Here is a 143,200-nt window from a genome sequence, read left to right on the forward strand (position 1 = left end):
TTTTGGCCCCAAAGAGACACTGACCTTGAAACTTCTTATATGAGCAGAATAGAGCTAAGAACTTAGGAGGTTAACATTTGGGGCACCTGGGTGGCTCAGATGGTTGAACACCTGCCTTCAGTTCAGGTTGTGATCTCCAGGTACTGGGATCAAGCCTCACACTGGGGTCCCAGCTCACTGGGAGTTGGCTTCTTCCTCTACCCCTCCCCTGCTTGTACTCTCACACTCTCTCTCGCTCTTTCTCCCCCCATCTCTCTCTCAAATGAATACATAAAATATTTTTTAAAAAATATTTTATGAATGAATACATAAAATATTTTTTAAAAAATATTTTATGTATTTATTTGACAGAGATCACAAGCAGGCAGAGGCAGGCAGAGAGAGAGAGAGAGAGAGAGAGAAAGAGGTAACAGGCTCCCTGCTGAGCAGAGAGCTCGATATGGGGTTCGATCCCAGGATCCTGGGATCATGACCTGATCATGACCTGAGCCACCCAGGCACCCTGAATAAATAAAATCTTAAAAAAAAAAAAAAAAAAAGAGGTTAGAAACAAGCCCAGCACATACCAGCAGAAGTTCTCAACCCTACCACCAAGTTGTTAATGACAGAGGAAGGTGAACTGTCCTGAGGATTGTTTACAAGGTCAGGTCAGAATATCTTTAATGTTTACGGTTCTCTTGGAAGTTTTTGTAAATTTATCATTTTTTCCATAAAACGAAACCGATTTTTTTGTAAATTACCTGACAGTTAAATGACTTAATTTCCCAACTCAAATATATGCATCTCAGTTAGTCCAACTGATATTCCAGGAAAGGGCCCCATATTTATTCTATAGCTTCCTATCCTTTTTCAACTCCCCCCTAGAGAATACATTGACATTAAGGCTCCTCTTTCTACACTATATTCCTAAAAACCAAGTGTCATCTTTAATTCATGGGGGGCAAAAAGCCCTAGAATAAAAATGGATAAGGGTGACCTTCAGAAATAGAAAAAATGGAGGACATGGGAGGGAGGACTTGTCCTCAGTATGAAGAATACACATAAAACTTCATACTTGTGGGGTGCCTGGGTGGCTCAGTGGGTTAAACCTCTGCCTTCTGCTCAGGTCATGATCCAGGGTCCTGGAATCAAGCCCCGCATCGGGCTCTCTGCTCGGCGGGGAGCTTGCTTCCCTCTCTGCCTGCTGCTCTGCTTACTTGTGAACTCTGTCAAACAAATAAATAGAATCTTGTTTTTTTTTTTAAAGATTGTATTTATTTATTGGATACACAGAGAAAGATCACAAGTAGGCAGAGAGACAGGCAGAGAGAGAGGAGAAAGCAGGCTCCCTGCTGAGCAGAGAGCCCATCACGGGACTCAATCCCAGGACCTTGAGACCATGACCTGAGCTGAAGGCAGAGGCTTTAACCCACTGAGCCAACCAGGTGCCCCAAATAAATAGAATCTTAAAAAAAAAAAAAAACTTCATAGTTGTACATCTAATGATTCTAGAGTTACTCCATCCACCATATCCCCATTCTCTTGAGAATTCCCAGTGAATCTTCCCATTTCCATAGCCACTACAGAAAATAGTTCCTACAGGTGATTTCTGTCTTGGCATAACTTCATACAAAAAAGACTCATATATTTGCATCTACGTGAAAAGATACTCAATACAGCACTCTTTGGAGCAGAAACAAAACACCTGAAAACTTAAACGCCCATCAAGGACTGGTGAAATAAATGCCAGCATATCCAGACAATGACCCACCACACAAAATACCACGGAGCTATCAAGTCAAAGGAGGTGCATCATTGCTACACATTCAGGCATGCATGGCAAGAGCTCCAGAACGTGTGGTTCAAAGAACGCAGGACACGGGGCAGGTATAATTCCTGCTGAACAGAAAAAAGGGAGGAATATATATATCATATATAGAATGTCTCTGTAACAACACACCAATGGTTCCCCCTGGGGAGAAAAACCCCTCCAGGGATTACTGGAGGAGGGAGACTCATTTGCTAGGATATACAAAAATTACATTGCTCAAAGTTTCCACATAAACTTTCCCAAAACAAAATTGTTTATGTGTGTATTTGTACATAAATACACACACTTTCAGAACAAAAGCGATCTAGAGGAAGTACAGGCAAAAGCAAAGAGGAAGGGCGAAGCCCGGCTCCCTCTCCACGCGCCACTCCTGGCTTCCGGTGCCACAGCCCAGCAGACCAGGCTGTTGCCCCCCCCCTTCAGCTTGGCTGATTTCTCAGTCTGGAAGGCTCTGTGCTCTCTTTCAAGAGGAGGGTCACCAGTGATGGAGGGGATACAGGGGAGAGACCCTATCATAAAAATGCAGATTCTCTCCCAACATTCTGTGGAAATTTATCTTCACAAATTCTACTTTTAATTAAGGCATGTCTCGAAGTTTCTATTTTTCTCCCCTACAAACTTTTTTTTTTTTTTTTTTTTTTGAGAGAGAGAGAGAGAGAGAGAGAATGCAAGTATGAGCCAGGGAGGGACAGACAGACAGAAAGAGAGAGAATCTTAAGCAGGCTCCATGCCCAGCATGGATCCCAACACAGGGCTTGATATCAAGACCCAGAGATCATGACCTGAGCTGAAATCAGGAGTGAGACACTCAATTGAGCCACCCCTACAAACTTTAAAAGGCATCTTTCCCTTCATTCCCCACGTTCGAAAATAATTGGCATGTGCTGCTAAGACTGAGGTCCAAGAAAATGGGAAGGACTCTTCCTCCACCCTAACAACCCACCTTAACAGGCATTCAACAGACAATAAACTGGGGCCGAAGCCTGTTCACTCCTGGCCAAGCTGGCCAGTTACACCGTGAGGAGTTCTGAGGGCCCAATGTTCATCAACAGCCCCACAACAACCTGGGAAGCATTCCCTCCCAGTACTTAACCCCTTAAATGAAATCAGACCACTCTTCAAGCCAATCCATACTCAGGAGCCAAAAGGAATAATTAAAGGAGTGAATGTTTTATTCTTTAGTGTTTAATAGAATACATAACAAGTCACATAATCAATGATTCATTACTTCACACACAGGGAGGAAAACAGTATCGAATAGGTCTCTTATACAACTGGTTGTGAACAGGGAAAACAAATCTCTAGAGCATTTAGACGGTTGAAGAAATCCTCACTTAAAGTTTGGGCACGTCTCAATTGTCTTTTTTTTAAAATACAGAGGGATTTTTTTTTTTTCTTGGCTTTCTGTTTCATGAGGAAAGTCTGATAATCATTATTTTTTTTCTTTTCCCCTTCTATTTTGAGAAAATGGCTCAGTGATACGTATCACTTAGCATGTAATGTTTTCAACAATTGCATAATCCAGAGAGCTCTGTGGGAATCTTACATTGTTTGACAGTTAAGAGTTTTCAGATGTAGGGAAAAATTTAAATAACATATAATTTAGGTCTTCAAAATTAACATCCACAGTGGACATCTTAAACTTTTGTCATTAAATGTCACTAATGATGTGTAAGTGGTCACAAATTATCATCATTTGTGATCAATAGTAATGGCAAAATTCACCTGCCTATAAAGTCACAAACACAGCTGTAAAATACTTTAAATTACAATTAATGTTCACATACCTCAAAATACATTTAAAATACAAAAAAACTTGGCAGGGGGGGAACCCACAAAATGTATAAGGTGACAAGAATTCTTGGTCAACTATTCATCTTCCTACCACACAAGATTAAACTCTAATATAAATTAGTCTGCTTGGATTTCTTCCATCTAAGTTTCAAAGGCCCCAGTAGAGAATCTAAATCTTCAAATTCAAAGATCTTTAAGACTTTATTGTCCAAAATTGTGACAAAGAAAAATTAACTTCAACATAACTTGTTTCTGGCTCTAGGAAACCCTGTACCAGGTACTACAGCCACTGAAAACCCAAGAGTATTTTATTCATTCTCAAGAGACAGACAGGTCATCTAAGAAAACTAATTCAGTTTTTTAAATGAGTTATCATAAGGAAAAAACAAAAGAAATTCCGAAGGATTTACTCTGCTAAGTTTACAATAAAAAATATTCAGTCTACTATTTTAGAAATTTAAGTCAATTGACTAAAGTACTTATGATTGAGACTATAAAAGAAATTCTTACAGAATTCAACCACTCCAGTCAATACTTTTCTAAATATGTGCACTAAAATTTAGCATTTTTCATGTGGAGTACAAAATGTTTTGAATATGAGAATTTACCATAATTTAAAAAGTAAAAAATTACCAAAGCTTCACCTTACATGGCTTCAATGTAATGACATTCCATGGAAAATTCCAATAAAAATTGGGATATGTTAGAGAATTGCCAGTTGCCCATTTTTGTCTGAGAATTCCGATTGTGCATTTCCTCAGAGAAGCAACAGGCCCCATATATGGATCTGGTTTGAAAGAGAAGACAATTTTGGCTAGTTTCACAAATTTTCACTTTGCTATCAATGCCAAAAAAAACAAAAAACAAAAAATAATGCCACCACCACTACCACAAAAAAAAAAAAAAAAAAAGAAAAGAAAGAAAAAAAGAAAAGGAAAAAAAAAAAGGCTGCAGCAGCAGCACAAGAATAAAAACAGTACAGAAAGGGAAAAAAAAAAATTTCCAAAAATTTCCAAGTCTCACACCTCTAAGGAATATTTTCCACAACATACAATCTGAAAAATTAGACTGAATATGGTTCATGGTCTACATGTACTTTAAAAATAGGCAACTTATCCAACTCCTGGTGCAAAAGCACTGGACGAGGTACCTGTGTCTCTAACCACCACTGCCAACGATCTTTTTTTTTTTTTTAAATAAAATTTGTTAAATCTCATGTCACTCACTTGTACTGATGAACCAAACAGTCATTAAAGCCATAACATAGGTAATTGCACGCTATACTGGGTCAGTTTCATGCAGTCATAATTATGTGAAGAATTTATGACATTCTCCCGGGTTATCTGAATGGTGTCTTTGGAGGGCTTACTGGTACGGACCCTTGATATCCCATCCAAGATCAGAGGTGACAAGTAACACTCCAGCCCACTTTGTAGATCACAAAGGGTCCTTCTGTGGCCCACAGTACAGGGAAGAGAAGGGACCCAAAAGCACCCATGCTAAGTCACCTAGCCACAGTAATCTAAGCCACCCAGCACAGAATAGTTTCCCACCCAGCCTTCACGTTGGGCTGAAAGTAGAGTATTTGCATTTTTTGACTGCCAACCTTAGAGGAAACAGTCATTCCTAGGAAAAGAAGTCAGTTTATGATCTCTGATCATTTAAATTCCCAGTCTTTGACATAATGCAAAGGGAGGGTAGCACTGCTGGGCAGCCAGAATGTGAGGGAAAGTAAAATCCATGTGCCCAAAGACGCAGAATAGTTCAACTCAAAGTTTTACGACATAAAATTCATTAAGACTTGAGTGGCACAAACAAAACTTTAGCACTGCCCCAGGACTCCTGGAATTGTGCAGATTTAACAGAGAAAATCAGAATCCTGGAGTCTTGCCACCTCTCAGTGGCTTTGAACTGTCCTAAGATGTTCTCACATATTTGTTGTTTGCCAAACAATCTAACAGAACACCACATAGGGTGGAGAAATCTGTGATGCTCTTTTGTCCAGAAAGTGACTTTGCTAAATCATTTCAGGCTGGAAACAGAGATAAGCTCTGTTGCACTACCTACTCTGAGAACACACCCAACTTATACGCAAACACAACTTCCTGGATTTCTACTTCCATTTCCCTTACAATTACAGTCTTTATATACCAACCTAACTTTACCTTTCTAAAAATGTAAGTCCAATGAAAAGACCTCAAATCTGTTTACCAATTAAAAAAAAAAAAAAGAATTAGTGGGTTAAAAATACAAGTACCTTCTTTTTAAGTGGACAGTTAACTGACATATTATTAGTACATAATTAATAGCCAAGGAAAAAAGTATGGAGCAAACTCAGTTTTATAATCACGTCTTTTTTCCTAACCCAGCGTCCCCAGAGACAAGGATCTGAGAAACTCATGAAAACATGTTGCTTTAGTATATACATCATCTGATGCACGTTACTGGGAGTAGATATAGGAAATTATTTAGCATTAGTAAATGAATTAAAAAACTAAATGATTCGTGTAAAATGTTTATATATGGTATATACAGGTTGGATCACATGAGTTGTAAGAATAAAACTGTTCCAATTCTTAGTATCTGTTACGGACATAGTAAGATACAGTACAAGATTCATTTTTAAAAAGAAGAAAAAATAGCACTAATTTGAACACTGAAAACGACTCTTACAAAATCTTTAAAAACATACTTCAGAGGAACTGCTGTAACTCATGAAAAAGGAAAGGCTTCTCTGTCATCACAGAATATCCAAAGGAGCCTCACAGCATGAAAAGACAAGGATTCACTTCCCTTCACCTAAAGTGTAGATAGAATATGCAGTGGGGATTTATTCCATGTTAGAGTAAAGGTATAAGGCAACCAGGTCTCCTTCTGTTTCTCTTGCATTTACCTAAAAACACGATTTTATTGCTGAACCCACTTGTAAGCACTTTCTTGCCTTTGTTTACAAACGTTTCATTGTATAGCTATGTACAGATGGGCAGCCCTGGGTGCTTCTGTCTCTCTGCAGCTCTGTCACCCGAAGAGATTCCACCTTAATTTCAGACCATCTGCAGGAAGAAGTGGCATTTTCAGGTTTTCGGGGTTTGCCCAGAAGTCAACATTGGCTGGGCTTGAAGAAAATAAGGATTTTTAAGAAGAGATCTTAAGTTTAAGTAACCAAGACCAAACAGATTTTGCTCGTTAATAGATCTTAAAATCAGGATGTATAATCAACAAGAAAATAAAGTTCAGAAAAACCTAAACTAAAGTTCAAAAACTACTGGGTAACTCTTTGGTTAGGTTATGTAAGTATCAGCAACTTCTAAGTTTAGGACTCAAAACAGTTAGTTCAATAAACTGCCAGATAAGAGTAGATCTGTTACTAATCTTTACAAAATGCTTTGCATGTTTGTGTGTACTATTTTTTTTTAAATGTGCGTGTACTCAAACGGATGGCACAAACTTCCAACTTTCAAATAATAAAGGAATGTGTCTGCTCCCCCCTTCCCACCCCTTCACCCCTCCTTCCTCCCTCCCCATCCCACCCCCCAAGTCTTACAAGCTAAGGTCCTACTGCCATTCACTGCAACAATACGGGCTTTCCTAATACCCACGACGTGCATTATGGCTACCCAGCTCCGGTTACGGTCACAGCCAGGTGGCTTCCCGCAGTGCCGAGTGACCCGGGCTGTCTCGCCCTTGCTTGCCGGCGTCAGCACTCTTGCTCCCTCTCGCCGGTAAAGGCAGCCATGTCGACCTGTCGAACTAAGGGAAGCGAGCGCTGGAGCCAAGGAGAAAGGATGCCTCCCCAACGCAGGAGGGTAACTTTCTACAAGTTTAAGCCACAGGCGAAGACTTTTTTCATTGTGCACGGAAAAGATACGATCCTTCATTGTGCCAGCACTAGATTCTTTTCCTACTTCTACCTATTAACGTGTCAAAACTTTATTCATTCGGTAGTCTCTGTCTCCACGGGATCCTAATTCCAGGTCCAGAGTCTTCCATCCAGCTCTCTCAAACTCTACCTTTAAAGAGGGTCACAAAGGCTACGTAATGACCTTTGAAAACACTAACTAGTCCCAGTGTTATCAATTCTGATCTCTCGAGCCCCGAAAAGAGTCAAAAGAGCTTGGGATTTCAGGGAATCTTCTACACACTGGACAGAGTCCCATCAGGTTCTGAACAATTCTGCCATTCCCAGGTACTTGGTGACTTTGTGGCCACACTGCCTCATTAGATCCAGACAGAAGGACAATCCAGGGGAGGGGTGGTTGGAGTCAGTGGGGCAGAGGAAGCACTGGAGGGGGTACGTCGGGGCTCTCTCGGTTAGCGGGGTCCAAAGAAGACGAAGAAGCCGAGAGGATCTGCAGCTGCAGGTTCTCAAGTGGGGCGTGAGTGGGCCTGGCCCAGCTACTAAAGGTGGGAGACAGGGGCATGGAAAGGCGTGGGGTAGGAGCAGGAAGGTGGGGGATGGGAGCGCTGGAGTCGCGAGGGGGTCTGGGGAGCTCACTCCCGGCAGAAGACGTACTCCGTGTAGCTGGTCCAGATCTTGTCCTCGCTCTGGTCGGTGCTGCTGGCGAAGGCGCAGGTGCCCGTGGAACTGCACGCCACCATGTGGAAGCCCGACTCGGACAGCTTGTCGAAGGCCTGCTCCAGGAAGTTGAACTTGAGGTAATAGCGCGAAGTGTAGCGCTCGGGAGGCCGGTCCGGGTCCCGGCTCTCATTCAGGGTGTCGCCGAACACCTCCTTGGCCAGCGACGTCTTGCCGCACACCGTGATGCGTGCCACTCGCCGGAACTTGGCGTCTGCCTGCGCGTCCCGCCCGATGGTGTAGGAGCCGCGGTAGCCGATGGTGATGTAGCCCGAGCGCCGGCTGCCGTCCAGCGACTGGGACGGCGTGAGCAGCGGGCCCGCCGCACCCCCGGACGGGCTGCGGCTAGCCAGCTCCAGCGTGGGCGACGGCGCCCCGGCAGACGAGCCCTCCTGCTGCTCGGGCTCCGCGTAGCCGAGCGGCAGCAGCTCATCGCCCAGCGAGCCCTCCTTCTGCACTCCGCGCCGCGAGTGCGGAGGCGGCGGCCCGGGGCCGGGCTGCTGGGGCGCCCCGAGGCGGCGCACGAGCTCGGGGAGCTCGAAGTACTCGGCCTCGCGCTGCAGCCGGCTGCGCTCGGGGAAATAGTCGGGCAGCACGAGCTGCAAGTCCCGCAGATAATCCAGGATGTAGCGGAAGAGGAAGCCGTCTCGGTCCAGAAAGAAGCGGCCTTTGCTGTCCCGGGCCAGCTCCTGCGGCTGCTGCTGCGTGAACATGCGCCAGAGCAGCGAGTCGGGCACCGACACCACGGTGCAGCGCCGGGTCACATACACCTGGCCCCCCACGTTCAGCTCCACGATATCGGGGAAGAGCGGCGGCTCCGCCGAGGAGGACGAGGAGCCGCTGCCACCCCCGCCGCCGCCCCCGTTGGGTAATCCACGTGTGCTGTCCGCTAGAGCCATGGCAAAGAGGGGGCCGGTCCGGGGTGATGGCAGGGAGCGGGGCCGCGCACCGAAGCCGCCGCCGCCTTTGCCGGACTCTGGCTCAGCCCTGCGCTCCGGCCGCCACCGCCACCACCGCCGCAGCCGCCGGGAGCCGCGCAGAGCCCAGCGGTGCAAGCGCGCTGCTGTGCGCCCCCGAGGACCGCGGTGCGCTCGGCCCGCCTCACCCGCGCGCTCCAGGCGAGTGCCGGGTCTCGGCCGGCGCGCGGCTTAAGTAGAGCCGCCCGCTCGGGCGCCGCGGCGCGCAGGAGGCGTGGGCGGCGGTGGAGCGGCGGAGCCTTGCTCCCCCGGGCGGGAGGGGGCGCCGGCGGAGCCAGGAATCGATTTGCATCCTAAACGCTGACGCCGCGCCCGGCTGCTGGCTCCACCCCGGCTCGCGCGCGCCGGGGACGACCCGACTCCCCCGCCGCCCCACCTCCACCTCGCCGGGCCCGCGCTCCAGCCCTTCGCGCTCCCGCCCAACTTTGTTCCCCTGCAAAACGGATGGAGCTTGGGACCGGCCGCTCCGGAGGACCAGCTTCCTTCGGAGGGGCAGTCGCGGCGCCCTCTGCCCTCCTAACCCCGCCTGGGAGGAGGACGTGAACCTTCCGGCTCCCCCCGCCCGGGCAGTCCCAGTGCGTGGCCGCCCCGGCCCGGCCGCCTCCGGAACTGGCCACTTTAAACCTCGGAGCTGTGGCGCTGCCCTTGTCGGATGTTGTGTTCCCGAAAGTCCTCAAGAGAGGCCAGAAAGCTGGAGGGACGAAGGGGCCGCCCCAGGCCCGAGGCAGCCAGATACTACGGGCGTTAACGAGTAGTCTCGGGAAAGCCGAGGAACAGAAAACTAACCTCGCGCTCCAGCCGTAGAACTCTCTCCGACAGTTTGTTCCATGGGTGAGGCGGCAAACTCTGGCTGAGAGACCTCAAGGTGGGAGGAAATGAGCTGCTGTGGCTCCCGGAGAAGTCGGGTGCGCTGGAGGAGTGACTTGGTGGCGCGTTGCCGAGGGCGGAGGTCGCGGCCTTCTCCCGTGGCGCCTTCGAGGCCAGGCTGCCGGCGTGTGGTGAGGCCGAAGGAACCACTGAGCCTCCCGGTTCCATTCAGCCTTCGCTGAATCTCGCGGTAAAATAAGCAGGTTTTGCAGATCTAACGTCATTTGGGAAAACCACCTTTCCGCCCCTGCGTGTTTCTCCTCTCAAAGGGCACGTGCACCGCCGCCCTTCCAGGCGGTCCTCTGAAGGTTGCCTCTACGTCTCAGGGCCTCTGGACTTGTGGAGGCCCCTCTGGGATCCTGGTGCCCTGAATCCTCCCTCCTCGCATTCACCTGGCGCGCTGCAGCCCAGAGGACTCCTTCTCCCGCACCTCGCCAACCCTTCCTGGCTTCCTCGCCAACCCTTCCCTGGCTTCGCAAGGCCGAGGAGCCCGCTGGATTGCTCCTTCCACGTGCCAGCCCAGCCAGGCCCAACACATTCGGAAATTTCATGTTGCTGATGATCTGATCCTGACTTCGGAAAATAAGAGCGCTACTGAGCACTGAAGAACGAGGACAGAAGAGAGGGTGGAGGGAGGATCTTAAATTCCCATGTCCATGAATAGTCCTGCACCGCTCTTTGCCAAGGCCCTATAGCGAAGAATGCAAGGTTGAAATAAGATCCAAAGTGCTTTCCGCGCAGCCCAGCAGGCAAAGTGTCAGAAGTCCGAGCGGTTGTCAGATCAGTTTGAAGTACATACCGTCAGTCAGGATAAATCAGGGCAGATCTTTGTTCTCCATAATAATGTTTCCCGTGTTGTAACTACCCAATGAACTTTACAGTCTTCTCACGGATAAGTGTCATTTTTTACTTTGAAATGTTTATGTCTGTTGAACAATTATCTCATTCATGTCAGAGTGCTGAAATACGATCCAGCCCCAAACTAGCTCACTTAATTGCAAGTACAGATTTTGATACTGAATATATTTGACTGCTCTTTTTTGTTTGTTCTTTCGGATAAATAATAGATGACACAAAAATTTCCAAGTTCCGAAGCTGAATTTCTAGATGGTTGTGCTACTATTTGGTATATCAGTGTCACAAGACTGACAAAAGGCCTTCTTTCTATATATATTTTTGTATCATTACTTTGTTCACTGTACCAGCAGATCCTTTCAGTTCCACCTTAAAATACATCCAGACTACCAACAAGTCCTCCCTTGCCCATAATCACCACCCTGGACCAAGCCACCCATCATCTCTTACCTGGATTATTGCATTGGTCTGCTAACTGCACCTCCCTTTGCCCCCTAAAATATTTATATTTTTATTTAATATTTTATCACCAGAACAAAAGGAGGGATCCTATTATAACCTAAATCAGATCATGTCTCTGTGCCCAAAGCCTCCCAGTGGCTTCCCACTTGACAAAAGAATAAAAACCAAATTCCTTTCATTGGCCTACAAGACTCTACAGGATTCATGGCACCTGGATGGCTCAGTGGGTTAAAGCCTCTGCCTTTGGCTCAGGTCATGATCTCAGGTTCCTGGGATCGACTCTCATATCGGGCTCCCTGCTCGGTGGGGAGCCTGCTTCCCTTCCTCACTCTCTGCCTGCCTCTCTGCCTGCTTGTGATCTCTCTCTGTCAAATAAATAAATAAAATCTTCAAAAAAAAAAAAAAAAAAAAAAGACACTACAGGATTGGAGCTGCCCCCTAGCACCTCTCCACCCTTCTGCTGCCACTTGACCAGGAGCTTGCTGGCTTTAGCCACCTTAGCCCCCACCCCCCCACCCCCATTTGCTCAGGACCTTTGCACTTCCTATCCCCTTTGCTAAAAGACATACCCTCCCCCGCCTTATCTTCCTCACCTTATTCAGGGGCCCACCTCCTCACCTTCTTCAAAACTCTATAGCCAGACCTTCCCTTGATCACTTTATTTAATACAGCACAGTCCCACCCAAGCAGCTTCCCCTTCTCTGTTTTGTTTCCCTGAATTAGAATGCAAACAGAGAGTTCAGGGAGTTAGCTTGATTCATAACCACATCCCCAGTGCCTAGAACAGGAGTGGTATATAATAGTCATTCAAGGAGTATCTGCTGCTCACTGGCTCATTTGACCAATATACATTAAGGGCCCTCTACTGTGTTCCAGGTAGCTTGTTAAAAAACAATCTCTGCCTTCTCGAAGCTTACAACAGTATGGTGAGGATGAGAGATAATAAGTATATAGATAGGTAAGTTCACTTTAGGTAGAGATAAATGTCATGAATACAATTGTGAAAAGAGATAGTATCTTCACTGTCAGCCCCTCTACTTTGTATAGACTGGCGGGGAGGGCCTCTCCATGAAAGTGACATTTGAGCTGAATAACAAGAGAGAGAGAACCGTGGGAAGCTCTGGAGGCAGAGCATTCAAGGCAGAGGGCAAAGCTAGTTAAAGGCATCTAGGTAAAGAATGAGTTTGGTACAGTTCACAGTAGAAGTTTATCTATGGTTATCATCTGCTTGTATCTTGTGAATCTTCAAAGTACCCTTGAAGAGATGAGTATCAGCTCAATCGTGAGAGATACTGCTTGCCTGCACAGCAGCGGCATGCTACCTTTGGTCTCTACGGTGGACATAACCCATTCATCCACCACTAGCAAGTCTACCACAGGAAGACACTGGGATTTCCTTACAGAAGTCTAGGCTGTGCATGAGAGGCATGATAATGAATGGCATGGGTGATCTGAGACTGAAGGAATACTTTCTGGTCAATTTGGTATGTTCTATTTCTTGTCTGTTGGTTAGTATCATGAAATTCAAGAGGAAGTGTGATTGGGGAACTTAAAAGCTGGGACCTAAGGGCCTGCATGTTTATGAGTGAAAGGAGAGCCTGAACTCTGGCTTCTTGTGTATGTTAAATATGCTTAAGGTAAGGGAGGAGTTGGGAGATCGCCCAGCGCTGGGTCTGGTCTCAGTCCAGTTTCTGGTGATTGGAGAGGGATGCTCACTGTTCCTCTGCAAGTGACTCTTTGGACTTTCCTAAATAAGAGTGATTTTTCCTTTCACCCTACAGTGTAAGGTACTGGAAACATCTCTGATCTACATTCTCATCCGATTTCCATCTCCCCTCCACGTACTACCTTCTCCTCCAGTCAACTTCCTCCCTACTGTGCCCCCCATGAACTTGGCAAATATTCTGCACACTAAAGATCTGAGCAAGGAAGTAAGGATGGTTATGAGAAGTACAAAGTTAAAAGGGGAAGAAGAGCTGAGTGAAATGAAGTGAGTGCCTCGGAGGATTGAATGAATTTAACATAAACGATCAATAAACTATAAAACACCATTCAAATGTCAAAACCACGATTTCCCACTGCCTGTCAGAGTGCCTGACGAGCCTTCCCAATAAATAGTGGAGGAATAAGTGAATCGCAAAAAACACTGAAATGAATGCTGCGAGGAAAGGGGAGAAGAGAGAGAATCGCAAATTATCCCAAACAAATGTTTTGTTCATTTATCATCCTCCCAAAGTGTGTGAGTCCCTTCCGTGTGCAGCCTTTAAAATTCAATGATGTGTTGGTTTCAGAAAAAGGAAAGACCTGGATACTGAACTTGAAGTAAAGCCGGGTACAGAAGAGTCTTAATAAACACTCAGTACAATATACACCACATCTAATCCTTAAAAAAGAGAGAGAAAATGTTAAATGAGGGACATGGCCAACGTCTAGGACATGGCCTAGAAAATGAAAGAAACCCCAACATCACTACGATATGACTTATACTTAATAGAACCAAACACAGGAAGAAACATTAATAATGTTGGAAATTTTTAACTTTTTATTTCCATAGCCTTACAAACAATGTCTGAGACTTTTCCTGGACACAAGTAATAATATAACAGCAGGCATCCCTAGAGCACTTCCTATGTGCTGACCCTGTTAGATCCACCCAGGCACTGGCACATTTCACCTATGAGGCTAGTCCTATAACCACCCTATTCTTGGAAGAGCATATGAGCAAATGAGTGGTGGAGCTGGGATTTGAGCCCAGGCAATCTATCTTCCAAATTGATGCTTTTAAATGCCATTTTTCCAGCTTCTCACTTCTTCAAATGCTTTACATGCACGAAAGAAATTGGTTCTATTATTTTCCCCACTTTACCAATGAGGTATCCAAGACAAAGAGAGGTTTGGTAACTTGACCAACATAACGCAGCCGTTTATCCCTGGTAGGAGCGGAAATGGCCCTCAAGCTCCCTGTGCTTGTGAGCTATACGGGTGGTGACCGAAAACTCAAAGGAGCTGCCCTGGAAGGACTAGGACTAGGAAGGAGTGAAGTCTTGGCTCCCTTCTGCCTTCTTGCTGTAGCACAATCTTGCCTCCAGGAGAAATCTCCAAGGACGCATTTGAGCCTACAGACAGAATGGACTCACTATTGTTCTACTCTTCACCCAACCCAGTCCTACACAAGATAAATATGACTTCATTCCTGGCCTCCTAAAATACCATAAAGGTTTGCAAAGCACTGGGTTCTTAGTATGTTTATTTACTCTGATCTCATTAACTCTAGACAAGGATTAAGTGAGTCGGTGAAAACTGCTGAAACCTGTTTCCAGTATTCCAAAGCAAGCAGCATCCGTTGGTCTTCTGGGGGTTGTGAAATTAAACAAATGAATTCTACTGGTGGCTTTCCATATCAAGCTGAGTACAGAAATAACTGGCCCTCACACACACACAGGTGACTCTGGAATTTCTCTTCAAGACTAATTATTAACATCACTGATGTTTCCTAAGAACTTGAAGGCCTTGGCTTCGGACTGTGGGACTTCACCTGGAGGTTAACCATGAATGATTTACCACATTCTGTTCCTGCACCCCACTATTTTGAGGGGTTTTCTATTGTCAGCTTCACCTGATAATCACAACCGTGTCAGCAGGTGTCATTCAACAGTGTCCCAAACGCAGGCAGGAGCTCAGAAAGGTTAGGTGACTTCCACTGGGAGCAGCAGAAGGCAAAGGTGCCTCACAGGGAGATGGATGCCCGGCAGGGATGCCAACAGATGCTTCGTGACTCAACGTTCAGTGCTCTTCCGGCTCGTCAGCAGCCCTGTCAAATCTACTCCATTTCATGCCCCACAGGAGGGTTGTCATTCAAAATAATCACCTTGGAGACTATATGCTTATTTGGGAAATGTCAGAATAGCTCACCGATTTATCTGTTGAGGAATTTTCTTCTGAGCTTGTTTACAGAAGAACATCATTGCCTTACTTTATATGTATGCCAGATTTGGGGTCAATCTCTTTACAAGGCTATAAAACAAGGCACCTCTCCACAGGACAGACCCACGTGTCTGAGAATAAATTAGGACAAAGCCAGTTTTCACAAGCGTGAAATTAAGGTGATGATTATCAAGTACTCACCTTTTGACACTGGGCTTTAAGGATCTCATCCCTGGAGTTCTCTATATGCTGAATAGTACTGAGGTTAGGTTTTGCAGAAAAAGGAAGGGCTGATTCAACCACAGAGATTTAAATGTGTGGTTCCAGAAAGTCTGCATATTTCACTGTGAGGTTTGGACAAGAAGCCAAGCCACTGGCTAGACTATAATGGGCGACTTCTTATATAATTGTAAGATCATTTGTTTGATAAAATTAAGTGGGGGGAGGGAACTTTCCCTAATTTGCTTTCCAGTTACTGCGGAAATATGCATGATATTTCACAGTAAGGAAATGGCCTCAAACTCTGCTAAACTTTAAATTGATACTGCCTATTATGATTTATGTTTAGAAAATAAGTTTCTTATCCTCAAGTGTATGAGAAAATCATACACTTTGGAGTTGGGTGAACCCAACATGCTTCTGCTGGCTTTGTTATTTAAAATCTAAGAGTTGGGGCAGAATTCTTTAAATATTGTGAATTTCAGCTCTTTATCTTAAAATACAGCAAAAACGCTGGACACTTATGAGATTAAATAAGATGATGGAGAGCGCTGCATTTCGCAGTGCCTGGCAGATAATGGGCACATCATAAACATGGTGCCACCTTCCAGTTCCTGTCTCCATCACACTTCTATAATCCAAACAGTTCCTTGCTGAATACGCTTATCTTGAGAATTTCATTACCTTTTCCCCTTGGATGACATTTCTAGTAGTATCAGTAGTGTCTTAAGTATATCTTAAGAGTATTGTAGTGTCTTAAGAGTATCTTAACTGATACTCTCTAGTAGTATCAGTAGTGTCTTGAGGTCTACAGCATTTCATCTGCTATTCCCTCTTCCTCTCAGAAGTCAGTAATTTCCAAAATAAATTTGCCCTCGGGTTCAAAGATTTAGTCAAAATCTAGACAGCTCAGAGGTTTCAGTGTCGGAGCTCATTTGTCATCCTAGGCTTTGCAACAATTAATAAAATGGCTTGGTTTTATTCTGAACTAAAAGTTCAGCCACCGGCAACACCTGGGAGGGGGAGTCTAAGTGGCAGGGGGCAGAGGTTAGACGGCATAAAGGAAGTCTAAGGAAACTCTAGGTGTCCTGAAAATCCAAAGACAGTGACTTCCTTGCTATGCCCAGCCCAGGAGCCTAAGCCAGGCAATGATGAAGAATCGGGCCTAACCAGGGTAGAGCAGCAGGAGCACCAGCTCAGATGGCAACTGCAGTGTTTCCCCGCAACTCCCGGGGTCCAGCAGGTCCCCAAGAGGAAGAACACGCGTGTGCCCTGCAAAGGAAACAGAAGTTGTACGTCGATTGTAGCACACATTACTGGAAGAGAGAGCAACCATATGAAAGAAGTTTAGTGCCTCTTCACATTGCATTCAACATCCCTTTAAATATTTATAAAGCGCCAGCTATGTGCCTGATCTTGTTGGAAGTCACCATGGCTCTAGAGGTCTATGGCCCATGAGAATCTGCACAGTATCAGAGTGAATGGCCACCCGTAGGGCCGTCGAGAGTTTCCATGTCACACAGGAACATCATAGGGCGGGAAGATACCTTCCTGTGTCAGTTATCATCCTCCAAAGGAAAAGAACCAACAGGATGGATATCTATATCTAAATATCTGTCATTTGATAGATAAAGATAAAGACTGATTTTAAATTAGCTCACATGATTAGGGGGCGGGTAAGCAAAATTTTTGTAAAGCCAGCAGGCTGGAAACTCGAGCCTTGAGATGGAATTCTTCTTTGGGAAACCTCAGTCTTCTGTTCTTTTGACCTTCTGTTGACTGGATGAGGCCCAGCTGCATTATGGAAGATCATCTCCTTTACTAAAACGAAATAATTGTAAATGTTAATCACATCTTCAAAATATCTTCACAGCCACTTGTGGACCAGCGTTTGTCTAAACAATGGGGCACCAGAGGCTAGCCAAGTTGACATGGAAAACTAACCACCACACCTTCCAAACAGTGTCCTATTTCATGAAACTGAGCTTCTTTTTTTGTTTGTTTGTTTTGGGGTTGTTTTTTTTGTTTGTTTTGCAAATGAATATTTTCTTGTCTTTTTTTTTGTGTGTGTGGTATATAAACATATATTTTTATCCCCAGAGGTACAGGTCTGTGAATCGCCAGGTTTACACACTTCACAGCACTCACCAAATCACATACCCTGCCCAATGTCCATAACCCCACCCCCCTTCTCCCAACCCCCCTCCCCCCCCAGCAACCCTCAGTTTGTTTTGTGAGATTAAGAGTCACTTATGGTTTGTCTCCCTCCCAATCCCATCTTGTTTCATTTATTCTTCTCCTACCCACTTAAGCCCCCATGTTGCATCACCACTTCCTCATATCAGGGAGATCATATGATAGTTGTCTTTCTCCGCTTGACTTATTTCGCTAAGCATGATATGCTCTAGAAACTGAGCTTCTTTTGAGGAAAGATGGCTGTTGGTCAGCAAAAAGCCACAGCTTCATAAGCTGTAAAGAACCGAAACTACTACATGCATGTAGTGTAAGAGCATCTGCAACTGCAGGTTCAGCCCCCTTAGTCACTTCAGACAGACTTTGGAGTCCAAGCTGTGAATAGATGAGCTCTGGGAGTCTCTCTCTTGGCTGTGTAGCTTAGGGACAGGAGGAAGCCCTCTCCTGCATTTACAGACCATAAACCCAGGTACAGTAGGTGTGTGGACACACTGCACTGTATCTAAATGCTCCTTTATTAATGAAGATGTTCCTTATTATTAATTCATCTTTTATGTATCCTTTATGTATGACTCTGTTAAGGAGGTATAATGAGATCACAGTGGAGGAAAGCTTTTCATAACTAACCTGACAGTGCCCAGCCACCTCCAAAAAATCACTTCACATCCATCTATGTACCTCTCTATGCCTTCAGTCTCTAGGCTATATAGGAAGAGAGTGTTAAAGGATCGCCTTTTTCTACCCATGAATGAGACACAAACCAATGTTGTTCAGCTTTCCAAGGAGAGAGAAAAGATAGTTACCATAAAGTAAAGACTAGAAACTTGACCACCTCCTCCAAAAAATTCCAGAATGGATTATTAAATAGACTGTTTGTGGACTTTTTAGAGCGAGAACTGACCGCTGGAAACAGTATCAGATAACTTCTACCAAGTCATCTCTAACAAAACACTTTCACTTCTTGGGCTGCATTGCTAAGCTCATGCAATGTAGTAATACTGCATCATAGTATATTATATTTTTACAAGTTCTTTGAGAACTCAATCATAATATCTTTTTGGACAATTTAGGGAGAGAGGCTGGATTTAAATATCAATTACATGGGCACATTGTTGGTAAGATAGGTCTATTCAAGATTGTTGATGAATGGAACAATGGCAAAGTGAAGAGAAAGGGGTAGGAACAAGGTTCTGTTTAAGCTCTTTTCTACTAAACTTTTATCAGCAAATTACATGAATATACGACAATCATGTTAACAAAATCTATAGATGACACACATCTTGCTGGGCTCATTAATCCAACAAATATGGAATTAACATTCAAAATCATCCACACAGGCTTTAGTAACAAAAAGAAACAAAGAGAGAAAGTAACAGGGATAAATGTATATCATACAGTTGTTTAAGATGCAGCTTAGCAGAAGTTCATGTGAAAAATTATCTGGAACTCTGCAGCAATTGCAAGTTCAAGAAGCAAATAAGATGGAATATCTGTAACACAGATACACACACACGCGCGCACATACACAGACACGCCAAATACAATAGCTTTTAAAAGCTGGAAAGAGGGATGCCTGGGTGGCTCAGTTGGTTAAGCAGCTGCCTTCGGCTCAGGTCATGATCCCAGCGTCCTGGGATCGAGTCCCACATCGGGCTCCTTGCCCTGCAGGGAGCCTGCTTCTCCCTCTGACTCTGCCTTCCACTGTGTCTGCCTGTGCCCGTTCTTGCTCTCTCTCTCTCGGACAAATAAATAAATAAAATCTTAAAAAAAAAAAAAAAAAAAAGCTGGAAAGAACCCCAGAAATTATTCAAATCAAATCCTTCATTTTACAGAGAAAAGCTGAGCATGCAATCATAGAAACACAGTAACTGATAGTAAAACCAGTATTTATGTCTTATTGTAGACATCAAAACTTTGAGTTGTTTTTATTGTGGTCTTGATTTGCATTTCCCTGATGACTAGTGATGTTAAGCACCTTTCCATATACCTTTTCAATGGCCATCTGGATGTCTTCTTTGGAAAAATATCTATTCAATTATTTTGCCTACTTTTTAGTAGGTTATTTGGTTTTTTGCTATTAGGGTATAGAAGTTTCTTATGTGTTTTGGATATTAACCCTTATCAGATATAAGATCTGCAAATATTTTCACCCATTCCAAAGGTTGCCTTTTCATTTTGTTGATTGTTTCTTTTTCTGTGCAGAAGATTTTTTAGTTCAATATTGTCCCACTGGTCTATTTTTACTTATATTATCCAAATATCCACTGATGGATGAATAAAGAAAATGTGGTATATACATTAAATGAAATATTATTTAGCCTTAGAAAAAGAAGGAAATCATGCCATTGGAACATGTGAACCTGGAGCACATTATGCCAAGTAAAATAAGCTAGACATGAAAGGACAAATACTACATGATATCACTTACCTGTCAAACTCCCAGAAACGGAGGAGAATAGTGGTTCCTAGGGGCTGGGAGTAGGAAGAAATAGAGAGAGGTTAGTCAAACAGCACAAAGTTCAATTACATGAAATGAATAGATCCTTAGAGATCTACAGTACAGTACAGTGCCTATAGTTAACAATACCATATCATGTACTCAAAGTTTTGCTAAGTGTAGGTTTTATGTTCAGTGTTAACACAAATAATAACAAGAAAAAAGTTATTTCAATAGGCAACAGTTATTTCAAAGAGCATAAGCAAGATTTTGAGGAATACAAAAACCATATAATGGCAAGAGATTTTTAATTTAGCCTAGCACATAGTAGAATCGCCTAGAGGGGGTTCTATTTGAGGTAGCATGGCAGCTATATTCTTCCCAATACCAAATAGCAAAACTAAGATCTACAAGTAGAAGTTAAAAAGGAAAATTCAGGTGTAGCTATGAAAACCTTTTGCAGTCAAATGCTCTACCACTGAGCTATACCCCCTCTATGAAAACCTTTTGAACAACTGAAGCCACCCGTTGATGGGAAATGCCACTTCAACAAGAACTGTATTCCCAGGCGCCTGGGTGGCTCAGTGGGTTAAAGCCTCTGCCTTTGGCTTAAGTCATGATCCCAGGGTCCTGGGATCGAGCCCCACATCAGGCTCTCTGCTCGGTGGGGAGCCTGCTTCCTCCTATCTCTGTGCCTTGCCTCTCTGCCTACTTGTAATCTCTCTCTGTCAAATAAATATATAAAATCTTTAAAAAAAAAAAAAAAAAGAATTGTATTCCCATTCCTGTGATAGATCTAAGCTCTAGGCCCACTGAAAACAATTGACATAAACGGGATTCAGAATTTGGGTGAAGAAGGTACAGTAGATGATCTACTTCCTTTCTATTTCTTTCTTTCTTTTTTTTTTTTTAAGATACATTTTTTTGACACAGAGAGAGAGAGAGAGAGAGCACAAGTAGGCAGAGCGGCAGGCAGAGGGGAGAAGGAGAAGCAGGCTCCCCACTGAGCAGGGATCCTGATGCAGGGCTCGGATCCCAGGACCCTGAGATCACAACCTGAGCGGAAGACTGGCACTTAACCAACTGAACCACGCAGGCCCCTCTTCCTTTCTATTTCTAAGATTCTATAATTTCAGACAACTGCCTCACCAACTTCTTATGCAAAAATAAAAAGGATTTTTTTTTCTCATTTCCTCTCCCATTTTCAGGGATCAAAACTTGGTTTAACACCTGTAATTTTAGAGAACTTACAATCATAATCAATAGCTAATATGCCTTATACATTCCCCATGTGCCAGGATACATGGCAAACAGTAGACCAATGATGCCTTAAATGTCCACATACCTAGTGATTACCAGATTTGGGGGGAAAAAAAAGTCAGGATTTTCTTCTTGTTGTTGAATATATGACTAAATGTGAGGGCCATGCTCTCGTTATGATCAAATATTTCCAAAGTGTTTCATAATCATTTTTATTCATTTACTTAAATAAATTCAACGATACAAGTATAACAAGTGAACATTTACTAATAAATCTAGTTTTATAAGTACATTAAAGTGGAATTAAAAGCCTATTAAAAATCAGTGCCAATCCACATAATTTAAATTTTTATTGCATAAATTGATTTTTTAATTATATTGGTTTCTCTCCTGTTCATTCTAATAAAATCTTATATTATTGACCCCTTATGCTATATAAAAACTGAAGCAAAAAAAAAAAAAAAAACCTGAAGCAATCATTAAGTATTTAGCAAAATCCATAGAATTTTGTAATGCAGAATAAATTTTAATGTAAAATATGGACTTCAGTTTAGACTAATGTATCCATCGTCACATCAGTTCTAACAAATACATTACACCAATGGAAACACAGAAGAAACTTCAGAGGTGGGGAGTTTATGGGAACTCTTTGTACTTTTTTTTCAATTTTTCTGTAAACCTAAAACTGCTCTAAGAAATGAAGTCTGGTAATTTAAAAAAGAAAAAAAAGAAAGAAAAGATTGAAGCAGTCAGGGGCACCTGAGTGGCTGGTTGGTTGAGTCTCCACTTTCAGCTCAGGTCATGATCCTGGAGTCCCAGAGTCAAGCCCTACGGCAGGCTATCCACTCAGTGGGGAGTCTGCTTCTCCCTCACACCCTCCTCCTCATGCTGTCTCTCTCACACACTCTCTAATAAACAAAATCTTTAAAAAAATAAAAAATTGAAGCAAACTTTCATCAGCCCTTTGATTAATTACAATTAAGCCATGCCCCCAAAAGTGTCTATCACCCTGCATTTATCACTGTTTGCAAATATCTCAGCCATAGAAATATAGAGTTACTAAAGATAGAAAGAGGCAGCTCTCAATTATAACTGTCCCAATGTGTGACATCATCACAATCTGGAAGCTTAGCTTTCCCCTACCCAATTTAACACAGGACCGGATGTTTTTAATATATCCTAAGGAGAGTGGGAGGGTTGTTCCATGAATTTTATACATATTTGGACTATCCGATCCCTATTCCTAATAGAATCTCCATCACCCTTCCAATTCTTCTAGCCCTCTAATTAGACATTATATCAGCCCATCCCAACTAGCCCCAAGGACTCATGTTGTCTGCACAGTGAAAGTAGCTGTCACCAGGCCTGGAGTGCCTGTCACATGCAAGGCCCTGAGCCGGGTTCTGGGGACACTGCCGTGTCTAAAGCAGGCGGCCTTCCTCTTCTCGGCAGAGAAGAAAAACATCACAGGAATTTTACAATAAATAAACTATGTTTATCACACTCACAGTGTTCACACAAAAAATACCGATTGAATGAATGAATTCAACTGATTAAGAACATGGATTCAGTTTCACTTTTCTCCTCCTACCTACTACCTAGAAAATGTTTACTAAGAAAAAAAATAGCATAGACAGAATAACATGTGCATATCCAAAGTGCTTAAACTGAATATGTTTAAAATATTGATATAATCACTTAGTTGATGTCCTAAGTTTCAAATAAGGCCTTTTTTTTTTTTTTAATTTAAGAGGAGTATTTTTCCCTGGTTAGCAGCTTCAAGTGACCAGAGGACTCTCCTGCATGTTTTGTGAGAGCACCTCAGGAAGGCTGACTACGTGTGTTAAGTATTTAAATGTTCTGACCAAACTTCTGAGGTTCGGTTCAGAGGAGTAGCGAGGGAACTCTCTGTTCTGTCAGCAGGATAAGGCAGTAACTGCGCACCCTGTCCGAGAACATCAAAAGGCATGTGTTTGTTTGGTTTTCTGCCAGCTCTTTCCAGCTACTCAGGTGAGGCTCAGAGTTGGACATACCCAGGGAGGGAGCGGCAGGTGTGGGCAAGGGAGTGATGAAGACGACGGAATGCATCCAAGTGGTGCACGGCGGGAAAGGAGGGTATGAGTGGGGCCTTCTCAAAATAGCACTTGAAGACATAGGATTATGCTTCACTATTCTTTTCTCCTCAAAGGAGGAGTTCAGGGAGCCAATAGAGCACATAACAGGGTTTCTAACCAAGAGGGAATAATAGAAAGATCATTTCCCACCTCTCGCCTTTGCTGTCTCTCAGTGTGTCTCTCGCCTCCTTTATTAACATGACATGCCTGGAGCCCGCTGCTTCGGGGCTACTGGAAGAACAGAGCCTTTTCGGCTTCCCCTGGATTAATCAATATTCCTTTCACTTCAATTCTCTTTCGACCTTCAAAAGTAACCTTTATGGGTGACTTGTACTCTTGCTGGTGTGAAAGGGACTGGATTGCTGGATTTGATCATCATGTTATTTCTATTTCTGTCTGGCTAAACACTAAAATCCTAACTCCAAAGTCAGAACAAAAAGCAGGTCCTTATTCCTCTAACCAAAATAGTTCCTTAGCAGGGAAATGAGACTCAAGAAATACAAGTATACCCCTGGGGATAAAAATAAATGTTTATACAAAATTAAAAAAAAAATACAAGTAAGACAAAAAACAGTGTTGATTATATTTCCAATGACCCAATTACAATGAGGAGTCGTATCACCGCCCCCGACAGTGACCTGTGCTGGTAACCTGGAGGAAGGCAGGCACCTGTTCCAGGTGTCCCGCCCAACACTTCCACAGCAATCTCTTTGGCCCAAACTCAGTCATGGGGCCACATCCTCCCTGTGGGACCACCAGGTGGGGGGCAGCACAGCCACCAGCAGGTTCCAGAACACATCGTCCAGACAGTGGAAAGTTTCTGTCCCCTTAGTCTCAAGGCATGTGAAAGTCCCCAAAGGATCCTTCCATTCATACCATCCTGCTCAAAGGAGAGTATCCGGGAGCTGTCACTGTGCTAACTCTCTGCTTATGAATCTCTCTTTCTCTTTCTTGCCAGCCCCACGTCACCCTCAACTTCAAGCCTTTACAGCACAGAGGCTATTCCATTTTATTTTTGTATCTGAAATACATGAGCTTGCTCAGTAAAAGTTTGGCCAGTGCATGAATGAGTCAGTGCGTGAACAGCTAAACTGGACAGGGGAATCTGAAGGAAGACATATGTTCCAAGGATCTAATTTGCCCAATTGGCTTATTTTGGGTTTTTTTGAAAAATCACAATTTATTTAGTTTTTCATTTTTTCCCTCCTCAAATTGTTTTATCCAGTGGGAAGAGAATTTTTTTAAATTTTAATATTTAGAATTGCTAAATTTTCAATCCGATGCCCTGATAAAATCTTTTCTCTGAAGGCCAGTGAACATAAATATGAAAGTGGTTTATGAATTTAGAATTTAGAACAAAAAATGTTTACGATGTGCTTATCCACAAGCACTGGGTGGGAGAAAATCTTCCAGAAAAGCTGAACAAACAGGGATTCCTATCAGCTACTTATCATCTAGCTCAAGATATTTAGCATGAGACTATAAACAGATCCCATACATTTTCCTCCTGTGCAGCTATAGATCAATAATAATGCCTTTGGGTGATTTGTAATATATAATAACTTAAAGTTCTATTTTTTTACTGTCTCACATGTAAAATGGTATAGATACTATAATATGCCACCTTTTCAGCAAGAAATCATGGGCATGTCAACTGTCTTTTTCATGACATTATAACCCTATAGCTTCCTTTCATTAATATGAATTAATAGCAAGTAGAGGTATTGATCGTCTTCAGTTTTCTGAAACGTGCTGTGGGATGATACTGCAGAAAGCAGGGATAAGCTTCACTTTCCACAAATGTTGAATGCTTGGCCAACCACTTTCAAAATACTGTATTGTTACAATGATGAGTAAATAGGCAAGGCAAAGTTTTAGCTTGTGTTTATTTTTTTTTTTTTTTTAAAGATAAACAGTTTTTTTTTTTTTATTAAAGATTTATTTATTTATTTGACAGAGAGAGATTACAAGTAGGCAGAGAGGCAGGCAGAGAGAGAGAGGAGGAAGCAGGCTCCCTGCTGAGCAGAGAGCCCGATGCGGGACTCGATCCCAGGACCCTGAGATCATGACCTGAGCCGAAGGCAGCGGCTTAACCCACTGAGCCACCCAGGCGCCAACCACTTTCAAAATACTGTATTGTTACAATGATGAGTAAATAGGCAAGGCAAAGTTTTAGCTTGTGTTTAAATAGGTCGTCAGGAAATAAAGAACTCCGTTGGTTTTGCATCTGTTTTGCTTTTGAGACTGGAGATATGTATGTGATGGAGGAAGAGTAGCACCTAGTGGTAAAACGTATCAGCTGCACCCACCAAGTAGCCAATGGAAGTGTTCCAGAAAGTAGTTCAGCCACATTCTGAAAAATGAAATTTGTGTTTCAGGCATTTTTAAATGCTGGCATCTTCGATTCCTCAGATGGGCGTTTATCATGTCAATTACAAAATCTGAGTCAACTCTATATGCTTGAATATTTCCAGATAAAATGTAGAGACAATCAATATAGCCAAGAATTTAGAAAAAGACCCTAGGAGTGCCTGTTTGGCTCGGTCAGTTAGGGGTCAGACTCTTGAACTTGGCTCAGGTCTTAAGCTCAGAATTGTGAGTTCAGGTCCCACACCGGGCATGGAGCTTACTTTAAAACAAACAAACAAACAAACCCTAAACTTCCCAAACTTTTTACAGTTACCTAAAGTATATATGGTAAAAAGTACAGGTTAAAATAATATACTTCTTAGATGACCTCAGATTTTATTTAACAATTATCTTGTTTTGAAACGAATATTGCTTTCTTAAGCAATGAGTTCGTATTTCACTGAAATTATTCAAAGAACTTATAGTACATTTCTTCTATTTTAAGATTTATTTCTTTATTTGAGAGAGAGAGAGAGGGCAGGAAGAGGGGCAGGGGAGAAAATCCTCAAGCAGACTCCCCACTGAGCTCAATCCCAGGTCCCTGAGATCATGACCTGAGCCAAAATCGAGTCGGACGTTTAACCGACTGAGCCATCCAGGCACTCCAGAAGTACATTTAAATAGCTATGCTGAACTTCTCTTTTCTTTCAGTAATGGATAAGCACAACACAGTATTTTACACCCTTTGGACATAAAATAAATTAATAATTGAGGATTAAAAACTTATATAGTAGAAACTAATTTTAATTATATAGCTTAGAGTTTGGATGCCATTGACAGAGGTTAGGAGAAGTCACTGGTAAAAGTATGAATAATCATTTGTGTATCCGTTATTCCTATACTAAATATAAATCCAACTCAAATTTTATTCCCCTAGCGGAGTATAATCATAAGAGTACGTCATTTGTCCATGAGACCCTGACAGAAAAAGACAGAACGGTGAAATTCGAATTGCACTAAACATTTTGTTTTGATTCCCCAGGCTCTTTTTCTAGTAGCAGACACTCCCCCCCCACACACACACACACTTGAAGGAGCAGGAGGCTGGCTGAGGACAAAGCAAAAGCTGGCGCCTTGCACCCCCCCCTTCACCTGCTCCCCTCTATATGTGTAGCATTCCTCAGGCACCCCTGACTGCCATAAAACGATAAATAGTTAACTTGCTGAGATCACAATCCTGCAAGACAGGAGTCTCCCTTGGTTTGCAAATGTCCTTGAGATTACAACAAAGAAGTTACCTTATCAATAGCCCTAATGTCACCCTCTCCTCCATAAAAAACCGAAGGAGGCGGAAGTAGAAGGAAAAGTAAGTAAAGTTAAATTTCTTCTAAACCTAATTCTCACTAACAAGGATGCTTGATAGCAGGAATGTAACATTCCACCAGGAGACTCCCAATTGTCTTTACTTGATAGTAACCAGGCCTTCAATATCCTGATAGTGCTTTTTTCGCATGCGTGGGCTAACCGGCCAGTTCTGCTTCTGTAAGATTGCTTTGTCGGTTTTTGCGTGGGGTCCCCTGACCCAACGCACTGACGCCAAGTATGCCTGTTCAAACTGTCAATCAATCAGCTCAGCCCCACCCGAAACTTGTTTGTACCTGTGTATAAAAACCCTGCACCAACCCAGCTCTGGACCTCTCGGCGTTATCGGCAACGAGCGGCGCAGAGGTCCAGGTTCGAACCTGCAATAAACGACCCTTGCTGATTAGCTTTGACTCACGTCTCTGGTGGTCTTTTAAGGTGGGGGTAATATTCAACTGGTATTTCACACTCAGGCCAATCATCATATCCTGCCCATTGGTCTTTGCGATTATTCCAAGGTTGTCCATTCAAAGTGCAGCTTCCAGCAGAGACACCTTCAACCAGAGCTGGAAGGGAAGCCCCTTCTCTCCCCTTAGGTGGGCAACTGTAAGGGGTAATGGTCCAGCCACCAGCAGCTTCTCGCAGCAGAAAATGCAGACAAATAACAAGACATATAGCCCTTAACGCATGAGTCTCTCATTCTCTGGCTCCTGTTTTAAGTTCCTGTTTCTCCTCCCAGTGTCTCTTCCCATATATCTCTTTGAGACAAATTCTACTTCAAGATAGGTGTCCACAACCTGAAGAGAACTGACTCGTACCGCGTTTCTAAAATAAGACATAGCTCTGCTCATACCACCGCCCTGGTCAGAAATCTCCACTGCTCTCCACTGCTTGGAAAAGTAATCTCCAAGTGCTTCTGACTTTGTGATTCGGCTCTAATCCACCTTCCCAGCCTCATCTCATTCAATCTAGTGAAACTGCTCCTTATTTCTTCAAAACACCTATGATTTATTCTCATTCACTCTACCCCATGAAAATGTTTTTCTACCTCCAGACACCCCCGTTTCCACCTTCTGAAATTGTATCCACTTTTAAGATCGACCACCAGTGACTCATCTTCTAGAAACCCTTCCTCATTACCCCACGAATCAGCTAAGGTGAGGGTCAGCTGCCTATAAATGAAAATGTAAAATTATAATCGTTTAAAGAAGTGAGAAATTTAATTCTTGCTCACGTAAAAGGAGCCTGGAGGTAGGAATTCTTGGACGGTTACAGCGGCAACACAGACACCAATATATTAGTGTCTGTGCTACACCAACAAATTAGCACTAACTTAACAGCTCCAAACAATGCACTTTTATTATCTCCCAGTGTCTGTGAGTGAGGAGTCAGGCTTTGGCTTAGCTATGAGGCCTCTCTTAAGGCTTAAACCAAGGTGTTGGCTAGGCGCTAATGTCATCAGGAACCTGGCGGCTGGGGGGCGGGGGGGGGGGTGGTAATAATACTCCCTTGGGGGAGTAGGGGGCGGGGAGGTGGAATCCACTTCCCAGCTCCCTCAGAACTGAATTTTTGGCAGAATTCATTTCTTTGTAGCTGTAACATTCGTCAAGCACTACTTTTTCAAGGACAGCAACAGAGAGAAAAGAGTCTCTGCTGCTTGGAGTCTCTGAATTCAGGGAAGGCATAGGCCCTCTCCCTTGATTAGGGCAAACCTACCCAAAATAATCTCCCTTCTGATGAACTCAAAGTCAACTGATCAGGGACCTTAATTACATCTACAAAATTCTTTCGCCCTTGCCCTATAAGGAAGTGTTGTTGTGGGAGTGATATCCCACCTCCTTTGCCTGTCCCATTGATTAGAAGAAGCAAGTCATGGGTTTCATCCTACCCCGGTGAGAGGGGATTCTAGAAGTGCATGACTCATCGGGGGCTACTCAGTATTGTCCACACAAGCAGGGACCCGGGTCCTCAATTTTTCTGCTCTACCTTATCACTAGCCTCCACCCTCAAGTTCCCCTCATGATGGAAGAAGGTGCTAGAGCTCTACCCTGTCCTCCTAAAACACTGCAGAGATGAGGAAAGAAATAGAGCAAGAAAGAGTATTCCTCCCACCTGAGTCAGTCGCCTGTAAGCAGAAGTCCCACATGTTCACTTAAACCTCTTCAGGCTCAGCTGCTGGCAATAAGAAGTACATTATCTGTAAAGGAGTTATTAAGAAGCAATAAAGCATTAAAGTCCACCTGCTTTTCTAAACAATCCAGTGATACTCCTTCCCAAAAAACACTTTACTGGTGGTCTAAATTGTAAACAACTGGTGTGATTACAGTTGAGTTTTAATAATATACTATATAGGGATGCCTGGGTGGCTCAGTCAGTTAAGTGTCTGCCTTCAGCTCACGTCATGATCTCAGGATCCTGGATCAAGCCCCACCTTCAGGTGGTCCCTGCTCAGCGTGGAGTCGGCTTCTGCCCCCTTCCCCATCGTGCTCACACACTCTCTAACAAATAAAATCTTTTAAAAATAATAATATATGTGCAAGTTTCAAATTAACATAGTTTTATTACTTATCCTCTAATAACAGTATTCTATTTGGAAATTAACTCAAAGAACTCCCCGTTTTCCTCCCCTCACATGAGAACTTGTTTATCTCAAGAATACATTCATACGCTTTAGAAAAACTTCCAATTCCTGGAGTGTCTGGGTGGCTCAGTCGGTTGAACATCTGTCTTTGGCTCAGGTCATGGTCCCAGGGTCCTGGGATAGAGTCCTGAGTCAGGCTCCCCACTCAGTGGGAGGCCTGCATCCACCTGTGCTCTCTGTCACTCTGTCTCTCTCAAATAAATAATAAAATCTTAAAAAAAAAAAAAAATCTTCTGACACATCCCTGCACTGAAACAGCAGATTCCAAGTAAACAATGATAGCATAGGAAAGAAACAGAAATGGAATTACTTCAATTCTTTCATTCTGAGTTGTTACTTTGTATTTAAATTTAAGACAGTGGAAGAGAGTGTGTGCAAACTGTGAGGTGTATTGTTTTGTTTGGGGACTGCAAATTTTAATTTATGTATGAAATGTATGAAATATTTCACTTCATGGTGATGATTTGAAATTTAAAAAAAAAAAAATTTTTTTTCTAGTAATCTCTGCGCCCAGGGTGGGGCTTGAACTTACAGGCCCAAGATAAAGAGTGGCACACTTCACCCACTGATACAGCCATGTGCCCTTTTCTTCTTTTTTAATTGTTAGTTATTTCTAAACTAGAGAATAATTTCAGAAAATGAAACATCATGTCAGTGGTCAATTTAATAGTTGCCTATCTTTGCAGATGTTTTGGTTTTATTAAATTTTAACTTTTATTAACTTTATTAGTTACTATAGTGTCATCCATGACTATGACAAACAATTATGCAATATGATAGGTTATTTTCTTTCTATTTTATTACTCCTGACATAATTATGGAGCTCAATAACCTTGACCTATCTTGCAGGAAATAAATAGGCATAATAAGTAACTACAGAACTAAGGTAGCATCCTTTGCTGAACCCAGTTTTGAGATGGGGAGCTCTCAACTTCCTGTAATTCTAACATTTGGTTTCCTCAAACGCCTCCTCCATTAATCTGGGGAGGGAGCTGGCGCAGAAATTGTTCGTGCCCTCTAGACTGTAGCTGGCCCCCGGCGGTGCAACCCTTTGTTCAGACTTTCACAATAAAGAAAGATCCAGGGGCACTGGCCATGACAAGGACAGGGTCAATATGTAGACATTCTCAAATGCAATACTTGGTTATTTCATTGTGCAAGAAAACAAGGATTTTGTATTTCAAAACTAAGTCATTTCTATATTTTAAATTCATATTAATAGAAATTGAATTCTATTTAAGTAACTTTTAATAAATGTTATTCTCAGTAATATTGTTATTTACTAAATAATAATGATGTTATGTGTTAAATAATACTTATTTAATAATATAATATAAATAATATACACTGAGTAAATGTTATTAAATGATAATACATTCAATTTTAAAGTAAGCATCAAATCTCCAATGTGCTAAATACAAATAGGTCAAATGCAAATGGAAAAAGAATAAAGCACGGTACATTCTGGAGTTAACACGGTGAGGATATGTACCCCATAACAGGGAGGATAAGATACATATGTTCACTCCAAACCTCCTAAACTTTCCCCACGGCAATGGGTCAGGGCGGGGGAGAAGGTATTAGAGAATCTGCCTGGAAACCTCACAAGAACACCTCCTCCCCTTTGCAGGGTTCTGATTCTTTTTGTCACTGACCCACCTCCAAGTCTTCTAGGCCAAGAGATACATAGCCCATGCTGAGCCCGCAGAGAAGAAGCGAGCCAACCAAAGCCCAGGTGAAGAGGTGTGGTGCTTCTGCCTCAGACGCTCCCTGTTCCTTCTAGGATTCCTCAAAATGGTTCCCTTGGGCTCAGAAGAGACTCCTGGCTTCCGGACGCATTCTGACAACTAACACGGTGGCAGAGGCTCCCAAGACTGCAATTCGATACGCTCTGACCTTTTAAACAAACTGAACCCGAGATCATCTTAACACAAGAGAGTAAAACAATGCTTTAATGGTGGGGTTTGTGTTATTGAATGTATTAACACCAATTTTTTCTATTAGTGGAGAGAGTCATGTCAACAAGGGGCCTGTGTCAAGCAATGACGCGAGCAGTTACGGTACCACAGCTAGGAGACATGGCGGGACCAATGTTAGCTGACACCCCAGAACTAATATCAAGGTCTGCGGGGAACCAAAACCTATTAAATCCCTTTAAAAAGGAACGGACGTTGGCAGCAAACTGTCAGACTCTTCAGACCTGACCCCTCTGCGCCAGACCACTTAAAAAAGGCCAGACCATCCCGAGGGCTCTGCGGGATGGATCTCTGAACGGAACCGAGAGCCTTCCCTGCTTGAACATCAGAAGGTGGCCATCTCTCGGACTTGTGCCCCATTCGCTCTTCTCCAGCTTCTGTAATCTCAAGTGTTCCTTATACTGACTTCCTCTATGGCCATAAAATATAGCCACCATCCCCTTTAATAAAAAATACCTTCAGGGCGCCTGGGTGGCTCAGTGGGTTAAGGCCTCTGCCTTCAGCTCGGGTCATGATCTCAGGATCCTGGGATCAAGCCCCATGTCGGGCTCTCTGCTCAGCAGGGAGCCTGCTTCTCCCTCTTTCTCTGCCTGCCTCTCTGCGTACTTGTGATCTCTGTCTGTCATTTAAATAAATAAAATCTTTAAAAAAATTTAAAAACCTTCAAATGCCCCTGCATCCCCCTTTTTTCTGTTTCACAAAGAAGCCCCTCCAAAAAATCATATGCAGACGGTCATGTCCACCATGACACCCCTGCTGTTTACCACTGCCAGCTGGCTCCTGCCCCATCACTGCCCTGAAAACGCTTTGATAAAGATTCCTGAAGGCCTCCTGTTGGCCAATGTAATTTCTTTTTGTTTTTTTATTTTTTACTTTTTTTCAGTGATCCAAAATTCATTGTTTGTGCACCACACCCAATGCTCCATGCAATACGTGCCCTCCTTACCCACCACCAGGCTCACCCAACGCCCCCATCCCTCTTCCCTCCAAAACCCTCAATTTGTTTCTGAGAGTCCACAGTCTCTCATGGTTTGTCTCCCCACTCCTATTCCACCCTCTGTCCACTCACTTCTCCTTTCCATCTTTGATTCAGATTCTCTCTGTCAAGTGACCCTGTTGATCACTCTGTGTCTTTAAAACTTTTTTCCCTTTTGGGTTTCAAGAAAACACACCTAATTCTGCTGCCTTGTTCAAAGACTTTTGTTGTTTAAAGGTTGGTGTTCCCTAGGGATCTGCACTCAGGCTAGTCATTACCTATGGCTCCAACTGTGGCCTCCAGACCAGAACCATCCTCATCCCCACGGCCCTGTGTTAGAAATGCAGATTATGTTGCCAGAATTCAGGATACCCAGTTCAACTGTAATTTCAGGTAAGCAGTGAATAAATTTTATAATAAAAAATATGTAGGATGGGGGCTCCTGGATGGCTCAGTGGGTTGGGCCTCTGCCTTCGCTCAGGCTGTGGTCTCAGGGTCCTGGGATGGAGCCCCGCATTGGCCTCTCTGATCGGCAGGGAGCCTGTGTCCCCCTCTTTCTCTGCCTGCCTCTCTGCCTACTTGTGACCTCTCTGTCAAATAAATAAATAAAATCTTTTTCTTTAAATGTAGGATGAGTATGTGTCATGTACTTTGGGGACATACTTATCCTTAAAAAAAAATTGTTTATCTGCAGTTCGAACTTAATTAGGCATCTTGCATTTTTTAAAATTTGCTAAATCTTACAATCCAAACCTCCTAAATGCACATTTATAGTCCCTGTCACAGTCCTACTGAAATTCTGGAGATGGGACCCATAATGTTTTAATAAGCTCTCCAGGTGATTCTAAGTTCCCTAAAGTTTAAGGAGCATTGCTCTATCTCATACCGGTGAGTGACCTCATCTGCTTGACATGACAACACTTCCCCCAAGTGTGGGATGCTCAAGAACTGCTAACTGATGTGGGTTTTCCTGAATTTGATTTAATCATGGGACCCACTTCTGCGTGGAAAAGCAGGAGGAATCCAAGAATCCAAGATCAAGGGTTTGGCTTTAGAGCAATTTAAACCTGTCTCGGTGTGAGACAGAAAGATTGGGGAGTGGACACAACAAGGGACAATCTGGTTTTTTTCCTGCAATTCCCTCTAGAGAATTAAAAAAAAAAAAAAAAAGCCCCTGGAAGCACATTTGCTGTACCCAGTCCCACATCCTTATCTCTGTAAGGGAAGGTAATGGACCTTCCCTTAAGTGTGGGGCTCTGAGCATAGAGGAGCGAGTGCCTCCCTCTGGAGTTTCTCTGAGCCACTGTGGCTTTTGAGTCTGTGGAAAGGCTTGGACGGTGAATTAAGTTGCACAGTTGCACAGTTATTCCATCTGGAATAGTCTTAAGGACTTAACTCTGAAATTGTGGAGGAAGAGGTAGCCTTTAATGGAAATAGCGCTGTTAAACACCTGCGGATCCCAAGATCCAGTCATTGAAAGCCCTGCTCTCGTTCCCCACACTAGTTCACTGAGCACCCGCTCAGCGCCGCGGACCATACCAGATACTGTACAGACTGGAATGGTTCGAACCGTGGCAATCACTGATACAAGAAATACTGAAAGAGCTGGGTTCCAATGAACTTCATCAATAATTGTAAAATTCTTGGTATGTCGCTATTATAAGGAAGTAAAAATCCCAACGGTGAATGGAGGTTATTAGAAGGAGCAGCAGCAATTAAGTCTCAGATACATACATAACTTTAGGATGAAAATATCAAGAAGGATAAAGGGAAAATCATGGAAGCCAGTAAGAGACATTCCATAAAATAATAAAAGACAGGACATTTTCATAAAGGTAAGGTTTTTCTTGATGGCAAGAAAATATCACAAGTTAGAGTAATGCTCATTATTTATTGAATGTGTTCAGTATGTCACATGCGGAGATCTTGTAATTCTATGAGAGATTTCAATTTAAAACTCGCTTTGTGTGGACTAGATAATGACCCGTCTACTAGCTTCTTCCCACCAAGGGCCTGGGAAACCGATTTGGCACAGTAGGTGGCACTGTCTCCCCGGGGTTTCTCAGTCAGGGTCCTGCAACCGAGCAGAACCTTCCTGAGGGAGGCGCTGTTGACACCGCCCACTGCCCACTTGTCTCTCTGCATCTGCCCATCCCGGTCACCCCAACCTGTGCCACCCTGTCTGGCTGCCTGCCTCTCTCTGAGGTTGCCCTCCTCCAGCAATGCCCTTGCCCCTCTGCTACTACCGGGAAAATTTCTACTCATCCTTTTCTCATCAGGCCTTAATGAAATGTCCCCTCCCCGTGACACCTACTTGACGCCTCCAAAATGTGTAACCGCCACTTGAGTGATGACCTCAGCTCTCCGTCAATGCCCGCTGTTGCACGGCAGTAACGCTTTATAGTCACTCGTGCATTCCTTCATCAAATATTTATTGATCACCTGCTATGGATCAGACCCTGTGTCCGGCCCTGAAAACAGAAAGATGCCTGGTGCGTGGGGTCTGCTCTCACGCAGGTGGCGAGCTCCAGGGGGAGACAGGGACCTGATTCCAGGACGGTGCACTAAGGATGGGCGACGATGTGCCAGGGTGAGCCGTAAACAACTGAGTTGGCAGAGGAGGTGCGATGCCTAACGAGGGTGATGGGGCGGGGGGAGGGATGCCTGGGAGGGCAACGCAAGGAGCAGTCAACGTTGCTAAGGAAGGGAAGGCCCTCTGGGCCGTGGGGAGAGTGGAAAGGCCTGTCAGTTACCAGTGCTAGAGCTGGGGAAAACCTACAAGCAGCTGGGTGTTCGGGGGAACTCAGAGAGACTGACAAGAGATAAGGTTAGAGACAGGAGTAGAACTCAGAATTCCCCTCCTTTTAGGAGGCTTAGCGCTTATTCAGGCAGCATATTAGAATCACCCAGGTAGCAGCATAAAACTACAGGGGGCAGTCAGTTGAGTGGTGGATTCTTGACTGTGGCTGAGGTCACGATCTTGGGGTTGTTAGATAGAGCCCACCGTGAGGCTCATGCTGAGCTTGGAATCTGCTTAGGATTCTCTGTCTCCCTCTCCCTCTGCCCCTCCCCCCACCACAGTCCGCCTCTCTCTCCAAAAAAAAAGTATTTATATATATATATATGTAGATAGCACACCCCAGATTTGCTGATTTCACAGATCCAGGCAAGAGCCAGATATCTTCCATTTAATAACCACTCAGGTGACTCTGATGCATTTGCCCAAGAACTGCATTTTTTCTTTTTTAAGATTTTATTTATTTGACAGAGAGAGATTACAAGTAAGCAGATAGACGGAGAGGGAGAGCAAGGAGCCTGATGTGGGGCTCGATCCCAGGACCCCAAGACCATGACCCGAGCCAAAGGCAGAGGCCCAACCCACTGAGCCATTCAGGCGCCCAAGAACTGCATTTTTAAGAAACCTCTAAAAAGGGGCACGTGGGTGGCTCAGTGGGTTAAGCCGCTGCCTTTGGCTCGGGTCGTGATCTCGGGGTCCTGGGATCGAGTTCCGCATTGCATCGGGCTCTCTGCTCAGCGGGGAGCTTGCTTCCCTTCCTCTCTCTCTGCCTGCCTTTCTGCCTACCTGTGATCTCTCTCTCTGCCAAATAAATAAATAAAATCTTTAAACAAAGAAAAAAAAAAGAAACCTCTAAAAATGACGGGAAGCCCTTGAGGGACTTCACAAACACTTAACAAAGACTTGAGCTGTAGAGAAAACAGTCTTGTGGTCTAAAAGAGGATGCAATTAAGAGGATGAGGGTGGAAGCCGACAGTACTCGTAGGTGGCCTTTTCTGGCCAAAGTTAAGAAATGTTGAGGGCTCCAAGCAGAGCAATAGTTTAGAGTACAATGAAATTCCCCCAACACCACCCAGGTGCCCCATTTAATGCTCTTTTTGAGGAAAATACTGATCCTTCCCACAGAACTCTATGTGACTCACATATGGCAGAAGACAGAAATCGGGCTCTTGAATTTCAACAACATGTTGGCAATGCTGTCTCCTTCCATCCAGCCTCTCTTAAGAGATGGATTCTTCCACCAGCAACATAGAACATTGTAAGGGCCTATTTAGCCAGAGCAATTCCATCCGGTTAAACAGTGATTTTGTTGTTTATGCAATAAAACTTAAACTGACCCTGCCCCCACCCCCAAGGGAACTTACTTAAAAGCAAGTCCGGGAAACCAGTAGAATATGGTCGACTAGTCCCTGATAACAGAGCCCAAATGCAAGGGCAGGTCAGGTCAGGTGGAGGTAACAGAGCCCGAATGCAGGGATGAGTCAGGCCAGATGGAGACATCCAATCAGAAAAGCCTGAATACTGTCCCCCTAGCTACCAAGGAGTGTGGGCCCCGCCTTTTGGGCACCAATTCTGACCAAGGTGATAGGCTAGTTCAAATAGCTACTATGGGGTGAATTATAATTCAGTTGGCCACCCATGTGTGACCTAGCATGACTGTGCAGCTTTCTCTGTGTGTTGCAATCTCACTGGCCACCTGTGTGTGGCCAGGCTCAACCAAAGGGCCTTTGCTCTATAAAAGTTAGTCTGTGAGGCTGGGAGGGGTCTCTCTCTCTGAAAGAGGCGGCCCCGAACGGTCGGTTTGATTCTCGCTCGATGCTTGGCGCGAGAAATAAAGCTTTGCTTGACTTTTGCTTTGTATCAGTCTCGTTCCTTTGATTACAGACCCATCAAACATATTTAAGGTCCAGCTTGGAAAATCCAACCACAAACCCGTTTAAAACCAGCCCTTTCCAAAGGATCCCATGGGGCCTCTGATACTGAGAGCACCGAGGGTCTCTCTCTTGCCCACCTCTTGGAGCTCTCCCCAGCTGCCAGGAGGCTAGACCACACCAAGTAACCAAGCAGGCTCCTATTACCGAAGCTCCCTGCACAGATGGCTTCCCTTACTAAGGTGTTTTCTTCTCTTCAATTTTTATGGATGGTATATACACAGAACATCCACTTAAAACCATGTCCCTGTGACTTTTGCAAAATTAGAGTTACTGCCCATCAAGTTGTACAAGATCTCTCATGGAAGAGCCGGATGATAAACTGCTTCTTCATTCAGGGCAAGAAAAATGTTAGTTCCTCACAAAGCCAGCCCTGCAACTTGCTGTGAAGCAGTAAGAATACTATTATTCAACTATTTCCCCTATTTGCCTCAGCTCCAGAAGAGTAGAAATTATTGTGCCTTCCTGCATTAACTGATTTGTCTCAAGGGCCCTGGAACATTGATTCCCCTGCCATATTAATTAATGTATCTCTGGTCTAAATTGTGCACTGTGTTTGATTCTGTAAATTGCCTCCGGCTTTTCTAGAAATAGGTGCGCTATCAATTTAAGGAAATGCATTTTTATTTTACCAAAAATTGGTTTCCTTCAAAACTTTTATCTCCGTTTTCTTTATTTTTTAAAAGGTTTTATTTATTTATTTGAGAGAGAGAGAGAAGCAGGATCCTGTCGAGCAGAGAGCCATAGGCCCAGGACCCCGAGCTCATAACCTGAGCCCAAAGTGCCTCACAGGTTTTTTTGTGTGTGAATTTTTCTATTTAGTTAATCTCCATACCCTGTATCAGAACCCAAATTCCATGAGGAGAAAGACTCCATTTAACCTACTCACTGTGTAGCCTCAATACCTAGCATTACTCCTGAGGGTCTGTGGTACCTATACAGGTCCAGACAAACCAACTGTGCTTCACCAACAAACAGCCTGAAAACCCCCAGGAGTTAAAAGAACAAAGGGTTTTTTTTTTTTTTTTACCCTTCCTCACTCTACACATCATAGAAATCAGCTGTGGGTGTTCCCTGCCTCTTAACCACTGGAAGAGTACCATGAAACAGAGAAAAGAGAGAGGAGAAGCCACAAATCACTTGTGAGCACTTCCCTTTCAAGAGCTAAACCCCAGTCACAGGGCCAGGAAGTGGAAGTGTCCCTCTCCCAGGAAGGGTTCCTGCACTAAGGGAATTTAGTGATTGGTAAGCCCATCTGTTAACACTACTGTAGGAATTAAGTCATCTAGGCATACAAATTACATTTTCTTCAGTTAGCTAGGTGCTCTTGTGGAGGCCAAGAAAAACAAGGCTGAACCCACCTCGAGTCTAGCCCTGACATAAGTACATGCATCTATGACAAAGCAAAAGCTGGCACCTTGCACCCCCTCTCCACCCGCTCCCGCTCCCCTCGGTAATCTGTGTGACATTCCTCAGGCACAACTGGCTGCTGCCCTAAAAGAAAGACAAATAGTTAACTTTCAGAGATCACCATCCTGCAAGACAGGAGTCTCCCTTGGTTTACAAATGTCCTAGAGATTTACAACAAAGAAGCTATCTTATCAACAGCCCAACTTCCAGAGACAAATAACTCAGTTCCTCAAGCCCTAACATCGCCCTCCCCTCCATAAAACTGAAGGAGGCTGAGGCGGAAGAAAATGGAAATAAAGTTAAACCTAAATCTCACTAACAAGGATACTTGATAGGAGGCATATGACATTCCACCAGGAAACTCCCAATTGTCTTCAGGTTAGTGCCTCCTTAGAGGGAAAAACAGCTTGATAATAACCAGGCCTCCAATATCCTGACAGTCTTCTTTACCCAGATAGCCCTTCTGAACATCCCCTTTGTCCTCACCTACTGCCGAGTCCACCCCTACTCTACCTTTAAACACTCTGATTGTAATCTGGTTCGGAGTCCAAGTCCCTACTCTGCTGTGTCGGGCATACTTGGGCCCAAGCTTAAGCTTGTCAGATAAACCCTCGTGTGATTACATCGGTGTTGGCTCCTTGGTGGTCTCTCAGACGCGAAAACTTGGGCATAACACTCTTTACTCATTCTTTCCCATGTATCTTTAGTGTTTGGTACATTCAAAACTTACTTTTTTTTTTTTTTTTAAGATTTTATTTATTTGACGGAGATCACAAGTAGGCAGAGAAAAAACTTACTTGGTTTTGTTTGTTTGTTTGTTTGTTTTTAAAGATTTTATTTATTTATTTGACAGACAGAGATCACAGGTAGGCAGAGAGGCAGGCAGAGAGAGAGAGAGGAGAAAGCAGGCTCCCCGCTGAGCAGAGAGCCCGATTCGGGGCTCAATCCCAGGACCCTGGGATCATGACCCGAGCCGAAGTCAGAGGCTTTAACCCACTGAGCCACCCAGGCACCCTGAAACTTACTTGTTTTTTAACAGCCTGATTTTCAAAGTATCTCACTGTACTTTGACTTGGTTATATTTAGGTCAAATATATTTCACCATACATAATATCTCCCTCCTACAAATAGCTCAGGAAGTCTAGAGAGCTGCATACTAACTTCTCCTGAGACCAATATAGTACCAGAGGCCTTTGTGCTATTGGATTTCTTTTCCTTTAGTGCCACAGGTTCTTGGTCAGCCACTTTGAGAAAAGAAGAGAGGGAGACCAGAGGAAGAATGGTGGGCAACAAAGCAAAGTTGATTGAGTGATAGTTACTGAACAATAAACCCAAGAGGGTTGCCTTTGGGCATTTAGATAAAGGGGTTTTAACAGGCTCCTTGGTGGGCTCTTTTAATCTGATTAACCCTCAGTGTGCCTGCAATCAGGTTTTTGTCATCTACCTATCACTTTGCAGGGGGCCGGAGGAGAGGGGGGGTGTCCTTCCAAGGTGGTGTAAAATCCTTTGAAGAATGGTTTCCTCTTAGGGCAGCTCCCCTTGTCCCTGCCTGCGGGCCTTTTCTCCAACTACCCTTCATTATTAGTTGACTTTTACAGAGCTGCTGGCAGTTTCCCATTCTGTAATAGGATTGTCCAGATAACCTGAAACCCTTTCACTTCAAAACACCTGAAAACCCTGGACAAAATATAACAACATCCTCTTAAAGCCTGCCTGAGCTTAGAAAAAAATAAGGGAATTCCAAGGGCCAAAAAAACGAGAATGAAAGTGCAAACTACAGTAGGAAGCCAGGGAACCAAGAGTGTGTCAATCATGTGGTTGGTGGGGCTTTCCAGTCTGATGCTAGCCTCACGACCTCAGGGTTGAGAAAGCGAGCACGTGCGTGCACTCACATGGGCACAACATGGGGGTGTAGCGCAGAGGGAGAGAGAGAGAGAGAATCTTAAATAAGTTCCATACCAGGCTCTAAGTTCCTGGTATGGAACTTATTTAAGGGCTCCACCTCAGGACCCTGAGATCATGACCTGAGCGAAATCAAGAGTCAAACGCTTAAATGACTAACCCAGGCACCTCTCAGAATTGAGATTTTAAAGTCTTCATGGAAGCAGGAGACCTCAGTCAAGTTGAGAAGTTACAACTGAGACTCCATATAAAGCTTGACTTTCCAAAAGACCTCGGCCTAAGTAAAAGTTACACCTAGAATTGCCATATTTAGCAAATAATAACATTAGCATTGTAAGGGCCTATTTAGCCAGAGGGATTCCATCTTGGGTTAAACAGTGATTTTGTTGTTTATGCAGTAAAACTTAAACTGACCCTGCCCCACCTCAGGGAACTTACTTAAAAGCAAGTCCGGGAAACCAGTCCCAGGTAACAAAGCCCAAATACAAGGGCAGGTCAGGCCAGGTGGATATATCCAATCAGTGGGACGCGCATACTGTCTCCCTAGCTACCAAGGAGTATGGGCCCCGCCTTTCGGGCACCTTTTGGGTGCCAATTCTGACGAAGGTGATAGGCTAGTTCAAATATCTACTAGGGTAAATTGTAGGCCACCCATGTGTGACCTAGCTTGACTGTGTAGTTTTCTCCGTGTTACAATCTTATTGGCCACCTGCGTGTGGCCAGGCCCAACCACATGGCCTTTGCCCTTAAAGGCTAGTCTGTAAGGCAGAGAGGTCACCGCCTCTTTGCAAGAGACGGCCCCCGGTCAGTTTGATTCTCGATGCTTGGCGTGAAATAAAGTTTGCTTGACCTTAGCTTTGTATCAGTCTTGTTCCTTTGACCATGGACCCAATAGTATTAGAGGATTTTTTTTCCTCCATCGGTGGCTACGGTTCTTGGTTACGTCACTTCGAAGAATGAAGAGGTAGACCACACAGTGTTGTGGGCAGCAGAGCAAGGGTCAAAGTAACAGTACGAAGCTCCCAAGGAGGGAAGGCACCCAAATAGATTGCTACCAGTTTCTAAGTCTGAGTTTTAAGGGACTTGTTGGCACACTATTTCAATCTGATTAACCTTCCTTCTGCCTGTCATCCAATCAGATTTCGTCACCTATCTATCGTATGGGAAAGGGTGGAGGGCTCCTTCCAGGGTGGTGTAAAATCCTTTTGAAAGTGGTCTCCTCCTTGGGGGAGGTGGGGAGCCTTGTCCCCACTTGCCTGCCTTCCAATTATCCTTCAACAGCACTCTAGTTAAATCAGTAATGCAATGAACAGCAAATAAATGTTTAATATAGGTATGTCCAGTATAGTATTTGGCCATACTAACCCTAGAAAATTATTTGTTGCCTATCTGAAATTCAGATTAAACCGGGAGCTGTGTATTTCATCTGGCAGCCCTAGATAACACCAGAAAAACCACCCACCAGTATAGAGAGTCAACAAGAACCCCTGCCTATCTCCATGTGGGCTCAGAGTAGGGGCAGGAAAGTACCTCACCACAAGAATGAACAATCATAGGTCTGCCCTTCCATGATCTTATGATTTGACTTTATACTACCTGCATGGTCCCCATCTAGCAAGGCAGAAATAAGCATGAGAACTGCTCCCTGCCCTCCCAACCCCAAGATCATAAAATGCTGGGACTCTCCCAGCAGAAGTAAAACCTGCCCTGAGTAAGGAAGGGCTGTGCCCTCAACTCAGGCTCCTATGGAGATCCACAGACAAAACTCTGATGTGGAGAACAAAGGCAGAGGCAACATAGAAAAAATTAAATATCCTTATAACCTGCAGCCCATTGACAAATACTTGAGGCAGGCAATGTGTAACATTCCTCCAGGGAACCCAAACTTGTCTCACTGCTAGTGCTTTGTTAGAAGGAAAACAACCTTAGCTTGACAATAGCTAGGTCTCCAGGGTCCCAGGAGTCTTCTTTAGCATATCAAAGTCCTTTTGGAAACTTGCCAGTGTCTTTACCTCCCCCAGCTCCTACGTATATAATCAGCCACTCCTCACAAGCCCTTGGAGTTCTTTCTGCCCCAGGGTTTTAATCACCTTTTGGGACCAAAGACATCTCAAGAATTCTTTCTTGCCCACTGGCTCCAAACCCCACCACTTCAAACCACATCAACTTCACTAAAGATGCATTCACAAGCCAAAATTAAAAACATAGGGGGGTTGCTTGTGTACAGCAAGAAGGCTGGCCTTTTCACTTACCAGTTAAAAAAGTCAAAAGAGGGGCGCATGGGTGGCTCAGTCTGTTAAGCGTCTGCCTTCCGCTCAGGTCCTGGGATGAGTCCTGCATCAGGCTCTCTGCTTCCCCCTCGGGGAATGTGCTTCTCCCTCACCCTCTGTCTGCTGCTCCCCCTGCTTGTGCTCTGTCAAATAATAAATAAATAAAATCTTAAAAAAAAAAAAATTAAAAGTCAAAGTGCACAAAGCCTTTGAAATACATCCAGGACCATTCAAAGCTGATTACTTCACCATGTTCCTTTAAGTGGGGCAAATCACAGTATCTGGTTTCCAGAAGTAAGACTGTGATTCTCCTCAGGCCCACTATATCCCACAAATCCATCAATATGGCCGAAAGAAAAACAAAAACAAAAACAAAAAACAATTCTAGGGGCATCTGGGTGGCTCAGTAGGTTAAGCGTCTGTCCTAGGCTCAAGTCATGATCCTGGGGTCCTGGGATGGAGCCCTGCATGGGGCTCCCTCCTCAGTGGGAAGCCTGCTTAAAAGAAAAATAAAAAGCCAATTCTAGTGACAGAAGGCTCAGCATTCATTAATGCATTAAGAATAGATCTAAAGGCACTTCAGTGCTTTTAGTCCCCTTTTCTCACTAAAAAGTGTTTGTTAACTAAAACTAGAGAAAAGCCCAAGCCCGCCACTTACAGAGCCTAAACTCAGGGGCTGCACTTCCCCAAATTTCCCAGAGACTAATCAACATCACAGTACTTTCCGGGGCAACGCCTCAGTCCCAGGCACATCAAGACAATTGGTCACCGAAAGTATTCTTCATCTTTTTTTTTTTTTTTTTTTGACAGAGATCACAGTAGGCAGAGAGGCAAGCAGAGAGTGAGGGGGAAACAGTCTCCCCACTGAGCAGAAAGCCTGACGCGGGGCTTGATCCCAGGACCCTGAGATCCTGACCTGAGCTGAAGGCAGAGGCTTTAACCCACTGAGCCACCCAGGCGTCCCAATATTCTTCATCTTACTAAAAGGCAAAGTAAGTAAATATGTGAATGTTTTCCTCTGTATCTTCCTACCAGCAACATTCAGGCAAAATAAGCTAATAAGTATTTCAAAAGGTTCTCGCAGACAGTGTCCACACTGACAGCATGGAGAAGTAAAGAAGCATACAGACTCTTGGCTCCTTGAGCTTTGGTCTCCTCATCTGCAAAATACCAGCAGCCATGGGACCAGGATGGGCAATGAGATTGTGTTGAACGTAGATAAAGCTCTTAGCTCAGTTCCTGGCACAACATACACACTCAAGAAAGATGGTTATTTGGATTATTAAGTTTGGGGCTTTTGTATCATTGAGATTTTATATTTCAGAAACATTTACTAAATTATTCCATTTTGTACATTTTGGGCTTGAAATAGCAGTTTTGTTGGTATTGCTTGATTATTCTCGTGCAGCTCGTCAGAATTTACTGACTCGTGCAAATTATTTTCTCTTACTGTGTTTGGATGCTCATCTGGTTGTTCATCTTTGACTTTCAATACCCAAAACTCTTCACTGAAACTTAGGAAACATAACAAGAATCTCGATAATCTTTTTCTTCCCACTTTTTAGAAAGCAAAGCTGACATACTTTATCTTGTCTATCTTTATTTTTTTCCAAAATGTAAGAATAACTGTAAAAATAGCACTTTTTTTCTATCTCCTACCATCAGTGACCCAGAACTAACAGTCTGTATTTCTAACTGACTGATTTTCGAAGTATTCAAACTCTAAGTAACCTTTAAACTGAGTGTGTATGTTATACCATCCATTGTTTTACTGAAAGAGAAGGAGTTAAAAAAGCTCATTTTTCCCCTCTGGCATTAGGCTGCATTGAGCGTACGAGTATTAATAATCTTTTAAAATTGCTAACAATTTGAAGACATTACCTTCTCTCTGTAAGAAGGACACAGTGCTGAATCATCTGGAGTGAGTTGTAATAGATTTGCCCTCAGTCACCCATAAATTCTTATTTGGTCTCCTTTGTGGCCACAATATAGTATAATGTCCTTTGGCTATTGATATCCAATAAGGTTTTTCTTGTTTGACATTAAAAGTCCTAAATGGAATCAAAACACATGATCTAAACTAATACTTCTCATGATTAAAGGTGCACCCAAATCACATGCTGAGAAACTTACTGAACAGATTCTGATTTGATAGGTCCAGGCTGGGCCTAGAATTCTGCATTTCCAGCAACCAGCAGATGCTGGTGTCTAGAACACACTGCAGCAGCACTGGTGTAAGCCTATGGTTCCCAGAACATGGTTATGGCACCAGATGCAGGGACACCACCTGGGAACTTGTCAGAAATGCTCATTTTTGAACCTCCTCCCAGACTTTGTAAAAGAAACTCTAGGGACAAGTCCTCCAGGTGACCCTGATAGACACAGTTTGAGAACCACTCCTCTAAACAAGTAAATCTGCTTGCCTAGATGAACTAAGTGTTGGGTTATTTCCCATGATGAAGAGACCCAAGGCTGTCTTGGGACTCAGACAACCAAGCCAGACAGACTAATGCTTAGTTATGGAAATGAGCATTTAACAGATCCATCCACACTAGTGAGTCGGCTTTGGGGTAACAGACGCTGCCAGGTGCCAGCTGAAACTTTGTCAAGCAGGTATGTCCTCTGCATCCAACGTGCAGGCAGCACTGATGCCCCCAGCCAGCGTCAGGGAAGGGTGACATGAGGTAACACAGCAGCGCTCAGTTGCCCAATGGAGGAAATGGGCAAGTGCTTACAGCAGCTGTTAAGCAGGGACACCAAAAATGTAAGACTAAATTTTTGAAAGAATTTGACATTTCCTCCCATAAAAGCATCAAAGTAGATACCTGGGGGAAACATATCATTCAACTTCTTTACACTCCTTTTACCATTTAGCATGGCTGAGTCTGGAGCCAGACTGCCCGTCTCTAAGTCCTGGCTCTCCCACGTCATGGGGTGACCTCAGGCAAGTCACTCAGCTCTCACCACCACAGCTTCCTCACCTGCATCTCACATTTTGTGAGAATTAAACAGTACATTAATATATATAAAGCTCTTAAAATAGTGCCTAATATTCAGTGTCTCATAAATATTAATTTTTATTACAAGTAGGCATAAAGGGCAGAAGGGCCCTACATTTTTTTTTTTCCAGTGCTAAGGGTCATTAAAGAAATAATTTGTGGCCCAGTGGAGCCTGACACAGTTTAGGAGAAATCAGACAAAAGTCAGAACTGCATGGAGAGAAGAGACAGCATCTGGAGAGATCTGTGGGCCCCAGGGAAAGACTGAGAAAGAGCAGGCCAGAGCTAGAGCAACTGTAGGGCTCTTCACAAAGCCAGGCACATATCTGGAGAGGCAGCAAGCCTTAAATCCCAGAGTGGAAGCTGGGAGACCAGTAAGGGCTGGTTCCACAGGAGAACAGTAACATCATCAGTAAATCTCAGGATCTTAGGCTCTCACCTTGGCTACGAATGGAATCATCTGGGGAGGATTAAAAAAATACTGATGCCTGCATGTCACCCCTAGAGAGTCTGTTTCTGTAGTCTGGGGCCTGACCTGAGGAACAGATTTCTAAAATCTCCCCTACTTGAGTTTTTTTAGGTAGAAAGGGTCAAGAATCTTACACTCAGGTCAGCACTGATCTTAGAAGTTGTAACGGGCTTAACTCTACATAGATGATCAATGAAATGGCTAGAAAAACAGTCCCTGCTGATTATCTCCACCTTGTCTCCTCTTTATGTTATGCTCTGAACTTAGCTCACTCTTTTCTGGCTCCTGGTTGTTCAGAGAGTACCTTTTTACTCTTCAGAAAAATGCTCCCCTTCTTCCAGACTTCTTGTCAAGGACTGAGACATTATCGTACAAGCAAGCTAACGATGTAGCCTACCGCAGTTTCATGGATGGTGGCTGAAGACATGAGACAACTGGGCCAGAGACAAAGAACTTTTGTTCTCACAGAGAATTACTCACAGAAAGAATATCAGTTTTTCTTGCAGGAAGAAAAGCCCCCTTTCCCACAACAACAGAAAAAGGAGACATCTGCACATATAGCAAACTTTATTACATACAGAGAAGAACCCTGAATTCAGGAACCTAAGTCTTTTATAGTAGGCAGTAAGCCTTCCTGCCCTTTCCTCTAAAGAAATAATACTTCTACTTTCAAAGGCTGTTTACTACGCACATTCTTCAAAAGATATTCTGAAATAAAGAGTCAGTGCGTCTGCTGGCAAAATGTGGAGATATGTGTGAGACCCATGCAGAATGGTCTTCCAGCATACTTCACTTTCCTCATCTGAAAAACTGTTATAATGATCTCATTGGAATGAAAAACTTCATGTCTTCTGCTACCCAATTATCATAGTAGTTCTACAAAGCTACAATGTCTGCGATGTACGTGGAGCCCTCCTACATATGAAGCAGTTCACAACTTATGCGAGTGTACTGTGTGGCATTTCATATTTTTAGCTTACTCGCCTACTCTATCCTTGTTGGGCCATATTCAACCTTGCTTTTGGACTTATTTTAGTTTTTTTTTTTTTAAGATTTTATTTTTATTTATTTGACAGAGAGAGATCACAAGTAGGCAGAGAGGCAGGCAGAGAGAGAGAGAGGAGGAAGCAGGCTCCCTGCTGAGCAGAGAGCCTGATGCGGGACTCGATCCCAGGACCCTGAGATCATGACCTGAGCCGAAGGCAGCGGCTTAACCCACTGAGCCCCTTATTTTAGTTTTTAATCATGTCATTCCTAATCATTTTCTTTCTTCCACCCCAACTTTCCACTACTTATTTACCTTAAAATTTTAATACTTTGAAACATGATCAGTCCTATTCATTCTTGGGCCTATTCCTTGTTATTCATGCACTGGAGCAACATGAGGGACCCCCAGGGCAGGGGCACACAGAATACCTCTCCAAATTAAACTAGCAAAATCCACACATGACAACTGGGTTCTGTACAAATGACCCATACTAAAGATGAGATGAAACCACAGATTTCTAAGAGCAACGACAAGGTCTCAGGACCATGAAGATACTTCAGGAAGACATGATATGCCACAAGTAAGCATACACCTTCCCAGTTACAAGAAGTCAAGTGTAATTTCTGAGAACTACACTGAAAACATGAGCAAACAAGAATGTGCTGTCATGTATGGGAGTGTTGCAACAAGAAGAGGAAGATGATCAGTACGGATTCTTGAAGGGGAATAAAGAAAAAGAAGTAAACAGAGACCATCTAGCATAACCTGAAAGGACTGCATCTGGTGAAGACCAACAGAGAAGTAGCCCCTGTGTGGGGGCAGGGACATGTGAATGTCCTGGTGAATATCCTTGAATTCTGCTGCCACTGTTGTGTTCCAGTCCTAGACTCCGCAAGCAGCCTGCCATTCCCGACCTGGCTTCCCAGCCCTGATAAAGACGCTCCACGGTCAAAGTACCTAGCCTTGCAACCCAAAGGTATAAAATGACAGACTGGCATTCTGATCTATGCCTCCACCTTTTAAGAGGGTGAGGCATCCCTCCCCAGTGGAGCTCAGCACTCAGGGCTGGATCCAGTGGGGTCGCACACATGACCTCATGAAGGCACATTCCTAGCAAAGCCCTACTGGGTTGGCCAGTTGGTCTCTTTAAACTCCTCTCATGACTCCATGCCGCCAACTGGTCCCAAGGTCAGATTTCATCCCTCCGCAGGCTGAGCTCCTGAGACGAAACTGGTCCCAGCCTTCCAAAAGTCCACACACGCAGAGGAGCTCCAGAGCCTTTCAGGAAAACCTCTTGCCATCCATCTTTGGACAAGTAGGTAGAATGTTCCTCCTGGAGCTGAAATGCAATTTCTCAACTGTCCAAAAAGTAGAATACGGGAGGGACTTGGAGCTACCATACCCACATAAGGTACACAGTCATGCCTTCCCTCACACATTCATTCACACAGCACCCAGAATGGGGCAGAGACTATTAAAGGTACTGGAGATACAAAGACAAATGATATGGAAGCTACTGGTCCTGAGGGCATTTTGTATTAGGGTTCTGCAGAGAAACAAAACCAATAGAATGTGTGTGTGCTGTGTGTGTGTATGTGTGTGTGTGTTTGACTAGAATGCATGCAAGTAAGATAGAGATTTCAGAGAATCAGTTCATGTGATCACAAAGGCTGGTTAGTATGAAATCTGCAGGGGAGGCTGGCAGGCTGAAGACCCAGAGAAGAGTGGACCAGGAGACTTCAGTCTGAACCGTGGTCTGGAGGCAGAATTCCTTCCCTCTTGGGGGATCTCAGTATTTTCTCCGAAGGACTTCTATTCATTGGATGAGGCCCATTATAGAAAATAACCTGCTTTCCTCAAAGTCTGTTGATTTAAATGTTAATGTACCTTCAAAGCAATATCTATACTGGTATTTGACCCAATCCACAGATACCATAGCCTAGCCAAGTTGACACATTAAAAAAAAAATACAGGCAAAACTTGTTAAAGTTCATCAGACTTACTAAACCCATCATACCTTTATTTATTTTTTTTTTTTTAAGATTTTATTTATTTGACAGAGAGGAGAGGGAGAGAGAGCACACAAGCACGGGGAGGCGCAGGCAGAGGGAGAGGGAGATGCAAGCTCCATACCAGGACCTGGGATCATGACCCCAGAGGAAAGGCACATACTCAACCGACTGAGCCACCCAGGCGCCCCTCATCATTCTGTTATAAAGCTTTTCCACGATGAGATGCTTAAAGTTATCTTAGCCTATTTTTCATTTCATGTAAAAGTGGTCTTAGGAATTGCTCAGATGTTAAATAACCTGTTTTGGGGACCACTATGAGTATAAACCAACTGTCTAAGACTAGACAGCCCAAGGGAAACAGTAATTACCCAGAGAAGCAGAGAGAGATCCAGAGTAGCCAAGACACAGTGATTAATCATAAGCAAAGAAGCTATGGGGCAATTGCCCTGGGCAAGGGCAGGGAGGCAGGCAGTGTATCCCAGCAACTGGGCAGGGGACCAGGAACCAGAGATCTGAATCTGTAAAAATGCAGGGCAGGACCAAATAAGGATCGAGCTGGGGAAAAGTATGATTAACTCCCAATGACCTTCTAGATTCTTCATTTCAAGCTACCAGGAACTCAGGCTGGCACACTTGTCCCCAGACAATGGTGACCAAGGGACTGACAAGGAAGGGAGAAATGAGTGTCCTTGAACACTACCCATGCCCTATTTTACTCCATGGGGTAAAATTGTTCCTAATTTTCTTAGAATTGATTGTTTCTAATTTTCAATCTTCTAGCAAATCTGTGCACTTTTTTTTCACTAGATTCTTACATACATCCATGCTGATTTCCTCAGTATAAATTTTTTGAAGTGGGAGTACTAGATAAAGAAGTGCATATTGTTCTGTGTTTGATGCAGGGCATCTAAGCCCAAGATGCAATCCTAGCTTCGCTGTCAGTGCACTTCCCCAAGGTCTGTGAGAAATCATTTGACCATCTCTCCGTTCCTTCCTTGTTTCTTTCTTCATCCCCTGGTAGGTTAGACAGCTCATCACCGGGAAGCTGAAGTGAGCGTACGTATATGGGAGGTGTTGAAATAGTGGAAACTTTAGCGTCACAACACAGAGAAAGGGAATGGGCTGGAGTGAAAGGTATAAAGGGAGTCACCTAGCTAACTAAGTCCTCCTCTGGTTCGTGCCTGAGAGAGCCTCTGCTTTCGACATGATGCTCAAGGTATTGTCACATTTTACATGGCTTATTTAAATTGGTGTTCTAGCCTACCTCTCCTTTTCTCAATGTCCTTATAGCTTCTTGCTTCTTCATCAAAAATGGCATTTTGGCATTTCTCACGGCCTCTGGGCTATCTAATTACCTGCAACTTTTTTTTCATTGGTGCCTTCCCAGTAAGAGATGTGATTCTGTTGCATAGAATTAGGAAGAAAATGAATCATTACAAGTTCACTGAATTTTAATCTCTCGGTTTTGTCTGTGTCCATCCCGGAATGGCCAGATTGCCTCCTGATGATCTGTTTGCTGTCCTTAGTTCCCTGGAGAAGATGATCTTTTTGTGGCAGGAATTCTAACATCTTGGTTTGGTATTTTAGAAAGCTTAGCACAGTGCCAGACATGTGGCAAGGCCTTGTAAAATATTTATCAAATGGCTGCACATTTTGCCCTAATTTATACACTGATCACAGTATTTTACTAAAAAGTTGTAAATGCCATGAGAAAATCAGGAAGACCAAAAAACATTTTAGAAATAGACAGGCTCGATCCTGCAGACAGCTGAGCAGTTGCATGTTTACGGTCTCACGTGCCCTTCTTCCTTGGGAGAATTTCTGTGGGACACTGGTGCTATGCAGGACTTGTCAGGAGATCTCTAGGGGGCATACCTTTGTAGGTCACTAGCACCCCGGGATCAGGCAAACAGATGCCACAATCCCTTTCCAGGCTTCACGTTGGTGGGCCGATGACACACGCTCCCCATAAGCCTCTCCCAAGCCAAATCAAACCCTGGAGAGATGAATGACTAATCACTAAGTGCCCTCAACTGTGGGAGCTGTGGGGATGGAAAGAAAGCTTGAAAAGAGGTCATTTTGCTTAGAACAAGGGATCCAATCAGTTCTCAAAACTTAAAGTTTCACTTGGTGGATCATGAAACCAATGCTTTTTCTTCCTTCCCTGCCTCTGTCCCTAAATATGTTTATCCACATTCCCAGCAGCAGGACAATCAAAGTTTTGTTATTCTCCATCCTAATTAGAAGCATCCATGCCAACACCCTCTCTCTCCCATCCATCTTCTCTCCTGCTCTCTCCCACCACAGGCTCCCTTCACCTTTCTATCAGAGCTTCAGAGACATACCACATAGCCCATCCTTTTGAAAATGGCACTGGTTCTGAGACTTGGTCATCTGAAGACTGAAAATAGGGGACTAGCTGGTGGCCAGGTTGAGGACTTTCAGCTGGGCACTGGTTCCATCTCTGTACCTCTGCCCACACACCGATCAATCAGGGAACCCCAGACACCCCAGATCCTCTGATTCAAAAACCCCTCGCCCTATATAGCTAATGTTTTAAAATGGGTATCTGATGCTCAGAGAAGGCAAAGGAAGTTGTACAATGATGCAATAATCAGAGCAGAAAAGGGAAACAAGCTGACATTTACTAAGTGGTGCTAAGCGCTAGGCATGTCTGAGACACAATTGAAGAGTGGGTGTTTTTAGCTACACATAATAGATGTTCTCTTGGGAAGACGTGTAGAAAACAAAATCATTGCCTACACATTAAAGAACTTGATATTTAAAGGAACTGCAAAACAGTCTGCTGCAAATAATACTGCAGGTTTTGATGATCTGGTTTGTGGGCGACAGCGGAATGGTCTTCTCCGCTAGGATGGGCATGGGCATTTCACATTCAGCAAGTTCACAGCAAGACCATCATCACTGTCTGGACAGCAGCCCCTCTTCCTGTGCTCCCTCTCTTGGCAGAGGGCACTGCCATATCACTGCCCAGACCCCAGGATTTTGCCTGCCCTTGTCTATCCTCTCAATCCATTTGCTACACAAGGGCCTCCGAATATCTGCAAAACACAGTCTGATGATATCGACCTTTTTAAAGCTAGCACTATGGCTCCCCTTTAAGTCACAGACTCCAGCCTGGTGGAACTTCCGCCACTCAGTCCTACCCTGCAAAGCCCTCCCACCTCTGCCCACTGTGTACAGCTCTGCAGCTGGGCTTTGCCTAAATCACTGCATCTCTCGCACCTCCAAGCCCCAGTCTGTACTGCCACCTCTACCTTTAACATCCATCCTTGTCCTGGGCACCTTCCCCTGCTGACTCCCCTAAGACTTCATAACCAGGCCAGGTATCCACACCTCCAGGTGATCTCTACCAACAAGAATGAACAGGAAGTGGTTCTCAAGTGTATTTTAAATTTTCTAGTGGCCATATTTTAAAAAGTAAGAAGCTGATAAAATGAATTATAATGGTATATTTCACTTACCAATACATCCTAAATACTGTCATCTTCGCATGTAATCAATATTTTACAATTATTTTTGAGATCCTCTATAAATTTTTTTTTTCCTACTAAGTCTTCAAAATTCAGTGTTTATTTTACTCTTGTGACACATTCTAGTTTGGACTAGCCACATTTCCAAATGCTTGATAGCCCAGGTGGAGAGTAGCTACCACATTGGCCACAATAGCACTAGAGCATTTAAGAATCACCTAAAGATCTTAATGAAAACACAGAATCCTGTTCTTTGCTTCCAAAGCTTCTAGTTCACTTGGGGGTGGGGGGGTATTCTCATTCTGGAGATCCAGAGTAGGGACCAGTTCTCATTTTCAGTAAGAACTCTGTGTGTTTCAATGTTTGTTTTCCTCTTCAGGAAACACGGCTTAATAATTACATGCAGCAGTCTGGAGTTAGACCCATAGGAATTTGTGTCCAAAGTCCTCCATTTAAGAGTTGTGTAACTCAGTGACATCAAGTCTGGGTCTCCTCACCTGCAAAGCAAGATGACGCTCATAACACCTACCCAGAAACTTGTGGCACAGTAGATACTGTATTTACAAGAGTCAGCGTGACACCTGGCACGTATCTAATAATGGCAGCTCCTAGATGACCCACCGGCCCCAGCATGCCCACCTTACGGGCAAGATATCCCCCTATCGTCTCCTCACCCTGTGCTTTGCTCTGCCATAGCCCACGCACTCTGTGGCCAACATCTGCATGTTGGTCTGTGTCCTCAACTCAAGGACAGAAACTGGCTATTGCATATTTCCACATCCCTTCGCCTCACACAGAGCAGGGGCTCCGTGCTTATCATTTCTCAGGAACTGAACTTAAGTTGATTAACTAGGTTTCCCCTAGTTAATCCCCTAGTTATATAAAGAGCAAAACTCTTCATATAAAAGTACCTCAAGCTCTTGTATAGCAAGGAATAAGCAAATAACGATTGAGTATAGCACTGTACTAACACTCTTTTTTTAAAAGTCTGTCACAGAAAGCTTTGCCAGAGTGATCCATGGCTTGGCCGTGGGGCACCTGACCGATCATGTTATTCAAAGAAGCAAGAGAATGATTCTGGATACTCTGGGCGTTGGCTTCCTGGGAACCAGTACAGAAGTGTTTCACAAAGCCAGCGAATATAGTAAGGTAAGAAGTTCAGGGGCGGCTGGGTGGCTCAGTGGGTTAAAGCCGCTGCCTTGGGCTCAGGTCATGATCCCAGGATCCTGGGATCAAGCCCCACATTGGGCTCTCTGCTTAGTGGGGAGCCTGCTTCCCCGCACCCCCTACTCCTCTGCCTGCCCCTCTGCCTACCTGTGATCTGTCAAATAAATAAATAAAACCTTAAAAAAAAAAAAAGCCTGCTCATGAGGTATACCCACCAATGTGCCCGGGGATGTGTGTTTATGGCCTATTATTCTACTCTGTTTTGGAGATAGTACTTGGTGTGCGTAGGATTGTTGTATACAATTTTATGCTATATTTATCCGAGTTTTAATATTCATCCGTATTCTTCACTAAGTTACTGTCTGAAGACCAATTTTAGGAAGAGTGTCTACCCTAATAGAATCTACTATTTATTCAGGCAAAGGCTTTAAAAGTCTCTGGAGAAAAAGCTGGTTCAGCACTCTGAGCAGAGTGGGTGTATATGCGGGAGACAGAATACCCACTCTCCAAAGGATGTGCTTGGTACGGACAACTGGTCCACCTTCCCTCCTGTTTAACCTCAAGGCATAAATAAGAATAAATTCAGACTGCATCCCCAGGCACACCTGTGGATCTCAGACTGGGACAGAGAAACAACATCTCCTCTCCTTTCCATGGAGAAAGTTGTGTTCTTCTACAAGGAAGAGAGGAATCCAGTGGTTAAGGCTACGATCCACAACGAAGTGTTCATATAAGGACTATTCAAGTAATGCCTCCAAATATGAGGAACGGCTCTTGAAGTAGCAACTTGGCATGCTGTGTTTCCACTCTGTATGGCTCACTGATATTCTTTCGTTTCAGATCTACAGTTCCAATGTGTCCAGCAGTGTTTGGGGTCGACCAGAGTTAAGACTCCCGCCGCCATATGCTGCTTTTGTGAATGGTGTGGCTGTAAGGAGGTTTACAAATCTTTTCAACTGTTAAGCAATAACAATTTCAGAGCCAGGAAGTATCTCAGAAATCTTTCAGTTTCCATATTTCATGGATGAGCCACTGAAGTTCAGGGAGATGAAGTGGTTTGTCCTCTTTTCTATGTACTTACTTTACTTTTCGTGTTTGACAGTGAATTGATGCTTTTCAAACAAATTGTGAAGTATGGGAAATAAGATGGAGGATTTAGATAAAAACAGTGTAAGCTATCTAAATCTGGAATATATATAGCAAAAAATATAAAACCTGATATCCAAACTCAGTTCCTTGTGTTGTGACCAGTACCAGTTTCTCTTCAATAACCAGCTTTTCATCCATCCTCTCAGTCACCAGATAATTATTGAGAAAGAAACAATGACCACATGCAGTCGATATTTTCTGAAGCAAAAATCAGCACTTTTCATCTGATAATTTTTTCGCTTTGTGTATCAGTGGCAGTCTGTATCTATATACAAGATAGATAGATATGAATGTGTTAGATATGAATGTGTTGGGATTTCTGAGATATTCTTATGGTTTGTGGGACAGTAACTCAGAATATTAAAAGTTAAACCCAATAGCACATCCAGCAGTGTCCAGTGTCCAGACCAACCATATCCCATAGATATGGAATTCTATTTTTTAAAAGATCTTATTTATTTATTTATTTGAGTGAAAGAGAGAGAAAGAGCATGAGCCAGGAGGAGAGGAAGAGAGAGAGGGAGAAGCAGACTCCCTGCTGAACAGAGAATCTAACATGGGGCTCCATCCCAGGACCCTGAGATCATGACCTGAGCCAAAGGCAGACGCTTAACTGACCAAGCCACCCAGGTGCCCCAATATGGAATTTTATTATTTTTTTTAAGATTTTATTTATTTCTTTGACAGAGAGAAACATAGTGAGAGAGGAAACACCAGCAGGGAGAGTGGGAGAAGCAGGCTTCTCCCTGCTGAGCCGAGATTCTGATGTGGGGCTCCATCTCAGGACCCTGGGATCCGAACCTGAGCTGAAAGCAGACTCTTAACGACTGAGTCAACCAGGTGCCCCTGGAATTCTATTTTTAAGGAACTTCTGGTTATTACTATTTCATATAAGGGATAAATAAATGTCTAGAATGAAGAGAAATAAAACCTTGGAGCAGCAAATAATGATTTTAAAACATAGCTTCATAGTTGGGGCACCTGGGTGGCTTAGATTGGTTAAGCATCTGCTTTCGGCTCAGGTCATGATCTCTGGGTCTACAGATCAAGCCCTGAGATGGGCTCCCGGTTCAGTGGGGAGTCTACTTCTTTCCCCTCTTCCTCTCTCCCCTGCTCACGCTAAAAATAGCTATTCTGAGTTCAAGAGTTATTGCAACTTCCCCATAAGTTTGAAATTATTTCATAATAAAAAGGCACAAAAATTTATGATCTGATATGGAATAAATGGCATTAAACTTTTAGTGCAACTTGTTTGAAGGGTGGAGGAGGGAGAAAGGAACAACCACCTACTTTCACAGCCTTATTTTTAAGGGGGATATAGCTCTTCCCAGGTGCTGTGGCAGAGAGCTCTGGCCACCTGGGTAAGATCTGAGCTAAATGATAGGCTTTCTAGTTGCTCCCCAAAGTCCTGTCTGCTCTGGGCAGAGGACAGCATGTCCTGTGCCCAGCCACATGATCAAGAATTACAGCCAGCTTCTAGGTTTTATGTTCAGATCATAGGGTCTAAAAATCTCATATCAAATAAAGTTATTACTAAACTCAACTCTTACTGGTCATTGCATTCAGGGAAATACTTTCTTGGTTTTTGTGTGTCTGTTTACAGATTCACTCAATGGATTTTGACGACACATGGCATCCCGCCACCCACCCTTCTGGAGCTGTCCTTCCTGTCCTCATGGCTTTAATAGAAGCTCTCCCTTCAAGTCAGAAGTTTTCTGGCCTTGATATGCTGCTCGCTTTCAATGTTGGGATTGAAGTACAAGGCCAATTAATGCATTTCTCCAAGGAAGCCAGTGACATACCAAAGAGGTACGGAGAGAATCTGTCCCCTGCAGAGGCACACAAGTTCCCCTTCACCTGTCAATCATTATCTCTGTGGAGCCTTCTGACATAGAGGTTAGCTCAGTTGAAGATAATCACATTAGCGTTGACTGCTAAGTCAATTTTCCCATCACATATCGAACCATATATCCATAAACAAAGGTATGGCTTCAGAAGTACTAATGAAAAGTCTCCTTTGGGTTTAGAGAGTCAAGCAACCATGAGCATAAAATTAATCAGAGCCTCGTGCTCAAGGATGATTCCTGTCATTCTGGTATCCACGGGTACTCTGAACCTTCCTAATCCCATCTCAAAGCAGAATCTACTTTGACATTTGCTAAGGTCCTTCAGACCAAGAACATTCAGAAGATCGTGAAACTGTTCAATTGATTAATCAAAAATGGTCACATGTTGACTGTATCATATAGTTCAATCTTGTATTTCCTTTTTACTTGATCCCACCTGCTAGGAGAGAAGTAGGTTGGAATTCTCAGTGAATTTTCACAGTTTCTACCAGGCTCTCCATTTTTATGGCTACTTGCCATATTTTTATGGCTACCTATGATTTCAGCAAACAACTTTTGCCTTTCTGGCAATAATTATTAAAAATTTACTGCATCAGGCACTATTATAAGTATGTGGATTCATTCAAAACTCACAAAACCCTATGGGGTAGATATCATTATTAGCACCATTTTGTGAGAGAGGAAACAGGCACAGAGAAGTTGAGTGACTTTCCTAGGATCACACAGCTAGTAAGTGGCAGAGTGAAGATTTGAACCCAGGCAGCAGGTCTGCAGGATCTATACTCCCAACTACTATACCGCTGCCTTCTAGTGACTGAGGTCTGTAATCTCCAGCTCTTTGCTCTTTTTCTTTTTTCACTTTTCAGATTCCACCCCCCTTCAGTGGTAGGAACTTTGGGGAGCGCGGCCGCAGCATCCAAGCTTTTACGGCTCAGCATGGCTAAGTGCCAAGAGGCCCTGGCTATTGCTGTCTCTCATGCCGGGGCACCCATGGCAAATGCTGCCACTCAGACCAAGCCTCTTCATATGGGCAATGCTGCCAGGCATGGCATGGAATCGGCTTTTCTAGCGATGCTGGGTCTCCAAGGAAACAAGCAGGTCTTGGATATGCAGACGGGCTTTGGGGCTTTCTATGCCAACTATTCCCCACAAGCTCTTCCAGACCTAGATTCCCACACTTGGCTGCTGGGCCAGCAGGACGTGGCATTCAAGCGGTTCCCTGCACATCTGGCCACGCACTGGGTGGCGGACGCAGCTGCGTCCGTCCGGAAGCACCTCATCACAGACGGAGCCCTGCTTCCCACTGACCATGTTGAGAGAATTGTGCTCAGAATTCCAGATGTCCAGTATGTCAATAGGCCCTTCCCAGACTCAGAGCACGCAGCTCGTCATTCGTTCCAGTATGTGGCCTGCACCACACTGCTCGATGGTGGCATCACCGTCCCCTCATTCCACAAATGCCAGATCGACAGGCCACAGGTGAGAGAGTTGCTCAGGAAGGTGGAGCTGGAGCACCCTCGGGACAACCGGCCCAGCTTCGACACACTGTACTGCGAGATAAGTGTCACTCTCAGGGATGGAGCCACCTTTACAGAGTGCTCGGACACCTTCTACGGCCACTGGAGAAAACCACTGAGCCAGGAAGACCTGCGAGAGAAGTTCAGAGCCAATGCCTCCAGCATGCTGTCCTGTGACACCGTAGAAAGGTTTTTAGAGATCATCGAGAATCTAGAAGACCTAGAAGATTGTTCTGTGCTGACCACTCTGCTGAAAGGACCCTCTCCACCAGAGATGGTTTCAAAATCTATCTAGCATTTAACAATTCCAACATACAATCTCTCCTGAGGCTTATCAACATCTAAGTGACTTTATATTGGGGAGAATTCGGTGATTAGCTTTTAAAGCCAGGGCTTACAGTCGGTCGGCCCAGAATAAGGGAAGCAAGTTGGAGAGAGTCCAGAAACAGAATTGGATTTTTATGGAAGGAGTCTTGTCCTATAAATTTTGCCAGACAGTTCCAATTACCTAAAGCAAAATAATAAACATGTAAGAAACACAGAGAAATTGATTTTATAAGCATTCATAAGGCTGAAATTCAAGTCACCTCTAATTTGCTTATAAAGTTAATCTTTACAGAGGACTTCTTTATGAACTTCACAAACCTCAAGGTGTAGGGGGAATTTGAACCTACATGTAAATTTGCTGACAGTGGAGAAGGCCTCTGGCCTACTGTGCCACCAACAGATTTCTTACACCATGGGTTTTTACAAATCCTCCACAGGGGAGGGGGTGCTACCAGGTTTAGATATAAGGAATTAGTGGACCCAAATCCTGCCCCTACAACTTACTAAATGTGACCCTAGGCATGTTACTGGGTAACCCTCTGCCACAGTTTCCTTATTGATAAAGCAGAAATAAAAAGCAGTGTAAAAAGTAAAAAGAGTTTGGCTCTGGAAGCCATGCTGTTAATCACTGCAATATATTGCCTTTTGTTATAAAAATTTCTCAGGAAAAATACCATGGATGAAGAGTCGGAGATATAATACAGGATGACAGGGGGGAAAAAGTATATATGTGAGTAATTAAAAATACTGATTTTGTAAAATAACAAAAATGTTTTATGGAGTTAAAAATTGCAAATTTAGGGCGCTGGGTGGCTCAATTGGTTGAGTGACTGCCTTCAGCTCAGGTCATGATCCCGGAGCCCCAGGATCAAGGACCACATTGGGCTCCCAGCTCCACAGGGAGTCTGCTTCTCCCTCTGACCTTCTCCCCTCTCATGCTCTCTCTTACTCTCTCTCTCTCAAATAAATAAAATCTTTTAAAAAAAATTGCAACTTTAGCAACAGATATAAGCAAGGAGTTATTACAGTGAATGTATTCTAAATTCCTTGTGTTATTTAAGAGGGCAAAGCTATTGGGGTGCCTGGGTGGCTCAGTGGGTTAAAGCCTCTGCCTTTGGCTCAGGTCATGATCCCAGGGTCCTGGGATCGAGCCCCGCATTGGGCTCTCTGCTCAGTGGAGAGCCTGCTTCCTCCTCTCTCTCTGCCTGCTTCTCTACCTACTTCTGATCTCTGTCTGTCAAATAAATAAATAAAATCTTAAAAAAAAAAAAAAAGAGGGCAAAGCTATTAACTCTAGACTATGATTTGCAAGTATGCATGTTGACATTTCCAGGGTAACCATTATAAGACAGTAGTAAAATGTATCGCTTCCAGGTTAATAGAGGGAGAAATATGGAATTAGGATAAAAAATAATCCAAATGAAGGCAAGAAAGGAGGAGGAAAAGAAATATGTAATAGGTAGAACATACCGACAACACAATATAAAACAACAGGAAAGGAGCGCCTGGGTGGCTCAGTCATTCAGCGCCTGCCTTCAGTTCAGGTCATGATCCCAGGGTCCTGGAATGGAGCCCCACATTGGGCCCTCTGCTCAATGGGGAGCCTGGTTCTCCCCCTCCCACTCCCCCTGGTTGTGTTCCCTCTCTTGCTCACTCTCTGTCAAATAAATAAAATCTTAAAAAAGAAAAAGAAAAATAAAACAGGAAAAAATCTAAATATATAACTACAAAAAGAATAAATAGACTAAATACCCCAGTTAAAAAATACAAAGATTTAAATAAACAAAATCTTAAAAAAAATAAAAAGGTGGGGAGTGCCTGGGTGGCTCGGTTGTTAACTGTCTGCCTTCAGCTCAGATCATGATCCTGGGGTCCTGGGATCAAGCTCTCCCATTCCCCCTGCTTGTGTTCCCTCTCTCACTGTCTCTCTCTCTGTCAAATAAATAATCAAAATCTTAAAAAAATATATAAAGACTATGTATACATTAAATACAATGTTTAATAAATTTATTAGCATCGAATTTACATATCATTAATTCATCTATTTTGAGTGTACAGTTCAATGAGTTTTAGTAAATTTACAGAGTTGAACAATCATTGCCACAATCCAGTTTCGAAGTACTTCTTTTTTTTTTTTTTTAAAGGTTCCATTTATTTATTTGACAGAGAGAGAGAGAGAGAGAGACAGAGATCACAAGCAGGCAGAGAGGCAGGCAGAGGCAGAGAGAGAAGCAGGCTCCCCGCTGAGCAAGGAGCCCGATGCGGGGCTCGATCCCAGGACCCTGATCATGACCTGAGCCAAAGGCAGCGGCTCAACCCACTGAGCCACCCAGGCGCCCCTGGAGTACTTCTTTTTAAGATTTTATTTTTAGTAATCTCTCCACCCAATGTAGGGCCCAAACCCACAGCCGGAGATCAAGAATTGCATGCTCTATCAAATACCTATCTCTACCAAATATCTATCAAAATACCTACAGTACCTCTGTCATGCCAAAAAAAGCAAAAACCAAAAACCAAAATTCTTCCTGCAGGCCTGGAATTAATCCCCATTCCCACCTCCAGTTCTCAGCAACCAATGATCCATTTTCTATCTCTATAGTTGTCCAGACATTTCATATAAATGGAATCATATAGGGGCACCTGGGTGGTTCAGTCAGTTAAGGATCTGCCTTCAGCTCAGGTCATGATCCCAGGGCCCTGGGATCAAGCCCAGTGTCAGGCTCTCTGCTCAGTGGGGAATCTGCTTCTCCCTCTCATTCTCTGCTCTAAAAGAAATAAAATCTTTTTAAGAAATGGAAGCAGATAGTAGGTAGTCTTATGTGTCTGGCATCTTTCACTTAGCATAATGGGTTTTCCCCCCACATATGTATCGGTACTTTATTCCCTTTCATTACTGAGTAGTGTTCTGTTGTATGAATATACATTTATTTACCCATTTAGTAGTTGATGGACAGTGGGCTGCTTCCAGTGGGTCTAGTACAAATTATGCTTCTATGATCATTCATCTGCATGGCTTGGTGTGGTAGCACCTCCATTGTTCAGAGGTAGATACCTAGGAGTTGGAATGCTGGGTCATTTAGTTAGTACATGTTTAACTTTATAAAAAACTTCTCCAGGGGAACCTGGGTGACTCAGTCCCTTAAGTGTCTGCCTTCGGCTCAGGTCATGATCGCAGGGTCCAGGATCAAGTCCCACATCAGGCTTCCTGCTCATTGAGGAGCCTGCTACTCCCTTTCCCTCTGCCTGCCACTCTGCCTACTTGTGCTCTCTCTCTTTCGGTCAAATAAATAAATAAAATACAAAAAACTCATCCAAAGTAGCTCTAACACGTTACATTTCTACCAGTAATATATGAGGGTTCCAGTTTCTCCACACCCTAACCAACCCTTGGAATTGTCAGTCTTTTTTATTTTAGCCTATCTAGTGTATATATAATGGTATCTTGTTTCAGTTTACATTTTCCAAATGACTAATTCTTGCTTTTTTTTTTTTTTAATTTATTTATTTGACAGACAGAGATCACAAGTAGTCAGAGAGGCAGGCAGAGAGAGAAGAGGAAGCAGGCTCCCCGCTGAGCAGAGAGCCCGATGTGGGGCTCGATCCCAGGACCCTGGGATCATGACCCGAGCCGAAGGCAGAGGCTTTAACCCACTGAGCCACCCAGGCGCCCCAAATTCTTGCTTATTTTTGAGAATTATTTTAATTAGTTTGTCTTCTTATCCAGTTGTAGGAATTCTTTATATAACCTGGGTTCAAGTTTTTATCATATATGTTTTATAAATATTTTCCCCCAGTCTGTGGTTTGTCTTTTCAAGTGTTTAGCGGTCTCTTTTAAAGATCAAAAATGTTAAGTTTTGATCAACTCCATTTTACCATTTAAATTTTTTTATTAAAAAATATAGAAAACAAAAATAAAAAATGTTATTGTCCCTGCTTTTGGTGTCATCAAAAGGTTTTTTTTTTTTTTTTTTTTAAATCAAGTTAAATAAGTTATTCAAGACTCATAAGGATGCAAAAAAAGTTTAAAGTAAAAAGATGGGAGAAATATGTATGGAATACTAACCAAAGCAAGCTGGAATAAATAAATGTTAATGTTAGACAAAACATATCTCAAGCAGAAAGCATTACTGGAAACAAAAAAGATGACTATATAATGATAAAAATTTCAAATCAGTAGGTAATTAAAATAATTTTAAATAATACTGAACTACAAGGAGAAATAAATAATGAATCCAATGCCACACAGAGAGAATTTTAACACTAATCTCTTAGTAACTGATCTCTCAAGGAAACCAAAAGTAAGTAAACTACATCAAGATTTAAACACAATATACATGTTTTATGTAAAGGACATATAGAGAATTCTGCACAAAACAACTAGAGATTTCACAATCTTTTAAAAATCTCACAGAACATTTACAAAAAAAAGGACCATCTACTGAGCCATAAAGTGAGTCTTAACAACTTTACAAAGGATTGGACGATATAGATCATTTTCCCTAATCATAATGCAATTAAGTTTAAATTCAACATAAAAAAGATAATTGGAAAAGCTTGAAATGTTTGGAAATAAAAATTCTTTTAAGTAACTTTTGGATCACAGAACAGTCATTAAAAATTATAAAACATTTCGAACCAACCAATAACAAAAATAGCATATATCAAAATTTGTAGGATGTAGCTAAAACAGTACTTAGAAATGTGTAGAATTTTCTATGGCTGGCTCTCTATCACTTGGATTATGCTGTTTGATAAGACATATCATGTAACTGTGATTAATTTGTTTGAACAGTAAATAAAAAGTAAATAAAACAGGAGATCAAAGTGGTGGTTTCTATTATGGCCTTCAGATACAATTTAATTATCCTGTCTTTATGCACTTCAGAAATTTCTAGCGGTAAGATCTAAGGACTAGTAATAATATCCCCAAGATCTAAGGGCTAGTAATAATACCCCCAGTAATAATATCCCTTTGGGCCAGTAAAAACCCCTGCTAAAAACAAGACAACAGGTGTGCCTGGGTGGCTCAGTGGGTTAAAGCTTCTGTCTTCGGCTCAGGTCATGATCCCGGGGTCCTGGGATCGGATCGAACCCCGCATCGGGCTCTCTGCTCAGCGGGGAGCCTGCTTCCTCCCCTCTCTCTGCCTGCCTCTCTGCCTACTTGTGATCTCTCTCTCTCTCTCTCTCTCTGTCAAATAAATAAATAAATCTTTAAAAAACAAACAAACAAAAAAACCCAAGACAACAGACCCAAAATGGAGTCTTAATGCTAAGCACCACACACTAAAATGAGATTTATTTACAGTTTCAGCACTCGCAGAAATGGAATCTTAAACCAATCATTCAGGAATTGCCAGAACAATTAAGTAATATGCCTGACAGACCCCTGCCATCCCCTAAAGGAAAGTCACCTTTAAATAACCAATCTATTTTGTCGAATGTAGCTTCCTTGTTCTTATTCCCTTCTACCTTTAAAAGTTTTTCATTTTCTAAGCTCCTTGGAGCTCCTTTCTATCTGGCTAGGTTAGATGCTATATGATTCAAATAAATTTTTGCCCAAATAAGCTCTTTTTTTAAATGGAATATAATGTTATTTATTTATTTGGGAGACAGCAAGTATGTGAGCAAGTGAGCAGGAGCAGGTAGGGCAGAGGGGGAGAGAGAGAGAGAGAATCTCAAGCAGACTCCATGCTGAGACAGAGCCCTGATGCAGGGCTCAACCTCATGACCCTGAGGTCATGCCCTGAGCCAAAAACCAGGAGTCAGATGCTCAACCTACTGTACCACCCCAGGGCCCCATGAATAAACTCTTAAAAAAATTTAATACAGGGCAGCTGGGTGGCTCAGTCTGTGGAGCATCTGCCTTAAGCTCAGGTCACAATCCCAGGGTCCTGGGATAGAGTCCCATGTCGGCTTCCCTGCTCAGCAGGAGTCCGCTTCTCCTTCTCCCTCTGCCATTTCCCTGGATTGTGTTCACTCTCTCTCTCTGCCAAATAAATAAAATCTTCTTAAAAAAATTTAATGCGCCTCAGTTTATCCATCTTGATGGATGTTTCAGACAAACAACAAAGGTTGGAGAAAATGATCTCTCCTGAGGAGACGACAACATTCAAGGTGATCTTGATATTGGTTATTATGCACACTAAGTGACCTTGACAGAGAACATGAGGGGATATGCATCTGGGGAGGGAACATAAGGGACCTCTGCACTGGCAGCCCTGCACACCATCTCCTGCTCCCCACATACAAAAAAAGCTGAGGTAAGACAGGGAAAGACTTGTTCCCCACATTCCTTTCTAGATGATTCCTTTCCAGGAGGGTCAAAAGTATGGGCATTTTTGAGCCAGAGTGCTGGCAGACAGCTTTGATGAAATGGGAGAGTTAAATCAAGCCCCTTTGTCTCTTGCATCCATGAAGCTGGGGAACAGGACAGCCTGCGAGCCACTCACCCTGGAAAGCCAAAGGTGGGCTTTCTGGGCTGCTCTGATCTGCTGTCTAGGCAGTGTGGCAAATGCTTGCTTTTCCCCTTCCGTTCCCTTGGGGGTGACGGCAAAGGATGCCACTGTAAGACAGCGTCTATGTGTAGGCAAATGAGTCTTCCACATGGATAAAGCTAGACCACCACTGAGAAAACCCACCCGAGGCTGGTCAGAGAGAGGCTCATTTTAGCACTCTTGGTGTTTCTGCATCCTTAGCACACATTTGAGGCCTTGAGTCAAACTACCTGTCACCAGACACACCCAAGGAACCCCAGTACTGGCTGGCATATATGTTTTGGGGCTCTCCAAGACCACCTGTACATTCAGGGATCACAAGATGAAGTTAGGGGACTCAGCACAGAGCTGTACTCATGGTTAAGGTTTATTACAGTGAAAGGATACATGACAGGATCAACTAGAGAAAACGCCAATAACAGCAGAGTCTGGAGGCTTCTGATGCCCTCTTCCACCAGTCAGGAAACACACGAGTGCGTTCCTCTCTCCAGGAGTGAAAAATTCACCGAAGTGTGCACATTTTTTCTTCCCTGGGGAGAGCCTTAGCACTCAAGGTGTTTAATAATGTTTGGTCATGTCGGTCCCCTCCGCCCAGCAAAGATCATAATCCCAAACTCAAAGAAGGAAAGCAGGTGTTCGGCATAATTCTGCACAGTCTCGGCAGAGCAAACTATTTTTCTCAGTCAGGGAGCGGGTTAAGTGCCAAGCTCCCAGATGCCAGCCGAGGACGAACCTCAGGAACAGGACTTAATAAAGACAGCAGCTTGAGGCCTGCTATATTCTCTCTCTTGCACAACGTTTCCCACCCCGAAGTGCTCTTCCTTCCTATTTGTGTGGTTTTGCAGGGTACAGAGACATGACACAGAAAATGGGCTTTGCCTCCACTCCAGGAATTGTCCTACTTACTCTGTAGCACTCGGAGCTCTACAAGCTGTGTGTTCTCTCACAGTAGTAACTCCAACTGATGGCTCCAGCAGCTTACAGCTGTCACAGACCAAAGAGCGGTAATGATTTTAACCCTGGCACTGAAAATGAGACTTATGGGACTTTTTTTTTTTTTAAGACTAATTATTTATGTGAGAGATGGGGCACCCAGGTGGTTCAGTGGGTTAAGCCTCTGCCTTTGGCTCAGGTCATGATCTCAGGGTCCTGGGATTGAGCCCTGCATCGGGCTCTCTGCTCAGTGGGGAGCCTGCTTCCCCCTCTCTCTCTGCCTGCCTCTCTGTCTACTTGCAATCTCTGTCTGTCAAATAAATAAATTTTTTTTAAAAAAATAATTTATTTATGTGAGATAAAAAGAGTAAGACAGAGAGCGCCTGAGCAGGGTGAGGTGCAGAGAGAGAAGCAGGCTCTCCACTGAGCAGGAAGCGCGATGCAATACTTGATCCCGGGAGTCCCAGATTATGACCCAAGCTGAAGGCAGATGCTCAACTGACTGAGCCACCCGGGCTACCCCAGAATATGTGACTTTATATAACATAAATATATATATTTTATATGTAAATATTTTTATATATTTTATAACAACTTTCCTTGGAAGCCTTTATCTGAAAAAGATATCACAGTCAGCTATGTGCCCTATGTCCCCACCTTAAGGTCTGTATGGGTTTATAAAGGGAACCTCTTTGAAGACTCTGAGTAAATGGTGGGTGTTCTTTATCAACAAATTTATATCAAGGGCATCTTATGCCAGAGGATGTTCCTGGTGCAGGCGATAAAGCAGTCAACAAAACAGACAAAAACCTCTTGCAATCATGAGTTCATAATTTATAAGCTGGGAGCAGAGATACAAGCAAACTCAGTACGTAGGACAAGGAAAGTGCTCTGTACCTATACTGGGCCAGCAGTGCTTCCTCACTCCTCCCCAGTGAGAATGTGAACCTTCCATAGGTGGAATCCATGGTTTTTGGTTCTTCCCGGGCCGAAACAGAACCTGTGACAACAATAACTTTGTGGGACTAGAAATATGCAGGACCTCCTCGTGCAGAGCAGCACTCCAGAACTGAAGGGAGGGGGCAAGGTCACAATGAGATCTGCTGCTTTTCCTTCCAGCAGAGGGGAGCACCTGTGCACGAGCACACACATGTAGTCTCTTCCCATCCACGTGAAATCTACCTGCAATGTTGCAGGTTCTTATCACTCGGGCTGAGATCGTTTTATTCTCCCTCTTTACCTACTTTAGATTTCAAAAAAATAGGGGTAGTTCATTGCAAGTGAAACACTCAAAAACAGATGAGCATTCCGCAGGCTACTCTGGTTCCTGCTAAACCCTGGATGCCCAGTGGCAGACCACTATAGAGGAAGGACATCAAAAGAATGTATGAGGGGTGCCTGGGTGGCTCAGTGGTTTAAAGCCTCTCAGCTCAGGTCATGATCCCAGAGTCCTGAGATCGAGCCCCTGCATCGGGCTCTCTGCTCAGCGGGAAGCCTGCTTCCTCCTCTCTCTCTCTCTCTCTCTCTCTCTGCCTGCCTCTCTGCCTACTTGTGATCTCTGTCTGTCAAATAAATAAATAGAATCTTAAAAAAAAAAATGTACCACACACAGTAACTTTAAAAAGTGTCATGGCTTTATCTGAATCATATGAACAGAAAATCTTCACAAAAATCCTGAAGATTAGTTTAGTCAACTAATTCAGTTGTAAACGCAGAAATCAGCATCCAGACATCATATCACTTAAACTCTCCCTGTTTTTTTTTTTTAAGATTTTATTTATTTATTTGACAGACAGAAATCACAAGTAGGCAGAGAAGCAGGCAGAGAGGAGGAAGCAGGCTCCCTGCTGAGCCGAGAGCCTGACGTGGGGCTCGATCCCAGTATCCTGGGACCATGACCTGAGCCCAAGGCAGAGGCTTTAACCCACTGAAGCACCCAGGCGCCCCTCTCCCTGCTTTCTGCTATCTTTCTTATTAAAGACAATTCCGCCCATCCCAATCACAGTTGGTGTCCTTACAGGAGACAACCTGGAGGTTCACGAAAAAGCCCTTGGAACAGTCCAACGCCCATCTGTTTGAAATATGGCACGAGAGTCATTTCTGACTTTAAAGAAGTGAAAGTGTGCTTGCCTATAAATCAAGTATTTCTGAATAATATCGTGGCGTTTTTAATCTTTGAGTCAGGATTACACTGAAAGTAAGTGTTGGAGTGTGTACCTCATGTGGCTGGAGCTGTTTTTACTTGAACAAATTCTTCTAAATATTACCACCAAAGCATCACTTTTCAAATACCTTTGAAAGCCTCCCTTGCCATCTTACCTCTCTCTACACATGGCTCCTGTGGAGGGGCCACCTCTGAGCCACTCTGTGGGCAGTGGCCTGGCAGGAGACTCCTCCCGGCAGCCCTGAGCACAGTTGGACTTCTGCACAGCAGTGGCCCCGGCAGCATCATCGAACCTACCAGAAGAGAAGATACCTGGGTGGAAGAAAATGTTTCTTAGGCAACTGACAGCATGACTGTGAAGAAAGTTAAAATGATCAGCTTGCAGTGGCCTCTCAAACGCTGCACTGTTTGGACAGAAGCCCGAAGCCACCTTGCATGGAAAAAATCTGTTCCAACATGATACTTCATTTAAATATTGACTTAGTAAGAGAAAATGAATGCTGTATGTACTCAGATCAATAGGAAAAAAATTACAGCAAGGTTAATTTGAACCGTACAGCTGAATGATATCATACAAGAGAACTGTTATACTGAAAATATTTTCTTACAGAGTAAGCCAGTGTATCTCAAAAGAATGCATTTTCCCTCTGCTTCAAAGCCAGCTGGTCTCATTGCCTTAGAGCACCGTCCCCTACCATGTCCACCCACATCCCACCCCCGTGCCATTAGGCAGCCCCCAAATGAAAGATAATTTGTTAAGCAAAGCAGTTGCACTGATATTCATTTGCAGGAAGGAAAATGGGAAAAGGCCGTAGAACCTGCTTACCAGGCAGTAAGCTTTTCATCCTTTTTCTCCCCCTCCATCCACAAGATTATCCCAACCCACCGTGACTTCGCAGCAGGAAGGTGTCAGCTGCCAGCATGTGGGAAATGCAGCCAAAGGAGTCCTCCACAGAACCGCTGATGGGGCAGTCCTGGGCCACCCCAAAACCACCTGCAAAGAGAGGAAACGCAGGATTATTTGAACCAGCTGACCTATGAACAATTAATACTTCATCAAAGAATTAAGGCAGAGGAGAGCAATAACCCACGATTAGAATGGGAAAATAACATTTCTTTAAGTCTTCTGGGGTCAGCAATGATTTAATTAATTCGTTAACTTCATTTTTAAAAGTCAGAATAGCAACCTGTATTTGTCAAAGTTGCTCCAAGATCCTTTTGTAAAAAGCTGGTGCCAAATGCTGAAACACAAACCCAATCCTTAGGGAATTTACATGGCTTCAATGTAGCCCTTGTAGAAAGTGGATTTTATGGACATAAAGGAATTATATTAACCAAATGATAATAATAACAAACATTTTGCATCAAGAGCAAAATTCTGAAGACACAGGATGGGATACCATCATGATAATAATTTTTGCTAAGTATTTCAAGTGTGGTATAAAGTAGAAATATATTTTTTAAAGAGCACTTGAGATAACTTCATTCATCCTAAAAACAAAGATATAGCTTTCTGTATTAGACTAAAAGATTTTTTTTTAATCACTGTAAGTTTTTGATTGATTTACGAGTAACGCCAATTTAGAAGTGAAAACTAATTTTAACATCAAACCTCAAGGGCAATAAAATTTACAAAGTTATCTCAGGGCCTACCTATTTGCAGAGAAGAAGAAAAGAATAAACCTACAAGATACCAGCAGCTCAAATAAAACTAATCTCCTTTACGTCCGCCCCATGTTTTGTAAAGATATATTTAAATTTATGTTGTATATATAGTATGTAGCAAGTCTCCAAAAATGGTGCCTGATATCTATACCTCCTGGTATTTTTTCCCTATTGTAGACTCCTGTCTTTGAATTTAATCTCTCTTTTGATCAATGGAACATGGCAGAGGTGACACTGAGGTCATCTGTGGCTGGAGCATAAGAGGAAAGCCTGGGTTTCCCGGAATGCTGTTCTAAAGGATGCCAGCTCTCAAGTGAGAAGTTCAAACGCCCAGGGTCTGTAGGTTCCCAGGAAGCCCAAGCTTGCCAGAGGAAATGGCCAGATGGCCGTGCAGCCACGTCTCAGGTGTTCTAGCTGATCCCAGCTCAGGCACCGGACACTGGCATGAAGACACCGTGGTGCTGTCTTCACCAGTGATACCTTCAGCTGTCTGCAGCTCCAGTCACCATGCTGCTTGCCAGAGAGATCTCAAGTAAAGCTCAAGCTAAGCCTAGTCAACCAACAGAACCAGGAAAGGTAATAAATTATTGTTGACGGCGCTAATTTTGGTGGTACTTGTTACCCAGCAATATATACCCGGAATACTTGGTACATAAAACAGCAGTAAGCAACCTGTTCAGATGGACCTGTAAGCATCCACAGCAACACACTCCTTATCTGATTCTCACTGTAGGACATCTCCAAACCACCTTCAAAGATTTGAAGGATATTGTGAACATTTAAAATAATCTTAAAATAGGGGTTGCCTGGGTGGTTTAGTAGGTTAAGTTGATCCTGGCACTCTGGGATCAAGCCCTGAGTTGGGTTCCCTGCTCAGCGGTGGGGGCGTGGGAGGGGAGGCTGCTTTTCCCCTTCTCTCATGCTCTCCCTTGCACTCTCTTAAATAAATAAAGTCTTTTTAAAAAATAGTAATCTGAAAATAGTGGCGCCTAGATGGCTCACTCAGTTAAGCATCTGTCTCTTGATTTTTGGCTCAGGTCAAGATCTCAAAGTCATGAGACTGAGCCCTGCATCAGGCTCATGCTCAGGGAGGAGTCTGCTGGAGATTCTCTCTCTTCTCCCTCTGCCCCTTCCCTGGCTCCTGTGTGTACACAGACGCGTACGCATTGTCTCTCAAGAAAGAAAGAAAATCTTAAAAAATAGTAATCTTAAAATAAAACCAATTTTAACAGTTTAAGCAAACTGTAAACAAACTAAACCTGTTTAGTTTGAAAAAAAGATCAATATATAACATACAGTTCCTTAGGAGGGGATTAAATAAGAAGTAAAAAAATCTAAGACAATTATATTTGTAAATCAATCACTTATTTTAAAATGTGGAATCACCTATCTATAAAGTGATTTCCACACTGAAAAGGTCCAGAATCAGGTAACCCTCCACTGTGATTTCCAAAGTCTCAAGGCCTCAAGACGTGGGCTGCCTACCACGTGCCACCTGTCCCCTGTCACCTGGGAGCTGAATCAGCACCTGTACTGGAACAAGAGCTTCAGGTGATTCACATACCTATTAAACTTAGAGACATGCTTTTATAGAGATGTGGTTCCCAAACTTATCTGCATATGAGAATCATCAGGGAATCTTAAAAATTCCAAAATCCAGGTCATAGGTACACAGGCATAGATGGTTTTAAAGCCCTCCAGGTGCGTCCAGGTACAGCCAAGTCTGCGAACCACTGGTCACTCTTGATAGGTACTGCTTCTCAAATTTGGCTGCACAGTGGGAGAACCTGTGGAACAACAAAAAGCACTACCATCTGTTTCCACTCCCAGAGAGTCTAACGCGCATGGTCTCAGGTGTGACCCAGGAGCTGAGACTTTTTAAAGGCTTCCCAAGTGACTTCCAAGTACATTAAAGTTTGGGAACCGTGACCTAGAGCCTGGCACAGAGGCTTCAAAAGGGGAGCTAAGTCTGCACTGCTCTTTCTGGAAAGGGGTTTAAAGTCAGTGAACATTAATTAAAACGAACAGTTGGTCTCACAGCTTTTAGCTAACTCACTGGTATAATGACAGCTTCAAGCTTGCTGGAGTTCAGGTCTGCCAAATCTTGTATGTCCCCATGGGCTCTCCTGGCACTTCCTCCAGCACATTTCTCTTCTGCTGGGCTCTCTTTCAAGTGATTAACAATGTACATCTGCTCAGCATTAGGAGCAAATAGCTTCACCTTTAAAAATAGAAATAAAAACAAATGATGTCATTGCCTCCATGAAAATAAATCAAGCAAATCAATCTCAAGCCAGGAAGGAAAGTCAGAAAACCACTAAGTAATTCCATATGCCTTCTGGGCCAACACCAACTACAAATAGCAGCCACAAGGAAGAAATTGTAGGAGACTTCTTAAGGGGGTGGTGAGCTCTAAATTACCTTCTAGAAAGAAAGTAGAACAGAAAGTTTGTTTTCCAAATACACATATCCACATATCTATACACACACAGAGAGAGTAATTAATATGTGTACGTGTGTATACATAGACCTTAAATAACACACCTATGCAGCCAAAAATTCATGTATAATTTTGACTACCCAAAAACTTAACTACCCATAAGCCTGTTGACATAAAGCCTTACTGATAACATGAACTGTTAACACATATTTTGCATGCTATATATATTATATACTGTAGCCTTACAAGGAAGTAAGATGAAAACGAAAATGTTAAGAAAGTCATAAAAGAGGGCATCTGGATGGCTCAGTCAGTTAAGTGTCTTCCTCCAGCTCAGGTCATGATCCCTGGGTCCTGGGATTGAGCCCTGCATTGGGCTGTCTGCTCAGCAGGGAGCCTGCTTCCCCCTCTCCCACTTCCCCTGCTGTGTTCCCTCTCTCACTATGTCTTTCTCTGTCAAATAAATAAATAGAATCTTAAAAAAAGAAAGAAAGAAAAAGAAAACCATAAAATATATTTATAGTACTATATTGTATTTATATTAAAAAATTCTATGGATAAGTGGACCTACACAGTTCAAACCCATGTTGTTCAAGGGTCAACTGTACAGGCTTTTTTTTTTTTAAGATTTTATTTATTTATTTGACAGAGATCACAGCTAGGCAGAGAGAGGAGGAAGCAGGCTCCCTGCAGAGCAAAGAGCCCGATGCAGGGCTCCATCCCAAGGCCCTGGGATCATGACCTGAGCGGAAGGCAGAGGCTTTAACCCACTGAGCCACCGAGGCGCCCCCTGTACATGCTTTTTAAAGAGATGGAAGAGAGGACTTGATTTTATTTTAATTTTTTATTTATTTATTTATTTATTTATTTATTTATTTGTCAGAGAGAGAGGAAGAGCACACGCAGGAGGCAGAGGGAGAAGCAGACTCCCCACTGATCAGGAAGCCTGTGCTGGACTCTGCCTCAGGACCCTGGGATCAGGACCTGAGCTGAAGACAGACACTTAACCAACTGAGCCACCCAGGTGTTCTGAGAGGATCTGATTTTACAGATAGAAACACAGAGGGCTCAAAACCATGGAGAATTGATTAAATCTATCTTTAAAGTCTTTTCAAAGCTGGGATTCTCAAGCCTGCTGCATATTAGAGTCCCCTGGAAAGGCTGAGGCCCCGTCACATGGACTCTCTGGGACTGAAGCACTAGCTTGGTTACTGGTATGTCTTAAAATCTCCAGAAGTGATCCCATCAATTATCAGAGTTGGCAACCACTGATCAAAGACAATTAGGAAATAAAACTCACAAATTCAGTTAAAATTTCAGGGGTTTTATTTATTTATTTTTAAGCTTTTATCTATTTATTTGAGAGAGCACAAGCGAACAAGAGAGGGGAAGAGGGAGAAGCAGACACCCCGCTCAGTGGGGAGCCTGACGCAGGGTTCAATCCCAGAACCCTGGGATCAGGGCCCAAGCTAAATGCAGACACTTAACTGAGCCACCCCCACCCAAGCACCGCTAAAATCTAAGGGGTTTTAATGTAAAAAACCCAAAGCAGACCATTTGGTCTCAGTTGACTCACTTCCACACAATCAACCCAACCAAGCTCTGGATTATCACCCCCAGTCTGCCATCAGAAATAATTCCTCTTTCCGCAACCACTGGACCCTGCAGGGTCAGAGTCATGAAGATTAGGAGGCAAGGAAGGAGGCTCAAGTAGGCACCTATATACTGGGGCCCTTGGTGTCATACTTTCTCCATTGACATCCACCTTACCCCAAAACTTGCAGGTCCACTTCTCCAGGAACTGGATAAGGCTGGTCTGAGACAAAGGTCCCTTGACTTGCTGGGAAGGTTTTAGCCTCCTGTTATTAACCTTTGTATTTGTTTAAAATATATATTAATAGTCTAAACATTCTCTCTTCCCTGTATTTTTGGTTTTGTTTTTTTGTTTTTTTTTTAAAGATTTTATTTATTTATTTGACAGATCACAAGTAGGCAGAGAGGCAGTCAGAGAGAGAGAAGGGAGGAAGCAGGCTCCGCGCTGAGCAGAGAGGCTGATGCGATGTGGGGCTGGATTCCAGAACCCTGGGATCATGACCTGAACCGAAGGCAGAGGCATTAACCCACTGAGCCACCCAGGCGCCCCTATATTTTTGTTTTACAAAACCAAGTAATATCTCCAATCCATGTGATAGATCCATGGGAGAGAGTCTAAACACATATATAGCCCATTATTAGTATAAAGGGAAAAAAAGCTTACAACATTCTGATGGGCTAGAAAGATGAAAAAAAAAAAAAGTGGACTGGTTTTTAAACCAGTAATTCTGGAAGCAGATTGACTTGCAGTTGCTTTGAGAAATTAACCAGATCTACCTGCCCAATGTACAGGTGAAAATAAAAATTTAAATTTCACTTAACTCTACCCTTCTCCAGAGAATCCTATAACTCTATTTTTCCCTTTGAGGAGATGCCATACAGTTCCACTGGTGGGCAAGAGCTCAGTGGTTGATAAACATGATTTTATCAGACTACACTAATGTTCTGAGTACTCTTAAACTGAGCAAAGACCCAAGGGAAACCGATTGGATTATAATTCAATCCAGTTTTTTTTTTATGGATCTTCAAGATTTGAAAACCATGAACTAGGGGAACCTGGGTGGCTCAGTGGGTTAAACCTCTGCCTTCTGCTCAGGTCATGATTTCAGGGTCCTAGGATGGAACCCCGTGTCAGGCTCTCAGCTCAGTGGGGAGACTGCTTCCCCCTCTCTCTCTGCCTGCCTCTCTGCCTATTTGTGATCTCAGTCTGTCCAAATAAATAAGTAAAATATTTTTAAAAATAAAAAAAAAATAAAAACCATGAACTAGAGAGAAGTCAATATAATGAGGGATCCGGCAACAATAGTCTATCTGCATCTTTAGCCTGGGATACTGGGGTCATAGCCAAAAGAACAGAAGGCAGAACCAGACCAGAGCAGATGGGAGCTACAGAGAGACTGAGTTAGGGCTAATATGAGGGACTGCTTTCTCACCATTAGAGCTCCCTACACCCAGAATGAAGAGACTGCAGTCCTAAGAGAGAAGATCCTCACCACTGACAGCAGTGAACTTGAAGCTTGTTTCTATAGCTCCAGGAGGTCCTGAGTAGGATGAGAAGCTCCCCTGTGTTCCTCTAGCATATCCCATTATTTGTAAACTGTTACTTCGGAGAGCTGTATTAAGCCAAGCTCATGTAAATACCCACGGGGAATCCTGCGGGTGCCCTATCAAACTGAACATTACATTTCAGCTGCCATAGCTAGGATGTGTTGCCCACCCTCCTTCACACCCCAACCCCTCCCCCTTCCCCGCCCAACTCGTTCAGGTCTTTGAAGAGGTCATTTCAGCCTTGGGGATGCTAAACTGAAACGCCGGTATGCAGGAAAGCTAGGAGGGCAACCACCTAAACGTTTAGATAAGTGGTGCCCTGACTGAATTTTTTTTTTTTAAGATTTTATTTATTTATTTGTCAGAGAACACAAGTAGACAGAGGCAGGCAGATAGAGAGGAAGGGAAGCAGACCCCCTGCTGAGCAGAGAGCCCGATGCGGGACTCGATCTCAAGACCCTGAGATCAGGACCCGAGCTGAACGCAGTGGCTTAACCCACTGAGCCACCCAGGCACCCGCCTTGACTGAATTTCCACAGAATTCTCCAACCTGGGGCAGCAAGCGGGCAAAGGTGAGGGGCCTGGGGGTTAACGAGTTCCCATTAGCCCTCAGAAGGCCTAGTAGGCCTGAGGAAGCCAGTGCCGCTCCCTTCAGCCCAGCATGGTTCGTGCGGGCGCCTGTGGTGGCGGCAGGCCCCCTCACGGACTCCCAGACGCTTCCAGATACTGTGACGGTTCACAAGGGCTGTGGGTGAAGTGAAGGCAAGATGCTCTCTCGGGAAACAAGGGACAATCCGTTATAACGCTTTTAATGTACTATTTATGGACATAGGTCAGTATCTTTGTATCAAAGTATGGCAGGCCACGGGTATCTCACCAGAAGCAGGGCTGTCTTGAGGTGGCTGAAGGGTCACAGAGGGGTACGGCCGAATCTCCTTCCCCACGGAAGTGGTAGATCCCAACAAGGAAGAGCATCTGGGGCTAGGGGACGAGGAGGGTTAAACGGCGTTTAGAGTGATGTGCTATCGCGGGGTAGGACCAGTCATTCCTCCATCCCTGTCGTCCTCACCGCACCACCACCGCCAAAGGAAGATTCTCTCACGCAAGTGTTTGCGGTCAGCTAGTCTGGACCCTGGGGAGCGGCGTGAGAGTTCGGTCCTAGAGACTCCAAAGAATGGGCCCAAAGCTGGATTTTTTCTTGGTGGTGGTTTGGTTTGGGGGGTCGTTGCGGAGCGGAGGTTGGAAAATAGCTCCAAAGAAGGGGTGAACTTTAAACGCAGACGCGGGGCCAGAAGCACGGGCATTCTGGGTCCGTTTCTTAAAAAGGAGGCTCCGAGGCCCGGATGGAGCGGGAGCGGAACCCAAACGCCTAACTGGTCAGCCAAGCTAGAAAGTCGCCACCGTGCAGGCCGCAGTGGACAGGAAAAAGAAGCGCGCCGAGGGGCTCCGCTCCCTCCTACTCAGGCGGGCGATGGGCGTCGCGGGCCGGGGAGAGGGCGGGGCCGGCCGGACCCTAGGGGCCGAGTCCCGGGTTGGCGCGGCGCGGGGGCGTGGCTCCGCGCATGCTCAGCTCGCGGGCTGTCGGCGTCGCCAGGCTCGGGAGGCGCCGGAAGCACCGCGATCCGCGCCATGGTGCGGGAGGGGAACGCCGACCCGGGGGTCGCGAGGCAGCGGGCCGCGGGCGCGGCGCCAGGGTGCGCGCTTTGGTGCTGGGCCCTGGCGCTACTGTGGCTGGCGACAGCCGCGGCCGGCCCCTCCCGGCGCCAGTGGCCCGTGCCCTACAAGTGAGTGCGCGCGGCGCGCGGGCGGGGCGGGCGCGCGCACGGCCGGGGCTGGCGGAGAGGGGAGCCTGGGTCGAGAGGCGCCCCCGGCGCGGTGGGAGACGGAGTTCAGCCCGTCCGAGTAGCCGCTGCCTGCCGCTCGCCGCCCTCGGGCCTTTCTTCGTCTCCTCTAACACTTGAGCAAATTTCTAGGTGATGTAGGCTCAGGATAGTCCTTAATCAGGGAAGAAAGGGGGAGTAATGTCATATTATTGAGTGACTTTTAGATGCAAGTAACCGACTGTTTGAAGAGTTTGGGGAGACTTTAACGCCCTGCACGCCGTCAGTTATCCTGAGCGCCTACCCATTGGCACAATTTACAGCGTGGCCTACTGGCCTGGGTTCTCTGGGACTTTTACGTTTTTATCCCCCAAAGTCACGTGTCCTTGGACCCAGACACCTCGGGAAAGTTGGTGACCTCGTTTGTCCCCGGTTTCCAGTCTGCGTGTAGGATGTGGTCGTAAGACCAGGATACAGACTGCGAACCTGTGACGCTGATTGGAGCCTCTGACGTAGAAGAGGATTTACACGGCTTAAGACGACCAGGTGGTTCAACACACCGAAAGAAAACGTGTTGTTCACAATCAGGCAGGGCTTTTGAAAACGCACAGCAATTTGGGAGGACAGAACAGTGAGTGGGGTGTCAGGTGAATGTAATGGTCAGGAGAGAACTCTGGGTTCCAAGCTGGGCGCCACCATCACTACCTGTTCATACTCCGGATCCCTGTGACCTCGGGTCCCGAGTGAGCGGGAATAGTAGCAGCATTTACCCCGGGTTTGTTAGGAGGATTACATCTAGTAAATGTCAGCTGTTGTCAGGCCTCGATATTAGTGTTTTCTGCTCACTGAAAGGCTTGCACCACTTCCTTGTTTTGCTTGAGATATATAAAAAGAGAAGTTTGGGGTTTCTTGGGGAAAATCAAGTGAATATAATAAAATTTAACTTTAATAAGCTCATACAAATTATGCTTTTGAAATGACCCTTAAACCTACAAGAGGTTTAGCTGTGGCCAAGTGAAAACTATATAGTTATGTATTTGTTTAAACCAGATGAGCATCTGTAAAACAGGTAAGAAGTATACCTGAGTCTTATAAACCCTTAGAGATCCAGGGATTCCTCGAGGGTAGATGGAGGCAGCCTCCTTCTTTCATGGGTATATTCTAGTGCCACATACGGAAGGTGATCAGGGTAGGTACTACTACCGTCCACACCCTAGCCCTACTGCCACGGCCTTCTCTGGGGTATTCTAGTTACATTATTACAGTAATCTCCTACCTGACCTCAGCCTTAACTTCCCCTCTCTCACTGCTGTCCTCTAACTCATAGAATAAGGTTTGTTTTGTGGCAAATCCAGTCAGACCAGGTCTACTACTTAAAAATCCTTGAACCTCACTCTGGGGCTCACTCCTCACCAGTGGCCAGTCGTAGCTTCCAGGGGTTGCCGATCTTGCTGCATCAGTGCAAAATGACAGTCTCTGCGTCCCTCTCCTGCCGGGAAGGCTGGATTCCTCATTCATAGTTTTATTTACTTGCTGTCTTATAATACTTAATGTTTCCTCTATTTTTGTGTCCTGACCTTCAGAAGTATTTTAAAACCTAAACCAGGTCTTCATCGCTTTCTTTCCCCTCCTCATCTCCACATCAGGTAGAAGTGATTTCTTTTTTGGGCCCATAGGACTCTGAAGGGAACATCATTTTAATTTTGTTTTCCTTCTTCGTACTATAGCGTCTGACTCATAGTAGAGCTTGAATAAAATTGGTTGAAAATTGAAAATATATTCTATTTAATCATATTTATTTTGGAATCATCTTAACATGGAGAGTTTAGATAATTAAATGTCACTTGAAAAAACTACTTTTTTCAGTAAATATTTGTCTACTAAATAAGACCTGATCTGTCAACATTTTAAGATACAGCCCCCATTTTCAAGAATTTCACAATGGGAGAAGGAAACTAAGAAGCATGCATTTAGCAAAGTGCTCTTAAGGTATCATTTGCTATCAAAGCCATCATTGCTGGGCACCTGGGTGGCACTCATTGTCTGCCTTCAGCTCAGGTCATGAGCCAGGGGTGCTAGGATCAAGCCCCAGATCAGGCTCCCTGCTGAGTGGGGAACCTGCTACTCCCTCTCCCTCTGCCTGCTGCTTCCCTTGCTTATGCTCTCTTTCTACTAAGTGAATAAATAAAGACATCATTGGCATTTGTTCACAGGATAAAGAAAATGTTTAAACACCATGGGCTAAAGTTTTGAATGTTTTCTCTGAAAATGTTACATGTTCTGGATTCGAAAATGTGCAAGAAGAACCACATTCCTATTAGAATCTAAGTTAGTGGTTTCTTTTTCTCTATTAGACGCTTTTCCTTCCGTCCAGAACCAGATCCTTATTGTCAAGCTAAATACACGTTCTGTCCAACTGGCTCATCTATCCCAGTTATGAAAGGTGATGATATCATTGAAGTCTTTCGGTTACAAGCCCCAGTATGGGAATTTAAATACGGGAACCTCCTGGGACACTTGGTAAGGCTGCATCTTGATCTTATAACTTTGGTTAATTAGATGATTTATTAAGTGGATGAGGGAATAATTGCCATTCAAAGGGCTAATGGGAGATAATGTTTAATTGGTGTTCTTCATGGTAAAATGAATAGTCAGTGGGGTGCCTAGGTGACTCAGTTGCTTAAACATGTGACTCTTGGTTTGGGGTCAGGTCATGATCTTGGGGTCATGAGATCCAGCCCTGCCTCAGCTCTGTGCTTGGGGGCAGACTCGGGTTGAGATTCCCTCTCTCTCCCTCTGCCCCGCACCTCTCTCTGAAGGGCACCTCTCTCTTAAGGGCATGCACGGATTCGCAAGCTTGTGCACATGCGCTTGCTCTTTCTCTTTCTCAAATAAATAAAATCTTTAAAATGTGTAGTCAAAAAATATTACCGTATTTTGTGACCCTGACAATAACAAATGCAGTTGCTCTAATCCTTTTTGATTGTCCTGTATCCATACCCCCCTCCTGTACCCAGCTCTTGGAAAGTAAGAAAGGAAGTCCAGAGGAAGGGGCAAGGCAGGTGAGAAACATTTCACTTCCAGTCCCTGCTGTGCACATTTCTGCTAGGATCGCTCACCGCTTGACCCGCTAATGCCCCTGCAAAGTATATAGACTGCCTGAGACTGTGGCACGGAGCTTCTCAAACCAACTCTAAGGAAATTAAGAGCATGTCCATATAGCAGACATCCTTACTATCTGAGATAGGCAGCAGTGGTCAAAACCAGAGTGGAGGGGCACCTGGGTGGCTCAGTGGGTTAAAGCCTCTGCCTTCAGCTCAGGTCGTGGTCCCAGCGTTCTGGGATCAAGCCCCTCATCGGGCTCTCTGCTCAGCGGGGAGCCTCCTTCCTCCTCTCTCTCTACCTGCCTCTCTGCCTGCTTGTGATCTCTGTCCATCAAATAAATAAATAAAATCTTAAAAAAATTAAAAATTAAAAAAAAAAAAAAACGAGTGGAATGGTGAGTGCTGTGAAATGTGTAAGCCTGATGATTCACAGATCCGTACCCCTGGGGCAACTAACACATTATATGTTAATAAAAATAATTAAAAAAAAAAAAACAGAGTGGAGGAGAGCCTGGAATTTGAGGAGCCATAGAGTGGACACAAGAATAGCAACATGGAAGAGGAATGGCTGAGCAGTTGTTCTACCTGAACGCAGTTGTGGTATATTAACATTTTCTCCCATTTGGTTCCTGGACCAGTAGGTCCTTCACAAATGCTTTTATACATGTATGGTTTTTACACAGAAAATTATGCATGATGCCATTGGATTCAGAAGCACTTTAACTGGCAAGAACTTCACAATGGAATGGTATGAACTTTTCCAACTTGGAAACTGTACATTTCCCCATCTCCGACCTGAAATGAATGCCCCTTTCTGGTGTAATCAAGGAGCTGCCTGCTTTTTTGAAGGAATTGATGATATTCACTGGAAGGAAAATGGGACGTTAGTTCTAGTAGCAACCATATCAGGTAAGTTTCAAAAAATATGGCAGTATCTGACGATTACATCAATATCCAAATGAAAAAAAAATTACTTCCATTGAGACATTTCAGTCATGTTCTACTCTTGATGTCAGTTTACAAAATGTACTTCTGGAAGCAATAACTTTTGACCCAAACTATTGCCCATGGCAAGTTCACTTTTAGGTGATGGATGGTGTCTCTCCTCTATTCCATGGGGTGGGGGGAGAATAAATTTTCTGCAATTAAATTGGACTTAATAAATGAAATAGTGGAAGAAAATCCACAAAATGCTTGACAAAATAACTGATTAAAGGTCCTGTTCACTGTATCTGGAAAAAGACTTAGTGATGATACCATATTTTTATGTCAAGAAGTATTAATAGCTATCTCTCATGGGGACTTAACATGGCTCAGCGGTTCCAAGTGCTTTATCTATATATCACATCATTTATTATCATAACCACCACCCCCGAAATAGATACTGTTACTCTGCCTCCCCCGTCATTTTACAGATAGGGAAACTAAAGCACGAAGTGGGATTCCAGCCCTGGCAGTGAAGCCCTATTGACCATTTTCTTAACGACTTCGCGCCATTGCTTCCCAAAATATGCATGATCTTACAGACTTGAGGCTCCTTCAGCAATTGAAATATTTTATCTCTAACATTTTCTTAGATTTTTTTACTTTTGAATGTATTGGAAAGTTGCTGAAACACTTAGAATTTTGCTTCATGTGTTGTGTTGTTGGGTAGTGATGAAAAAAGTTCAGAGCTTTCATCAGAAACTGGTGTGTGACCTTGGGTGACCTTTTACTTTCTTGACTCATAACCTCATGTGTAGAGTGGAGATGAGACTATCATTGGATCCTAGAGGTAGGGAGCTTGCCCATAGGATTCATAGAGCTCTGCATTATAATTGTTGCTCTCCTAGAAAGGGAATAATCTGGAAGGAAAGCCCTGTTTGTGATAAGAATTTTGCAATCACAAGACCTGAGGATGTTAACATGCTTTCTACTTTGATAGCTCTTCGCACAGCATTTTGGATTATGTTATCTGACAGTTCAGTGAGGAAAAGAAAACACTCTTCTTTAATATGTAAGGAATTGAGGGTCAGCCAGGTAGCATGATTTACCAGTCTCTTAGATCACAGGTCTGGTTGTAGAACCAGGGATAAAATGTCATCTGGGGATCTTCTAACTATAGTCCATGCTGTTATCTGATCTTCCTTACTGCTTTCTAATTGATATGCCCCAAACCATCCCAACAATATCAAAGTCCATTTCTCTTTTAACTGTGCTCGGTGTTCATATTCTTCTTTTCATTCCAGATCAGTTACATTTCTTTCTCTTACTCTCTGAAAACCCTGACAACGGTACATGATATGAACAAGTGATCATTATTTCATGTAAAATAGTTTGTAATATGCTAGTACTTAAATCTTTCAAGTTATCCTTCTGCTTTGTGATTAATCCTGTTCATTGATGTTTTCTCATGTTACATAGTGTTTTGAAGTATTCTTATCTCTTAATTATAGCAGTGACTTTTTAAAGTTGAAGAACACTAAGAACAGTATCCCCAGTTCTAAGAAAACAGGCTTTATATTATTCCACACTTTTAATTCCATAAATTGATCAAAGCAGCCACTCTTCATTTTATAGGACATGAAGTATTGATTTTATAGACTCAAGTTTGAGCACTTAAGAAAGGTTCACATAAGGTAACAAGGTGAAATGTTGGGGCCAGGCTCTATTAGACATTGTAAATGCCCAGAGGAAGTTGTAACCATGCAAAGTATGGCGTTCTGTTAAATTTTCGGAAGATTAGTGTGGTACAAAATGTTAGGAGAGTGTGAGACGTTCTGGAATCACATCCACAAACGTGGCTAAAAACATTTCCACTTTAGTTCTTCATTGTAAGAATGGTTAGGGGATGGTTGTAAGCAGGACCCCAACAGCTACAAGTATAGAGAGAAAAGGGAAATAACAAATATTCAAGGAGGATAGGGCATAGTAATTACTTTCTCTTGTAACATTAGTAGGCCAGCCTTCTAGAGTAGCCAGTCCCCCGGCTGCTGTTCATACTATATGCACACTGTGCTGCATGTGACAGAAAAATTCTGCATGGCCCCCTCCTCCATTCTTAACACTGCCTTTGTCCCATTCACTTTTACCTCTTCCTCAAATTTTTCCTTGTTTTCTTTTGCCTCTGAATCCAAGAGTTGTTGAGTGGGGTAAAGAGAGGGCTCCTGCATGTATCTAATTTTGCTTTTGACTATACTTTAAATGTTTATAGAACTGGTATGTAAGGCTTTATACACTTATTATAGCTGATGTTAACGATTCAGAAATACCTGGTGCCTTGAAAAATAGAATAAAAATTGGCTGAGCTTGGACTCCTATTGTGAGATGCAGGTTTGGAACTATTAGTATAAATAATAAATAATTAGGTAAATAAAGAATAATAAAAACTATTATTTATTCGTGCCCTTCATCATGTTAGAACATTTTCATAAAACTATTTGATTCGCTTTGATGCTTACATAGGTAATTTTTTTTTTTAATAGGAAACACATTTAACGAAATGGCAAAGTGGGTAAAGCAGGACAATGAAACAGGGATTTATTATGAGACATGGACTGTGCAAGCCAGCCCAGAAAGAGGGGCAGAGACATGGTTTGAATCCTATGACTGTTCTAAATTTGTGTTAAGGACATATAAGAAGTTGGCTGAACTTGGAGCAGAATTCAAGAAGATAGAAACCAACTATACAAGAATATTCCTTTACAGTGGCGAACCTACCTATCTGGGAAATGAAACATCTGTTTTTGAGCCAACAGGAAATAAGACTCTTGCTTTAGCCATAAAAAAATTTTATTACCCTTTCAAACCACATTCGTCAACTAAGGAATTTCTGTTCAGTATCTTGCAAATTTTTGATGCAGTGATTGTACACAGAGAGTTCTATTTGTTTTATAATTTTGAATATTGGCTTTTACCTATGAAATTCCCTTTTATTAAAATAACTTATGAAGAAATCCCTTTACCTAACAGAAACAAAACACACTCTGATTTGTAAAATTTTAATTCTACTGCTCTTTTTTTCTGTTACCAGCATGTGTTTTTCAAGGGGTGATTACATTTGTGGATTTCTTAGGCCTTTCTGTCTTGGAGCAGAAATGCACCTGGGCAGAACTGCCACCTATCATCTCAGGACTTTTCTTCAAGAGAAGCTGAAACACTGCGTTGGCCAAAGTGAGCACATTAGGTGACCTTGATTGCAAACTCCAAGCCTCTGCTAATAAGAATTATAGTTTGTATCAGATACGTAGGATCTTCGGGTCCTGTATTTTTTTAAATTGTGGATATGGTGTGCCAAGATTTTTAAAATACCCTCAGTGACATTCATGATGGGAGGTACTTTTTTCTGGTATGGTAGTTAACGCTTTTTCCTTATTTTTTGGTAGTTTAGACTGACTTGACAGCTTTTATAACTTTGGGGACCAGGTCTAGTAGTTTGGTTTTGTTCTATTCACTTAAAGACCAATTTGGACACCCTAATTGCTGCATTTGTGCTTCTGGATGAAGTACAGTGTTAAAGAGCACAAGTTTCCAGCTAGCATTTTAGAATTAGCTAGTAACTGGCATTTTGTGATTTAGGCAGATGAGCATTTCTGAACCTTAGTGTCCTTATCTCTGTGATGAGTCGTCTTGTCAGGATTGTTGTAAAGGTTGAAGCCATATATGTTTGTCATAGGAAAGTTAAAGTAAATGGTCGCTATAATGATGAGTCAAAGAATAAAGTGCCATCTTTGACTTGGCCTAATATAGTTTACATGCCAACCTTTCATGGGTTTTATGGTGATACCCTAGACTTTGAGCTGGCAGTTGAATGCGTCTGCAGTTCTTTAAACACAGGGGACACAGAAGTATCTGACTGCAGATGCACCTGGGTGAGCAGGCACCCCCTGACTCCGCTACTCCTCTGGTATTCCTTCCACTCAGTAGAGATGCCAGCTCAGTAGAAGAGGGTACACTTCTGACAGGGGACAGGTTTTTGTCAAGATCTCCAAGTAGCTGTGCTTCCATTTAGGGCCATCAAACAAGGTTTCAAACCCTAAGTTGGATGATCAACTGAACACTACTGTTCATAGGAAAAACACAAGTCAGTAAGATGGTGAAGCAGAGACAATCTGTTTAACACATAAATTATGTTATTTAGTTTCTACTAACAGTTGAGTGCCTTTTGAGAAGTTAGGTACATTATCATTGAGTTCTCTTAATCCAGATGATTAAATTGGGGCTTAGAAGGTTGAATGACCCTTCCCTGGCTACCCAGTTAATGGTAACGGAGCCATATTTGAACCAGTTCTGTTGACTGCATGGCAAACATTATGAAGTGAGGTTTAGTTGTTTTCCTCAGACAAGTGCCCGTACCACAGGTTACCAACACTAGGTTACTAGTCAACTACAGATACCGAAACATTATTTTAAAGCAACTTATTGGAGTAATTTTGTTTCTGTTGAATCTAATAAAAAAAAATGGCTTGTACTTTGTATGTCTTTTATTTCATTTGTCTAGGAATTCATTTTTACTGACTTTTTAGGCACTACAAAAAACCCAGCCCTTCACCACAGATAGCTTGAGAAGCACTGCATTATTTTGCTTACTGCAGCACAAAGGCAGTCTTGCTCAAATACATGGGAAGATCTTTGTTTCACTGCTTACCATTTGGCCTATAAACTCATGTTAATAGTGCCTAAACATCCCTAATTAAGTTTGTCCCTTTAACCTGCTAGTTTAGTTGTCTTCAGAGTGTCACAGATGTGGATCTTTGCATTATCTCCACCTAGTGGCTGAATTCGGGCAATGCCAACTTTTACTGGATTTTTAGGAAAATTGATCTGGGAAAACAGAATTTTGTTTTCTAGAACTGCATTGGGCAAACAAGCAAAAACTTCTGTGCCACATTTGTGTTAACTCTAAAGCACAGAACTTGGTTCTGTAGCAAAGACAAATGAGGACATCTGGATGTGGAACTTGAATTTTAAAGCAAGATTCTAGTTTAAAAAAAATCAGTATTTTTCAGTTCCTAAGAATATTAACAAATCAAGGAATTCTCTAAAAATAACAGGCAGACTGGGTGACTAGAGAAGAGCATAAAAATCCCATTAGTACTTAAGAATTTATCAAACTTGTCAACTGTACTTATAAGATGAAGTAGGGCTTCTGGAGTGGAGATTGAATGAACATGCTTTCAAAATGTCTAGGCAGGAATTTGCTGATTAAATTTTGCTGCCCTTTGACCTACTATATAACTTAAATGTGATTTCTATTTTTCTATTTGTTATTAATATATAAAATTTCCTGTTAAGACTGATTTAAGGCTTTGGAATAAATATATTCCCATGTATTAATTCTGGTTCAATGTTAAGAAAGTATCCCACAAAGTGTCATCAAATATATTTTAATAGTTACAGGGGAACAGTCAAAAGGTTAAAATACTATTTGGAACCCTTGATATTGGCTCCTTTGAAATCAGGGGGAAAAAATTTCTTTGGAAATTGCATCTAGCTTTATAATCTGGTCTGGTGGTACTTAATGAATTTTGGGGGGGGGAGTTCATTTCCTTTAAGATCATTTATTTATTATTTTTTAATTTATTTGACAGACAGAGAGGGAACACAAGCAGTGGGAGTGGGAGCGGGAGAAGGAGGCATCCAGCTGAGCAAGGAGCTGGATGCTGGATCCCAGAACTCTGGGATCACAACCCGAGCCAAAGGCAGATGCTTATTAAGGGATGAGCCACCCAGGTGTCCCCCCCCCCCGCCCCCACGCCTTTTTAAAGGAATTGTTGGTATGTTATACAAAGAACAGTGTTCCAAAAGCACACACACATTTTTTCCCTGTTCACAGCCAAGGCAAATGGGCTGGCCAGTTTGTTTCCAGCATCTTCCTACTTACCCGTCATTGTCCAGGTAACTTCCTGTGCTCTCAGATTTGCCTATCTATGTTTTCTCCCCACTACTTAATAAAGCCTTTTACTGGACTGATTATTCTAAAGAAACGCTCTTGGTTCACTTTTGGAATAAATGGTTTTGTGTCTATTGTGTCCTATATGTCCTTGTGTTTAAAGTAGAGTTGGGTGTCACAAAGCAGGTAAAATTTTTCTAGCTGCTTCCTAACAGTAAAATCTCAAACTGAAGCTGGAGTCTGCAAAGACTGTTCCATTTTGTATGGGGTACAGATTACTTACAGCTTCTTAAAGGACCTAGTTCAGGCCTGGAGGCTTCTTCACACCAACCCCTCCCCTCCCACTTATCTATTCTAACCTTTTCTGTAAATATAAATATTTCTTTAAATGTGTAAATTGACTTATCTTTAGTCGTGCTCGTTTTTGTTTTTTGTTTTTTTCTGGTAGTATTGTTAAAATAGCCCAGATTACCAAGGGAAACTGAAGTTATTTTCTGGAAGCTGTGAAGACAGGAAATAAAACAATCTCAATAGTTTAGCAACTATTCTGGCTGGGACAGCTGGGTGGCATGGCACAGACCATTAAGCATCATACTCAGGGTTGTGATCTCTTAAGTCATGAGATTGAGTCCCAGGTAGAGCCCAGTGAGGCTCTGTGCACAGCACGGAATCTGTTTAGGAGGACTCTTTCTTCCTGTGCCCCTCCCCCCAGCTCTCTCTCTAAATAAATAAAACTTAAAAAAAACCAAAAAACTATTGTGATTGTATGGATTTATAGAAGACATTTCTCTATGAAAAGACTACCTGGGTTTAAGGACTTTTAAGAATTCTGTTTTAAGGGTGCCTGGGTAGCTCAGTCCTTAGGCATCTGCCTTCGGCTTGGGTGGTGATCTGGGGGTCCTCAGATAGAGCCCTGCGCTGGGCTCCTTGCTTACTTCTCTCTCCCACTTCCCCTTGCTTGTGTTCCCTCTCACTGTCTCTCTGTCAAATAAAATCTTAAAAAAAAAAAAAAAATTCTATTTCAAAACACCTGTTTTATAATTCTTCTAAAAGCATAGTCTATTCTTTTTTATTTAACCATTTTCCTTACACAATTTGAAAAATAAATTGACATTTCACAGTCATTTCCTATCACTTTGGTCATCAGAGTTTATCTCAAGAAAAGATTTCATTTGCCTTAACTTACTACATCTTCAAAACAGTCATTCTACCATAAACTTAATATTAAACACTGTATTTATCAAATACAAATCCAAAACTAAATCCCTAAGTTTGTATGCTTAACTTGTTGGAAAACCAAGTATGTATTTTAGGGTAGTTTTTAAAAATTATAATAATACAACAGTGTTAGTAACTATCTTTATTCTCAAATTGATAAAAGCATTTAACATATACTTTACAGTATAAACAAAGTAAGTGCTACGCATTTTGCTTATAAAGTGACTTAAGTATTTCAAGCATTAATATTCAATTTGTACAAAAAAGTACATTTCCAAATAAAGCTTTGGTTAGTAGAACTCATTATGTACTGTCAAATCCATTGTCCAAAGTTGTTCAAGGAAAAAAGCTTCATCCACTAACACAGGTATTTCTTGTACAAAGCTATTTACTATTTAGTAAGAGGGGAAAAGATTACAGTAATTGCTTTTAATTTCCAAGTCTGGATCAGCCTTTTTTCTTCTCATTTATATGTGGCCAGAATACCAAGACTTTGAAAAATCACCTTTTACTTTATTCTTAGGAAGGTAATCTATTTAAAAAATAGATTAGATCTGTAAGACTGTTAGTTTCCATAATTACCAAGATGCTTTCCAAATATTTCAAGCATTATTGTATTAGTCAATTGGGGTAAATCACTTCTAATTTCCCTTAGGAAAGGTGGTATCTACTAGCACTAGTGCTCAGAATCAAAGCTTATATAATACCTCAAAAAACTAAATGTAGCCCCAAACTTAATATTTTTATAGCAACGTGTGGATTACCTTTTATTCATATGAAAGTAATAAAAATGCTACCTAACTTAAATAATATAAAACAGCGTTTTAACCAAATTAACAATCACAAAACTTAAGACATTTTTCTATTAAAATTTTCCAGTCCACTGAGCAATATTTACTCAAAAATATGATTATGAACTTAAATATATCCTCTTTTAAGTTTACTTGTTTATGCTAACCTGTACACTGGTGCTCCTTTTATGTTTTTTGAAAGCCCTGCTTACGTAACTATTTAATTCCAAAATGGAAAAATGAGCCATCACTAAAATTCACTGGAGAATAATATTCTTTCATGGAAATAATTTATAAATATTTTAAAGTTCTACCTTTAATTACTTCAATTTGGCTTTTTTATATAGATAAGCTTTTCATTTCAATTACTGTATATTTCAAAACTAGCTTAAACAAAGATAAACAAAACCAAGGAGAACTGGTAAAGCATTCCTTACTTTACATAGGATGCCTCAAAGTGTCACATACATAGTAACATCACAGAAGAGAATTTATATGGTTTAGCAGATTATAGAGCAAACCTGAAAGTTTATACAAAGTTAAATACTGTCTCCCTTCCTGTTTTTTTTTTCTTTTAATTTGATCTTGGCTCTGTTTATTATCCTCTATAACCACTGTGACACTTCCAGTTGTCTACGAGATCCAATTACCTATACATACCTCTTTAAACAGCTCTGTAACATATTTCAGAAACATTCAACCAATCTTTTTCATTCAATATGACATATCCTACATTTTTCTCACAAAATGCTCTGTCCTGAGCTATAGTAAACACCTTATAACAGGTGTATGTATAACTGAAGACCCTAAAATGTCAAGTTTACATTTTTAAAAAATGCATAGAGAACATAACTTTGGAAAACCTATTAGTACTCACTTCTCAGATACTGTAAGACACAGGTTTTGTTTCTTTCAGACTATTAATCTTCAATAACTGGTTATTACTTTCAGATCTGAACCACATTTAAAAAACTTTTTCTGAGCTTTGACTGCTATTAGGCTGAAGAAAGAGATGAAGTTTTCTGACCAAAACTGGTCCATGGGTCTTCCAATAAACAATCCTTACATATCCAATGCAGGTATCAAATTTCCATGCCACAAAATAGAATTACATCAGAACTACAGGATATAAACTCTTATTATAATACAATATGCTTAATATTAAGGTGCTATTCATCATGTCCTACATCAGTCTACCAAGTGGGCATCATGTCTGGAAACCATACCCTACCAAGATGCTTGGACACCTCCCAATGGATCTGCTCCAAACTGTATTTTTGGTCAGGAATTAATACTTCTTCCATAATGGATAACTGAGACAGGCGGCCACCACACATCTTCACAAACTCAACAAAGGCACTACATGAGACTTCACATTCCCCTAGTCCAATAGCTGACAAATTTTTACAACGTTCTGCAATACGAATTAACTCTTCATCAAGTGGCCGTAATCCATTAGCACATACTACTAATTCAACTAGTCTAGGGCATGTCATTCCCACACGGCCAAGCACATCTTTGCTTACTGATCTCCCAAAGTAAAGATGGGTGGCAGGTATTTCATACCGAAAGAATGGATCAAATTCCTCTTCATATAAAAAAAAATACATCACTAAGTTCACTTTTGGTGAATGTCTGATGAAAGCATCCCAGCTGCTTTTCTGAATAGTATGGAAGTGTGTCTGTCCAGGATTCTCACTGACTACATCAATGCGCAAATGTTCTAATCGGACATGTTTTTCAGAAGATAAAGCAAGCAGCAATTCATCACTTAACAAGTGGTAATTCAGGGCCAGTTCACGTAAGCCATGACATTGATCAGCCACACAGAGGATACCTTGAAAGAAAAAAGACCTAATTATTTACAGATTTTTGTACAAGTTCATTATCTGTTCAAAAAAGTTAATCAAGTACATGTCTCACAATAAAGGCTTACATATTTTCCGATCACAAAACTACAATTTAGTTATATGGTTGGACGAGCAGAAAGTCAAATATTCAAAAACCTATTACTAATTCTGTCTATTAACAATGAGACAGTAAATCTGATACCTTAAAAAGAAGGTGAAGCTCACTTAACAACTTACATCATAAATTATTAATAAATACAGTTGACCCTTGAACACCGAGGTTAGGGACACTGACCCTTGTACAGTTAAAAATCTGTGCATAACTTTTGACTCCTCCAACACTTACTCACTAATAGTCTACTGTTGACCAGATGCCTTAGTGATAACAGTCAATTAATACATATTTTGTATGTTAAATATATTTTGTGCTACACTCGTACAACAAAGTTAGAAAAAAGAAAATACTAAGAAAATCTTAACAGGAAATATATTTATAGTATATGTCTGTATTTATTGGAAAAAAAAAAAAAACAAGAAACCACATGTGGACCCACAAAGTTCAAACCCATGTTGCTCAAGCGTTAGCTATATGTTAATATTCCATAACTTAGTAACGTTTACCCTAGTTATGCATGGACAATGCCATAGTCTTTAGAAAACTTATTATTAACACCCAACTTGTAAGTTAAGCCAAGAAAAGTTAAGTGATCATTGCTATAGAGGCCAAAGGACATTTTTTTAAACTGAAAACTTAATCCTAATTAAAAAGAAAAAAAAAAAAGGCAAAGCCAAATAAAAGAATCAATGTAACTTAAAAAAAAATTAGACAAATTTTAAAAAAATATTTCTAATAGGTGAGCAACAAAGAGTTTTAACTGCTAATAGTGCAAGATACCACTAGATAAATGAGTCCAAGGTAACTAATTCACATGAATGGAAATATTAAATATAACTAACATATGGAAATATTAAATATAACTAACATATTCTAACATATCCAGAAAGCAGTTCTATAAATGTTTCCCTAAACTCAGGGCACTGTGCTTCAGAACTGCCCCAAACCCCTATCAGCAGATCTTACCAAAGGTGAGTACCTGATCTCGGAAATGGCCTAGTATAAAAATTCTACCCCAAACAGAGAGCCTGTACTACTTGATAAATGATCCATTCAAACCATTTATTTCTTGTATTTAGAAACAAGGATAGAAACAAAACACACATCACATTATCTACTATTTATTGTGTAATTATGGTATGTCAGATACTTGATATGCTATCCCATGAATACTCAAAAAAATCTAGAAAAATAAGTATTATTTCTATTTTGAAGCTGATGCAGCTAAAGACAGCAAAGCTGGAATTCAAACACAGATTGAGTGACTCTTAAGTTCATGTGCTTAACTACTGCTTGAGAAGTGACAAAACAGAGAGGGAATTATAAGATAAAGTTTAACAGCACAGTGGAAGGAGAATATCGGCAATACAATCAGTGAAGAGATAAACTGAATCACCAGTATAAGAGTCACAAAAGAGGGGATAAAGGATATCTGTGCTGGAGCACCTTGGTGGCTAAGTCAGTTAAGTGTCTACTTCTTGGTTTCAGCTCGGGTCATGATCTCAGGGTTGTGAGATCGAGTCCTACATCAGACTCCATGCTCAGTGCAGAGTCTATTTGTCCCTCTCCTTCTGCTCCTCCCCCACTATACTCTCTCTAAAATAAGTAAAATCTTAAATTTTTAAAAAAGATTTCATTTATTTTAGAACACAGGCAGAGGGAGCAGGAGGCAGAGGGAGAAGCAGGCTCCCCACTGAGCAAGGAGCCTAGTTCGGGACTCCATCCTGGGACTCCAGCTAGGATCATGACCTGAGCCAAAGGCAGATGCTTAACCAACTGAGCTACCCAGGCTTCCATAACATAACATATAACATAACATAACACATAACATAAAATGTAACATAATGACACCTGTGCTTTCAGCCACCCAGGCTTCCATAACATAACATATAACATAACATAACACATAACATAAAATGTAACATAATGACACCTGTGCTTTCAGCCACAGCATTCAGCCATGGCAAAGTTTCCACTCTCCATAAGGTGTGTATATACTTTGAAATAAATCATTACCCAAGATAACCTGATATCTCTTCTTTACAATCTCATAAAGCCCAATATAAAAAGAAAACAAATACAAATAATATAAAAAAATACAAACAATATAAAAAGAAAACAAATGGGGAATGGTAACCAAAGATATAAATAAAAGAAACTGAGAGACCATCTGATAACTATTAAAGCAGCTGTGGCAGGCATAATTCTAAAAGTGATCCCCAAGATTCCACAATGTAACCACCTGGAACCTGTAAATGTGGTAAGATACCACCTCTATGATTATGTTATGTTATACTGTAGAGCTGGCTTTAAGTAAGATTGCCTAGGTGGTTTGACTCTAATCACATGAGCCCTTCAAAAGCTGAGTTTGCTCTAGCCAGTTGCAGAAAAGGAGTCAGACTCAAGAACTTCTCTGGCTAAGCAGACAAGCTAACTGAGCAAGGCCTATAGTTCTGAACTATAGAACTGTGATCCTACTAAATCAGTGTTGGTTTAATCTACTAAATTTGCAGTTGTTAGTTAACACAGCAATAGAAAACTCAAACAATTACTATATGACTCAGCAATTCCACTCATAGGTATATACCCAAAAGAAATTAAGCCTTATGTCCACACAAAATCTTACATAAGTTTTCACAGCAGCATTGTTTGTAACATTACCAAGGTGGAAATAACCCAAATACCCATCAAATGAACGATAAACGTGGTATATATCCATACAAAGGAGTATCACTTGGCAATAAAAAGAAATTAAACACTGATACATGCTATAACTTGTACAGAAATTCATTATTGGTGGTATTATATAAATTCACAGAACTCAATTAGAAGAAAAAACGGTAAAAAGCATAAAAAAGATTCAGACCCTCTGTCCTATGGAAGAAATTAGTAGAAGCAAGCTGCTAGGTGCCAAAATAGTTCATTTTTTAAACCATAGCAAAAATGTAGAAACAAGTATCCAACCTTTAAAGAATTATAAAAGACTAACATTGGCTTATCAACAACACAGAATACTGAGTAACTAAATGCTGATTAGTTCGGCTAATATTTAATTAGTGTCTACATGGCAAGCACTGGACTTATGGTCCAGTGCTTGCCATGTAGAACAAAACATCTTTATCCTGAGAGAAGGCAGCAGATAATGAAACAAGAATGTTCTGGGGGTGCCTGGGTGGCTCAGCGGCTTGAGCCTCTACCTTTAGCTCAGGTCATGATCTCAGGATCCTGGGATCAAGCCCCACCATCAGGCTCTCTGCTCAACAGGGAGCCTGCTTTCCCTGCTCTCTGCCTGCCTCTCTGCTTACTTATTATCTCTCTGTGTCATATGATCTCTCTCTCTGTGTCAAATAAATAAATAAAATCTTAAAAAAAAATCCTTTAAAAAAAAAAAGAATGTTCTGGGAGTGGTAACAAGGGAATCCAGGAAATTTCCTAGAACTAACACAATGAGACAAACAATTAGAAAGATCAAGTGAGGGAGAAGGAAAGTGAATAATATTTCCTGTGTGAACACCCAGACATGGAAGAAAACACAAGCCTTCTAAGAGCTCAACATACAGTGATGCAAGTAAGGTAACACTTTATGGATGAAACCCAATATACAGGCAAGGGCTAGATCATATGGGAACCTTTTCAGCTTCAATAAGGAGTTGAGATCTTACATAAAGCATAGTGACAAGTAGTGAAGAAAACTGGAGTAAAAAAATCAAGATTTGTATTTTAGAAAGATTATTCTATCTGTAACATGGAAATCCCATTAAAGAAGAGCAGGCTGCAAGTTAGGATATCACTGTAAGAGGGTACTGCAGCAGGGCACCTGGGTGGCTCAGTTGGTTAAGCATCAGACAGACTCTTGACTTCAGCTCAGGTCACGCTCTCAGGGTCATATGAGATCGAGCCCCACATTGGGTTCCTCAATGAGCACAGAGTCTGCTTATCCTTCTCCCTCTGCTCTTCCTCCCCACCCCACTCATGCTCACATTGTCACTTTCTTGCTCTAAAATAAGTAAATCTCAAAAGAAAAAAAAAAAAAAAGAGGGCACTGCATATAAAGACACAAAGATGGGGGCCTGTACTAGAGTACTAAGAGTAGAGATGAAGAAAGGTAGAATGTCTTAGTTCAGGTTGCTTAACAGAATACCATACACAGGGTGGCTTATGTAATAAGCATTTATTCCTCAGTTTTGGAGCCTGCAAGTCCAACATGAGGATGTTAATAGCATGGTTAGGTTCTGGCGAGCAACGTACTTCTTGCTGACTTGTGGACAACCACCTTCTTGCTGAGTCTTCACACGGTGAAAAACAGATCCTCTCTCCTCTCTTTTTTTTTAAAGATTGTATTTATTTATTTGACAGAGATCACAAGTAGGCAGAGAGGCAGTCAGGGGTAGGGGGAAGCAGGCTCCCCGCTGAGCAGAGAGCCCAATGTGGAGCTCGATCCCAGGACCCTGAGATCATGACCTGAGCCGACGGCAGTGGCTTAACCCATTGAGCCATCCAGGTGCCCCTCTCCTGTCTCTTCTTGCAAGGGCACTAATCCCATTTGTGAGAGCTCTACCCTCATGACCTAACTACTCTCCCAAACCAATGCCAAATACCACCACACTGCAGCTTAGGGCTTCAGCAACATGAATGAGGGGCTGGAGAAGGGATCAATACAAATCTTCAGTCCCTAGCCTAGAGATTCAAGGCATACTTTAATGATGGGAGTCACCAGACCGTGGTGACTGAAGGGATATAGAAAGGGCAGCAAAGGGGCGCCTGGGTGGCTCAGTAGGTTAAAGCCTCTGCTTTCAGCTCAGATCATGATCCCAGGGTGCTGGGATCGAGCCCCGCATCGGGCTCTCCGCTCAGCGGGGAGCCTGCTTCCCATCCCCCTCTCTCTGCCTGCCTCTCTGCCTACTTGTGATCTCTGTCTGTCAAATAAATAAGTAAAATCTTAAAAAAAAAATTAAAAAAAAGAAAGGGCAGGAAAGAATCAAGGATGTCGGCCAGGTCTCTGACAACTAGGATGGATGGTACCATTTACCGAGACAGCACACAGGACAAAGCAAGAGATTTGGATAGAGATTAGTTCATTATTAGTCTGAAGTACCAGTGAGACACTCCAGAGCAACTGGGCCACCGGCAGCTCCACACATTGCTCTGGAGTTCCAGAGTAACTGTAACTGGGAAGTGTTAACATACAGAATGAAACTGAAGCCACAGATGACCATGCACAGCCTAGAGTGCAGAGTAAAACAAAAAAAGACCCAGCACAGAACACAGTGAAACACCAAAATTTAAGGAATGAAAAGAAAAATCAGCAAAAGGAATGGTAGGAAAAATCAGAGGAGGAAAATCAAGAATACAGTATCAGTCAAGTCACTAGTATCAAATGGTGCCTAGATCAAGCAAGAAGACAATTATAATTACTATATGAAATGGGAAAAAAGTCTGATAAAATATTCAGTGAAAAAAGAATAGAAAATAGCCGTTAATTTCAACTTAGAAAAAGAACAGTCCCAATATGCAAAATATGGATAGAAAGAAAATATGCAAATATATTAAATTTTAAAGTGAAGTTCTCTACGGTTATACTCTTAAATTAAAAAGCATTACAAGTACTCTCTTTCATTTCCCTTTTCGAACAACTTGCCCAAAGCCATTAGGTAAGACCACACAAGTTTATACATGCTATCAGAATTGATGTGTAGATATTTAATAAAAGTAAGTGAACAGGAGATGGGCTAGGATAAAGAGTATAATGAACTCACAGTCTCACAGAGAAACTAGAGACCTAACGGCTCTCTTAGTATAGTCTAGTATGGGAAGTACTGTAAGTTATGTTTAGAATACTATGGAAACAACACATGGGTGAATTAAACCAGAGAGGAGGAAATAAGAACAAAACCAGAATTCTGAAGGCAGGCCTGGAGTTAGCTAGAGGAAGAAGTGGGAGAAAAACTGAATTCCACAAAGTACAGTGTATTAATGCACACACAGGGACTAAGAACCATAGTTATGTAGGACTCAAGTAAAAGCAGAAGGTAAATGAATAGCAAACAAGATTAAAGAGACAGGAGGAGGTAAGGATACAAAGGACCTTGTATGTTATGAAGCTATGAAATGTGGACCATGCTCTCACAGCAAACCTATAAAATAGACAGAAAATGTGACCAAGGTCACATTAGAATTAAGTGCCAAAGGTCCATTCTTCTTAAATTCTCTTTTATTAGATTATTACTTTCAGTAGTAATCTAGAAGGGGCAGAATCAACTAGGGAAATACTGCAATACACCTAGCCATTCCAATCACCAAGACCCTCCATGTAGGACACATGGACAACAAGTAAGTAATCTCCATCCAAAAGGAAATCATTTTCTTGGGGGAAAGCCAGGCTTTAGCCATGGTAAGAAGGTGGGAAGTATCCTGCAACGACATCAAGGATTTAACAGTCTTAAAAACAGGTTTCCTAAATAACACAGCCCAAAGACTGGGAGGGATGTCAAAAGTGGGAGGATGTGTCAGAATGGAAGCCTCAGGGAGTAGTAATACCAAGTGCAAGTTTAGTGCTCGCTTCGGCAGCACATTTACCAAGTGCAAGTTTATACTTAATTTACAGTACGAACCATTTGGAATTTAAAAGACCTCAAACTAAATAATGTAGTAATGCTTAGAAAATTCTATAAAAGTTGGAAAGAGCTTTCATAATGCTACTCCCCATTTAATGGGCTCTCAGCTCCAAAACTCCACTTAAGAATAGGGTTATTTTGCAAAATCTAAGGTGGCGACTTTAGCATAGTTCTCCTCCTTCTACACAGTGAGAAGAAAAGCAATTTTGAAATTGCTCTGATTCAAAACCTACACCCTGCTGGCTCAACTACAATTAGAGTAAATTCTATCTTACCTGAATAGGCAACCTCAGGCAAATCTTTTTTTTTTTTTAGTATGTCCATTTTCTTGAACATGTTGGACACAAGTTGCCAAATAAGAGTAGAAAATAAGTGAAAGTTAAGTGTCTAGGTTAGGAATGCCACAAACTTTATGTTATTGCATTATGACATTAATATTAAATATTTATCCAAAAAAGATGAAATAATATTGACCAATCTATGAGGTTAATGATCACAGTTTTTAATTTGATAAGTGCATCAATACATTTTACTAACATGTTATCTGGCAAAAAACAACACACCTGCTGGAGAGACGTGAGGACAGCTGCTCATTTTCAGAAGCTTGAGTGTATCGCTGTTGTTGGCCACTAGTACTTTGAGGGATGGATCATCTACTGGGGTATCATCTATTTTAAGCGAGGACAAGGATTTGGAGTTTACAAACACTACCGTCAGTGCAGAAATAAAGTGAGACTGAAAAGCAAAAAAAATTAAAACAGTTGCAATCTTCATAGAAGAGAATAGAGGGGTGTTCATATAATTCACATAAGGACCCATCTAAACCCCAATGATATATTCCATAACTATTATAGGGGTAGCATCCCTCCACTTTGTTGTTGGAGATATGGCAAAAAAGAGAGGTGACTATTTGTTATCTTTGAGGAAAAGATTTTTAGTTGTAGAAGAAAGATTTTAAGCCCCAGGCTGCATGTCTCTAAATCACAACTGTCACTGGTGAATAAAAAGACAAATTACGGAATCCAGGATGAGAATACCTCTCAGATACTTCGTATCATCTTATCTGGAAACCCTATTCCATTGTTTTATAACACTGAACTGCATTTTTTTGGTCTGATAATGACCATTAAAACATTCATAATTATTAGCATAATCATTAAAATTATAATAAAGATCAACTCAGAAGCTATGAAAAACTCACCTGGAATATAAAAGCTCATAGAAAATTTGATTCTAAAATAAGGAAAAATCATACCTAAACAAAATTCCAAGTTTAAAACTCCTTTAAATATGTTCAATTATCTACAATATTTTCAAGCTATTTTATTCCAATATATTTCCCCACAAATGTACCAATTATTACTACTGCATTTATTATATACATATAATTATGTTGGAATCTGACCTAAAGGAACCACTGCAGAATAGCAGGAATTAAAGCATGGTCAGCGTATGTAACTTGGAATCAGCTAAACCAATGGACGAGGAATTCAGGAGTAGGAAAGAGAGGTAGACAATCATCTTCTACATAACCAATCTCACCCTCCACTTAGCTTTATTTATAAATTCACTACAGCAGTTAAAAGGAATGAGGGCAGGCTAACACAATGAAACACCATTTTCATGATCACATTCCCTAACTTTCTTTTCACCTACAATTAAATAACTAGTTAACTAATTAAATTTTGACCTATCTTCTCTTAATACTTTGACATCAACCTCAATTCTACCTTGTACAGTCACATGTCATTAGCATACTCACAACTGTATTACTGCCCTTTCCCCATTTCCCTCAGATATATCTCTCGTCAAATACAACTTCTTTTATGTTCTTTTCTGTTCTTCCAGGATTTCCAAGATATAGAAACACCCTATTTCAATCTTTGACAAGAGCCAAAATGGGGATCAAGGTGGAGGCAGGGAGAACTTCTACCAGATGCATCACAGTACCCAAAGAAAAACTACTAATGTACACATTTGTTTTTTAATTAGGTATATAGAAAATAAATTCAGAACATATAATTTCCTATATAGAAGTCAGTACTCTGACTTAATCAGAATCTCCTGTACTGCTCAAAGGAGGGGGGAAATTCAGGATAGGGAAAGTAATCTAAAATCTCAAAGCTTCTCAGGTGATTTTCATGCACATTAAGTTTGAGAACCACAGTGCTCTGACTCACATACTTACATTCTTAAAATGCTGAACAGAATATCTTACCCATCCCCTTATCTTAAATGAGGAAAACATTTTCTCTCAAATGTATGTAAAGAACCATTTAAAAAAATCAAGTAGGGATGCATAGGGGCTCGGGTCATAATATTAGGGTCATGAGATCAAGCCCCATATTGGGCTCCACATGAGGTGTGGAACCTTCTTAGGATTCTCTCTCTCCCTCTCACTCTGCCCCTGACCCCAGCTGCTCCTGCTTACTCTCTCAAAAAACAACATCAAATAAGACTTTTAATCAATTGGTGATACATTTCTTACTGATATTCCATTCTATTACCACCTGGGTTATAACACACACTCAATTGAATACAATTTCTTCCTAAATCATCCTTGTAAGTTAAACTGTTAGGTGTGTTAAATGGATATCTAGACTTTAGTTTGCAGTGTACTCTGATAAAAAAAACTTTCAAATTATTGTTAGATGCTAATCTACCCAACATTAACTAACATACTTAGGGGACCTTTATCAATTGCCTTTCTAAAAACACACACTTGGGGCACCTAAGTGGCTCAGTCAGTTGGGCATCTGATTCTTGATTTCAGCTCTCGAGGTCATGGGATCGGGCTTTACATTGGGTTCCATGGTGGGGGAGGAGTCTGCTTGGGATTCTCTCCCTCTCCACCTCTCTTTGCCCCTCCTTCCCACTAGAATGTGCTTTCTCTCTAAACTAAATAAATAGGGGCGCCTACATAGCTCAGTCAGTTAAGCATCTGCCTTTGGCTCAGGTCATGATCCCAGAGTCCTGGGATTGAGCCCCACCATCAGGCTCCCGGCTCAGCAGGGAGCCTGCTTCTCCCCCTCCCTGCCTTCTGCTCCCCCTGATTATGCTCTCCTTCTGTCAAATAAAATCTTTAAAAAATATAAATAAAAATAAACTAAATAAATCTTTAAAAATGTATTTTTTCTATTTTAAGAGACTAGTTATTAGAGACACCATCTAACTACATGTAGGATTATGTTGGAATATATATATAAATATAAATAGTTCACTCTTCACAAAAAACAAAAAAACTTCTCTTTAAATAAAATCTATGCATTAATCCAAGCTGTACTAATTTTTGCTCAAGAATAAATCTTTACCCATTACCAGAAGATTTTTATAATTAATCTATACTTGTTCTCACTACTGGCATTGTCTACTTTTCTTTGATTAAAATTTCACCAATCTGCTCTGAAAGTCCAAAAAGGAGCTGCTATATGCCTTTTTTCTAATATGCTTCTCAGTTTTACTTAGTCTCTTTTAGGATGTCTTGTTGAACCCTCTGCAAATTTCTTTTTAAAGATTTTATTTATTTATTTGACAGAGATCACAAGTAGGCAGAGAGGCTGGCAGGGGTGGGGGGGAAGCAGGCTCCCTGCTGAGCAGAGAACCGTATGGGGGGCCTCGAGCCCAGGACCCTGGGATCATGACCTGAGCCAAAGGCAGAGAGGCTCAACCGACTGAGCCACCCACACACCCCAACCTCTGCAAATTTATTCACTCTTAACTTTTCCCACCAAGAAGCACAAGGTGATCAGAAAAAGGAAAAGCTTTTTAAAAAATCCTATTGCCTAACAATCTAAACAGTAACCAGTTTTCCAATGAGTGTACTATTTTTCTTACACTCCCACTGTCACTACAAGAAATGGGCAGGGCTTCATTCGATTTCGCAGTAACTACCAGTAACAAAACCAGCAAATACCTTTGGTAAATCCATAAAGCTTGGTCGAGCCGTTGAAATAAGTCCAAGTGTTTTTAAAGAGCAGTTTACCAGTTGTGATAATATATCACAAGCTGCTTCAGCAGATTCTTTGCTGCTGTCCACCTTAAAAAAGAACAGATAATTTAGCCATGCCTATATTTACATTTCTATGCATAATCTTAATTTTACAAAAGCAAGTTATTAATTACATTACAAAGAATTAATATTTATTCTTTCAATCATATACCCTCATGTACAATGTCAGCTTTTTCTGAGTCTCCTTGAAAAATTTTAAGTGCAACTGTCAAGACTTAAATTTTGTTATGATATAATAAAGGACTTGATTTTTAAGCTGATTTACTCCTAACTGACTATATAATATATAATCTAATGGAACACATGAATTTATAGCTTTTGAAAAATAATTACATATTTGGTAATAGATCTAATTCTACATGCAAATACAGTGTCTATGGTACACAGGTTTCAAGGCACCAGAAAGTGAATATTTACTCAAAAGGTTCAAATTAATCAAAACCTGGGATTCATCACTAATGATATTAACAGAAAGATGAATGTGAAGTAAAATGAGGACATCTGACCAGTCAAGCATGAAAATCTGAACCAAATGAGAAGCAGCTGCTCCCACACAGAAACATTTCCTAGTGAAGAGTAATATGGACAAAAACTCCTGTGGGATATGAGAAGGAGCTCTAGTTGTTCCATGAGCTAAAAAACATCTTAAAAGAGAACAGTTAAAAGTAATATGACTTTCATTTCTAGAATGATGTACCTTACCTTAACCCAAAAATGTTCTGAAGAGCTGGCTGTAAAACTGCAAACTGTTTCAGAGCTGTTTATAGTACTTTTCTTTGACTAAGTATTTCTACAGAAGTGGTTCCTAATGTGTGCTCCCTAGACCGGCAGCATCATCATCACCTGGGAACCAGTTAGAAATGCAAATTCTCAGGCCTGTCCCAGATCATCTCGGTCAGAAACTCAGGGGGTGGCACCCAGCAATCTTTGTCTCAACCAGCACTCCCGGTGTTTATGATACACATAAAGTTTGAGAACCACTGTTTTATACTCATAATTACTAACGCCTGTCTGGCCTAGTTAGTGATAAACTCCACACACATGTAATCAGGAGAGCTCAGGAGACTCTTACGGTACGGCTCTTTTGGTAAATAAGAAATTATTTTCTCAGGAAAATAAATAATCCCTAATAAAAATGTTTAAACTTACAAGAAAGATGTTTTGTAAGGGTTATGCAAGTTGGATACAGCTGAACTGTGTCATATGGCTGTAAAGGAGTAACACTGACCCAGCCAACCCCTGGATGGAAGTGGTTTTTAGATCTATGAGATTATGTTATTATGTTCATCTTTTCTCAAATTTATGACAGAATACTCTCAGACAACTCAAAGATGACTGAAACCGAAGGAAGGCTCTTGAGCTTTCTTCATGGGGAGATGGGGGGAGGGACAACACTTGAGGAGTTCTGGGATTTGTCTGATTCTCTCACCATTCCCTCACCCTTACCCTCAGTTAGGACTGCCAGGTAACATACAGGACATCCATTTAACTAAGTATTATGCCTCAAATAATGAATGGAATATATTTACACTAAATATTATATGTTGATTATCTAGAATCAAAACTCAATTAATAGGCATCTTCTATTTTTCATTGATAAAGCTAGCAATCATATCCCCAGCAGACTAAGAGCCTTTGCGCATTTTTCTGGGAAGACAGCCAAACGCACCCAACCATTCGCACCCAACCATTCCTATCACCACGGCTCTCCTCCTCTTCAGATACATATGGAAGAATAAGCAGGTAATCTTTATCTAAGAAGGAATGACAATTTTGAGAGCAGTCAAGACTAGTTTTGGCAAAGAACTCTGGGTTGAGAACCACTGCTTTATCTAGGTTAAATCTGACCTATTTAACAACCGCTACCTATGGGTAATCAGGTATGCCATGTGTTCCTTTTCAACAACTGTCAGGTATGTTAAAGGTTTAGTAAATATGTCTACGTTCCATTATTTATCCTCAGAACAAAACATTATAAGCCTCTGTACTCCTATAAACCACTGTGATTCCTTAAACTATTCTAGACATCTCAAAAAGCCACCCAAGTTCATTTCTCTCGTCACTGCATGAATTCCCTTCTGGCAACGAAAAAGAAATTAACAGTTCCCTTTGGCATTCTTCCAAACACCTTTGCCTATTTCTCTCTAAAACATACTCTTCTGAACCTTTTACATAGTATTTCTGTATCTCCTTTTTATTTGAAGATCCCATATCATAAAGCCATCAATAACCAGAATTCAGTCCCTATTAAATAGTAATAGCAATTAAGTTTTGGTCAATCATAATCTCCACATTTTTTTATTTTATTGTACATTTCTTTTTCCTCAAATTAACAATAATGCAATGTGACTGTCAGCTTTGGTAAATGATTTATACTTATTTAAAAGTTACTTCTGTTCTTTTAAAAAAAATCAACAGTAATTATGACTCAGTGGAGTAATTTAGCTCAAAAATAATTATTTCTCACAGCTTCCAACGTATGCTATAATTCTCAATCTTTTAAGAACTTTCTCTAAAAAGGCAATATTCTAAAGACAGGGGAAGACATATTGGTTTAGGACAAAAAGCCAAAACAAAATATGCTTTTTTTCTTTTTTTAAAAGAAAGATTTAAAGTATTACCTTGAAGCTGACATACTGCAGATGGTTTGAATGTCTTTTAATAATCTGTTTGATCAGCTCTGGATGTGTAGCTTTCAAGTAAGATGTAGCTGGCTGATTCAGTTCAAATTCAAAACATCTCCACAAGTCAGGCATGTGAAATACCTGGTTCCAGTTGCGGCAAACTTGTGAAGCATGAGCCCGGTCAAGAAGAGGCAAATACTTAAACACCTGGAGAATAATGTCCTGAAGGAGATTACCCCAATCACAAGTCTGAGAATGCTCATTTGTAGTCCTCAGTTTCTTAGATTTCTCTGCAGTACCTTCTTCTGATGAATTATGGTCACTATCTCTTCCTCCTCGTTTCATCCTATTCAGAAAAATGCATCATTTTTTTCCACATTTAACTTTTGAATAAAAATAAATCCAATACTCACTATCACTGAGATGCATATATATGTTCATAAATAGAAACACAAACATGCAGAAAGAACTGGATCAGTGATTCAAGGAGAATATCAAACAAAATGAAAAATGCCAGTGGAGACCAACTGTTATTTAAATATTCTATACAGGTGTTTTTAAACATCTATTTATACTATACTACTTGGGGGGGGGGGGGAAGTATCGTGATTTTGAAACTAAACCAAGAATTGTATTTCACAAACTACAGTCAACTAAAAGGAATATAAAAAAGAATCTACAGTGACACTTCCCAAAGGTTTCTTAAAAGTCATCTAAGGATACCTGCTATATTTGAGTTCTTAAATTTAAGGAGACAGTCCCAAGAACCTGTAGAAAGGATTTGAATTAAGTAACCACCAGATCTTTCCACAATGAGTAGTCTGTGATATGCATTACTACCAGACCCAATCTTTGCTTAAAATAAGCAAATCCTCCCCCCTACTATGCATTGTTTGGTCCAAAATGTGGTTTCTTCTTCCAACATATCAGTTACTACTGCAATATTTACCCTAAGTTGTATTTCTGAACCAGGTTATGTATTTATTCTGTGTATATGTACTACCTTCATTTCATTTGTTTCTTTGAAATAGTCATTGTTGCAAAACAGTAGCGTGATTAAGAGAATGGGCTCTGGAATCAAGCTCCCTGGCTTTGAACTGTAGCTCTACCTCACTGGTTCTAGGGCCTCAAACAAACTACTTGATTGACCTTCCTGTGCACTTCAGTTTATAAAATGGGGATAAAAACACACAGGGTTCTTGTGAGGAATTAAACTGCATTAGGGCTTGAAAAGAGATAGAGAATGCTGAACTCAGGTACACGAAAGCAATCCAGCATTAAAGACATTAGTGTGTGACACACAAATGAAGTATGTGTGAGTAAGTGCAAGAACACATGCTTATGTAAGAGAAACACATACTGGAAGTAGATTTACCATATTAATTAACTATAATAAGCGGAATTATACTGTATTGTATTACATTAATAATATAGTAGGATTATAGGATTATAATAGTGGTGGCATTACAGGTATAATCAGATAAAGAGGTCTTTTTTTTTTTTTTAAGAGATCTTGTTTTGATTTGTTATTCAGAAAAATAAGTACTAAACTAAAAAATAAGTACTCCAAATTAAAAAATAAGTACTGCATGATCCAAACTAAAGGAGTAAGTGCAGACCAATCATTAGTACCCCTATTAGTTTAGGCCTGCAACATTTTTATCTCTAGAGAATAGTTCTGGCAGGGTAGTGGTTTGGAGTCACAGCTTTTGCAAAGAATGGCTTGTGGCTCCAAACTCCCTTCTTCTGGTATAGGAGTGTACAAGAATTTCTGATTTCTGTGTGGGATGAAGGATGTACATATGCATGACTCTTAACCAAATATGTCTCTGTAGACGCTCTCTATCCAGCAGCCAGCAAAACTTGTGAAAGGACTGGGGGCTGAAAGGAAACAGAATGGCAAAGGCCCCTTCATGCCATTAAAAATCTGCCCAGGTCTTAGCTCATGTGCAATAAATGAACTACATTCCTCACTGATCCTACTTCCAAATATGTGAATTAAAGTAAACAACCAAAAGGGGAGGGGAAAGGAGAAAACAGAATGACACAGGTGATGGCAAGAGGGTAGTTTTATGAAAGATTAAAACTTGCGTGTTAATGTAAGAATATATTTTTTAATGTGTTTAGAGAAAAGGCTGATTATACCTTTTAGAGAAAAGAAATTTACTATACCTTTTAGAGAAAGGGTATAATTTACAATATAGTCTTTAATATTAAAAAAAAAAACCTCTTCTAGGAATAATGTCCCACTAGAGGCTGAGGTCACACTGTCATTATGACCCATTTTTCAGCTCTACCTTATCCTGGAGGCTTACTTTAATTTTAGCATAGAAAATTTGGGTCAAAGAACAAAGAGTCTGCTACCCAGCAAACTCATAATTTGGCTTATAATTTCTCTTCTGACTGCCTAAAACTACTCATAATTTTGAGATGCAGAGTTTAAAAAAGAATGAAGCTGTCTTTATAACTACTACTCCTTATTATACAATGCTGATTGTCTGTTTCTGGAGAAAATCTTCTAAAACCATAATTATTCAACTTACAGATGGAATGATTCATTTTACTTTAGAATATAGGGATATATAAACAAAAATAAAATGACAGCCTTATTTACACAATTATCTTTGCTAACACTTTGCTGATACTAACAATAGTTCCTTTCTTTTGTCACTACAGCCATTTTAAGTATGTTTCAATATCTTTCCAAGTTGAGTGGAGAAAAAAAGGTAACATATAAAAAAGACATATGCAACACTGAGGAATAGTAATCTCTTGAACTAGATAATAAGACTGTATGATTGCCAAAGTATATTTTAAGCACTTACTAGTTTATGAATACCTGAACAAAAGTCTGTAATATGTCAGAACTATAGTACATATAGCAACAGAAAAAAATGCAAGGCCAAATGCTGATAAAAATGGTTCTCTGTATTATTTTCATTCATGCATGAAAATAAAAGAACACTGTAGGCACCTAATAAAATTTTTAAATGTCAATCTTTTCCAAGATGATCTCGTTTATTCATGCAAAAAAAGTTTATATTGCTTCTAAAAGTATTTAATTAAACCTATGTACACATGAAGCTCTAATGTATAAAGAAAGCTAAACAATTCAGAGTATCCACCAGTCTGCAAAAAATTTACATCAATAGAGTATTAATCTCCTTCTTTTAGCCAAAGTGAAAACACCTCTTACATTTGAACAGGAAGAGTGCAGAGGAAGAAGCTGGACAATAAATGTCAATGACACTTTGCAGAGCACCAAAATCAGGTTTCTTCAGGGCTCCAGCAGTTCCATTTCCAACTGCAACTTCTCCAGGCCCCAAATAATTCATGCACCTTAGGCCCCAAGAACATTTGTTGGGACTGATATTATCATGATGCACCAAAGGAAAAACAAAACAAAACAAAAACAAAAATGAGGAAAAACTACAGACCAGTTGAGCAGAGCACAGGGAGTTACTGAACTAATTATTAATATTTCCATACACTCTGAAAGAAGCAGTAAACTGGTTCATCAGGAGAGCTGAGGAAAACACTCAGCTGTGTCCACCATGTGTATTAAGCACTTTTAATAAACTGTGCATGTAGTAATTTAAAAAACCCATTTGTACTACGCTCTAAAAAGCTTGTTTTGGCATCACTTTCCCTTTCCGTTTCTGTTCTGCTTTGACGATTATCAAAATTAATTTGCATGAATATCAAAATTAATTTGCATGAATATCAAAATTAGTTTGCATGAATATCAAAATTAGTTTGCATTCTTCGGCAGGAATGCAAGAAATAAAAAAGTGGGAAGAGATTAATTCTAGGAACTAAATGGTAGGAAGAGTGAGGTGGTGACAATGTGTGTACAGTCATTTGCAGGAAACTCGGAGTGGACGGCATTTTTATAAATATTTCAAAAGAAGGCGGAAAAAAATAAGAAACTAATTAAAAGATCTGGGGCACTGGATTGGGTATCATCAACAACAAAATAATGGTAATCTAACCTCTTAGCTCGGACATGCAGGTCAATCATTTAATAGGCTGCTTCCGGTTCTCGGTCCGCAACTCCACCTGAAACGCTGCCCACGCCTAAGGCTGGCGCGAAGCTGCTCATCACAAGTTGGCCAAGTTTTCCACTTGGCTACGGGGCCGCAGCGTCCCCTCCTCCTGCGCCACCTCCAAGGATTGGCTCTCCCTGACATTTCTCACGCGCTCCACCCAGGGCAGTCTGTTTTGACGTCTTAACGCCCCTCGCTTTCCACACTACACGCACCGGCACAGCCCACGCCGGGAAGAGCCCGGCACAGCGCAAGCTCCACGGTGCCCGTCACCAATCCCCGCCAAGGGTAACAGAAGCGGGCGACAGCGGCCCCGAGCCCGCACACGCACCGCGCCTTGTTGACATGTTTTGAAGCAGGCGTCGCGGGGAAACGCCCCCAAGCAGGCTCCGAGGTCTGGGCGCCGCGCCCCACACGACGCTCCCGAGGGGCGGCGAGTACGCGCCCGGGACCCGCCGCCCCCTACCCGCCCTGCCGCCCACGAAGGTCGGCGGACGCACCCCAGCCCCGCCCTCACAGGGGGGCTCGGGCCCTGCCCCTCCCGCCGTTACCTGCTGCCGGGGGCGGCTTCCCCCACACACCACCCCGGGCTCCGGGGACGGCGGCGGCTGGTCCCGCGGCTCTCACATGAGGCCCCCCGGGAGCCCGGCTTTGCGCTCCCGCCGCCGCGGCCCGCCGCGCTCCGCCCGCATCCGAGACTCTGGTCCCGCGGCGAGCGCCAACCCGGCTCCACCTTTGCGGCTCTGGCTGCCCCAGGAGAAGCCTCCTTTCGCAGTCCCGCGCTGCCCGCGTCCTCCTTCCGGGATGCCTTGTCGCCGCGAAAGACTCCTTCAGCGAGCCGCGGCCACCGCGTAGCTCCCAACCGCCTCGGCCCAGACAGCGACTCCAAAATGGCGTCCGGGGCTCGCGGCCGCGCGCTTTCCCCGGCGCGTCTCCGCCCGAGGGAGCGGGCGCGTGTCCGCTGGGGCGCGCCCGCGGAGGGCGGGGGAAGGCGGCCATGGGCTGCGCCCGCCGGGAGCGCGCACCCTCGGTGCAGCTGGGGGCCTCCGCCTCCGGGTGCCAGGAGTCTGTTGTCTTCCTCCCACTGACGCTACTGCTACTTTTAGGGGATTCTTCGTTTTGAAGCCAGTGTGGGAGGGCTGGAGCGGGCTAGATGGCTGAAAAGCTATCTGCGGTTGAAACTGGAAAGTTTAGGGAGGTGGAGCAGGAAGGGAGAAAGGAGTGTCTCCGCAGCTGGGGACAACTCCACAGCTGCATCTCCGCAAAAAGATAACCTGTAACGGAGTACAGCGGACTCACCTGCGTGCTGCGGCGCCGGGCTTGGGAAGGCCACGCCTGCGCCGCGGAGCCCGAAGGGTTAAATACAGTCTCTGAAAACTGACACACGGCATAAGTCCAGAAGGGGTTGTTGTTCGTTTGACATATGATGTATCATTTGCTTGAGGGGTACAGCTCTGTGAACGGTCAGTCTTAGCCAGTTCACAGCACATACCCTCCCCAGTGTCCATCACCCATAAAGCTGCGGCGGATCAGGGAAGAATGGTTGGCAGTGTTAACGTTGGGATTACGAATGATTTTTCTACTTAAAATATTTGTATTTTCCAATTTCTCTAAAAAACGCTTTGGGTCGTCAGAGTTACTACTTGTTTAAAAAAAAAAAAACACCTTTAGGGGTGCCTGGGTGGCTCAGTGGGTTGGGCCTCTGCCTTCGGCTGGTGTCATGATCCCAGGGTCCTGGGATGAGCCCCGCATCGGGCTCTCTGCTCCTCGGGGAGTCGGCTTCCTCCTCTCTCCCTCTGCCTGCCTCTCTGAATACTTGTGATCTCTGTCTGTCAAATAAATAAATAAAATCTTAAAAAAAAAAAACACACACACACCTTTATAAAGTCGGATGGGACTACTGAAATTTGTAAACAGCTTTCTGAAACACAATGAGAAAGTATAAAGGAGAAGATGGTTATTTAAAAGATAACCTACAGGTGAAGCCTTGAGTCAGTCATGGAGTCTTTGTGTCTAAGTGCTACCTGCTTAACTTGTTTTAAAAGTGTGGGGTTTTAGATGCTGTGTTTTCTTAAAGTTAGAAATATCCTTGACAAAATCATGACTTGAAATCATACACCGTCCCTCTCGCCTCCCCCCCAAATAAAAAGAAAGTGATTTTTCACCCCAAGAGGTCTTCTCCGTGATCTGACCTATGTGTTAGAGCCTGGAAGCAGTGGTCCCTAGCCAGGACTCTACTCTTCTGTGGGTCCCCAGAATTCACTCTTGGAAGTCAGGTGTAAAATTACATTAAGATTGTGGGAAAATGCCAGCGGTTCTTCTTTGAGGGCCTGGCTATCTGATCTTCAGGTCAAACGGATCAAAGTCTCTAGCAACATAATAATGTGGATGTACCTGAACGGCAGCATTTTTTTAGGTTGCTCAGTGACTGAATGATGAAGGACGACAGGAAGTATAAGACACGCAATGATAATTATTAGTGGAAGAAAAACAGGTAAATCAAATCAGGCCCATGTATTTAAAACGAGTTTAACAGTATAAATAATTGACAAAGCACATTAAACCAGTTCACCAAACATAACTAGGATATATTGTGTTACGTTCAAACTCTCATACTCCAATCGTAGTCTGTTTTAAAATCCTCATCACGATCTGTTCTCCCACTAAAGAAGATAAGGATCTAGACACATTTCACCTGTTGAATGTTCCCTCTCCTTCCCTGTTACCCGTTTTTTTTTTTCATGATTTTATTTCACCTTTTTGTAACTTGTGTTTTAGAACTTGTGTGTGTGTGTGTGTGTGTTTAATTATTTTTTAAAATTTATTTATTTGACTGACAGAGATCACAAATAGGCAGAGAGACAGGCAGAAAGAGAGGAGGCAGGCTCCCTGCTGAGCAGAGAGCCCGGTTCGGGGTTCGATCCCAGGACTCTGGGATCATGACCTGAGCCAAAGGCAAAGGCTTTAACCCACTAAGCCACCCAGGCGCCCCAACTTGTGTTTATTTTTAAACGAGTCAACACTTACTTACATTTGTCAGTTGTATTAGTCAAGATCAGTGCCATTGAAGGGGAAGGAAGAGGGTGGCTGTGGAGTAGTTTGGTCCAGCACAGAATCTTTTACTGCCAACCCTGTTTAGAATTGCCAATACATGTGATAATAAAAAGCAAACCAACATTTATCAGCATTACTACTGTTTTTAAATTCTCTACAGTGTACCCCATCTGCCAGGGACGGGTTCTTCTCACCTCCACACCCACCTTGACCTTTGACCCTTGACCCTCACTGGTTAAGATAGATTAGGTTATGTTGAGTCCTTTCTAACACACCATTGTAATTATTCCTTGTTTTAATGATTTTCACAGTTAGGAGTTCTGCCCTAGGATTCAGTGTTTTCTATAGTGTTCTGCAATTAGGGTTTGTCTCTTTTTTCTCATGATTAGACTGACGGTAGGATTATTTGGGAGAAAGATCACAAGTATATAAAGTACCATTCTTATCATATCATATCAAGGCTACCTGTTGTCAAAAGGACTTATTCCCTCTTGGAGTTGACTTTCATCAGGGTGAGGTCAACTTGCTCTGCTCCAAAATTACTTTTCTCCCCTCTGTTTCCGTACTGTACTGTTTGGAAGGAAGTCACAAAGCACGGATCATTCTAAAGGGTTGGGCAGTTATACTCCATCTCTGTGAAGGAGGGGAATGTCTACAGAAATTGTTGGAATTATTCTGCATGAGAGGATTGCCTCCCTATCTCTTAATTTAATATTTTTATGTCTTTATTGCTCTGTATTGAAATCTTTGTGATTTCCTCAGATATGTCTTTCAAGTCACTAATTTTTTCTTCAGATCTGTATAGCTTCTGTTAAGCCAATCTCTCCCTGTATTTTTTTTTTAAGATTTTATTTATTTATTTGAGAGAGAGACAGTGAGAGAGAGCATGAGCGAGGAGAAGGTCAGAGAGAGAAGCAGACTCCCCGTGGAGCTGGGAGTCCGATGCAGGACTCGACCCCAGGACTCCAGGATCATGACCTGAGCCGAAGGCAGTCGTCCAACCAACTGAGCCACCCAGGCGTCCCCTCTCCCTGTATTTTTTGTTTCTAAAAGTTACACTTGGTTCTTTTCACATCTGCTTGAGTTTTTTTCTATTTTGTTTTTAATTCTTTCTTTCTTTTTTCTTTGATCATTTTAATTGCATGGAATGATTGGGAGTCTAATCTTGATTTCTGTAAATGTTTGTTCATGGTGGGCTGTTATTCATGTATTTTATGATTTGGGGTGGTGAGTTCATCTTCTGTGAAGCTTTAGGTGTAGGAATCCTGTGCAGCCTGCTTGAGGGGGTGTCACTCTAGAGAGGCTTTTTGTGTTTGCCTCTGCTAAGTGGTGCTGGGTGTTACTACCCTGGAAGAACTTTTTTTTCTTTTAAAGATTTTATTTATTTATTTGACAGACAGAGATCACAAGTAGGCAGAGAGGCCTGCAGAGAGAGGGGGGGGGGAGGCAGGCTCCCTGCCCAGCAGAGAGCCTGATGCGGGGCTCGATTCCAGGACCCTGAGCCAAAGGCAGAGGCTTTAACCCCCTGAGCCATGCAAGCGCCCCCTGGAGAACTTTTTATCATAATTTCTTGACTCCTGGGTTCTTGGGTCATGACAGGATAAATTCAGGCTCCAACCTGAGTGAGGGCAGGCCCATGGCTATGAATTCTCAGAAAGAGAATTTTTCTTTTTCCTAACTTAGAGCTCAAGCTAAAATATGTCACTTAACTGTTAATCTCCCTGTGGTCTGGGACAGCTATTCCTTGAAAAGGATAAAGGTCTTCAAAACTCCTACCTTATGCAGGGATCTGGTTACAACTTCTTTCTTCTCTCTCTCTTTTTAAAATTATTTTATTTTTGAAAATATTTTGTTTATTTATCTGACAGAGGGAGACTACAAGCAGAGGGGCAGCAGGGAGCGAGAGAAGTGGGTTCCCACTGAGCAGAGAGCCCAAAGTGGGGCTTGATCCTGGGATTCTGGGATCACGACCTGAGCCAAAGGCAGACGCTTAACTGACTGAGCCACCCAGGTGCACCATGGGTTACAACTTCTTCTGCAAACTCATCTCCCATCCCCTATAAGACGCTGTCTCTTCAGATAGTTCTTTCCCTTCAATCCTTCCCTTTGGTCACATGGGCTGCATGTTCACTCCTCTCAATTCATTTTCTATGTCTTTTAACTGCCCTTTCATATTTTCTCTCTTTGTTTCTCTTTGCCACATTACATATTATCTTCTAACTTACTAATTTTCTCTTTGCCTCCAATCTAGAGTTTATACCAACTATAAACTGAAATTGAAAATCCCATTCCCCAAATTTCTCATTTGCTTTTCATATTCATCTAGTTTTAAAATAATTATTCCTGGGGCGCCTGGGTGGCTCAGTGGGTTAAAGCCTCTGCATACGGCTCAGGTCATGATCTCAGGGTCCTTGGATTGAGCCCCGCATTGGGCTCTCTGCTCAGCAGGGAGCCTGCTTTCTCCTCTCTCTCTCTGCCTGTCTCTCTGCCTACTGGTGATCTCTGTCTGTCAAATAAATAAATAAAATCTTTAAAATAAAATAAAATAAAATAATTATTCCTTGGGGAGCCTGGGTGGCTCAGTGAGTTAAGCATCTGACTCTTGATTTCAGCTCAAGTCATAATCTCAGGGTCATGACATTGAGCCCTCCTTCAGGTTCTGTGCTGAACATGAAGCCTACTTAGGATTCTCTCTCTCTCTCTCTTTCTCTCTTTCTCCCCCTCAGGCTTCCTGGGTCGCTCAGCCAGCTAAGTGTCTGTCTTTGGCTCAGGCCATGTTTTTTTGTTTTTAAGATTTTATTTATTTATTTGAGAGAGAGAGTATGAGCAGGGAGAGGGGGTAGAGGGAGAAACAGGCTCTCCACTGAACAGGAAGCCTGATGCAGAGCTCTATCCCAGAACCCTCGGAACACCTGAGCTGAAGGCAGAAGTTTAACCCACTGAGCCACCCAGGCTCCCTGTATGTCTATTGTTTAATGTCTGCCTCCTTGACTAGAATATAAGACCTAGGAAAATGAGAATCTCAGTCTGTTTTGTTCACAGATTCTAGGCCCCTACAACAGTTCCTGGCTCAGTAAATGTTTCTCTGAAGAATGAAAGAACAGGACAGGACAGGGCTTATGTTCATATTACACAGAGCAGTGCCTGGACTTGAGCCATGTTGTGGTTAAAATAAATCTGTCCTGGGGAATAGCTGTGCAGTTAGATGTTGCAGGGGAGAGGAGAATCTTAACATGTGAGTAGGATGGTGACGAGAAGACAGTCATAAGTGAGTTTGCTTATGGGCCAGAGGACGCAAATTATACAAAGAACTCTGTGCATTTATGACTCACCAATTTCACAAGGCCCATAAGGAATGGGAAACCTTCTCACAGAAAACAGGAAATCTGTTAGTAGAACCCAGGAGAAACTTGTCGGAGGCAGGCCCCTGGCCAGGGCGGCCTCCGCCATTAAAAGATGGCGCCTGGCTAGTTGCCAGGTTAGGATTGCCTCGTGAGACTAAGCGGAACGCCCAAAGAGGAAGTAAACAGCATTGGTTGCTAGCGAAGTTGTTCGTTTAGGTGTGCAGCGTGATTTGCTCCCTGCTGTACCCTGCTCGCTGATTGGTCATGTAAGCGTATATAAGTGTGTAGACTTGCGGAGAGAGGAGAGAGAGAAGATGCATCTGAACCAGGGCGTCTTGTCGTCCTTGCGGGGCGAGGGCGATAAATGGTGCCGAAACCCGGGAAACTAAATAAAGGAATCTTGCAAGGTAATCTGTAGGAAAGCGGGGAGTAAAGGTCCGCAGGTAAGCGGGGACATTAGCCACGTTCAAAAGGGGGAATTCCGTGGTAAAGCGGGGAGTAAAAATAGAAAAACCTTGCAAGGGAGAATTCCGCAGGTAAGCAGGGTAAAACCACGACAAAGGTGGTGGGAAACTTGTACAAGTCCGCAATAAGAAGCGGGGCGGCCTTGAGCCGGGATTAAACTTGTACAAGTCCGCAATAAGAAGCGGGGCGGCCTTGAGCCGGGATTAAACTTGTACAAGTCCGCAATAAGAAGCGGGGCGGCCTTAGAGCTGGGATTAACTTGTACAAGTCCGCAATAAGAAGCGGGGCAGCCTTAGAGCTGGGATTAACTTGTACAAGTCCGCAATAAGAAGCGGGGCGGCCTTGAGCCGGGATTAACTTGTACAAGTCCGCAATAAGAAGCGGGGCGGCCTTAGAGCCGGGATTTAGCGGCGAGTATACGCGGAACAGCCATTAGGTTGGGATTCTAATTATGGGATCTGGACTATCAAAGTCGAGGTTAGAGGGTTCCCTAAAGGACCTTCTAAAGGCCAATGGCACGCCATTAAAAACAAAAACTGCTTGGGCCTTTTTGAATAAGTGGAAAAGGCGGCTCCATGGTTCCTAGATGAAGGCTTGCTAAACATACCTCAATGGGACCACCTGTGATCCAGGGTTTGGCCCCTGTGAAACCTATTAATGCCTCGGGGCCATATCAACCTTTTAAGTTGCCCAGGTGCACCAATAACAGGGTATGGCCACCGGAGTGGTCTGGATGTCAGAGTACCTTGCGCTCAGTTTACATCAATGAAATGCATAGCTTTACATTCACTCCACGCTTTTCTACTTATAAAAATAATACCTTTACAGGATACAATTGTCCATGTTAAATGGTGGCAAATTCCTCAACTGTTCTTATAAACAAAATGACTCTAGTATCTTTGAGACAACAGTTAATGTGTCTTGTCCCAATAATATCACTTATCAGCCCACTCCCATATGGGTCTCGCCACCGTTTTTCCTTGTAACAAATGCTAGTGAGCTGAATGATACGTTGAATTGCACTAAGAATTGCTGTCTTTCCCAGTGCTGGAATGTTTGGGCCTTCAAGCTGGCTGTGATTATGCGTATCCCTACCCATGTTCCTATCCCAGTTTCCATTTCAGAGGACAAGTTACCGGTGGTGCTATCCAGAAAGAAGAGAGATTTTGGTATCACAGCCGCCGTTGTGACAGCATGGGCTATATCTACAACAGCTGCCACGGCAGCAGCAGTCTCGCTTGCTGCAACTATACCCACTGCAGAAGCTGTGAACACCCTTGCAGAAGGAACGGCGGCTGCCCTTCAAACACAGACTCAGATCAATGCACATCTGCAAGCAGGAATCCGGATAGTCAACCAGAGAGTGGATTTGGTTCAAGAACAAGTGGACATATGGGGGGCCCTATTGGGACTGGGATGTATAATACCCTTCCCGGCAATTTGTGTAACCCCCATAGCCTATACTAATATGAGTGACTAACAGAATGTCTTCCGACAGCTCTCCCAATACTTGCGGGGGAATTAGTCCACAGAATTCCAAAACTATACTTAGCACCTGGTACTAGGAATAACAAGGATAAATAACACCAGAGTTGAGCTTGCAACCCTCCCAGAGATAATCAAAACATTGCAAGATGCGTTAACCTTTACGAACAATGGGCTAGCGTAATTGGTCTGATGATAATCCTCGTAGTGGGCTTGATTCTGCTAGTAAGGAAACTGCAAATTTGGAGGCGACAGCAACCTAGGCAACAGCAAGCCATGGTGCAGGCCTTGTCAGCCATCGAGGCTGGAACATCCCCCCAAGTGTGGCTAAGTATGCTGGATCGGTAGTCAACGACGGGTAAGATTGGTGGGGGAAATATACCAACCTAAGACAGGACGCAGATCATTGATATCTGCCGTCTGATGACGGGTAAGGATATTACCCGCCACTGACAACCTAAGACAGGCACGATCCCTGCCATAAAAGAAAAAAGGGGGAGATGTCGGAGGCAGGCCCCTGGCCAGGGCGGCCTCCGCCATTAAAAGATGGCGCCTGGCTAGTTGCCAGGTTAGGATTGCCTCGTGAGACTAAGCGGAACGCCCAAAGAGGAAGTAAACAGCATTGGTTGCTAGCGAAGTTGTTCGTTTAGGTGTGCAGCCTGATTTGCTCCCTGCTGTACCCTGCTCGCTGATTGGTCATGTAAGCGTATATAAGTGTGTAGACTTGCGGAGAGAGGAGAGAGAGAAGATGCATCTGAACCAGGGCGTCTTGTCGTCCTTGCGGGGCGAGGGCGATAGAAACTAGTGCAGCCACTGTGGTCCTCCCCTTCCTTATTCTCCTCCACCTCGTCTATATCTTCTTCTACTTCCTCCTCATCCTCTTCTTCCTTCTTCTCTCTTCCTCCTCTTCCTTCTTCCTCTTCTCCTTTTTCTCCTCCACTGTCTACAAGAAGCTTGGTGGTTGCAAAGAAAAAGAACAAGGTTTCTGTCCTTCCACAGCTGTCTAGAGGGAGAACATCCACCAGGGAGATTAGAAAATGCTTGTACAACACTTATTTCATACAAAACCCTTGTATGAAAAAGTTCCTAATAATAAGATTAACACTGTATACAAAGGTGCGGAGGGCATGAGAGAGAATAGTAATGGGCAGGGAGAGCTCATTCATTGAGCACGGTCAGTTTTGAATCAAATCTTGAAGAAAGTAATGGACTTGGCAGAAGGGAGGCAGGCAAACTATCCAAGTGGCAAGAAAAGCACAATGCCAGGAGTTAGTAAGATCCAGAATCATAACTAGAAAGTCATCTAGACTTTCATCTAGAAAGTCATTTCTAGAAAGGACTGAAGTCTGTTAGGGCATCTGTAGTGGACACCTGTTCAATTGTCTACCTAGCATCTCTTTGGCGGGGGTGGTGGGGAGCACTTCCCCATCTACTTGGTTTTAGTCTCAGCTTCCTGGAGCTCACGAACCTTGCCCCTTTCCATTCAGAATTTTGAATTAATTCTGAAGGAAAGAAAGTTGCTTCCTTGAGTGCTTGGACTTGTAGCACCTAGACTCAGGAGCAGTAGGTAGTCACTTCCTACCACATGGTCTGGAAAGTAATAACAGGTGCTCCGCAGTGAGAAAGAAGAGGAAAATAGAGGCAGAGAGGGGACCTAAAGGAGAGACACCGCCAGAGCCCCCAGCCCTGGTTCTACTCTATTACCAAAGCCTGGAGGTATCCCAACAATTGCATCTGCTTTGCTTGGTTTTTGTTTACTGAAGTTATTTTGAATTTGTCTTCTTTTGCTCATAACCAAAACTCCTTACCCTGCAAACCTGACCTGGAAGTTTTCTTCCTTGGGTCTCTCTCAAATGATGTTTCTTTTCAACTGAAAGGTGACAGTGAAATTTGGTCTCACTGTGTATGATGTCCAGAAGTGGGACTGGGATGTGGCATCAGAGACTATAAGTCAGAGACTCCATAGCTTACATGAACCAAGTTCATGAACCATGAACCCTGCCTAGTTATGCAGGGACAGTGGAGCTGGAGATGGGCTTGGCTTGGATGGAGTCACAGGAACATGAGTGATTGCCTCTTCTTCCTGCCATGCAAGCTGACAGATTATCCACAGATCTTACTATGAGAAAGATGCCTGTGGTACTTCCCTGAGGGGCAGGTAGATTTCTAAAGATTCTGGTTCTGCCTTTACTGGATATGCAAGCTTGGACAAGCTACTTAGAGTTGTCTGTGCTTCAGTTTCTTCATCTGTAAAGTGGGAACAATAATAATAATAATAGCAATATCACTTACTACACAGAGTCATCATTAGATCTAAATGAAGTTAATGCATGTAAAGCCTATAGGTCGGTTGCAGGCATACAGTAAATGCCCAGGAAACGTTAGCTACATCTCTGCTATTATTATGACTGGTTCTAATTAGCCTCACTGGTGAGGACACCCACTCCTCCATGGTGTCATGTCTCAGTAGTACCACTTCTCTGGGTTATTCCGCTATGCACCACCATCCTCTGCCAGATTAGTCCAACTAAACCATTTCATCTTCTCTATTTTAACTTTATCGAGGATTAGACTGCAGGCTTCTCAAAGGAAAGACGTGATGAGAACCTTCTCCTTCAAGCCACTTTCTGACCTGTTTCTTGCATATCTTTGTAAAATACATGTCTTTGCTCAAAAACAATCCAAAAATAGGTGACCAAACCAAACTGTTGAGAATGAGATTCTAGGTCAGTACTGTTTATTAGAAATATATACAAGTCACATGTGTAATTTAACATTTTCTTGAAGGCACATTTTTTAAAAAAGCTAAAAGGGAAGGCACCTGGTGTCTCAGTCAGTTAAGCATCTGACTCTTAATTTCAGCTCAAGTCATGATCTCAGGGTGGTGAGATTGAGCCCACCGTCGGACTCTGTGCTTAAGATTCTCTCTCTCCCTCTCCCTCTGCCCTTCCTACCCTCACTTCACATTGTGTCTCTCTCTCTTTCTCTCCAAAAAAAAAAAAAAAAAGTAAATAGGAACAGGTAAAATTAATTTTAATAATATATTTTATTTAACCCAGTATATCCCAACTATTATATTTCAATATGTGAGCAATTTAAAAATAATTCAGGGGGCGCCTGGGTGGCTCAGTGGGTTAAGACCTCTGCCTTCGACTCCAGTCATGATCCAGGGGTCCTGGGATCTAGCCCTGCGTCAGGCTCTCTGCTCAGTGGGGAGCCTGCTTCCTCCTCTCTCTCTCTCTGCCTGCCTCTCTGCCTACTTGTGATCTCTGTCAAATAAATAAATAAAATCTTAAAAAAAATAATTCAGACATTTTCGATTCTTTGTCTTTTAGTACTGTCTTTGCAAAACCTTGGGCTACTTTTTTTTTTTTTTAAGATTTTATTTATTCATTGGAGAGAGAGAGGGAGAGAGAGAAAGCATGAGAGGGGAGTACGTCAGAGGAGAAGCAGACTCCCCACTGAGCTGGGAGCCCGATGTGGGACTTGGACTAGGACTCCGGGACCATGACCTGAACTGAAGGCATTTGCCCAACCAACAGAGTCACCCAGGTATCCCCTTCCCCCTGCCCATCCCGCCCCGGGGTACTTTTTAGCCTCCACGAAACTCAGTTGCCTCATCTGCAAAAGGCAAGCAGTTGTGCGTAGGTTTGTGGAAGACGGAAGTGTGATCACATGCACGAAGCCCCTTGTATTTGTGTTCTGCTGCTGCCGTAAGAAATTACCCCAGACTTAGTGGTTTAAAACAAGACAGACTTATTAATGTATGCAGTGCTAGAGGTCAGAAGTCCAGGTAGGCTAAAATCAAAGCGTTGGTAGAGAAGCCTTCCCTCTAGGGGCTCTAGCAGAAAATGTTTCCTTCCCTGTCCCAGCATCTTCAGGCTGCTTGCACTCCCTGGTTGCTGGTCCCTGCCACTGTCTTCACAGCCAAACAGTGGAGGATCTTCCAGCCTCTATCTCTGGACTCTGCTGCTGTTCCCACCTCTCCTCTGGCTTTGATCTCCCTGCCTCCCTTTTCCCATATTAGGAATCTTGTGATTACATAGGGCCTCCTAGATTAATCCAGGACAATCTTCCAATCTCTGGGTCTACACCCTTCATCACATCTGCAAAGTCCCTTTTGCCACACAAGGCAGCATATATTCGCACCTCCTGGGGGTTGGGACGTGGGCGTCTTTGGAAGGCTGTCATTCACCTGCCACACCCTCCACTGTGCAGTAATGCAGGGTTTGGTTCCTCTAAGCTCTCCACAGTTTTTTTAAAAAAAGATTTTATTTATTTATTTGACACACAGAGAGAGATCACAAGTAGGCAGAGAGGCAGGCAGGGGGGGGGGGACGTAGCCTCCCTGCCGAGCGAAGAGCCTGATATGGGGCTCAATCCCAGGACCCTGAGATGATGACCTGAGCCAAAGGCAGAGGCTTAACCCACTGAGGCACCCTCCACAACTTTTTTTTTTTTTTAAGATTTTTATTTATTAACTTGAGAGAGAGATTGAGAGAGTGAGAGGGAGCACAAGCAGAGGGGACAGAGGGAGAGGGAAAAGCAGACTCCCCACTGAGCAGAGCCTGATAACAGGGGCTCCATGCGGGGTTCCATCCCAGGACCCCGAGATCATGAACTGAGCCGAAGTCAGACACTTAGCTGTTAAGTTATAAACAAATGTTCTTATTTTTAGGAAACCTTGATTCTAGTTCCTAACAGCATTACTCACACATTTTTGTAAGTGTCTATGAATGTCTTATCCTTGGCACTTGGCACAGCACATTGCATCGACTTACCAACTCATGTTCATCAGGTACCTTTCATGTGTAAATCATGGTTCCTAAGGAGTTGGGAGCCCAGCTCCCATCCTCGTGAGTATGTACTGTCAACTGTAGATATAGAATGGCACTCAAATATTTATAAATGAATTAATAAAGCAAAACAGCTTATTTCCACCTCAGAGGAACAGGTCATTGCTTTAGTTCTTACCATAGTCTCTCCCCAGGATGCTCTTTCCTACTTTTGCTTGTCAAAATTTATCCATCCTTCAAGACTAGGTTCAACACCTGCTCTTTTCGCTTTTTTTTGGAAAAATGGCCATTGTAAGTTGCACGTGAACATGTTCCCTGCCTTGCTTTGTTAGCTAAGAAACTTATCTCAAGCTGATGGCCTGCCTGTTCTCCACGAACTATGCAAGACTGTATGGTTACTTACTGGACACTCATCTCTAACCTGGGATTTTTTAAATTTAATTAAATTTATTTATTTATTTATTTATTTATTTTTAAAATATTTTATTTATTTGACAGAGAGAGATCACAAGCAGGCAGAGAGGCAGGCAGAGGGAGAGGAGGAAGCAGGCTCCCCGCTGAGCAGAGAGCCCGATGCGGGACTCGATCCCAGGACTCTGAGATCATGACCTGAGCCGAAGGCAGCGGCTTAACCCACTGAGCCACCCAGGCGCCCCGATTAAGATTTTATTTATTTGACAGACAGAGATGACAAGTAGGCAGAGAGGCAGGCTTGGGGGCGGGGTGAAGCAGGATTTCTGCTGAGCAGGGAGCCCAATGAGGGGCTCGATCCCAGGACCCTGGAATCATGACCTGAGCTGAAGGCAGAGGCTTTAATCCACTGAACCACCCAGACGCCCCCTGGGATTTCTTTTCATAATTTTTCTTCACTGTTACTCCCTTGAGCATTAATTTTTTGTAGTCTCTGAATTTCCTCTAAGCTACCTTGCACAATTTGTGAAATGAAGACACCATACATAAGTCATTTAAAATGTATTATCCTCCTGTGTCAGTCAGTTGGGTCCTCTGGGAAACAGATGCCAAGACAAAGTTAGAAGGGCAGTGTGGGGTAGTACCTATGAAGGATGAAGGGTTGAGGGGGTAGTAGGCAGGGAGGGCCATCAGACTGTGTTGCGGGTTTGGCAGCTATAAGAGGGTAGAGAGTCAGATGGGCTGGGAAAAGCTGCCGACTGCAGAGCTGCCCTGGGGGTCTCGGCTGGCCCTGGAGTCCTGGTGCAGAGTGCCCGGAAAGGAGTGCTTCCTTGGGCAGATATGGCCAGGTCCTAGCACCCCATCCCCCCCCCCCCCCACTGGGTGGGGCTTCCCTGGGGAGAGTGTGGCTTTGGACCAAGGGCTGTGGCAGATCTCACAGGTGCTGTAGCCGGAGGCTGTCAGCTGTCTCCTTGACCAAGGGGGTGCTCCCAGCAAGGAGACCCGAGCTGCACACCTCCAGACCTAGCCTGCTTCTTAGGCAAATACTGCCATGGTCCCTTTGTAAGCTGGTCCGTACTGCAAGTGTCCGCGAACTTCTCTTCATCAAACCTTTGGGTGATATAATAGCAATAGCATGATGTGGTAGAAAGAGCTTGGGTTTTAGAGGCAAAAAGAGTTGGATTCACACCTCAGATTTTGTTTTGTTTTTAAGATTTTAGAGAGAGAGCGAGAGAGAGCGAGCGTGTGCACAAGAACGGGAAGGGCAAGTAGCCGAGGGGGAAAGAATCTCAAAGAGACTCCAGGCGCTGAGCCTGGAGCCCAGTGCAGGGCTGAATTTCACACCCGAGATCATGACCTGAGCTGCAACCAAGACTGGGCCGCTTAACAGACTGAGACACCCACCCAGGTGCCCCACATCTCAGGCTTTTTTCAGCCAAATCTCAGAGTAGCTGGAATCCAGTGCAAGTCTCTTAACACCTCTAAGCCTTTAAAGCCGTAAAATGAGATTAATAATGTTGTATCCTTCAGAATTGCTGGATTAAATGAAAGACTTACAGTTTGGCGTCAGCCATTTAGAAAGTGTTGAATAAATGTTCTTTTCTCCTTTACTCTTCACTTTTAAATGCTATTTCATTGTAGGATGAGATGCTTGTGTAAATACTTTCTCATATGACTTAGATTAGGTATCAGTTTCTCAGACATTGTGACTGCAGAAGGCTAAGTGGTTTACTCAGTTCCCATAGCCAAAGCCACGGCAGAGGCAGGACTTGAACTCAAGCCTGCTGGCTTCAGTGTCAGCAGTTTTAGGTGGTGTTGGCGGTTTTCAGGAAAATGAGCTGTCATGTCCCATTAGACAATCACTGTCAGAAACACATGTGACTACCTACAGGTGGCATTCAGTGACCAAGTGGGGAGAGGCATTGGGGCTCAAAATCTGAAAAAGAAGGCACATCAACACCTGTTCTGAATGAAAAGTGAAGAGAGAACACTGCATGTATTTACCAAATAAGCTTATTGATGAGATAAGGAGGTTTTAGACCTAAACGGTCTGGCCAGAAAACTGCTTAAAAATGGCTTTTCCTAGGCCTGAAAATATAAGAGGAAAGCAAGCTTCTTTCCAGATTGCCTAACACCTGCTATTGTGATTCTGCTGTTTCTTGCCTTTTTCTTTGTGCACAGTATGCTTTGAGACAGATTGATGCAAAGCCATTTCCCTTCTGTGCTTTGGCAAAACTTATTCCTAAAGTTATGTTCTCTGGTTTTGAGATGCTTCAGATATGATTAAAGATACCTTCCTCATAAATTATGGTGAGTTTTATTCTTCTGATTTCTCAAATATTAACTTGAGATGGCTTATTCTACTCAAGCATCACATTAGTTTCCCGTCTCCTTTTATTTCCATCACAGTTCACACGTGGAACTGATCAATTTGCCAGCAAAGTTGATGGATATAAAATGGTATTCTTTCCAGTTCTCAAGTGTCCATGATGTCTCCTGTGTGCCATTCTGAAGGCTGGTCTCATTCCTGTGGCCTATGTGTTTAAATCCACTCTAATTACAATGGCCTCTTCGCATTCTTCCCTCCAGTCTCCGGGATACACCTAGAAACAGCTTCTGTCTCATCTCTGCACTTATTTTGGGTTTTCTTCTTTAAGATTTTGAGAGAGAGAAAGAGAGCGATCATACAAGCAGTGGGAGGGGCAGAGGGAGAAGCAGGCTCCCTGCTGAGCAGAGCAGGCTGGATGTGGGGCTCCTTCCTGATCCCAGGGCTCCGGGATCATGACCTGAGTTGTAGGCAGACGCTTAACCAGGTGCCCCTATTTCGGCTTTTCTGGAAAAATGTAACGCCAGTCCTGAGCCTGTGCCCTCAGACTTTTCCCACAGGTGTAGGCCAGGGGCCAGGTTACCGTCATAGCTGAGAGCTGTTGGAGACATAGAGCTTCCTAAACAGGTCCTGAGAGGTAGACTCTAGGGCTGAGTGGTCATCCTTTCCTGATGCCTATTTCCCAACCTCAAGGCGGAATGACATGTTCTGAAGAAAAAGACTGTGTTGCCCTGAAGGTTCTGGAATCTTTTTTGAACACAGGAAGCAAGTCCCAAATGGCCCTTTGTGGATATAAACATGTAAATGCCTTCAGAACGCTTTTCTGCTTAAGGCATCAAGATTTCTTCATGAAATATTAATTCAAGGTACTTTGGAGGGTGAAATTGATTAGTTCTGCCTGAAACCCTTTCACCCTGGGTTGGGACCACCAGTAGTGCCCTCAAAGACAACAGATTGCTCCTGGTTTCAAACACATTGGGGCAATTACAAATTGCTTGTGACTCTGGGGCACTATCACGCCACACAAACGGAGTTTGCATGATCTCGGATGGATCAGATGTATCTTTGTTTCAGATGAAGGGGGACTTTCTGTACTACTTCAGAGTCCTTCCTTGCTCAGGAAGCCTATGAGCTTGCACAAACAGCAGATCCACAAACTGCATTGTGAAGAGATCAGTCTTTGTGATCTTCAGGTTTGTGTTTTTTGGCAGTAAAATCTCCAACATCAGGAGTTAGACTACTCACACTTTTAAAAAAATTCTTTTAAAATTTATTTTATTTGAGAGAGAGAGTGAGTGGGAGAGAGAGAGAGGGCACCCAAACAGGCTCAGAGGGAGTGGGAGAAGCAGGCTGAGCAGGGAGCCTGATGTGGGTGGGGCTCAATCCCAGGACCCCGAGATCATGACCTGAGCGGAAGGCAGACACTTAATGACTGAGGTGACCCAGGTGCCCCTACTCATACTGATCTATTACATTTTAGAATTTTCTATTTACATATTTTTCCTAATGCCTTTCTCTGCCCCTTGAAGTAACTTATTCTTCAAGATGGAGCTCAAATGGCCTCTTACTTACTCCTCTTCCAACAACAACAACAACAACAACAACAACAACAACAACAACAACTACAACAACAAAAACCAATACTAACAAGTTTTTCCTAACAACAACAACAACAACAACTACAACAACAAAAACCAATACTAACAAGTTTTTCCTAAATCCTGAAGCATAGGACTTGGACATGTTTATGAAATTTATTAGAAGATTCTCTGAATAGTTATGTGTGTTCAGATTTGATCTTTTCAAGTTTCTTCAAAGCAAACATTATATTGACAAATCAATTATACATTTTTAACAGTGGGAATGTAGAACAAAACTGATCAAAACTTTTGGCATTCTCATGAAATAAACACAACCAGACTTATGATGACTCATAAATCAACAGTTTGTCAATTTCATGAATTAACTGTAAAAAAGATCTATAGAAACTATACTGTAGTCTGTAAAAAAAAAAAAAAACACCTAGTGATTTTGTTGATTACTTTATAAAAGTTTAATAAGGGCCTGGTTAATATGATGGGAGTTGGTCAATTTCCTAAATGTTTTCTTTTCCTGTCTTTGGCATATGTCTGTTCACTAACATACATATTTATATGTTCTTCCCAGTGTTTAAGATTCCAAAATGTACTTCAATGCTATTCTTCTTTTCCCTATGAGTTATGAAAGTCATCTTTGTGCTTTGTTAGTGAATTTGGATAGATTTTTAGATCTTAAAGGTATTTACATTTTGTTCTGAAGCAATAGCTCACACAGTTGTCAGATTTTATCACTGTATAAAAATGTACAGTGGTTTATTGACATGTACATTCCAATATGTTTACAGCTGCAAGATAATGAGGCACACTCTGTATTGCACTTCATTAAAATTTCAGGCTCAATGTAACCTAGAAGTTTAAATGAAACTGCATTTGTAATTTAGTAATTCTTATACAGGACAAACATTGATATCTTTATATACAGTGTGATACTTATTACATTTATATGCCAGGCCTAACACAATTTTTTTTTTTAAATAACAGTCTAGGAAATAAACCAGAATATTCCTCTTTTCATCCCCACCCGTGATGCAATTATACAGGATTACAAAAAGGCAGTATACAATAAACAATGATTATTTTTCTTTTTTGCTTGAAAGCCAGCATCATTCTTAGTCCATGGGCATGGCGATTCTTTTATATCAATTATCTATAAATGTTCAATGCTTCACAGGCCAATGACGGTAATGGCCACATGCAAACACCTCACAAGTTTGATGTCTTGGTTCAAAAGAAGATAAACCAAAAGAATGGGGAAATTTTCATAGCAAGAATTATGTACATGGTATTTGGCATCCTTCTTGCACTGTGAATGGTTCATTTTCATGGATGTAAAAATGGTCCCGTCCTTATCCTGAGCAGAGTTTAAACTTTACCACATCCACTTGGGGGATGAAGGCAACTTTTTCTCTGTAGACAAAGGAATCTGAGTGTTCTAAAAAGTGTGAGCATTTCTGCACACTCCACAACCCAGAGCAAATTCTTCCCCAGTGGGTGGATGAACAACATGGAGCGGACATTCAGTTCCTTCTAATTGTTTGCCTTTGGGACCTGTATAAATTTTGAAGGAGGCAAAGAATATAACTTAAAAAAACCCCACATACATAGAAACCTAATGTAAATATAAATCACCAATAATTTATTCAAAGAAATAATATGGCTATGATTATACAAATATAAAATTTAAAAATTAATTTTCTAACTACAAAAGTAAAAACATTTGCCATAAAAAATTCAACATACCAGGTATATACAACAGAGAAGGGACAGAATCCCTTATCCACAACATCCTCCTTACAAATAACCCTTATGAGCCATAGATCTTATTCTATTCGTGAATGAGTGAGATACATCATCTAAAAATTTTTTATTTTTTAAATTGAAGTATAGTTGACACACAATGCTTCAGCTTCAGGTGTATAATATAATGATTCTGCAGAATCTAAACACTATGCTATGCTCACCACAAGTGTAACTACCCTCTGTCACCTACAAAGCTGTTCTAATACCCCTGACCATATTTTCTATGCTGTTCCTTTCACCCCCATGATTTATTCCATAACTAGAAGCCTGCATCTCCCACTCCTGCTTTACCCATTTCGTGCTGCCCCCATTCTGGAACTATCAGTTTGTTCTCTGTTTTTATGGGTCTGTTTCTGCTTTTTTGTTTTGTTTTTTAGTATTTGTCTTTCTCTGACTTACTCCACTTAGCATAATACCTTCTAGGTCCATCCACGTTCTCACAGATGGCAAGACCTCATTCTTTTTATGGTTGTGTAACATTCCAGTGTGTGTGTACACATACCACATCTTCTTTATCCATTTATCTACCAATGGACACGGGGGTTGCTTCTGCATCCTGGCTATTGTAAATAATGCCACAGTATACATATGGGTGCATATATCTTTTTGAATTAGTGTTTTCATTTTCTTTGGGTAAATACCCAGTAATGGTATCACTAGATCATATGATGTTTCTATTTTTATTTATTTACTTTTTTAAGTAGGCTCCATGTCCAGCCCATGGAGTCCAAAATGGGGCTTGAACTCATGAACCTGAGATCAAGACCTGAGCTGAGATCAAGACTCAGAGGTTTAACTGACTGAGCCACCCGGGAGGCCCTGGTATTTCTATTTTTAATTTTTTGAGGAACCTCCATATTGTTTTCCACAGTGGTTGCATCAGTTTGCATTCCCACCAACAGTGTACGAGTGTTCTTTTTAGTGCACTTGTTATTTTTTGTCTTTTTGGTTCTAGCCATCCTGACGGGTGTGAGGTGACACATCACTGTGGTTCTGACTGGCGTTTCCCTGATGATGACTGATGCTGAGCATTAGATACATCATTTTACAGCAAAGAGCGATGAACAAAAATGGTCATGAAAACCCATCAGTTCAGTTAAACAGAAAATTATTCTGGATGAGAGAATATGGAAACTTTGGATAAAATGTTTTTCTCCAAGTAAGAGCAAATTTAAGTGTGAATAAGCCATGTTACCCTTCTACCTCTCTGGAAAAAAAAGCACATACTGATGAATGGGAAGACTGATTATTAAAGACTTATTTTTAAAAGTATCTGAAGGGAGATTGGTAGAAAAATGAAAATCATTGTAAATATATGAAAGGTAAAATAATATAAAATTTAACGATCTGGAAGAAGCATTTTGGGGAAGATATAAATTAATAATAATCAAATAGATGAAGCTTAAAAATGGACAGTAAGGAGGGCATGCGATAATAAAACTGACGAATCACTAAACTTTACCCCTGACACTAATAATACATTGTTAAGGGCGCTTGGGTGGCTCAGTGGGTTAAGCTGCTGCCTTTGGCTCAGGTCATGATCTCAGGGTCCTGGGATCGAGTCCCGCATCGGGCTCTCTGCTCAGCAGAGAGCCTGCTTCCTCCTCTCTCTCTCTCTCTCTGCCTGCCTCTCTGCCTACTTGTGATGTCTCTCTGTCAAATAAATAAATAAAAAAAATACATTGTTAATATATTATTAATTATGTTAATTAACTTAATTTAAATAAATAGAAAAATAAAAAATAAGAATAAAAAATGTATAAAAACCTGTATTTTTCTGACTTAAGTGCATGACACCATCAACGATGGTTCCTGCAAACTGCAGTTCTTGTTTTTTTTCTGGGACAAACAAAGGGCCATTTATTCAACAGCATTTACCTGGTGCCCAATGTTTGAACGGTGTTATAGCAGGTCCTTGGGATGTAAAAACTAACATTACATGGCCCCTATCTTCAAGGAGTTCATAATCTAATCATGATGGTGAAAAATTATAGTAGTAAAGGTAAAAACAAAAAAAAACATACCTGCAGACATCTGCATGCTTACTACTGAGGCTCTGGTCTAGTATATCAACTCAATTTTGTACCAGTCAGAGGCAGGAACTATTGTCCCCACTTTGCAGATAGGCAAACTGAGGCAAAGTTAACTTAATCTTTATTGATTCTTAGGTCCCTCATCTTTAAAATAGGCACAGCAATATTTAACTCAAAGGAAGCTGTGAAGGTTAAGTATCCTGGCACAAAAAAGGTAATTAGTAAATATTTTAGAAAGTAACAGAGGAATTATCTACTTTAACTTAATTTGGACTCTTGTCCTCATCCATATATTAAAAATTGGAATTGGTGGGTTGACCGTGCTTAGAGAATCAATCCTCTGTCCTTCTAGGTAAAATGCATGGCCGTTTTCCCTGCTGATTTCATTGTGGGGTCTGCATTAATTCTATTCTAGTCTCTGAAGGAATGGATGAATTAGAGTAAATCAGTGTAAATATATGAATGGTAAGCAAATACATGAATGATCCAGCAAGAGGCTGGACAGCATGCCTCAGTCTGAACGTTAGGCCAGCTACTGAACCTCCTCTTGAGCCCTGAACCTTCCATCTGTGAGGGTGGGGATAACACCATCTACCTTATAGGTCATAAAAACTATGGAAGAAAATACATGTGAGGGGCACATGGGTGGCTCAGTCAGTTAACTGGGCTCCTTGCTCGGCGGAAAGCCAGCTTCTCTCACTGCCTGCAGCTTCCACAGCTGTGCGCTCTCTGACAAATAAATGAATAAATAAAATCTTAAAAAAGAAATGAAGAAAAAAACTAGATGTGAAAATGCCCAAGATAGATGTCCATTCTTTCTTTCTGCCATCTCTCTAAATCCTTTCCTGCCTCATTCCTCTGGTTAACAGCTGTTGCCAGGGTGAGGTCCTTGTGTTGGCTGACTGGTGTGATCGTGTGAATTGCGAGGGGAGGCCTTGCCTTGTCTGGAACCTCTCAGTGACGATCCCACCTCTCCACAATATCCATTTTAGTTCTAGCTAATCTGATCACTTTCAGTGTTTGGTTGTTGTTTTGTCTTCGTTTCTGAACACAGAAGAAACTTTCTTTCATTAAGTAAAATGTGGACTTTCCCTGATGATATTGCTGGCCTCTAAACTTCCTCAACTATAAATTGCTGATCTCTTGAGCTCCTCTATGTCATAAAGGCCAGGGAGGAAGACTGACTCCCCTGGTTCCCCTTTACTTCTAGACCACTAACTTAAAACTTTCATTCAGTAACAACACCCCACCCCCCACCCAAGCTAACCCAATCTAAACGCTGCCCCATCTCACTCCCTTCATCTGCTTACCACCCTTCTCCTGCTATTAGGTTCACATCTTTATTTAGGCCATTATCCTAAAGACCTAGCCTCACATTATTCTGATTTTGCTTCTTTCAAAGTCTATCACATCTCCTTAAATAAAAAAAAAATTTTTTTAGAAGGGGAACAGTGTAACAATTTATTTTTGACATGAAGAAACAGAAGTAGCCATACTAAAAACAAAACAGAACAAAACAAAACAAAACAAAACAAAACAACTCTACTTATTCTTTCTGGATAATATATTTCTCATGGTTTAAAAATAAAAAGAAAAAATTAAAAAAAAACCAAAAAAAAAAATCACAGAAATCCTTTAAAATGGTTATATTATCAATTCGTAACCCCCCCCCCCATTTCTACCCATCTTCCTGGTTTTTCCCCATAGCTAATTAATTTTATTAACTTCTAGTGTATTGTTCCAGTATTTAATGCACATATAAACAAATATAAGTATATATTTTCATTTCCCATTTCCTTACAAGACTGTATACTATATACCCTGTTCTGTAACTTGATTTTTCATGTAACAGTCTCCTCTACATCTTCCCAGATCAGTACACAGAAACTCCATTTTCATCATTATTTCCTCTTTTTGATGGTGCACAGTACATAGTATTTAACCACCCACCTCCTGGATACTTGAATTGTTTACAAATTTTTGTTACTATAAGCAATAGGCTTGCACATTTGCCTTTTTTATTTACTTCACATATGTACGTATATCGCCAGAAATGGGACCCGTTGAAGGGTAATGTGTTTGCAATTTTGAGAGGCACAATCAAATGGCTTTCTCTATAGGTTTCTAGCATCTGCACTCTGATAAGCAGTGGAGGAGAGTGTGTTTCCCAGCCTTAACAAAATTGTGTATTGTGCTGTAAGTACTTTTGTGTGTATTTTCACCAATTTCAGATATACCTCATGTAAAATTCTCCTGTATGGTCACATTTACTCTACCTTCCACTTCTCTCCCTTCCCACCTCATTGGAACCATCAGGCTCCTAATCTCTTGCAATGTTTTCAGTTTCTTTTGGTTTCATATTCTTATTTTTTTCAGCCCAACCTCCATACACAATCATTTGTCCTGTATTCTCAGTGGCTTAGCCCCTTGGCTTTCTGATGCTCACTGCACTGCCAATTCCCAGCCATTCTAGATCAAATCAAGTTCAAATCACTTGTTCATTTCATGGCACTGGTTCCAGACTTCTCAAAAAAAAAAAAAAAAAAATCACAGAAATCTCTTAAAATGGTTATATTATCAATTCGTAACTTCAAACTTTACATGGCCCTTTAGTGCCAAAGAGTGATTCTTTCACTAATCTTTAGCTGATTTTCCTTCTTCTTCTCAGGCAACTGTCTCCATTACAACTTCTGACCTCTCATCACCATGGTGTTCTTTCTACTTCACTCAAGAAATTCCCTGATTCTTCAGGCTAGTTTGAACTGGGTTTCTGCCACTTGGAATAGTTACCATGTGATCATTAAACCAGAAAGTATATACACCACAATCACTTAAAAATATTAAAAGCATACCTGCAGGACAGTGTGGTAGTTCTTCCTTGGGAATGCTAGTCATTCTTTGAAAGTCATCATGACAAGCATTACAGAAATGTGTTGTTCCAAAACAGAAAAAAACAGCCACTGAACAGCAGTAGCGACATTTATATTCCAAAAAGTCTGTGCCATGTTTTGGACACATCTATAGCAAAAGAAAATACATAGACACAAGATTATAGCAAGTCTATTTCAATTACACTTAAGATAGTCATGTATATATAGCTCAGTGATTCATATTTTCTGAGTACACATAACTCTCAAAACTGACTGAAAAACTGGTGATAGATACATGAAAAAATTAATGAATAAATGTGTGGCTTTGTCCAAAGGGTATAGAGAAAGCCCCAAATTCTCATCTCAGATCTATCAGAACCAATCTGATTTAATAGATAAGACAATTTCCTGGTGACTTGTTCCTGGTCAGACAGACTGAATAGTTGATATTTCATTTATCTCTCAGTCTCACAGCTACATTGTGAAGATTTCGAAGATTGGAGTGAGGTAAACCTAAAACTGTGGCTGTGGGTTTAAGAAAATGAACTAAGGAAATTTATTACTTGTTGAAATATGGTGACTATTGCATGGAGGACAAAAATTATAAAATACAAATACTATCTAAGAGAATAATATCTATGAATTAATTTGGAAAATTATACACTGCTGTATAAACATCAGAAAACACTGGGCAAAAAACCTGCTATCCTATTCCCACAATATTAGTTATATTATTATTTTTGGAAAAAATAGAAGTTTAACATTTCTAAACTATCCTTTCTAATAAAATGTTCTGCCCACCTGAGCCCTGGACACATCAGAACAGGCACCACAAATGAGCTCTCTGGGATCATAATCATCCCCTTGTCCAGCCTCAGCATCGCAACGAGCTTCGCCACCAAAATATGCCTATGAAGAGAACACAATTAGATTATAGCAGGAAAAAAGACAACCTTGCTATGGGAGATACAGTATGAGCATAGTGAAAGTAAGATCAAAAGTCTTAGAAAATACTATTATCTATTAAATACTCCCTTGCAATGCCAAGTAGATGCCTGTATAGGTGGATCAGGGTATGAAATAAATCTGCTTTAATTTTGGAATAAACTCATGCTTATAGTAGGAAGTTCAAACACTGTACTGTCAAACCAAAATAACGAGAGAATGTATAATATCCCAAGTAAATATCAAGAATAAGATATTAAGTAATGATGAGAAACTGCTTTTTCAGAGCAAAGTTTCAGTAATTTTTCTCATTTTTAAGTAGTAAATGTTTCCTCCTACTGGTCTGATAAATATGCTCAAGGAATTTCTGAATTTTAGGGGTGCCTGGGTGGCTCAGTGGGTTGAGCCTCTGCTTTCAGCTCAGGGTCCTGGGATTGAGCCCTGCATAGGGCTCTCTGCTCAGCAGGGAGCCTGCTGCCCCCACCTCCACCTCTGCCTGCCTCTCTGTTTACTTGTGATCTCTGTCTGTCAAATAAATAAATAAAATCCTAAAAAAAAAAAAATTCTGAATTTTAACACTGTAGTACAAAAAATATGCCTAAAAAAAATATTAGTACACAATTAGAATCCTGGGGCTAATGGGACAGAAAAAAAATCAATTTTGATCATACAAAAATTTTTAAAAAGGAAAACAAAGGGGTGCCTGGCTGGCTTAGTCAGTACAGCACAGGACTCTTAATCTTGGGGTTTTGAGTTCAAGCCCCATGTTGGGCATAGAGATTACTTAAAAAAAGAAGGGAAGAGAAATTTGGTGATTGCTTAGAAGATTGCTCATATTTATAAAGCTACACTGTATGAAGAACTCAGCAGTATCCAATATACATACTTGATAAATGAAATGATGTTGGTGGATGGTTTATCTGTATTTTCTCTGGACACAAAATAAATGAGGCCAATTATAATTGGGGCAATCTGCATGGACAACTTGTCCCACAGCCATGTCCATACTTGAGGATAAACAAGATGAGTCAATATAAATCTATTATCTGCACCAGAAAAACAGGTCAAAAGACAGGCTCCATTGATAAAGAGGTTATAAATGGTTATCCACCAGCTAAATCTGGCCTCAGAAGTATTTCATTTGTCCTGAGGTCTACTGTTTATTTTAGCTGTTTCTCTTTTCCAGATTCCCTGCTTAGCTTCCTAGACATTGGACTGTCATCCCTGTGGTAATGAATTAACTATTAGTCTTGCCTTGAATGTATGTATATTTATCTGCCTTTCCACCTCTTCAGCCTTCCATTCATTAATTGTATTTTCTTTTCGTTACATTGGGAGACTACGTACTTTTCATTTACAGATTGCTTCAATCATTTATTCATTCTCTAACTAACCTAATGTCAAGTACTGGAGAAACAGAAATGAAAACCACTGTCTTTGTTCTCACAGGACTTATCAAGTGATACAGAGACAAGTGAATCAGTAATCATAATGCAAAATACGGAGTTCTACAAAGAAGGTATGCAAGAGATCAACGTCGTGATAGCAGAGTGGAAGTGTGGGCACATTACAGAGCAGGTGAAACGGAAGTGTGATTAGACAGATTTAGCTCTGCATATGAGCATGTCACTTTGGGTGGGTGTCAGGTCAGATAAAATGCAGGGGAGGAGTAGGGAAGAGCATTCCATAAAGAGGAATAGCCTATGCAATGGCATGAGTTTGGGCAATTGTAGGCTGCTCAGTATTTTGTAGTATGGGGCACAAATGGTAGCATTTTGGGAAATGAGACTATAGATGTGGACAGGTGCTACACAGGATCAGAAGCAGAAAAATGACACATCAGACCTGAGGTTGTGAAATATTCATCTACTAGCAGCGACAGAAGTGTAAAGGATGGAATGGAAGGGGTACGGGCTCCATACAATGGGCTGAATAAGAAGGCTACTATAACTACCAAAGAAAATGATTAGGGTTACGGAAGATGTAACAGAAAAAAAGAACTCAGAGAGATTTGTGAGAAATTCAAATGTGTGGAAAGCAGTTAAATATTTTGATCTAAATCTCAAAAATTTTGGAAGAATGGTACAGATGTTTGGCAAAGACGTGGATATACAGGAGCTCAGCAAAGGTAAGGAGGTTATTATTAGGCATGAACACAGTGCTAAGAAACTAAATATGTATGAGGAGGTGAATGAAAAGGAGTTAAAGACAACCAACCAGAATGGAAGGATATCATGAGTACTATCCCGGAAGCCAAGGAATTTTAATGAGAAAATGGTGAAAAGAGTGAAGTAGGAGACGTTTATTTAAGAATCAAATGGTTTGCCTAGCAGGAGATTACTGATGTCAAGCAGCTTGGGTAGAGTAACAGAGCATGATTTGGAAATAGTATGTAAAGATAAGAAAAAAAAAAAGAGAAAAAAAAAACCCCAAACAAATTAAGTAAAAAAAGAATTCAACTTCAAATGTAGTATCAAGCTTTTTGATTTTTAATTTTAGACTTAAGATGTAAGAATTAGATATCATTATACAATTCAGGTCAGAATCTGAATCACATAAGTAATCTCCAGTTCTTAAAAATTCCTAGTTTAATTTATAGCATACCTTTCTGCATTTGTAGCAGACATAATATGCATATCTGTTCATGGCATAGCCAGCTGGGTCATTATAAAATCTCACACCAGGAGTTGTGATAGCTTCACTCTTATGCAAACCTTCATATTCCAATCTCATTAAGGCTTTTCTTCTGACATCCTCATAGAGTTCTTTTATTGGATCAAGCAGGTCTTTTAATACTATATGATTTATTTTGTTCTGAAATTTAAAAAATAAACATTCCTTAGCAAAATCATTTATCTATGAATCCAATAAATATTTAAGTGGGTACCTAAGACTAATAAGCACTATGCCAAGAGATCACCAGAGAGTGAATGTTTTCTCAATAAAATGCCGGTTAGAAATAAATCTGTAAAATCCTCACAAGCCTGTATTTTTCTAAGATCAGGGACAATAGGGGAAAATGGGACATATAGCACGAAAATTCTGTTTCATTAGCTTCATATTTCCTGAATCTGAAATGTTACCTCTGGTTGCCTTAGCTCTTCTGGGAATAAAAGTTTGCCTTGCTGCCACAAATAAGACATACTCCCTCTGTGTGGTTCCTTGGGGCTGGGCAGACTCCAGGTAACAGCAATGAGGAGGTAGTATTTTCTATATGTTCATATATTATTTCCTAAATGTGACCTTTCTTTGTGGCACCACATGAGAAGAGAAAGCAAATTACTACAATCCTATTGATTGTTCCTCTGTCTAACTAAGCAATGACTGTGCTGTCTTTCTATGTTAAACGCTTTTATACCAGTCTGCACATCTGTTGGAAATAGAGAGAGCTTAAGAGAACAAAAAGAAATGAAGAATGAATTGAGAAGGCATGGTCAATCACAATCTTAAACAAAGGTTTTTTTTTTGTTTTTTTTTTTAATTAATCATCACTGGCTTGCCAAAATAAGTGGTCATTTTGCTTACTATCTTTAAAGAGATGTGGCAAAATGTCAATAATTTTTCCTTATTTTACCTAAGATTCTAAAAGAAACTGGTTTTTTCAGGCTTCATCTTTAATGATGAAAACCCAGACTTCATCTTGAATGGCAGGTGTCAGAGTCTACAAGCATCACAGGCTCATACATTTTGGTAGTCATCCGTTGTCATGTTACACAATCTGAACTCTGAAGGGTCTAAAAGTGGTGACAAACCGCCTTTAATGCGTGTTATCTAAATGAATTTTCTGATACAGTATGTTTAACTCCATTTAATCAGCTTTTAATTGACACTCACCATTTTGAAATGCATTATAACAAACAGAGGGATCTTACAATATTCTCTGGCATCACCTGGATGAAAAGGGTAGAAACTGATCGGGGCTGGGAGGAAAAAGTAAACTGGGAAGGACACCAAGAGATGTGGAAGCATTTATTCTAAAAGATGAAGATAAAGATAAAAATAAAAATAGATAGAAAGTAGATAATTTCTGAATCTCTCCATACCTTGCAAATGGGACAAGATATAAATCCAAATGTTATCCTCGGACCAAGCCATCTGTTTTCCAAAACTCGTCGGCAGCACTGTAAGTGGAATACATGACTGCAGTCCAGCTTAAATTAAAAAAAAAAAGAGAGGGATATAAGCAAATGTGATAATGATATGTGCTTGAATAAATGGCAGATTATTCAATGAAGGTGCTAGTTAAAGCAGATAAGAGAAAAATCAAGTTTAGGAAAATGAATTTGCGCCCATTTCTGTTACTCATGAAATATCATTAACTAGGTCTTTAGCTTGTTCCAATTTATTACCACTTGCATATTAATGCCACCTTATAAAGAGTAAGTCAGATTAGGGAGCAATTTAAAATTATTCCCTTCTGTATTTCATAGAAGGAAGGAACTACTGATTTTATTAAAGAGTTAAGATTTATTTTTGGAGACTATTCATTTACCTTGGAATCATAAGAACTGAAAATATAAACCAGTGGTCAAATTTAAAAAGATATATTTAGCAAACAGTAACTTCATTAATATCATTAATATTATAGATGTAGGCATATACATTATGTATGGAGAGGTGTGTACTACTATGTATACACCAATCACACAGTGATACCATTCCATGTTTTAGAAATTAAGAATAGTTACTAGATAATCTAATTGTTTTTTCCTCCCTATGAACATTTTATATTTTGTTGATTATATAGGCTCACACAAATGACAAAGTAAAGCTGAGCACACAAAATGGAAACAGAACATATAGGGACGGAATCGGCTCCTCAAAACACTGGGAGACACTAGGGGCACATTTTCCCCCAAGGATGTGAACAGTCCAGGGATCTGTTTATTTCACAGATACACTTCTATTTCCCATGTTAGATTCCAGGCCCACCCGATGCTTTAGAAGCTGAGACAACCTGAATAGCTGGTGCTGCCGAGAGCGCCTCGGTGAAGCAGATCATGCACATGTCATCGGCGTCCTGCTTCAGCGTGGTGGCGCTTTTGTCACAGCCGTGTAGACAGGGCAGACAGTGCTCTTCATTCTTGACACCTCCACATGGATGGCCACAGGGATGCGTCTTACTACAGGCTATCTTAGCATATTCCTATTAGAGATAAATTATAATGGCATAGAAAACATCAAAAAGGCACACACTCTGATAATTATATCAATTATATTAATGTTCTAAGATATTTCCCACAGGAAATACATATTAAGGCTATATAACAATAAAGTTATTTTATTCTTTTTTTTTCAAAAAAGATTTTTTAAAAAAATTTTTTATTTTTTAAAAACATGTATTTTTATCCCCAGGGGTATAGGTCTGTGAATCGCCAGGTTTACACACTTCACAGCACTCACCATTGCACATACCCAATGTCCATAACCCCACCCCCCTTCTCCCAACCCCCCTCCCCCCAGCAACCCTCAGTTTGTTTTGTGAGATTAAGAGTCACTTATGGTTTATCTCCCTCCCAATCCCATCTTGTTTCATTTATTCTTTTCCTACCCCCTTAACCCCCCGTGTTGCAACATCACTTCCTCATATCAAGGAGATCATATGACAGTTGTCTTTCTCCGCTTGACTTATTTCCCTAAGCATGATACCCTCTAGTTCCATCCATGTTGTTGCAAATAGCAAGATTTCATTTCTTTTGATGGCTGCATAGTATTCCATTGTGTATATATACCACCTCTTCTTTATCCATTCATCTGTTGATGGACATCTAGGTTCTTTCCATAGTTTGGCTATTGTGGACATTGCTGCTATAAACATTCGGGTGCACGTGCCCCTTCGGATCACTACGTTTGTATCTTTAGGGTAAATACCCAGTAGTGCAATTGCACTACTATAGGGTAGTTCTATTTTCAACATTTCAACATTTTGAGGAACCTCCATACTGTTTTCCAGAGTGGTTGCACCAGCGTGCATTCCCACCAACAGTGTAGGAGGGTTCCCCTTTCCCCGCATCCTCGCCAGCATCTGTCATTTCCTGACTTGATTTTATTTATATAAAAGAGAGTGAGTGAGTGTGAGAGAGCTCCCAGAAGCATGGGGAGCATTAGGCAGAGAAGGCAGAGGGAGAAGCAAGCTCCCCACTGAGCAAGGAGCCCAACGCGGTGCTCGGATCCCAGGACCCTGGGATCATGATCTGAGCTGAAGGCAACTGACTGAGCCACCCAGGCATCCCATCACTTTTTTGTTTTAAAATTTTATTTATTTATTTGAGAGAGAGAGACAGAGAGAGAAAGCAAGCAGGGGGAGGGGCAAAGGGAGAGGTAGAAGCAGGCTCCTTGCTGAGCAAGGAGCCGATGGGAGGCTCTATCCCACTGAACAGAGGGCAGACACTTCACTCACTGAGCCACCCAGGTGCCCCTATTTTTATTCTTTAACTGAACGTAACTTAAGAATTATTAGCAAATTTTTTTAGTGTGTAATTTCTAAATTTTAATTTAAAATTTTCAGTGTGAAATTTTTCTTTTCATGTGATTAAAAAAATTTCACTTCGCATAAAGGGAATGCTGATAAAAAGGGAAATGTAATTTTAATCTATTTACTTTTGTGTGTAGTCATGAAGCAAAGAATTTCTGGATATACAATCTCCCAATCACCACCTATCCCCTCACTAAAATGGGTATAAACAACATACAGGTATCTTTCATTAGCTGAGCCCTATCCAAGTTCTTGCTAACTGAACTGAGGAACTAAAAATATCTGGATGGCATGAAATATGTGTATGGATGTTCAGGACTAAAGAACTCTCAAATATTAGAAGTTGATTGTAGGGAAATAAGTGAATAAAGTAGGTAAGAGGTCAAGGAAATGCAGTCCAGAGATTTTTACCTTTTTCTAGCACAAGAGCAAACATTAAATATTTATTATGGTGATAGTTGATAAACACACACTGTATATTGGGGTTTGAGAAATTTATCTGACCCCTTCTCTAGCTCTGATAAAGCATTTAGGTCTTAACATGGGGATTATATTAATTTAGAAAACTGAAGTGATGCTGAGCTGAGCTCTAACTCTTATTTAACATGAAGTAAATACATCATGAGGGAATACATGCTATTCCTTATTGGGACAGCCTGACTATCTAAGCACATACTCACCTGGCAGTCTGCATCAGAACACACACTGCCAACAGCAGATAACTCTGTTCCACTCCTGGAACCACAGAAGCGGCATGCTTCTGAGCTACTTGTGGTTGGCTTGCCTAGGTTCAAGAAGAAAAAGAAAAATCCTCAAGAATAGGTTTTCCACATATTTTAACGCAATTAATAGAAAAAACCTACAGGAAAATCAGGTTTGTATCAGTTTGCTATCACTGGGAAACCAGCCGGGCAGTTTTACAGTGGAAGGGTTGTTAAGACGTCCTAATTATAAGTTAACTAAACACAAAAAAAGGAACAAGAAACTAAAGACCTATTAGAAGTCAAACACATAAGAGGTTGAGCAGATAAGGAAAATCCCAGCTCCAAAAGCATAGTTTCAGACAAAACAGAACAATAAATGTTATGCAAGAATATACAGAAGAAAGATAAACCTTTAAGAATTTCTATAATAACAAAATTACAAGGCACAGAAGAAAACCTATTGTTAGAGAATATGAAAGCTTGAAAAAAAGAATTCCCATCCAAGGAACTAGTACTGACAGAGCAATATGAAAAGAAAATTAAATGTCTGAAACAGAAAGAAGGAACACAAGCCATAAAACAAGAACAGAACAACAGGAAAAGGACAGGAAGATATGGATGCAGACCAAACTCATTTTAAAACACAGATACCAAAATTCTAAATATAACAGTAATAAATGGAATTCAGCAATATTTACAGGAAAAATAGATTTTTAAAAAGAATAGCTTAACTCATGAATACAAGGATGGTTCAACATTAGAACATTTATTAATGTAATATATGACTCTGATAGACTATAGGAGAAAAAAAAATCAGCCAGGAGAAAAAAAGACCACGCTCTCATAGCATGAAAAATTAATATGAGTGGAGTTATATTTGTTCAGATTTTTACTAACTCCAACATCATAAATTTGTGTCAGTCAGACTATAAAGGTAATGAAAATTAAGAATCTGTAAGATTCAATGTAACTTTAAGCTGAGAATCTCAACCAGATTTACTTTAGTAAACCACGTGTTTTGGGGATAAAATGACTTGCTCGAGTGCACATATCTAGTCAATGACAAAGCAGATTTCCTTACTTGAAGTCTAATGCCTCTCTGCTATAGAACATTGTCCGGAACATGTAACAACAAACAGTGATTAATGATTCCATAGTTATCACAGAATATACCCGAAATAATCCACATTAAGTAATTCATAGTAAGTAAAGAACATCTAATTAAATCCTAAGCAGTGGGCATGGTTCAATCCTAAATCCTCTGCTACCTGTGTGCTCTCGGAATTCCACCATCGCCTTCATTGTTTTAGAATCTGCTAGTGCCATCAACCAGAACAATTTGGTTCTACCACAACCTTCATGAAGGTCAACCTTGATAGCTTCTTCTTCTTCTTTGAAGACCTATTGTTTCATCAAAGAAAAGGGAAAAATATTTTATTTTTCACTCTGAAGAAGGAAGTATAAAATTTAATTACTCAATAACAATAATAGCTTTTATTTACTAAGCACTCTAAGGATTTCGGACATTTGCAGTCTTGTCCTGAATCTTGAAAATGACCCCATTTTTATAAATGTGGAAACTAAGTCTCAGGTTAGCCGACTGTCTTGATTTACACAGTGATAAATGAGGCGGCGAGGAACTCCACTGAGGCTCTGACTGCAAAGTCCCTTTCTTCCCATCACAGCAAGCCTCCTTCCCACATTTATTTTAAAATTTACTGAATGTATCCTATGCTCCAGAAACTGCTCTGCGTATACAGACAGAAGCCGGCACCTGTCTTTGATGAGTCTTGGTTCGCCGATGAAGATGAAGGAATCTGTCACAGTCAGTGCACAGATTTCCACATACGTTGCACAAGATGATAGCTGCAGTTTCTCCATCATCATGGTTGTCACACATAGGCTGAAACAAGGCATTTTCACA

At 42.0% G+C, this 143,200-nt stretch overlaps 6 protein-coding genes and 2 long non-coding RNA genes across 22 annotated transcripts in view; 3 read left to right on the forward strand and 5 right to left on the reverse strand.

The window, feature by feature from the left end:
• Positions 1–2,964: 2,964 nt before the first annotated feature.
• On the reverse strand, positions 2,965–10,133 carry KCTD12 (potassium channel tetramerization domain containing 12). The gene has a single exon (XM_082701401.1). The coding sequence runs from the start codon at positions 9,077–9,079 to the stop codon at positions 8,096–8,098; it is 984 nt and encodes a 327-aa protein (XP_082557527.1). The 5' UTR covers positions 9,080–10,133; the 3' UTR covers positions 2,965–8,095.
• A 30-nt stretch (positions 10,134–10,163) lies between these two features.
• On the forward strand, positions 10,164–13,708 carry LOC309849123. The gene is made up of 2 exons (XR_014303505.1): positions 10,164–12,825; positions 13,123–13,708. It is a non-coding gene; the product is annotated as an uncharacterized lncRNA (long non-coding RNA).
• A 152-nt stretch (positions 13,709–13,860) lies between these two features.
• Positions 13,861–43,791, reverse strand: LOC309849121. 4 transcript variants are annotated; one of them, XR_014303499.1, is made up of 7 exons: positions 43,761–43,791; positions 43,085–43,245; positions 29,312–29,396; positions 20,106–20,149; positions 17,146–17,305; positions 16,263–16,756; positions 13,861–16,190 (listed from the first exon to the last, which is right to left on the reverse strand). It is a non-coding gene; the product is annotated as an uncharacterized lncRNA (long non-coding RNA). The 4 variants fall into 4 exon arrangements; XR_014303500.1 differs by having other exon boundaries at positions 13,861–16,756; XR_014303501.1 differs by lacking the exon at positions 43,761–43,791 and adding an exon at positions 43,352–43,716 and having other exon boundaries at positions 13,861–16,756.
• Positions 43,792–43,891: 100 nt separating this feature from the next.
• On the forward strand, positions 43,892–60,345 carry ACOD1 (aconitate decarboxylase 1). Of its 3 annotated transcripts, XM_082701395.1 has the most exons (7): positions 43,892–44,094; positions 48,769–48,873; positions 50,592–50,786; positions 54,052–54,213; positions 55,072–55,161; positions 56,984–57,189; positions 58,094–60,345. In XM_082701395.1, the coding sequence occupies exons 3-7, from the start codon at positions 50,775–50,777 to the stop codon at positions 59,037–59,039; spliced, it is 1,416 nt and encodes a 471-aa protein (XP_082557521.1). In that variant the 5' UTR covers positions 43,892–44,094; positions 48,769–48,873; positions 50,592–50,774; the 3' UTR covers positions 59,040–60,345. The 3 variants fall into 3 exon arrangements, with proteins under 3 accessions (XP_082557521.1, XP_082557522.1, XP_082557523.1); XM_082701397.1 differs by lacking the exons at positions 43,892–44,094; positions 48,769–48,873 and having other exon boundaries at positions 50,675–50,786; positions 55,072–55,169; XM_082701396.1 differs by lacking the exons at positions 43,892–44,094; positions 48,769–48,873; positions 55,072–55,161 and having other exon boundaries at positions 50,638–50,786.
• A 6,966-nt stretch (positions 60,346–67,311) lies between these two features.
• On the reverse strand, positions 67,312–76,881 carry LOC309849120 (uncharacterized protein). 7 transcript variants are annotated; one of them, XM_082701404.1, is made up of 6 exons: positions 76,786–76,881; positions 72,384–72,548; positions 71,892–72,114; positions 69,549–69,656; positions 68,818–68,955; positions 67,312–67,498 (listed from the first exon to the last, which is right to left on the reverse strand). In XM_082701404.1, the coding sequence occupies exons 3-6, from the start codon at positions 71,908–71,910 to the stop codon at positions 67,326–67,328; spliced, it is 438 nt and encodes a 145-aa protein (XP_082557530.1). In that variant the 5' UTR covers positions 71,911–72,114; positions 72,384–72,548; positions 76,786–76,881; the 3' UTR covers positions 67,312–67,325. The 7 variants fall into 7 exon arrangements, 5 of the variants coding, with proteins under 5 accessions (XP_082557530.1, XP_082557531.1, XP_082557529.1 ...); XM_082701405.1 differs by having other exon boundaries at positions 68,818–68,974; XM_082701403.1 differs by having other exon boundaries at positions 67,312–67,630; positions 68,818–68,974.
• Positions 76,882–76,925: 44 nt separating this feature from the next.
• On the forward strand, positions 76,926–86,281 carry CLN5 (CLN5 intracellular trafficking protein; the record flags this gene model as incomplete). 2 transcript variants are annotated; one of them, XM_082701393.1, is made up of 5 exons in its annotated part: positions 76,926–77,692; positions 80,083–80,248; positions 80,746–80,790; positions 81,516–81,741; positions 84,297–86,281. In XM_082701393.1, 5 exons carry the CDS (start codon positions 76,926–76,928, stop codon positions 84,806–84,808), a joined length of 1,716 nt encoding a protein of 571 aa, XP_082557519.1. In that variant the 3' UTR covers positions 84,809–86,281. The 2 variants fall into 2 exon arrangements, with proteins under 2 accessions (XP_082557519.1, XP_082557520.1); XM_082701394.1 differs by lacking the exon at positions 80,746–80,790.
• A 2,767-nt stretch (positions 86,282–89,048) lies between these two features.
• Positions 89,049–110,627, reverse strand: FBXL3 (F-box and leucine rich repeat protein 3). 3 transcript variants are annotated; one of them, XM_082701399.1, is made up of 6 exons: positions 109,522–110,627; positions 108,121–108,290; positions 104,922–105,270; positions 102,205–102,327; positions 98,855–99,026; positions 89,049–91,549 (listed from the first exon to the last, which is right to left on the reverse strand). In XM_082701399.1, coding segments are annotated over exons 2-6 (1,290 nt in total). In that variant the 5' UTR covers positions 108,123–108,290; positions 109,522–110,627; the 3' UTR covers positions 89,049–90,905. The 3 variants fall into 3 exon arrangements, with proteins under 3 accessions (XP_082557525.1, XP_082557526.1, XP_082557524.1); XM_082701400.1 differs by lacking the exon at positions 108,121–108,290; XM_082701398.1 differs by lacking the exon at positions 108,121–108,290 and having other exon boundaries at positions 108,917–109,865.
• A 16,540-nt stretch (positions 110,628–127,167) lies between these two features.
• The window catches only part of MYCBP2 (MYC binding protein 2), a 267,804-nt gene continuing 251,771 nt past the window's right edge, over positions 127,168–143,200 (reverse strand). Inside the window, exons 76-84 of the mRNA XM_082701514.1 lie at positions 143,051–143,179; positions 142,545–142,677; positions 141,253–141,356; positions 139,055–139,243; positions 138,141–138,248; positions 136,702–136,911; positions 133,954–134,061; positions 133,135–133,300; positions 127,168–127,997 (exon numbers count right to left, since the gene is read on the reverse strand). Of these exons, the coding sequence (XP_082557640.1) occupies positions 127,882–127,997; positions 133,135–133,300; positions 133,954–134,061; positions 136,702–136,911; positions 138,141–138,248; positions 139,055–139,243; positions 141,253–141,356; positions 142,545–142,677; positions 143,051–143,179 (1,263 nt within the window). The 3' untranslated portion in view covers positions 127,168–127,881. The remainder of the gene's footprint in view (positions 127,998–133,134; positions 133,301–133,953; positions 134,062–136,701; positions 136,912–138,140; positions 138,249–139,054; positions 139,244–141,252; positions 141,357–142,544; positions 142,678–143,050; positions 143,180–143,200) is intronic.

This window comes from Mustela nivalis (assembly GCF_964662115.1).
Source record: "Mustela nivalis genome assembly, chromosome: 15".
Lineage (NCBI taxonomy): Eukaryota > Metazoa > Chordata > Mammalia > Carnivora > Mustelidae > Mustela > Mustela nivalis.

Coding starts and splice junctions, on each gene's coding strand:
- KCTD12 (XM_082701401.1), bottom strand. CDS start 9,079: ATGGCTCTAGCGGACAGCACACGTGGATTACCCAACGGGGGCGGCGGC.
- ACOD1 (XM_082701395.1), top strand. Junction 54,214..55,071: donor AAGCCAGCGAATATAGTAAG/GTAAGAAGTTCA, acceptor CTTTCGTTTCAG/ATCTACAGTTCCAATGTGTC. Junction 57,190..58,093: donor GCCAGTGACATACCAAAGAG/GTACGGAGAGAA, acceptor TTCACTTTTCAG/ATTCCACCCCCCTTCAGTGG.
- LOC309849120 (XM_082701402.1), bottom strand. CDS start 72,518: ATGTACATTGTTAATCACTTGAAAGAGAGCCCAGCAGAAGAGAAATGT. Junction 68,975..69,548: donor CTTCCTGCTGCGAAGTCACG/GTGGGTTGGGAT, acceptor TCTTCCACCCAG/GTATCTTCTCTTCTGGTAGG. Junction 67,499..68,817: donor GGAGCCATGTGTAGAGAGAG/GTAAGATGGCAA, acceptor TTGTTGTCACAG/GTTCTGTTTCGGCCCGGGAA.
- FBXL3 (XM_082701398.1), bottom strand. CDS start 108,945: ATGATTGACCTGCATGTCCGAGCTAAGAG. Junction 105,271..108,916: donor CTGCATGTCCGAGCTAAGAG/GTTAGATTACCA, acceptor TTTTCTGAATAG/GATGAAACGAGGAGGAAGAG. Junction 91,550..98,854: donor TCCTCACGTCTCTCCAGCAG/GTGTGTTGTTTT, acceptor TTTTCTTTCAAG/GTATCCTCTGTGTGGCTGAT.